General features: G+C 46.9%; 1 protein-coding gene across 1 annotated transcript; it reads right to left on the reverse strand.

Moving 5' to 3' along the window:
• Positions 1-47647: 47647 nt before the first annotated feature.
• Positions 47648-92281, reverse strand: LOC142219209 (adenosine deaminase domain-containing protein 1-like). Its single transcript, XM_075288162.1, has 9 exons — positions 92206-92281; positions 86437-86772; positions 75152-75277; positions 61749-61875; positions 61275-61448; positions 60251-60480; positions 58247-58484; positions 58030-58159; positions 47648-47761 (listed from the first exon to the last, which is right to left on the reverse strand). Exons 1-9 carry the CDS (start codon positions 92279-92281, stop codon positions 47648-47650), a joined length of 1551 nt encoding a protein of 516 aa, XP_075144263.1.
• Positions 92282-144179: the final 51898 nt, after the last annotated feature.

The raw sequence follows: 144179 nt of genomic DNA on the forward strand, positions 1-144179 counted from the left end.
CCATCATTGGAGCTGGTTTACTTTATTACTAGTGAGCACTGAGCTCTTTTGAGCGTATACTTACGGCATAAAAACTTTATGGCCCTATCTTTTGTCTGACACCTGTTCTTTGCTATTGTCTCATCTTGTTTGTGATGAATGTATTTTTAACTTGATCTCAAAAAATGTTGATATTTTTTGTATAGTTTTTTGTGAGTGCCTATTTTTCTTGTTTGACTGGGCAGAGGGAGCAGGACTCCCCTTTATAATGAGGTTTCTAGGCTTATCATCTGATGACCTATCCCTAAGTCATCAACTGAAGATAAGCCGGGGTCTGACAAACAGGCCCCCCACCCCTCAGCTGCTTGAACAGACTGCAGCATTCACAGCATACAAAGTACAGCACCATACACTACACAGTGGTTGTGCTTGGTATTGCAGCTTAGCCCAGTTCACTTATATAAGATTTAGCTGCAGTGAATCGGTCATGTGATGACGAACATGACATCACATGGACTGTAACATGAAGCAGACCACACAGAGCACCGCTGATCCACAAGGGTCCCAGGTATTGAGCCCCCGCTCATTTTCAGTTTATAATGGATTTGTTGTCAATTGATACACCTAGAAAACCCCTTTAAGTCTCAGCTACTATTCACACACATACTTTCTTCTTCGTTCTGTCCTAACACCACCATGTACAGTAGGTATGAGATTCTAAGCTGGGTGTGCAAATATACAGAGATCATGAATGTCACCTACCATGTTGGTTAATAAGAAGGCCCTCCACCAACTGGGTAACAAATTGGTATTCTGAGGGGCGCAGAGACAATACTTGGGGAAAACATTCTTCAAGCAGCGCTATGACTTTATTCCGCAAGGAAGAGGAGTTTTTCTTTAACGTTTGTGGTCTGTAAAGAGTTTAGCAGTAAATAGGCTGTAGCAATGATTTTATTTCCATCTCCTTTCTCCACCAGTTCAGGCTGTCCTTCTGTCTGTTTCCTCTGCTTTACACTGCAGCACTACTTCCTCAGAATGGCTGCTGTGTATAAGCTTCAGATCTCCAGAAGGACAAGGAGAGCCGATTTCCATCACAGCAAGGACACAATTGTTAGACACATATGTTGCCTCTTCTAAGGTCACTTACCTATTGTCACTTTTGCTTGTAGTCACCTCGCACTGCCCTTGTATAGTCAGATTCTGGTCAGCATCTGCAGAGGTCTGGGCTCTGTCCCATCTACTTATTGATGCTTGCTCAGTGTCTTCCTCTGTATCATCCTCTATTTCCACTACAAGTATTGATACTGAATTCCGTATTTCCATAGGAACATTAATGTCTTCCATTTCCACAGTTCCTGTAACAATTTCTGACATGTCCTCCTGGGCTGGATGTTTCCTTTCTTCCCCTGTTACGTTTGCCACACATACTTCACCCGAGTCTACAGATTTGTCCACTTGCTCTAGGATCACTAGATCTCCTTCATTCCCTTGTTGGGTGACAACTTCTTCAGTGAGCCTTTGAAGATGTGTAACCATCTGCTGTTCTCTGGCTTCGCTATGAGTCTCAGGAGTTAACAATTCCTTCTTTAAATCATCTTCTAAAAGTAGTTTTTTGTCACCTTTCTGATGTTTCTTCTTCGAACTACCTTCTACCACAGGAAGCTTGGGATGTGAAGCCTTACCAGTAAAATCTTTTCCATGGCGTTTCTTGGAATCTTTGCTTTTATTAGATTTTGTTAGTTTTTTAGCAGGCTCCTGGTAAATAAGACATGATGAGGACATGACTTCTGCTGATACAGCTTTAGCCTCTTGCTGTTTCTTTTCTTCCGCTGTTACGTTCACCACACATACTTCACCCGAGTCCACTTGCTCTCGGATCACTAGATCTCCTTGATTCCTTTGTTGGGTGACAACTTCTTCAGTGATCCCTTGCTTCCAATTGTTTTTATTTTCACAGTCTTCCAAGTTTGACTCCTGGTGCTCAACATACAAGTGAGAAGACCTTTCCTCCACAGACTTGTCTTCTAAAGGATGTTCCATGTAAACTGTCTTAGATTTCTTCCACCTTTGACGATCTTCTGACTCAGCGAGTGCACTATAGGAGGGTTCACCCCTGTGGTGGCCAACTGAGGAGAAGACATCACCAACTGATATGTTATCAGCTACCTGGTGAAGTTTAGTCTTTCGCTTTCTCTTCTTCTTGACAGGTTCTTGTGACTGGCCCACACTTTCATGTACTTGACATGTGGTCTCAGTAGAATCTGGATCATTTCTTTGGGAGAAAAGTTCAGTGGCCTCATGTTGCTTATTGTCTTCATCCCGTCTCTGAAGATGTGTAACCATCTGCTGTTCTTTGGCTGTGCTCTGAGTCTCAGGAGTTAACAATTCCTTCTTTAAACCTTTAAACAAAAAAAAAAAAAAGTTTTAATGGTAGAATCCCTTTAACCCATTAATAGCACTAAAAGACCTTTTTTTAAGAAAAATAAAAAATAAAAAATTTGGGCTGGAAAACCCCTTTAATGGTGAGGCTTATTTTTACTACTAGACGAAAAAATGAAGTAGAGGAGAAAAACAGCGTCTGCCTCCACTAAAAGAAATAGGAGGCTGATTTCAGGTGAAATTTGGAGCTGATTTTATAGTGGAATCCACATCAAATTCAGCCACGGTAATAAAAACTAAGCAGCTTTCCTGACTTTGCTCAGATTTCTCTTTTTCTGTGTCAGGGATCTTTTTAATTACATCATTTCTTGTATTTGCAATTCAGTGTTCCTGGATCTCTTATATTGTGGCCACTATATTGTGGGCTTCTCTAAGCTATTTGTTTGCTATTTAACAGCTACCGTACTTGAAAATCAGGGGTCCCATTTGACACATCAGACTTGTTGAAAATTTCACGAGAAAAACAATGGTGTGCTTGGTTTTAACGTAACTTTAGTCTTTCATGAGTTATTTACAAATTTCTGACCACTTATAAAATGTGTTCAAAGTGCTGCCCATTGTGTTGCATTGTCAATGCACCACCTGAAACAACGGATACCGGAAGCCTGTGCTAGCATTACTTCTGCACTGTTGCTATCAGTGTGTCAAGAATGGGAGAAGAGGGCTGCATTGACAATCCAACACAATGGGCAGCACTTTGAACACATTTTATAAGTGGTCAGAAATTTGTAAACAACTCATGAAAGAATAAAGTTACGTAAAAACTAGAGATGAGCGAACAGTGAAATATTTGATTGGAATAGCCCCTCCATATTCGACTATTCAAACTAATATCGAATCCCATTATAGTCTATGGGGGAAAAAAGTTTGTTTTAGGGGAAACCACTATTCGACTAAGGAGGGTCACCAAGTCCACTATGACACCTCAGCACATATTGACAACACCTCTGGAATGCAAGTGGGACAGCAGGGGAAGCATGCCTGGGGGCACCTAACATGCCCAAGTCCCTGTATTACCCCACTAATAATGCGAGAGCTGACTTTTTCCCATAGGAATGCATTGATCCTTACTTTCGCATTTAGAACAGGCTGGCAAGGTCTCATCATTTTCAAACTTCACCTGCAAGCACATCTGGTGGCAGCGCAGCATATGCTAATTCAGGAGAGCTCGCAGCTTGTGTTATGCGGGAGCTGACTTTTTTCCATAGGAATGTATTGACCAGCGTTGATTGGCCGAATGCTATACAGTGTACAGCATTTGGCCAATCAATGCTGGTTCTGCCGGAGGCTCGCCTGTGAGGAGGTGGAGTCTAAGATCGTTCCACAGCAGTCTCCATTGTGGTCCAATCTCAGGTGTAGCAGAATTGAGCGCACAGCTCTGCTACATCTCAGGTGCAGCAGAGTTGAGCGCATAGCTCTGCTACATCTCAGGTGTCCCCAGCAGTGAGCCCCATTTAATTTAACTATTAAACTTTAATCAACAAACTTTTCAAAACTTTTAATGGCCCCTATCTGTACCTAACTTTTCTGGGTCACGTTTTCATCACCAGCTCCAGGCGCAAATACGTTACGCAGATGATGGCTTCGGAAGCCCCATGTTTGAGGTGCCTGAAACCATCAGACTGCTCCTTATTACACCCACAGCTTCAGATAGAAAAGTAAAATGTGCTACAGCCATAATGGAACAATTAGCATCATAAACACTGATAGGACACCATGTATAAAGACTTATACAGTCAGAGAACAGACTGAGCAGCAAGACCTTGCACAGGTTTCAACTATTGATAAAAACTCTGGGGCCCTTTAAGAGACATTCTAGAGTTGTCCTACTTACTCTTCTTTTTTCTCGTTGGTTTTGTCTGAGTCCAGCTGTCCTTATACTCCTTCCTCTCCACCATCTGTTCTGTTTCGCCAATGTTCATGTTTAATCTTCTTTTTACTCTATCCTTGTTGATCGGCCTCTGAGGAGCAGAATACCCACTGATCGTGTCTGATCCTGTACAGTTCTCTGCAGGATTCCCCGGCATTGTAATCCACACTGAAAGGAGAGAAATACGATATGTCTATAACATGGGATCCTGGGTAAAGGATAAATGTTACACTGGTCTGAGGTATTTGGGAAATTTCTATTGATTTGATAACAATTTTTATGGGAGGTGAAACAGCAAAAAAAAAACACGGTTCAACTCTTCAGTTTTTCTCATAGCGCCGCCTTGAGTGGCTGCCTCGATACAGAGCTCCAAGCTGGGAGCAACCTTTATCTTTCCTTTTCACTCTTTTTGTCTGTATCTTCAAGAATCCTCTAACCAAGCAAACTAGCACTATGAATTCGCAACTATAAATCGAATGGAAGACCCTGTGGAGTATATTTTTCCTTGTTTCTATTGTTAAGCATGGACAAGACTCAAGACCTGAATCAGCTGGAGTTTTCCTGTTTGCACATGTGCCTGTTACCATCCCCCAGGAGCTAAGAACAGCATGTTTCACCATGTGGCATGGAGGAGAAACCTGCATGGAAGCGTGGACTTCTTCTTTCAAGGAGATGATTTCTGGAGTCTATTGCTGATCTGTGAAGATGCCTACAGCTGACTGGTATTTCTTTCTATTACTATGGACACGTGGGACTCTGTTACAGCCTGGGAACCTACCATCACCCACCTAGCCCATGAGTTTATGGAAGCTTGGCAAGAGAGCAGCACCCTGTTTACCGGGATGGCTTCAGACGTCTTTGGGCAGTAGAACACAGTGGTAAGAAGAAAGGAGGAGGGCTTGTGATGAAGGACATTTGGGGCATTTTTTGTGGTTAATGGACAATAGCGCTGATACAAGATACCGAACTATCAGCTGTGAGCAGGAGATCTCACCACCTACCAAAGAACCAAGTTATCGTGATAGCTGCCTATGTCCCCCACCTCTGCAAAAAAAAGCCGTTTCTGCCTGTTATATCTATATGCTGTGACCCCCCCCCCCCCATGTCCTACAACCGCAGTAGGCTGTATTATTAACACCACTTCACACAGAGAGCTAAATGATCCTGCAGTGTGTCTGTGTTTCTTTCTTTTTAGTTCCTATGATTCCTAGGATTTCTCTATCTGCCATGGGCTTGTATGTGTTTCTCTCTTGTTATATACTACTGTACCATCTATGAAACTGTATCACTGAAATTTCCCCATTGTGGGACTATTAAAGGATTATCTTATCTTAACCCCTTCCCGACATGCACCGTAATAGTACGGCGCATGTCGGGTCTGTAACTATGGCGACCGCCCGGGAGCCGGGCGGCCGCCATAGCCGCCGGGTGTCTACTGCTTTAAGCAGTAGACAACCGGCTCTAATGCCTCCGATCGGTCCCCGGACCGATCGGAGGCATTAACCCCTCCGGCGCTGCGGTCAAAGGTGCCGGAGGCGCCATTTTCCCGGCGGCGCATGGGCGCCGCCATTTTGTCCGGGATCGCCGGCTCCTGGAGCATGCTCCAGGGCCGACGTCATGTTGCCATGACAGCCGGGAGCCTTGCTAAAGGCTCCCAGCCGGTCTGCAAATTCTCTCTTTTGCAGGCTGGTGTATGCAGCCTGCAAAAGAGATGATGATTTTTTGCAATGCATTAGCATTGTAATGCATTGCATTAGTGATCAGACCCCCTGGGGTTCAACACCCCTAGGGGGTCTAATAAATGCAAAAAAAATTTTTTAAAAAAAAGTAAAAAAAAAAAATATAAAAAAATATAAAAAGTATTAAAAGTTCAAATCACCCCCCTTTCCCTAGAACAAATATAAAAGTAGTTAAAAACTGTGAAACATATACATGTTAGGTATCCCCGCGTCCGAAATCGCCCGCTCTACAAATCTATAAAAATATTTTTCCTGTTCGGTACACGCCGTAGCGGGAAAAAGTCAAAAGTGCCCAACCGCCGTTTTTTCACTGTTTTGATTCTGATAAAAATTTTAATAAAAAGTGATCAAAGCAATAACATTTCCCGAAAATGGTAGAACTAAAAAGTACACCCGGCCCCGCAAAAAAAGACGCCCTATGCATCCCCATACACCTACGTGTAAAAAAGTTACGGCCGTCGGAATATGGCGACTTTTAGAAAAAAAATTTTTTAACACAGTTTTGGAATTTTTTTTAGGGGTCAAAATGTAAATAAAACCATATAAATTTGGTATCCCTGGAACCGTACCGAAACACAGAATATAGGGGACATGTCATTTTGGCTGCACAGTGAACGCCGTAAAACCAAAGCCCGTAAGAAAGTCGCAGAAATGCATTTTTTCTTCAAATCCACCCCATTCTGAATTTTTTTCCTGCTTCCCAGTACATTATATAGAATAATTAATGGTGGCATCATGAAGAAAAATTTGTCCCGCAAAAATTAAGACCTCATATGGCTCTGGGAGCGAGAAATAAAAAAGTTATGGGGTTTAGAAGGAGTATTATATAGTAAACTCTCTCTGACCCCATGGGTTATATATTAAACTCTCTCTCTGAGCCCGTGTATTATATAGTAAACTCTCTCTGACCCCGTGTATTATATAGTAAATTCTCTCTGACCCCATGTATTATATAGTAAATTCTCTCTGACCCCATGTATTATATAGTAAATTCTCTCTGACTGCGTGTATTATATAGATTATATAGTAAATATAGTAAATTTTCTCTGACCCCATGTATTATATAGATTATATAGTAAATTCTCTCTGACCCCGTGTATTATATAGTAAATTCTCTCTGACCCCGTGTATTATATACATTATATAGTAAATTCTCTCTGACCCCATGTATTATATAGATTATATAGTAAATTCTCTCTGACCCCGTGTATTATATAGTAAATTCTCTCTGACCCCATGTATTATATACATTATATAGTAAATTCTCTCTGACCCCGTGTATTATATAGTAAATTCTCTCTGACCCCGTGTATTATATACATTACATACTAAATTCTTTCTGACCCTGTGTATTATACAGTAAATTCTCTCGGACCCCATGTATTATATAGTAAATTCTCTCTGACCCTGTGTATTATATAGTAAATTCTCTCTGACCCGTGTATTATATAGTAAATTCTCTCTGACCCCGTGTATAATATAGTAAACTCTCTCTGACCCCGTGTATTATATAGTAAATTCTCTCTGATCCGTGTATTATATAGTAAATTCTCTCTGACCCCGTGTATTATATAGTAAATCCTCTCTGACCCGTGTATTGTAGTAAATTCTCTCTGACCCCGTGTAATATATAGTAAATTCTCTCTGACCCTGGGTATTATATAGTAAATTCTCTCTGACCCCGTGTATTATACAGTAAATTCTCTCTGACCCCGTAGTATACAGTAAACAGAGAGAATTAGCAGAGTCATAAAAGTTCTTCCCCAGCAACAATACAGACAAAAAGACTGAGTATCACATGTAAAACTAGTACAGGCCTAAAAGGCCCCTGGTGTGTGGATATGGGGTAGTCCTAAAAAAAGGTTGTTATACCGTAAGCCTGTAAAATATATGAACAACTGGAAATTACTTAAAACTATATACCTGAGGAATACCTAGAGTTTCCAAAATCTAACTGAAGTACTTTTACAGAAAATAGAAAACAAGTTATAGAAAAGTTACCTGGCAGGCCTGCGAGGCCCCAGGTATGCGTCCGCCAGCCTTAGCTGGGGTCACCAGAAGGTCACATCCATTACGGAATCCCGTCCTGGCGGACCCCAGCACTAGTGGGAATGCATCCTTACTTTGCAATAAACTTTGAAAAGTATTTTTTTTTTTAGTTATTCCATGATAATTGTAAACAGGCCTAAAAGGCCCCAGGTGCGTGAATGTGTAGATTTCTATGGGTACGCGTTCTAGGGTTAAACACCTTCTTGCTTCCCACTGTTGAAGAGCAATTTGGAGATGGCGATTGCATCTTTCAACACGATCGAGCACCTGTTCATACTGCACGGCCTGTGGCGGAATGGTTACACGACAATAACATCTCTGTAATGGACTGGCCTGCACAGAGTCCTGACTTGAATCCTATAGAACACCTTTGGGATGTTTTGGAACGCCGACTTTGTACCAGGCCTCACCGACCTACATTGACTCTGTGAAGAATGGGCTGCCATTCCCCAAGAAACCTTCCAGCACCAAGGGGCCACATGGTGGCTCAGTGGTTAGCACTGCAGCGTTGCAGCACTGGGTCCTGGTGTTCAAATCCCACCAAGGGCAAAAAACCATCTACAAGGAGTTTGTATGTTCTCCCCGTGTTTGCATGGATTTCCATCCCATATTCCAAAGACATATTGATAGGGAAAAATGTACCTTGTGAGCTCTATGTGGGGCTCACAATCTACATTGAATAAAAAAAAAAAAATTAAAAAAAAAAAGAATCCATCCAGCACCTGATTGAACGTATGCCTGCAAGAGTGGAAGCTGTCATCAAGGCTAAGGGTGGGCCAACACCATACTGAATTCCAGCAATAAGTCATTTTCAGCCAGGTGTCCGAATACTTTTGATCACATAGTGTATATACAGTGACTTTCAAAAGTCTTCACACCCCGTGAACTTTGTCACAACCACAAACTTAAATGTACTTTATCGAGATCTTCAGTGATAACAACACAAAGTATCAGATTATTGTTAAGTGGAAGGAAAATGATACAAGGTTATCAAAATCTTAATCAAATAAAAATCTGAAAAAAGAGATGTGCATAAGTCTTCAGCCCCCTAATACCACTAAAGAAAACCCAGTGCACACAATTGTCTTCAGAAGTCACTTAATTAGTTAATATAGTCCAGCTGTGTGTAATGTAGTCTCAGAATAAATACACCTGTTCTGTGAAGGCCTCAGTGGTTTGTTAGAGAGCACTAGTGAACAAACATCATCACGAACATCAAGGAACTCACCAGACAGCTCAGAGAAAAAGTTGTGGAGAAGTTTAAAGCAGGGTTAGGTTATAAAAACATATCCCAAGCTTTGAGCATCCCAAGGAGGACTGTTCAATCCATCATCCAAAAATGGAAACAGTATTCTGCAACTATAAACCTACCAAGACATGGCCACCACCTAAACTAACAGATCGAACAAGGAAAGCACTGGTCAGAGAAGCAGCCAAGAAGCCCATGGTCACTCTGGAGGAGCTGCAGAAATCCTCAGGTACAGGCAGAATTTGTCCACAGGACAACTAGAAGTCACTGTGCACTCCACAAATAAGGCAATCAATATGGAAGAGCGGCAAGAAGAAAACCATTGTTGTAAGAAATACACAAGTGCTGTCTGCAGTTTATGGCCACAAGACATATAGGGGACACAGCAAACGTGTGGAAGAAGGTGCTGTGCTCAGAGGAGACCAAAGGAGAACTTTAGGAGTCCATTCACAAGGAGTAAACGTGCGCTCATACACGTGTAAAAATACATGTGTAAAAATAAGATTCCCATTGACTTCAATAACATTTTTTTATACGTGTAAAAAAAACACGTAAAAAAAACACATCAAAAAACATGTCAAAATACACGTGTAAAATGTTATCGAAGTCAATGGGAGTCTTATTTTTACATGTGTATTTTTTACACGTGTATTTTGCCAAAATGAGCGCGCGTTTACTCCATGTGAATGGACCCTTAGGCCTAAATGCAAAGCGCTATGTGTGGTGGAAAAGTAACACTGCTCATCCCCCCTGAACACACCATCCCCAACTGTGACACATAGGGGGCATCATCATGCTGTGAGGAGGCAGCAGGGACACAGAAGCTGCTCAGAGGTGATGGGAAGATGGATTGAGCTAAATACAGGGCAATCCTGGAAGAAAACCTGAAACTGGGGGCTGCAAAAGGCTTGAGACTGGGAAGGAGATTCCATCAAGACAATGACTCTAAACCTACAGCCCAAGCTCCAGTGGATGGTTTAGATCTATGGGAGCGTTCACACTACCGTCGGTATCCGACATGTAGTGTCAGCTCCTAGTGTCCGCTCAAAATCTGTCACGGACACTAGGAGCGGACACTAGCTGTGTCCGTGACACTTGTCATTCACTTGAATGGGCATCGGGTGCGTTCTTTTGACCTCCGTGCCCGTCCTTCCCTGTCCGCAAGAGAAGATGTCCGACTTCTCAAGCGGACAGAAAAACCCTGCATGCACGGTTCCTCTGTCCGCTTGAGAAGTCGGACATCTTCTCTTGCGGACAGGAAAGGACGGACACGGAGTGCAAAAGAACGCACCCGATGCCCATTCAAGTGAATGACAAGTGTCACGGACACAGATAGTGTCCGCTCCTAGTGTCCGTGACAGATTTTGAGCGGACACTAGGAGCGGACACTACATGTCGGACACCGACGGTAGTGTGAACGCCCCCTATGTAATTGTGTGTGTGTGTATTATCTCTAAGTATTTCTGTGTGTATAGCTCTAATGTATTTCTATGTATATCTCTACATACATATCTCATGTCTTATATTAACCCCTTTCCCGCCACAGGAATTTTTCGAGTTTCGTTTTTAACTCCCATTCCCCACCCCGCCCTCCAAACCCATAACTTTTTTAGTTCTCTGCTCTCTGAGCCATATGAGGTCTTAATGTTTACAGGACAAATTTTTCTTCATGATGCCGCCATTAATTATTCTGTACAATGTACTGGGAAGCTAGAAAAAAATATTCAGAATGGGGGGGGGGGGGGGTATATGAAGAAAAAATGCATTTGTGCGACTTTCTCACGGGCGTCATTTTTATGGTGTTCAATGCACAGCCAAAATGAGATGTCACCTGTATTCTATGCTTCGGTACAATTCCGAGGATACCAAATTTATATGGTTTTATTTTACATTGTATTCACATAACCCTTTAACAAAAATCCAAATCTGTGCCCCCCAATTTTTTTTTTCTAAAAGTCGCCATATTCTGACAGCCATAACTTTTTTTAATTCTGTGTACGGGGATGCATAGGGCGTCTTTTTTAGCGGGATCAGGTGTACATTTTACTTATACCATTGCTATTGCTTTGATCACTTTTTATTCAAATTTTTTTCAGAGGCAAAACAGAAAAAAACGGCGGTTTGACGCACTTGATTTTTTATTTTCCCCGGATGTTTTCAGACACAGGGATAGCTAATGTGTACATGTTTCACAGTATTTAAGTACTTTTATATGTGTTTTTGGGAAAGGGCGGTGATTTGAACTTTTAATATTTTTTCTGTTTTTATATTTGTTTTAAACTTTTTAATTTTTGCATTTATTAGATCCCCTAGGGGTCTTGAACCCAAGGTTGTCTGATCACTAAGGCACTAAGGTTCTGCTGCAGGCACAGAGTAGCCTGCCATAGAAAATAATTACAGACTGGCCTGGCAGCCCTCACTAGTCACCCAGCTGCCACAGCAACAGGACACCAGCCCCGGAGCTCATTACAGATGTCTACGATCCCTGGGAAAATGGCGGTGCTCATGTGTCGCTAGTAAAATGGCGCATCAGTCAGCTCTGACCGAGGTTCCCACAGGGTTAAAGGGATTCTATCATTAGAATACCCTTTTTCAACTACTGTATTTTTCAGACTATAAGACGCACTTTTTTCCCAAAAAATTTTGGGGGAAAAGAAGGGTGCGTCTTATAGTCGAATGTGCATCCGCTGTAATAGAGAGGCGGATACCGGAGAGGGTTAGACGCCGTCACAGGTGCCGGGGCCTGCAACATTGCTACGCTCCTGCCCTGCAGCAAGCCAGCAGCGGCAGGAGCGATGCTGCTATTCCGCTCCTCTGTCCGTACCCCCCACCCCCCGGAATAGCAGCACCGCTCCTGCCGCTACTGGCTTCCTGCAGGGCAGGAGTGTAGTGATGTTGCGGCCCCGGCACCTGTGACGGTGTCTAACCCTCCCCGACATCCGCCTTTCTATTACAGCGGATGCAGGCCGGCTCCTGCGTAGAGATATTGCAGGAGCCGACCTGTTCGAGTGACAGCCGGGAGCCTACTGAAGGCTCCCAGACCTGTCATTGCTATATTACCATTGCAGTTAGTCTATGACCAGCCGTAATAGTAATATACAGAATGTCCCATAGACGGCAATACAGTTGTATTGCCGTCTATGGGACTTGCAATCAAATGACTGCAGGTTCAAACCCCCCCCCCCAGGGGGGGCAATAAAATAGTTAAAAAAAAAAGGCTTAAAAAATATATAATAAAAAATGAAATAAATAAAAGTTCTAAATCACCTCCTTTCCCTAGAATACATATAAAAGTAGAGAATCATATGTCAAACACATACACATTAGGTATCCCTGTGTCCGAAAATGCCCGGTCTACTAATAGTTTTCCTGCACGGTGAACGTCAAAATCAAAAGTGCCAAACCACCGGGTTTTTTTTTCAATAAAAGGTGATCTAAGCAATAGACATTCTCCAAAATGGTATAACTAAAAAGTACATCTGGACCCGCAAAAAATCGCTCTATGCATCCCCGTAGAGCTGCAGGGTCACCTGTCAATGTGGCCTTGCAGCTGTTGCAAAACTACAACTCCCATACATTAAATATTTTACCATTTTTTGCTTCAAAATTTTTTTTCCTTATTTTCCTCCTCTAAAACCTAGGTGCGTCTTATAGTCCGAAAAATACAGTAAATACACGCAGGAATAGCCTTAACCCCTTCCCGGTGGATGCCGAGTGTTTAAACATAGCGACCGCCATAGACGACGCTGGGTATCTAATGTTTTATACAGTAGACACCCAGCGCTAATGCCCACTATCGGTGCCAGCACCGATTTTGGGCATTAACCCCTTCGGCGCCTTGGTAAAAGCTGACTGAGGCGCCATTTTGCCGGCGATCATCGGCACCCGGAGCAAGCTCCGGGGCCAGAATCATGTTGTCATGACAGCCGGGAACCTTGTGAAGGCTCTTCTCTCGTGTCTTCATCCAAAAGCGCTGATTGCGCATATCCGTCGGTCATTTTCCTGTGGCCTCTCCCATTCGAGCACAGGAAAATGGCAGTCGGCACTTTTGGATGAAGACGTGATGGGAGCGTGAGAGAAGAAGGGGTCTGGAGAAGAAGACAGAGGCATTGCTGGAGAGTTTTCAGACAGTACAGGGTTGCCCCCTGTGCTGTCTGAAAACTCATTTACATATGGAAGAAAGAAGACATTTCTCAGGAATGGCAGTGTGGATCAGAATAATACAGGTAAGAGAAGAATAGCCTTTCTTAAAGCCATTCCTATGTGTATTTAGTTGAAAAAGGGGTTCTAATGATAGAGTTCTCTCGCAGCATTGGGGACGCCCCCAGTGCTGTTTGAGCGCTGGGGCCCACCCCCAGTGCTGGGAGAGAACTAATTTGCATACCGACGGAAACTGGGATTTATACCGAACGGCAGCGCGGAGAAGACATCTAAAGGTAGAAGAATAGCCTTTCTTAAGGCTATTCCTACGTATTAGTCACAAAAAATTGAGTTTTAATGATAAGATCCCTTTAACCACTTGAGTACCGGGCCAATTTCTAATCAAGGACCAGACATATTTTAGGGGTTTTTTTTGTATGTGCAGTAACATTTTTCTCATATGTTTCATTCAACTCATTTTTGCGTCTTTTTTAAAGGGATCCTATCAGTCAGACACAATTTTTTCTAGATACCATGTCGGAATAGCCTTAAAGAGGACCTTTCACCATATCCGGGCACATGCAGTTCTATATACTGCCAGAAAGCTGACAGTGCGCTGAATTCAGCGCACTGTCGGCTTTCCCGATCTGTGCCCGGTGTGAAGAGCTTACGGTCCGGTACCGTAGCTCTTCTATGGTCAGAAGGGCGTTTCTGACCATTAGCCAGAGACGTCCTTCTGCCTCGCGGCGCCAATCGCGCTGTGCTGTGGAGCGGGGAGGAACGCCCCCTCCCTCTGCTCACACAGCTTGTCCATAGACGAGCATTATCAGGAGAGGGAGGGGGCGTTCCTCCCGGCTCCACAGCACAGCGCGATTGGCGCCGCGAGGCAGAAGGACGTCTCTGGCTAATGGTCAGAAACGCCCTTCTGACCATAGAAGAGCTACGGTACCGGACCGTAAGCTCTTCACACCAGGCACAGATCGGGAAAGCCGACAGTGCGCTGAATTCAGCGCACTGTCAGCTTTCTGGCAGTATATAGAACTGCCTGTGCCCATATATGGTGAAAGGTCCTCTTTAAGAAAGGCTATTCTTCTCCTACCTTTCGTCGTCTTCTCCGCGCCTCCGTTCGACTACAATCCTGGTTCTTGTCGGTATGCAAATTAGCTCTCTCACAGCACTGGGGGCGTCCCCAAATCTGCGAGAGAATGGCCTCATGCAAGTATTGTAAGCGGCCATTTTCTCCTGGCCTGTGGGCATGTGCAGTTTGCTCTGCCCAAGGCCTAGAAGTTACAAATCACCGCCGGAAGAAGAAGCTGAACAGGACGCTGCTGACGAAGATGAAGGCGGCGCTTCTCTCGCAACTTTGGGGACGCCCCCAGTGCTGTTTAAGCGCTGGAGCCCACCCCCAGTGCTGCGAAAGAGCTAATTTGCATACTGACAAGAACTGGAATTGTAGGCGAACGGCGGCGTGGAGAAGACGACGAAAGGTAGGAGAATAGCCTTTCTTGAGGCTATTATGACGAGGTACCTAGAAAAAATTGTCTGACTGATAGGATCCCTTTAAAGGGATTCTACCATTAGAACAACTTTTTTTCTAATTACCACGTCGGAATAGCCTTAAGAAAGGCTATTCGTCTCCTATCTTTAGATGTGGTCTCCGTCGCGCCGTTCCTTAGAAATACTGGTACTTACCGGTATGCTAATGAGATCTCGGCAGCAATGGGGGCGTCTTTCTTCTTCATCTGTCTCCTCCCCTTGTCTGTCGTCTTCTTTCTTCATCATGTCTGACGCCTGCGCAGTCGGCTCTGACAGCAGAGACCCTGATAGAGCCGACTGCGCATGCTCAGTAAGGTCCATACAGCCTTCCGACGCGCAAGTGAACTCATCGAGGCGTCGGAAGGCTGTACGGACCTTATTGAGCATGGGCAGTCGGCTCTAACAGGGTCTCTGCTGTCACAACCGACTGCGCAGGCGTCAGATATGACGAAGAAAGAAGATGACAGACAAGGGGAGGAGGCAGATGAAGAAGAAGGACGCCCCCATTGCTGCCGAGACCTCATTAGCATACCGGTAAGTACCGGTATTTCTAAGGAACGGCGCGACGGAGACCACATATAAAGGTAGGAGACGAATAGCCTTTCTTAAGGCTATTCCAACGTGGTAATTAGAAAAAAAGTTGTTTTAATGGTAGAATCCCTTTAAGGGACACATAGGGCTTTATTTCTATTTTGTTTTTATCTTTGCATGTGTTTTAATTATTTTTTTTTTATATCCGGGGAAAATATAAACAAAATAGGAGGGAAATCGTGTCTGTTTTTCACTTTTTTTTTTTTAATTTAATAACACAAAGTGCTACTAAATAAGCTTCATAAAATAGTTTTTCCTTTCTGTTACGGTGATTCTTATTTTGTATGGTGTTGTCGAGGGTGGGGCTATAACTTTTAATAACGGCGTTTTATTGGCGTATTTTATTTATTTTCTTACTTATTTTATTTACATTTTTTAAAAACTTTTCTATTAATTTTTTTATTCAGATTTTGTCCCCCTAAAGTCATAAGAGACCTTTGGAGACATCTGATCACTTTTTTTTTTTTTTTAGATTAGATCTTGATTTCCCCTGCAATTGGGGCAGGTACATTTATCCTCAGTTGCAGGAGGAATACAGCCTACTGTACGTTATATATACAGCTTATAGTGCTATACTAGTGCTTATACTGTAGGACCCAGCATCTCTTGTTAGACGCTGATCCTGGTGGATCACGTGACCACCGGGTCAGACGGCAGCCACATCATGGCGGCGCCCATAGCTGTGTATACAGCGTTCATTGAGAACTGCTATACACAGCGATCGAGAAGGCAGGGAAGATAATAAACCTTCCCTGCCTTCTCTCTGGGACCTCTGGCTGAAGTTACAACTGGCTCCCAGTTTCAGCAGCTGCAGAACAAGGCAGCCACCTTCCGGACGTAAAAAAACAAACAATGGGTGGTCCGGAAGTAGTTAATGCCCGCAATCAGTGTGGGTATTAGCACCAGGTGTCTGCTGTATAAAACAGCAGACACCCGGTGGCTATGAGGGTCGTCTAGCTCCCCAGTGTCCGCCACCTTTAAACACCCAACATCTGCAGGTCACTGATTGGCCTCAACGGTCATGTGAAGGGAGCCCGACCGCGCGAGGAAACACCAGAGCATCAGAGACAAGTGAGTGTGATTTTTGTTTTCACCTCCTCCAGCCTAACAAAATAATATTTCAGCCTGGACAACCCCTTTAAGGTTCTTCAGTGCGGTGGGTGATCGAGACATGAATTCCATCATCGTGTTTCGTCTTTACGTTGTTCCGACATGAATATCATTATCGTCGTTAACATGTGGTTGTTATGGTCACAGGTCTCCATGACTGGATTTTGTAAGCTCAGCAGTAGATTTCGGGGTACTCGCCAATTCTCCATCACTTCTCTACCATTGTTTGGAATTAAATAAAACCTAACGTTATTTGTAGCTTAGTAAATGGATAGCTGTGCAGGCGTGATATACGGATTGCTGCATGTGATATATGGATGGCTCGGATCGCTCTATATGATATACGGATTGCTGCATGTGATATATGGATGGCTCGGATCGTTCTATATGAGATACAGATCGCTGTATGTGATATATGGATGGCTCGGATTGCTCTATATGAGATACAGATCGCTGTATGTGATATATGGATGGCTCGGATCGCTCTATATGAGATACAGATCGCTGTATGTGATATATGGATGGCTCGGATTGCTCTATATGATATACTGATTGCTGCATGTGATATATGGATGGCTCGGATCGCTCTATATGATATACGGATTGCTGCATGTGATATATGGATGGCTCGGATCGTTCTATATGAGATACAGATCGCTGTATGTGATATATGGATGGCTCGGATTGCTCTATATGATATACTGATTGCTGCATGTGATATATGGATGGCTCGGATTGCTCTATATGATATACTGATTGCTGCATGTGATATATGGATGGCTCGGATCCTTTTATGTGATATACAGATAGCTCAGATCGCTCTATGTGATATACGGATCACTGTATGTGATACTCAGATTGCTGTATGAGTGTGATATACGGACCGCTGTATATGATAGCATTCCAGTATCCCATATACAGCGATCACACTTATACAGCCATCTGAGCCATGCGTATTTCACATACAGCAATCTGTGTAAGTGTGATATATGTATTGCTATATGTGATATACAGAGGGCTCAGATTGTGCTATGAGATACAGATCGCTGTATGTGATACACAGATGGCTGTATGAGTGTGATATACGCACCGCTGTATATGATAGCATTCCAGCCGCCTGTATACCATATACCGCGATCACACTTTACAGCCATCTGAGCCATGCGTATATCACATACAGCAATCTGTGTAAGTGTGATATACTGATTGCTATATGTGATATACAGAGGGCTCAGATTGCTGTATGAGATTTGTTCCTCATTATGGGATGCAATGTGACTGATTCTCTAGCCTGCCTTGTATAAGCTGCTGTGTGTTCTGGCTGCAGTCAGTGACAGACCCGGGACCTGCATTCTGACCCGGGTGCTGCAGGTAAAACGCCCGTGTAGCACTTATACTATAGGACAGGCCACCTGTCTGCAACCACAAGATGGTGGACAGGTGACAGTTAAGGGGTTAATGTGATTTCCAGCTGAAACTCCGAACCTACCAGATACAGCGACAGCAGCCAAGGAGAATACCCGCGTGGTCGTGTCTGGAAGTGAAGCGCGGGTCCTGGGAGCAGTGACGTCACCGGAAAGGGCGGGGTCTCCAGAAGCTACAGAGCGCGGCAAGGAGGAAGGCGGGGCTGAGCGGGGTGTGGGAGGGGCTGAGCGGGGTGTGGGAGGGGCTGAGCGGGTTGTGGGAGGGGCTGCAGTGATGTAATTCACATGGGACTGTACTATAGGAGTAGCTGAGGGGAGGGACTGATGTCATGGGGGGTGGGGTTAGGCCTTAGTGCACTACAACTCCCAGCCTGCCTTACCCAGTCCTTATCATTTCTACCTCAGTTAACCCTTTGTCTTAGGGTATGTTTCACTCTGCTGTTATTACAGTCCATTGCTCTTATCTATCAGAGCAACAGACTTGAGTGGCCAAAGAAGGGCTGATACTTCGAAGTGGAAATCCAGCACCCAAAAAAAACTTCTTAAAAATCCGTATTTATTGAAAAACACGTTAAAAATAGAGCTTCCAAAACAGTGGCCAAGAGAAGTCGTGACTCTTTACTTAGGCAGTCTAGGGACAACGTTAATAAAATAGGAACTAAAGAGAGGTCACGTGGATCACACATTTATTTCTCAACAAGGTACAATAACAACTACCAAGAGTTAAAATAATTCAACAAAATTTATCTATTTTAAATCAAGATCGGGTTTTAGGTTCTGTTCTTTCGAATGGTTGTAGATCTATAGCCAAGCGTGGCAAAACGTTTTGTTTAGCCGGGTTGGTGCGCATGCGTTCCTTTAGGGTTGATAGAAGCACGGCCATCTTCATTGTGGGAATTGGCTAGCAACATATGAGTTTACACGTGGTTTCTTTAGTCCTATGGAAATTTTCGTTTATTTGACTGCATTTGTGCGCCTGCGCCCCTCAGTGTTTGATGGGAGTATAGCCATCTTTGTTGTGGGAATGGGTCAGCAATATATGTGTTCCTATATGGTTTTCCCGGTGGGACGGATATTGTATACACTCTTGAACTTGTGTGCTTTTTCAGCGTTATATATTCCCAGGTCGTCCTGTTTTTCACAGCAAAACCCTCTCAGCCTGTGCTTACGGTAAGAATCTGTATCCATATATAGATGCACAAAAAAAACTGGAAACCAGCTTTTGAGATAAGCAAACCACTCAAAATGTACAAAAATATAAAATATTTCTATTACATTAATATTGAAAAACAGACAAACAAATACAGGAAAAACACACTATCCCGATGGGCCAGGATTGGCATGAAGAGTATATTAAATGTACAAAAACTACTTTACAAATGGAAAAGCAGAGTATACAAAATAAAGCCACGTGTAACTCACCAAAACACAATGTAATGGGAATGTACTACATACAAAGCGCCACAAGGTGGCAGTGTAGATCTATATGTGAACCAGGTGGTAATTTAAATCTCCATGAATTGGTCCCAACGTGCAAAAACTGTGCTAGCAAGAGTAAGGTGTGAACAGGGACATATAGGAATTATTATAAAGGCAAAGAGAGTGCTACTATTGTATACACTCACATCACTGAAATTTCAGAAGCCAAACATATAGTAATGTGGCTATATACATACCTAAGAATTGTATCCCATATATTAAATTGCTATAACACACCAGGGAGATTAAATGGATAGACTCACATAGTTTGTATTGGCAATATATGCACTGAAAAAAGTTGCACATCCAAAATTACTCACCCATGCTGTATGAGAGTGTAGGAGAGACAAGTGGGGAAGGCGCCAACCCGACGCACGTTTCGGCGCTAGCCTTCGTCACGGCCCCCTATGGTCACTATGGATGCATTTAACCTCTTCAGGCCTGCACACATTTTGGTGGTTTTTTTGGGCTTATGTAAATAACTTTCTTTTTTCGGGAACACGGGTCCTAATTGTTATATTTTTGGGAGTGAAGCGCGTCTGTTTTTCACATTTTTTTCTTTGTTTTTTTATTTCCTGATCGCACAAAGTGCAACTAAGTTTTAGGTGAAGTCCCCACTTAGCAAGCCGTGACAAGAAACCTCTGCAAAAAAAGTCCACAGCGGAAACGCATTGCGGGTTTTTCTTCCTCTATGCCGGCGTTTACCTAGTGATAATTGGCGCGCTGCGGGTGTTTTCGATCTCTCAGCAGCTCCGCTGCAGGTATTTTTCTGCAACGTGTAGATGGGATTCGCCAGAATCTCTTCCACTGTGCAGGTAATGTAACATTCAGCATTTTATGCATTGACTTTTTCGCAACATAGGGCTTCGGTATTAAAATAGTTTTTCTTGTCCGTTCCAATCATTTTTATGCAGCTGACACAATGTGTTTGGGGTGAGACTCTGTGATGTGAGTGGATTTTTGTATTTATTTTACGTTTAGCATGCAAATACAATAAAAAGCTGATCTAAGGCCTTTAGGATCCAGCAGCTCCTGTAGTTCCCAAACCTTGTTGGATCACATGATCGCTGGGTCAGAGGGGAGCTGCATCATGGCGGATGCTATAGCTGTGTACACAGTGATGGTAATAAACCAGCTGTAGTAACGGCAGCCACTTAACATTGCAAAGATAGATCGCAACGTCCTAGCAGCATTAAATGGCTGAAGGGGTTCAAGAGCGATCAGGAGTACGAGAGAGTAAAAGTCCCCAACAGTCTCTTTGTAGTGCACTTGTGTGAACAGTGCTCCATTTACTGTTATGGGGCTGTGAGTGATGCCGGAGGTGCACATAGAAGTCAATGGAGTGTCCTGTGAATGTACTGTTGCTTCATTCACAAGGAGACTGGGGGGAGGGGGGATGTTTGGTTCTGAGCACTGGAGAACCTTGTGGTTGGCCCCCCTGCAAACTAACAATTATTCATCACCCTGATTATGGGGTTAACTGTCCTTAACCAGTTCTAGATTGTCCATAGACTATATACATCTGGAGAGTGCTCCTCTAACCCTATAAGGACGTATATATGTATATGTGAGTATATGTAATGTCCCTGCAAGGTTAGCTTGGGATCGGGATGTCGGCTGTTAGTACATCTCATAGGGAAGGTAGGAACTGATTTTTCCGTCTCTGCCGCCACAATTGCTGTGTACACAACGCTCCAAGAATTTTTTTTTTTATTATTATTATTATGAGGGGTTAAAACATAAAAACTATATAAATTTGGTATCTCCATAATCGTACTGACCCACAATCCGTTAGAAAATGTTAAAAAGAAGGGGATTTTTTTTTAACAGCAGGCCGGGCTCCTAATAATTTTCTCCCTCTGTTACAATCATTTTCACTTTGGTGACACCATTGTTGTGTCGCTGCGGGTGGGGCTACCTAGCCCAGAGGTGCCTTCCTTTATTTTTGTATTATTAATTATTATTATTTTTTTAAAATATTGTGTTGTATTATATAAATCTGGATTTAAGAAATACAAAACTCAGATTTGATGTCATTATCATCCGTCACCCTATAGCAAAGTTCGGCAACCTTACAGAGATCGGGGGTCCCTGCCAAGTTATTGCACTCCTGTGACAGGACCCTGGGGTGAGGGTTCCAGGCCGCTAGATAACAAATGGAGCTTTCTGGCCCTGTATTAGATAAACACCTTAAGTGACTCCGTCCAGATGATTGGGGCCAAGCGTCGGTCCTCTACAGATCATTTATTTATGTATAATCAGGTTTATTAAAGGTTTTTCAAGAACGTAAAATACAAACAAACAGAAAAATAAATGAACAAGGCACACAGGCCATATAAAATAGAGGCCAGCAAGGGGGCAGTGAAGTGTCCCAATGAGAGGAGAAGCTGGAGGGGCTGCTGGTGAGGGAGGCAGGGACGGCCATGCGGTATTGGAGCCTTCCACAGGCAGGAGGGAGGGCGGAGAAGAGCAGCAGCCATCAGCTCCCGGCAACCACAACTCCTGAAGGCTGGGAGGAGAGCATGGGTCACATAGCCGGCGGCAGGTCCAGGGTCCCTGAGGAGCTGCAGGAGGTAGAGGCGCCGAGTACAGCCTGAAGGGCAGCCGCGCCACGTGGTGTCTGAGCGGCGGCGGGCGCCATTTTGGAAGGTGCAGAGGAGGCAGCAACATCGGCCCGCCGCACCCGAAGGTACTGCTCGATGGACGGATCGCTGGGGACCCTAGGAGGGGTTGAAGAGGAGCGCTGCGTGTTCCTACATGACTTGCCCAAATCTGGTGAGCGCAGGGATGCTGTTCAGCGAGGTTATAGCGATTTTACCCAGGGCCAAGGATGGAGCAGAGGCAATGTGCGACCTCACTCCTCCATGGCCAGGCCACACCCCCAGATCACTTATTTATGGCCTATCCTGAAGGTCTCTATTTCCCTATCTGAATGTACCTCCTGAGCTCTGCTACATCTTAACCCTTACGTGACGCAGACATTTTTACTTTTGTGTTTGTTTTTTACTCCCTGCATTAATTTTTTGGTTTACGTAACCAATATGAGGACTTGGATTTTGCGTGACAAATTGTAATTCAAAATGGTCCATTTATTATATTCCGTACAATGTGCTGGGAAGCCAGAAAAAAAAATCAGAATGAGGTGGAATTGAAAAATAAAATGCAGTACCACCATTTCTGCATGGGCTTTGTTTTTATGGCTTCCACTGTGCGATAAAAATGACAAGTGAGTTTTATTCTCTGGATCCATATGATCACGGTGATACCACATTTATTTATTTATTTTTAATTAATTTTTATCAAGTTTTTCAAGTATTTGAAAAAGAACAACATTACAAAAGGTAAAATAATGCAACAGCTGAGCATAAGGTCACAAAGGCAATAAACAGGACACTTCCAGAAAATCAACACTATCAGGGACTAGTCCAAGCACACAAAGGCGCACGATAGCATCAGGATAGAGCGCTGAAATGGTAACAGGGCATTACAGATTCAAACAGATCCAGACATCACACTCTATAAAACAAAGAAACAGGTGGTGGGCACAGTGTGGCAAGTACCCTAAGGGTGCATGCACACTACGTAACGCCGGGCGTGTATGAGAGCCGTACACGCCGGCATTACGGCAGACTGCCGAACACTTCCCATTCACTTCAATGGGAGCGCTCGTAACAGCGGCGTTTACGAGCGCTCCCATTGAAGTGAATGGGAAGTGTTCGGCAGCCCTGCTGTAACGCCGGCGTGTACGGCTCTCATACACGCCCGGCGTTACGTAGTGTGCATGCACCCTAAGGGAGAGTGACAACGGAGGTCAGGGCAAACAAAATACACTGAAGGGGGAGGGGAGGTGGACGGGGGAGAAATACAGTCGATCACCAGGTTGAAATGGCATGTGGGGAGAGTAACAGTCCATGTCTCCAACAAAGATCAAAGCAGGTAGCGCCGTCATTCCTCCATAGAGGTAGACACAGCAGCTGTGGGCACCAGCTGACTCAACAGCGATTTCCGAGCGATCGGTGTCTGGTGTTGCCCCGAGGCACAGGGGGAGACCGAGTTGACGGCTGGCAGAGCGGGAACCTTTATCAACTCCTCCTGTATCGGCATCCAGGAAGGGATGGGGATCAGGGGAATGTCCAGGGCTACCCAGAGATGGTCTAAGTCCTGGGGCAAGTGAACAACATATCTCTTGCCGTCATGCAGTATCGAGATGCCAAAGGGAAAGAATCAGGCATATCTAAGTCATTTGACCCACAGATAATCCAGGAGGGGCTTCAGCACCCGGCGTTTTTGGTGGGTGGAAGGCACCAGATTTTGGTACAGCCTCAACGGGTTCCCATCATAGGCCAAATCAGTTTTATCTCTGGCAGCACGGAGAAGATCCATAGCATGCGTGGAGGAAAAGAGGGCACATACCACATCTCGCGGCGGGGCTCCAGTGCTGGGTTTCGGGCGAACGGCCCTATGGATCCTCTCCATCGCCATCTTGGAAGCTGCCTCCCCACCTACTGTACATCCTGGCCCCTCTTATTACCTGTGGCCTACTGTATAACTTGGTCCCCACTTATTACCTATGGCCTACTGTACACCATGGTCCTCACTTATTACCTGTGGTCTAGTGTACACCCTGGTCCCCACTTATTACCTGTGGCCTAGTGTACACCCTGGTCCCCCCTTATTACCTGGGGGGGCCAGGAATCTTGTACTGTCATTGGCCCCACAGTCTCTCCAACTCTTTCAGACAAGAGGACTCTGGTCTGCAAAGTAGATTGGAGCTGGTTGTGTTGGAGAGTCAGAGGAATGAACGTTTTGGCCTCCCCATATGTAGAGGCCATGGGGTATATTAGAAATAGGGATCCACCAGTGGCAGGAATGGACTGCACAATATACACTAACTGACAAATGTACTGACCGATACCGTGTGTGGCAGTTGGGCCCGAGATTTCTGCACCAGGGTGCCTTTAAAATGATCAAAGTTAATGGGAGTTTGGCAAGGCTTAAATTATCTCATCCTCAGAGTCTGGTGGAGGTGGGGGGCTTGTACATCATTGTAGGCTCTAGAAGGGAAACACAAGCATTACCACTGACAACCACTGCACCTTATCAGGAGCACCTGCCACCACCCCCACCCATTCTTTATATCCTTTAATGGGGGCACACCAAAGATTCTGGAATTATTTATCTAGCCCCCATCAATCCCGAGCAGTCGGTGCAGTTAATTTTAGTGCCTGATATGCTAATACATTAAGGGCCCCAAGAACGGCAGTTTTTACTGCATTATTATCCTAATCAATGATAATTGTATTGGACTCCTGAGGAGCCCCCAAATGTTACTGAAGGGGTGAAACACGTAGAGACAGACACAGAGATGTTATTTCAAAATCTTTTAAGGACGTTAACTCTCAAACATTATGGTTGGCAGGTAAACTTACCATAAAATCATAGGCTAGAGGGTTAAGGGAAGAGAATAACCACATTTGGGACTATATTGCCTGAGATGGGAGCCAGTCCCAGCCTTCCCCTCCCCAGCACAATCCCGTACAGAAACCTTATCGGCTGGGTTACTATATCCATGCGAACTATTGCCATGACAAGACTTCCTGTTAGCATTGGTCTCCTTGTGATTTGGGGTCCTTATAATGGGGGGACTGCTCATAGGCACAGAATATGGTTTTCCCAGACACTTGATGTACTCCATATAATACACTGACACCAGGTGTCCACTTCCAAATTTTATTACATTTTAATAAAAGTTAAGGTTGATAATAATGAACATGTCATCCCAATCTCTCCGTTGTATAGGTGGTTAGTGTACAATTCCTGGGGACCCCAAAACTGGGCTCCCTATCAACCAATATAATGGGGATCACAACTTACGCCTTATCCCTGATCCTGTGGATAAGTTATTTTAGGCCACAGAGCGCAGGAAAAACTGGGATACATTTCCTCTGCAGATCTTCTGCTTTCATAATACCTGGAGGGAAACCACAAAGTGTGGATAGGATAACTAGAATAATTGGGGTATTATCTGTGATAGTAATGATTGTGATGGTATTAAATGTTTAGTTTGTTAGATTTATTATCATAGGGATCAATCACTGGATTATTAGTAATATTCTATAATTAGATGTATAGTTTGTTACATATTTATAGGGATCAATCACTGGCTTATTAATGATATTATAGAATTAGTAATATATAATTAGACTAGCTTCTGTCCGCAACTTCGTCTGTGTGTTGTTGGCGTGGATGATCCACCAATATTCAGCAAATTGCTGCCGTCGATAGTTCAGCTGCTCAGGCGTTTCGGCAGCTCTCAACTGTCCTGCTGCTGAACTTATTCCTAACGCCGTGCCTGTGATTGTTCTGGCATCTCGGCAGCTGGCAGGGACGCCATATAATGAGTGTTTTGTTGGTGTAGATGATCCCTCTCATCTCCTCTTGAGGAGAAGTACCGTATATACTCGAGTATAAGCCGAGTTTTTCAGTACAGTTTTTGTGCTGAAAAAGTGCTCCTCGGCTAATATTCGGGTCATTACGGTAATTTTCTGCTAGCAGGCCAGGATAGCAGACTCCGCCCCCCCACCGCTCCATCACACGCCGGGTGACGTAGCCACGTAAGCTCAGGCCCGCACCCGGCGTGTGGCTGCTTCCTGCCCTGCTAGCAGAAGTACCGTAAGTACTTCTGCAGATTTTAATGTACAGCATCGCCGCGCTCCTAGCAGGAGCGTGGCGATGCTTTGGGCCCCGGCACCCGCCCCGTCTGGATGCCGGGTCCGGATGCTGGGTACGTACGGTAAGTGTAATGGCGCCGCTCTGCAGAGCGGTCGCCATAGAAACCGGCACCTCCGCTGTAATGCTTACAACAGAGATGCTGAAGCTTATGCCTGCGATGTCTGATTGTAGGCATAAGCTATGGCATCTCCGCTATAAGCGTTACAGCGGAGGTGCCCTCCGGAGATGTCCTCCCCCCTCCGGAGATGTCCTCCCCCCTTAGGCCTGCCCCATACCTTTAAAGATGCAGGCCGGCTCCTGCGCAGCGAGCTCGCAGTAGCCGACCTGTTCCGACGACAGCCGGGAGCCTAATGAAGGCTCCCAGGCCTGTCATCGCTATATTACTATTACGGCTGGTCTATGACCAGCCGTAATAGTAATGTAGAGAATCTCCCATAGACGGCAATACACTTGTATTGCCGTCTATGGGACTTGCAATCAAATGACTGCAGGTTCAAATCCCCCAGGGGGGGCTAAAAAAATTGTAAAAAAAAAAATAGTTTTTAAAAAAATATATATAATAAAAAATTAAATAAATAAAAGTTCTAAATCACTCCTTTCCCTATAATTCATATAAAGGCAGGTTCACACCAGCACCTGATCTCAGTTATGCAGGTTTCCGTTTTCTGTCGGGAGAGGACAGAAACCGACATTCAGTGTCTGTTGGTGAGCGTCTTCTGCTGCCCCTGGCGAAACCGTTATGCATAACGGAGATTGGGCGCTAGTGTGAACCTGCCCTCAAAGTAGAAAATGACTGTGACACACATACACATTAGATATCCCTGTGTCTGAAAGTGCCCGGTCTACTAAATATAGGGATCTGCAGTGCTCCTATTCCGTCGGGAAGGGGTTAATAGGAGCACTGCAGATACCCTATATTCAGCCAGGCTGAATTCCAACTGGGGGTAAAAAACCCAGTCCTCAAGCTCAGGGAAGGGGCAGACAGACATCCAAAACACCCCCTCCCCTTCCCCAGTATCTACTGCACCCAAGAACTCGGCCATTTTAATTTTTTAAATTTTCCAGCAGCTGCTGCATTTCCCCCCTAGGCTTATACTCGAGTCAATAAGTTTTCCCAGTTTTTTGTGGTAAAATTAGGGGGGTCGGCTTATATTCGGGTCGGCTTATACTCGAGTATATACGGTATGTGACTTCTGGTTACCTTCATACCTCTCGTTGTTTTAGAATTTTTCGACAAATTAGATTTTCTTGTTCCTGGCATGTTTAAAATTGGCAAACTGCCAATTTGAATTAAAGGTGTTTTCCCATCCAGCCTGGAGCAGATCAGATAATATGCAAATGATGGTACACAATGGACTCAGGGTTAGCTGTGTGTTAACATAAATAGATAACAGACCTGGGTTTATCTGCAACAATAAACTTCCATTTAACAGATAAGCTGCTGGCAAGAGAAGGGTTTTTTTTAACTATAATTTTTAATAAGAGTTTTTTATACATAACAAATAAGAAAATTTTCAGAATAAAGACAGAGGATCAAACAATCGATCGAACATAAGAAATAAAGACAAAAGCTTAAAAAATAGGAAAGGGGGAGGGGGGGGAGTCAGAAACCATGAAGTATGCAATATGAGTCCCAGGTAGACCACACAGCCTGGAAGGTATTCAATGTGTGATTAAGGGATGCAGTCAGGAATTCCAAACTATGCACATCTTTCATTCTAGAAACAAGGTCAGAATGTGATGGAGGGGAGCATCTCTTCCAATGGAGAGCTATCAAAGTCTTGGCAGCTGTACAGAGGTATAGGAACAGCTTTGAGGTCTGTTTGCCCAGTCATCTAGGGGGGAGGTTAAGCAGGTAAACAAGAGGATGCAGTGGGACACCTTGTATAAATAGGGCTTCGGTGGTAGACTGAACAGCAGACCAAAAGAGGCGGACACACGAGCAATCCCAGAAAATATGGTACAAGGAGCCTAATTCCATCTGACACCACCAGCACTGGGGGGATATACTAGGGTTCAGGGAGTGCAGTAAGGCTGGGGTATGGTACCAGTGCATAAGCAGCTAGTATTGGGTTTCACGAAACGAAATGCAGGTGAAGGAGCTAGCTGCTGAGGACCAGATAATCTGCCACTGGCCGGGTGAGATCTGCCTACCCAGGGCCTCAGACCATTTACTCATATACCTGTGGGAAACAAAAGGCTGCCCCTCAGGAGAGAAGATCAACCTATAAATACCAGAAATCAGACCAGTCGTGGAGGTGCCCGCCTGACACACCTTCTCAAAGGCGGTAGGAGGAGATACCCTCAAGATTCTGAACTGGGAAGACACAAAATGAACAATCTGCCGGTAGTTTATCCATTCAGAGGCAGGCACGAGCAATTCGAAAGTCAAATAGTCGAAGGGCCTGAGCTCCAAGGACAGAGGATCTACAAGGTCCAAAATATGAAAGAGACCCAGCATACTCCAGGGCTTAACCATAGCCGCCATGAGACCTCCAGGGAGGAGTGGATTATGTAAAAAGAAGATCATAGAGGAACATGGAGAAGCCAAGGGGAAAAGCTTAACTCAAGTCAGCCAGATAGTTCTCGTAAAGCAAATGGGTCCTAAGAGTGGAACAGGGGGAGAGAGAGCGGAGAGCGAGACCACAGAATAGCATTTGGATGGATCGGGGCCAGCCAAAGCTTCTCGATCTCGACCCACTTTGTATATGCCTAATGAGAAGCCAAAAAAGAATGCAACATAAGTGGGAGGCCCAATAGTAATGCACAATGTGAGGGACCGCCAACCCCCTCTCGCTCCTACCTGAAAGCATGACCGAGCGGGGTATGCGATGACGCTTGCCTTTCCAGATAAACTGGAAGATCGATCTCTAGAGGGTACACAACTCCGTTCTTGGGATGGCCACAGGGAGAGTTTTAAAGAAATACAAGAGTTTAGGGAGGAGGGTCATTTTCACAGCTGCAATGTGGCCTAGGAGAGAAATAGGCAAGGGGCACCCCTTGTCAAGGAGGACCCGTAGGTCATTAAACAAGTGAGGGAAATTGACCGAATATAGAGTGGAGTAAGCGGAGGACAGCCAAATCCCCAAATATCGAAGGGAGCGGGAACGCCACTGGAAGTCAAAATTAGATTGAAGGAGCCGGAGGGTGTCACTAGGGATATTCAGAGGGAGCGCCTCAGTCTTGGTGGGATTCATTTATAACCCGAAAGAGGATCATAGGTTTTTTATTCTCGTATGAGGTTGGGGAGGGAGATATGGAGATTGGTGAGAGTCAATAGGACATCGTCCACGTATAGACTAATCTTCAAGTCTCTATCTCGCACCTTCACACCAGTGAAATCAGGATTACAGCGAATTTGTGAGGCCAAGGGCTCGATACACAGCACAAAAATGAGCGGGGAGAGAGGGCATCCCTGTCGTGTTCTCTTACGGATGGGAAACAAAGAGAAGGTAGAATTTGGCAGTTTTACCACCGCCGACGGAGAGGAGTACAGAGCCCCGACGGCCGTGAGGAAGGCTCCAGAAAACCCAAACCTAGCGAGGGTTGCAGACAAAAAAGACCAGTCAAGACGGTAAAAAGCCTTTCCCGCATCAAGGCTCAAAAGGAGTGCAGGGGTAGCTGACCGGTTAGCCACGTCACTCAAGTCCACATCCCTTCTAGTGTTGTCTCCCCCCTGTCGACAAGGGACGAAACCCACTTGGTCCTTGTGGATCAATGGCGGGAGCCAAGCGTTAAGCCTATTAGCCAAAATCTTCGTAAAGAGTTTCAAATCAGTATTCAACAAGGAGATAGGATGATAGAGCACTCCTGATGGACCTTGTCAGGCTTAGGGATTAAGGTAATGTGGGAGTGGAGCATAGAATCCGGTATAGGGTAGCCTTCAAGGAAAGAGGTGAAGAGACGTCGCATGTGGGGGATGAGATGAGTGGAAGATCTTATAATAAAGGTATGTAAGGCCATTGGGGCCTGGGGCTTTACCATTCGGAAGCTCCTTAAGGGTAACACCATTCTCATCATCAGTAATAGGGGCGTTCAAAGGAGTAACCGCCGATGGGGGAAGTTTAGGAAGGGGGCATGCGTCCAGATAGGACTGTAAGGCAGCCTTGCGGGATGCAGGGTCAGTACCCAGAGAGGGCGGGAGATTATATAGTTTCAAATAATACTCCTGAAATAACGAGGCTATAGTGTCGGGTTGATGCTGGAGGACACCGTGGAAGTCGTGAACAGCGTGAGGGGTAGAAGAGACCTGGTGATCTCGCAAGGTTTTGACTAACAGGGAGTGGGCCTTATTATCTCTCTCGTAATATCGTTGGCGACTATACAACAGGAGACGCTGAACATTCTGATTAGCAAGGTCACGAAGTTCAGCTCTAGCCACAACTAGGCGGCAAAGGGTAGGTAATGAAGTGGAGGAAAGCAGGCGAGACAGGCTGCCTCCCTAGCTTTTCTATGCTTTTTTTTGTCAAGTCGCCAGCGCAATACAATGACCCCTGCACTTCCCACAGGGTAGAGATTGAGGAGACAGCGTGGGTATTAAGAGTAAAGTACTCCTGAAGATGGGCGCGGAGAGTGTCACAGGAGGCCTGGGAGTGGAGGATGGATTCAATTAACCTCCAGTGACAAAGTTTAGTGTGGATGGAGGCAGAGGTTAACGAAAGGAGGACAGGAGCATGGTCTGACCATGAAATGGGGCCAATATCAGCATCCGCCAAAAGCCTGAAGGACAAGAAATTACCGAAGAAATAATCAATTCTATTGTGCATCTTGTGGGGAAGAGAGTTAAAAATAGCCTTCAAGGTAGCCGGCAGATCCTCCTCATGCGTAGCCTCAGGGAGGCCCTTAACACGAATGTTGTTCCTTCTGCCCCTATTGTCCAGGTCCTCTACATGGCGCTGGAGGTCAAGCGACAGGTGAAACTGAGAAAAGACTGAGTCCTGGAGGTGAGATATATGTGTGGGTTTGATCGTGGTCATCCTCTAGGGTCTCAACACGGGAGGCAATGTGTTGAAAATCCTGGCGAAGCGCCGAGATTTCGGCTGAAATAAGTGCGAATTTCCTTACAGCAAGCCGCAGTGACGTCAAGCAATCAAGGAATGAGTGAGGAATTGCAGCCATTGCGGCGGAAGGGGGGAGGACGGGGAAACAACCATGTCAGCTTGTTGAGCTTGAGGGACCAGAGGGGGAGAGTGAGGAGAGGACAAGGCGTAGGGAGACATGGAGGGAGTTGCCTCTATATCCACATCTGGATACACCTCAGGAGCCCAGGAGGGTGCAGGTAGGGGGGCCCCTTGCTGCAAGTGGTGTACCACATATTGTAAATGCTGTACCTGATGAGGAGGTGGAGATGCAGCAACAGGAACTGGGTCTGTGTCCATAGTGCTGGGGCGAGCTGCAAGTTCAAGCCCAGGCCCAAGATTGCCAGGGAGCAGAGGTGCTGGAGCAGATGGCTTTGCAGGCAAGGACCATGTAGGTGAGACAGTGGCAGCTTTCTGCAGCAGTGGTGGGGGGATGGCAGGAAAGGGCACCACCGCCATGTTGGGCTGCAAGGCCTCAGCAGAAACAGAGGCACCGTTCAACGTAGCGGGATACAATGGACTGGACTCCAGGGTCAAGTGGGAACGGAGGTTGGCAGGAGGCATAAGTGCGGCGGAGGATCCAGGAGAAGGCCACGAGGCTGTAGCAGGCAGCTGAGACGGCGGTGCAGCCTGTAAAGATGATCACCGCCTCGAGGAGAGCCGCGTGGTGGAGGCTGGGGGGACCAAATATGGAGCGATCCCCAGCTGTTTGGCAGCAGTGGCGGGTGCAGCGGTCCCAGAGGAGGGAAGCCCAGCGCCTTTCCTCCCCATGTGGTGTTCATGTAGACTAAATTAGGTCCTTTTCTTTGCAGGCAGAGCCGGAGCTGAGCGTACGGTATACACGTCCGGCTACATGCGGTCCCAGGCCACGCCCACCACCAAGAGCAGTTTAATATAGTATGTGAACATAAATTCATTACAGTCGTGAAGCCATGCCATTTACCGGGATAAAAAGTGTTAATCGAGGTTACAAACTATCTATGTGCCAAATTTCATCCAAATCCATTCAGCCGTTTTTGCATGATCAAGTAACAAATATCCAAACTTTCACATTTATAATATTAGTAGGAGGATAGGATTAGTAGGAAGGATTAGTAGGAGGATAGGAGAGTAGGATGTATATTGCAATGCTCCACTACATATATGTTATTATACTACATACATAACATAAATAGTGTAATAGAATATACAGTATAAAAACATTACACGTGTGTAGTGTATATAACATATCTAAGAAGGATATTAGACGTGTGTGGTGTATATAACTTATCTAACAACACACTGACAGGCAAGCAGCCGGTCATTTAATCCACCATGCAATTACTTGGCCAATAGGCATGATGGCCATCTTTGCCCCCGTTGCCCTCTTTGACCCCCAGTAAAACACAAAATAAGCAGAAGAAAGCCGAAAATATAACTTTTAATAAACATATCTAAAAACATGCGACAACGCAAACCTGTCCCAGCTCTTCAGCCTGAAGCATAAGCCTGGCATTTGGAGATCTTATCACTTTACCCATCCTCTGGTGAGCGGCAGTGTCAGGAGTCCAATGTGTGGCCAGCAGAGACATAGGAGCGTTTCAGCCCTGGAAGGCCCTAATAACACCCCATACGACTCCCACCCTGACAAGTACCCAGAATGAAGACCTATATCAAGAAGTGTCCAAGCAAAAAGGATCCCCCTCTCTGTTTGGTGCCAAGGCAACTAAGCTCAAACTAGGGTCAAGTCAGTGAGACAGAATGCATGGAAAGAGCAGCCGTACGGGAGCCACAAGACTGGTAATAGATGGTACTACAATAAAGGGAACCAACTGGAATGCCATGTATACCACCATATGGTGACACATAAAGTGGATGGAGACACTACTATTGTAGTATTATAACAGCACATACGGGATACAGACATTAGACTTCTATATAGTATTAGAACAACACGTACAGGATACAGACATTAGACCTCTATATGGTATTAGAACACATTCAGGATACAGACATTAGACCTCTATATGGTATTAGAACACATACAGGATACAGACATTAGACCTCTATATGGTATTAGAACACATACAGGATACAGACATTAGACTTCTATATGGTATTAGAACACATACAGGATACAGACATTAGACTTCTATATGGTATTAGAACAACAGGTACAGGATACAGACATTAGACTTCTATATGGTATTAGAACACATACAGGATACAGACATTAGACCTCTATATGGTATTAGAACACATACAGGATACAGACATTAGACTTCTATATGGTATTAGAACAACACATACAGGATACAGACATTAGACCTCTATATGGTATTAGAACACATACAGGATACAGACATTAGACCTCTATATGGTATTAGAACACATACAGGATACAGACATTAGACTTCTATATGGTATTAGAACACATACAGGATACAGACATTAGACTTCTATATGGTATTAGAACACATTCAGGATACAGACATTAGACCTCTATATGGTATTAGAACAACACGTACAGGATACAGACATTAGACTTCTATATGGTATTAGAACACATACAGGATACAGACATTAGACCTCTATATAGTATTAGAACAACACGTACAGGATACAGACATTAGACTTCTATATGGTATTAGAACACATACAGGATACAGACGTTAGACTTCTATATAGTATTAGAACAACATGCACAGGATACAGACATTAGACTTCTATATGGTATTAGAACACATACAGGATACAGACATTAGACTTCTATATGGTATTAGAACACATACAGGATACAGACATTAGACTTCTATATAGTATTAGAACAACACATACAGGATACAGACATTAGACCTCTATATAGTATTAGAACACATACAGGATACAGACATTAGACCTCTATATAGTATTAGAACACATACAAGATACAGACATTAGACCCCTATATAGTATTAGAACAACACGTACAGGATACAGACATTAGACTTCTATATGGTATTAGAACACATTCAGGATACAGACATTAGACCTCTATATGGTATTAGAACACATTCAGGATACAGACATTAGACCTCTATATGGTATTAGAACACATACAGGATACAGACATTAGACTTCTATATAGTATTAGAACACATACAGGATACAGACATTAGACTTCTATATAGTATTAGAACAACACGTACAGGATACAGACATTAGACTTCTATATGGTATTAGAACACATACAGGATACAGACATTAGACTTCTATATGGTATTAGAACACGCACAGGATACAGACATTAGACTTCTATATGGTATTAGAACAACACATACAGGATACAGACATTAGACCTCTACATGGTATTAGAACACATTCAGGATACAGACATTAGACTTCTATATGGTATTAGAACACATTCAGGATACAGACATTAGACCTCTATATGGTATTAGAACACATTCAGGATACAGACATTAGACTTCTATATGGTATTAGAACACATACAGGATACAGACATTAGACCTCTATATGGTATTAGAACACGTACAGGATACAGACATTAGACCTCTATATAGTATTAGAACACATACAGGATACAGACATTAGACCCCTATATAGTATTAGAACAACACATACAGGATACAGACATTAGACTTCTATATGGTATTAGAACACATACAGGATACAGACGTTAGACTTCTATATAGTATTAGAACAACATGCACAGGATACAGACATTAGACTTCTATATGGTATTAGAACACATACAGGATACAGACATTAGACTTCTATATGGTATTAGAACACATACAGGATACAGACATTAGACTTCTATATAGTATTAGAACAACACATACAGGATACAGACATTAGACCTCTATATAGTATTAGAACACATACAGGATACAGACATTAGACCTCTATATAGTATTAGAACACATACAAGATACAGACATTAGACCCCTATATAGTATTAGAACAACACGTACAGGATACAGACATTAGACTTCTATATGGTATTAGAACAACCTGCGCAGGATACAGACATTAGACTTCTATATGGTATTAGAACACATTCAGGATACAGACATTAGACCTCTATATGGTATTAGAACACATACAGGATACAGACATTAGACCTCTATATGGTATTAGAACACATACAGGATACAGACATTAGACTTCTATATAGTATTAGAACAACACGTACAGGATACAGACATTAGACTTCTATATGGTATTAGAACACATTCAGGATACAGACATTAGACCTCTATATGGTATTAGAACACATACAGGATACAGACATTAGACTTCTATATAGTATTAGAACACATACAGGATACAGACATTAGACTTCTATATAGTATTAGAACAACACGTACAGGATACAGACATTAGACTTCTATATGGTATTAGAACACATACAGGATACAGACATTAGACTTCTATATGGTATTAGAACACGTACAGGATACAGACATTAGACTTCTATATGGTATTAGAACAACACATACAGGATACAGACATTAGACCTCTACATGGTATTAGAACACATTCAGGATACAGACATTAGACTTCTATATGGTATTAGAACACATTCAGGATACAGACATTAGACCTCTATATGGTATTAGAACACATTCAGGATACAGACATTAGACTTCTATATGGTATTAGAACACATACAGGATACAGACATTAGACCTCTATATGGTATTAGAACACGTACAGGATACAGACATTAGACTTCTATATGGTATTAGAACACATACAGGATACAGACATTAGACTTCTATATGGTATTAGAACACATTCAGGATACAGACATTAGACCTCTATATGGTATTAGAACACATACAGGATACAGACATTAGACTTCTATATAGTATTAGAACAACACGTACAGGATACAGACATTAGACTTCTATATGGTATTAGAACACATTCAGGATACAGACATTAGACCTCTATATGGTATTAGAACACATACAGGATACAGACATTAGACTTCTATATAGTATTAGAACACATACAGGATACAGACATTAGACTTCTATATAGTATTAGAACAACACGTACAGGATACAGACATTAGACTTCTATATGGTATTAGAACACATACAGGATACAGACATTAGACTTCTATATGGTATTAGAACACGCACAGGATACAGACATTAGACTTCTATATGGTATTAGAACAACACATACAGGATACAGACATTAGACCTCTACATGGTATTAGAACACATTCAGGATACAGACATTAGACTTCTATATGGTATTAGAACACATTCAGGATACAGACATTAGACCTCTATATGGTATTAGAACACATTCAGGATACAGACATTAGACTTCTATATGGTATTAGAACACATACAGGATACAGACATTAGACCTCTATATGGTATTAGAACACGTACAGGATACAGACATTAGACCTCTATATAGTATTAGAACACATACAGGATACAGACATTAGACCCCTATATAGTATTAGAACAACACATACAGGATACAGACATTAGACTTCTATATGGTATTAGAACACATACAGGATACAGACGTTAGACTTCTATATAGTATTAGAACAACATGCACAGGATACAGACATTAGACTTCTATATGGTATTAGAACACATACAGGATACAGACATTAGACTTCTATATGGTATTAGAACACATACAGGATACAGACATTAGACTTCTATATAGTATTAGAACAACACATACAGGATACAGACATTAGACCTCTATATAGTATTAGAACACATACAGGATACAGACATTAGACCTCTATATAGTATTAGAACACATACAAGATACAGACATTAGACCCCTATATAGTATTAGAACAACACGTACAGGATACAGACATTAGACTTCTATATGGTATTAGAACAACATGCACAGGATACAGACATTAGACTTCTATATGGTATTAGAACACATTCAGGATACAGACATTAGACCTCTATATGGTATTAGAACACATACAGGATACAGACATTAGACCTCTATATGGTATTAGAACACATACAGGATACAGACATTAGACTTCTATATAGTATTAGAACAACACGTACAGGATACAGACATTAGACGTCTATATGGTATTAGAACACATACAGGATACAGACATTAGACTTCTATATGGTATTAGAACACATACAGGATACAGACATTAGACTTCTATATAGTATTAGAACAACACATTCAGGATACAGACATTAGACCTCTATATGGTATTAGAACACATACAGGATACAGACATTAGACCTCTACATGGTATTAGAACACATTCAGGATACAGACATTAGACTTCTATATGGTATTAGAACACATTCAGGATACAGACATTAGACCTCTATATGGTATTAGAACACATTCAGGATACAGACGTTAGACTTCTATATGGTATTAGAACACATACAGGATACAGACATTAGACCTCTATATGGTATTAGAACACGTACAGGATACAGACATTAGACCTCTATATAGTATTAGAACACATACAGGATACAGACATTAGACCCCTATATAGTATTAGAACAACACATACAGGATACAGACATTAGACTTCTATATGGTATTAGAACACATACAGGATACAGACGTTAGACTTCTATATAGTGTTAGAACAACACGTACAGGATACAGACATTAGACTTCTATATAGTGTTGGAACAACACGTACAGGATACAGATGTTAGACTTCTATATTGTATTAGAACAACACGTACAGGATACAGACATTAGACTTCTATATGGTATTAGAACACATACAAGATACAGACATTAGACCCCTATATAGTATTAGAACAACACGTACAGGATACAGACATTAGACTTCTATATGGTATTAGAACATGTACAGGATACAGACATTAGACCTCTATATAGTATTAGAACAACACGTACAGGATACAGACATTAGACTTCTATATGGTATTAGAACACATACAGGATACAGACGTTAGACTTCTATATAGTGTTAGAACAACACGTACAGGATACAGACATTAGACTTCTATATAGTGTTGGAACAACACGTACAGGATACAGATGTTAGACTTCTATATTGTATTAGAACAACCCGTACAGGATACAGACATTAGACTTCTATATGGTATTAGAACACATACAAGATACAGACATTAGACCCCTATATAGTATTAGAACAACACGTACAGGATACAGACATTAGACTTCTATATGGTATTAGAACACATACAGGATACAGACGTTAGACTTCTATATAGTATTAGAACAACATGCACAGGATACAGACATTAGACTTCTATATGGTATTAGAACACATACAGGATACAGACATTAGACTTCTATATAGTATTAGAACAACACATTCAGGATACAGACATTAGACCTCTATATGGTATTAGAACACATACAGGATACAGACATTAGACCCCTATATAGTATTAGAACAACACATACAGGATACAGACATTAGACTTCTATATGGTATTAGAACACATTCAGGATACAGACATTAGACCTCTATATGGTATTAGAACACATACAGGATACAGACATTAGACTTCTATATGGTATTAGAACAACACATACAGGATACAGACATTAGACCTCTATATGGTATTAGAACACATACAGGATACAGACATTAGACTTCTATATGGTATTAGAACACATACAGGATACAGACATTAGACTTCTATATAGTATTAGAACAACAGGTACAGGATACAGACATTAGACTTCTATATGGTATTAGAACACATACAGGATACAGACATTAGACCTCTATATGGTATTAGAACACATACAGGATACAGACATTAGACTTCTATATGGTATTAGAACAACACATACAGGATACAGACATTAGACCTCTATATGGTATTAGAACACATACAGGATACAGACATTAGACTTCTATATGGTATTAGAACACATTCAGGATACAGACATTAGACCTCTATATGGTATTAGAACACATACAGGATACAGACATTAGACTTCTATATGGTATTAGAACACGCACAGGATACAGACATTAGACTTCTATATGGTATTAGAACAACACATACAGGATACAGACATTAGACCTCTATATGGTATTAGAACACATTCAGGATACAGACATTAGACTTCTATATGGTATTAGAACAACACATACAGGATACAGACATTAGACCTCTATATGGTATTAGAACACATTCAGGATACAGACATTAGACTTCTATATGGTATTAGAACACATACAGGATACAGACATTAGACCTCTATATGGTATTAGAACACGTACAGGATACAGACATTAGACTTCTATATGGTATTAGAACACATACAGGATACAGACGTTAGACTTCTATATAGTGTTAGAACAACACGTACAGGATACAGACATTAGACTTCTATATAGTGTTGGAACAACACGTACAGGATACAGATGTTAGACTTCTATATTGTATTAGAACAACACGTACAGGATACAGACATTAGACTTCTATATGGTATTAGAACACATACAAGATACAGACATTAGACCCCTATATAGTATTAGAACAACACGTACAGGATACAGACATTAGACCTCTATATGGTATTAGAACAACACGTACAGGATACAGACATTAGACTTCTATATGGTATTAGAACACATACAGGATACAGACATTAGACCTCTATATAGTATTAGAACAACACGTACAGGATACAGACATTAGACTTCTATATGGTATTAGAACATGTACAGGATACAGACATTAGACCTCTATATAGTATTAGAACAACACGTACAGGATACAGACATTAGACTTCTATATGGTATTAGAACACATACAGGATACAGACGTTAGACTTCTATATAGTGTTAGAACAACACGTACAGGATACAGACATTAGACTTCTATATAGTGTTGGAACAACACGTACAGGATACAGACATTAGACTTCTATATGGTATTAGAACACATACAGGATACAGACGTTAGACTTCTATATAGTATTAGAACAACATGCACAGGATACAGACATTAGACTTCTATATGGTATTAGAACACATACAGGATACAGACATTAGACTTCTATATAGTATTAGAACAACACATACAGGATACAGACATTAGACCTCTATATAGTATTAGAACACATACAGGATACAGACATTAGACCCCAATATAGTATTAGAACAACACGTACAGGATACAGACATTAGACTTCTATATGGTATTAGAACACATACAGGATACAGACGTTAGACTTCTATATAGTATTAGAACAACATGCACAGGATACAGACATTAGACTTCTATATAGTATTAGAACAACATGCACAGGATACAGACGTTAGACTTCTATATAGTATTAGAACAACATGCACAGGATACAGACATTAGACTTCTATATAGTATTAGAACAACATGCACAGGATACAGACATTAGGCTTCCATATGGTATTAGAACACATACAAGATACAGACATTAGACCCCTATATAGTATTAGAACAACACGTACAGGATACAGACATTAGACTTCTATATGGTATTAGAACACATACAAGATACAGACATTAGACCCCTATATAGTATTAGAACAACACGTACAGGATACAGACATTAGACTTCTATATGGTATTAGAACACATACAGGATACAGACATTAGACCTCTATATGGTATTAGAACAACACGTACAGGATATAGACATTAGACTTCTATATGGTATTAGAACACGTACAGGATACAGGCATTAGACTTCTATATAGTATTAGAACACATACAGGATACAGACATTAGACTTCTATATGGTATTAGAACAACACGTACAGGATACAGACATTAGACCTCTATATAGTATTAGGACACATACAGGATACAGACATTAGACTTCTATATAGTATTAGAACAACACGTACAGGATACAGACATTAGACCTCCATATAGTATGAGAACACATACAGGATACAGACATTAGACTTCTATATGGTATTAGAACACATACAGGATACAGACATTAGACTTCTATATGGTATTAGAACAACACGTACAGGATATAGACATTAGACTTCTATATGGTATTAGAACACATACAGGATACAGACGTTAGACTTCTATATAGTATTAGAACAACATGCACAGGATACAGGCATTAGACCTCTATATAGTATTAGAACACATACAGGATACAGACATTAGACCTCTATATGGTATTAGAACAACACGTACAGGATATAGACATTAGACTTCTATATGGTATTAGAACACATACAGGATACAGACATTAGACTTCTATATGGTATTAGAACAACACGTACAGGATATAGACATTAGACTTCTATATGGTATTAGAACATGTACAGGATACAGACATTAGACCTCTATATAGTATTAGAACACATACAGGATACAGACATTAGACCTCTATATGGTATTAGAACACATACAGGATACAGACATTAGACCTCTATATGGTATTAGAACACATACAGGATACAGACATTAGACTTCTATATGGTATTAGAACACATACAGGATACAGACATTAGACTTCTATATGGTATTAGAACACATACAGGATACAGACATTAGACCTCTATATGGTATTAGAACACATACAGGATACAGACATTAGACTTCTATATGGTATTAGAACACATACAGGATACAGACATTAGACTTCTATATGGTATTAGAACAACAGGTAAAGGATACAGACATTAGACTTCTATATGGTATTAGAACACATACAGGATACAGACATTAGACCTCTATATGGTATTAGAACACATACAGGATACAGACATTAGACTTCTATATGGTATTAGAACACGTACAGGATACAGACATTAGACTTCTATATAGTGTTGGAACAACACGTACAGGATACAGATGTTAGACTTCTATATAGTATTAGAACAACACGTACAGGATACAGACATTAGACTTCTATATGGTATTAGAACATGTACAGGATACAGACATTAGACCTCTATATAGTATTAGAACAACACGTACAGGATACAGACATTAGACTTCTATATGGTATTAGAACACATACAGGATACAGACGTTAGACTTCTATATAGTGTTAGAACAACACGTACAGGATACAGGCATTAGACTTCTATATAGTGTTGGAACAACACGTACAGGATACAGATGTTAGACTTCTATATTGTATTAGAACAACACGTACAGGATACAGACATTAGACTTCTATATGGTATTAGAACACATGCAAGATACAGACATTAGACCCCTATATAGTATTAGAACAACACGTACAGGATACAGACATTAGACTTCTATATGGTATTAGAACACATACAGGATACAGACGTTAGACTTCTATATAGTATTAGAACAACATGCACAGGATACAGACATTAGACCTCTATATAGTATTAGAACACATACAGGATACAGACATTAGACTTCTATATGGTATTAGAACACATACAGGATACAGACATTAGACTTCTATATAGTATTAGAACAACACATACAGGATACAGACATTAGACCTCTATATAGTATTAGAACACATACAGGATACAGACATTAGACCCCTATATAGTATTAGAACAACACGTACAGGATACAGACATTAGACTTCTATATGGTATTAGAACAACATGCACAGGATACAGACATTAGACTTCTATATGGTATTAGAACACATTCAGGATACAGACATTAGACCTCTATATGGTATTAGAACACATACAGGATACAGACATTAGACCTCTATATGGTATTAGAACACATACAGGATACAGACATTAGACTTCTATATGGTATTAGAACAACACGTACAGGATACAGACATTAGACCTCTATATAGTATTAGAACACATACAGGATACAGACATTAGACTTCTATATGGTATTAGAACACGCACAGGATACAGACATTAGACTTCTATATGGTATTAGAACAACACATACAGGATACAGACATTAGACCTCTATATGGTATTAGAACACATTCAGGATACAGACATTAGACTTCTATATGGTATTAGAACAACACATACAGGATACAGACATTAGACCTCTATATGGTATTAGAACACATACAGGATACAGACATTAGACTTCTATATGGTATTAAAACAACATGCACAGGATACAGACATTAGACCTCTATATGGTATTAGAACACGTACAGGATACAGACATTAGACCCCTATATAGTATTAGAACAACACATACAGGATACAGACATTAGACTTCTATATGGTATTAGAACACATACAGGATACAGACGTTAGACTTCTATATAGTGTTAGAACAACACGTACAGGATACAGACATTAGACTTCTATATGGTATTAGAACACATACAAGATACAGACGTTAGACTTCTATATGGTATTAGAACACATACAGGATACAGACATTAGACTTCTATATGGTATTAGAACACATACAGGATACAGACGTTAGACTTCTATATAGTGTTAGAACAACACGTACAGGATACAGACATTAGACTTCTATATAGTGTTGGAACAACACGTACAGGATACAGATGTTAGACTTCTATATTGTATTAGAACAACACGTACAGGATACAGACATTAGACTTCTATATGGTATTAGAACACATACAAGATACAGACGTTAGACTTCTATATGGTATTAGAACACATACAGGATACAGACATTAGACTTCTATATGGTATTAGAACACATACAGGATACAGACATTAGACTTCTATATGGTATTAGAACACATACAGGATACAGACATTAGACTTCTATATGGTATTAGAACACATACAGGATACAGACGTTAGACTTCTATATGGTATTAGAACACATTCAGGATACAGACATTAGACCTCTATATGGTATTAGAACACATACAGGATACAGACATTAGACCTCTATATGGTATTAGAACACATACAGGATACAGACATTAGACTTCTATATGGTATTAGAACAACACATACAGGATACAGACATTAGACCTCTATATGGTATTAGAACACATACAGGATACAGACATTAGACTTCTATATGGTATTAGAACACATACAGGATACAGACATTAGACTTCTATATAGTATTAGAACAACAGGTACAGGATACAGACATTAGACTTCTATATGGTATTAGAACACATACAGGATACAGACATTAGACCTCTATATGGTATTAGAACACATACAGGATACAGACATTAGACTTCTATATGGTATTAGAACAACACATACAGGATACAGACATTAGACCTCTATATGGTATTAGAACACATACAGGATACAGACATTAGACTTCTATATGGTATTAGAACACATACAGGATACAGACATTAGACCTCTATATGGTATTAGAACAACACATACAGGATACAGACATTAGACCTCTATATGGTATTAGAACACATTCAGGATACAGACATTAGACTTCTATATGGTATTAGAACACATACAGGATACAGACATTAGACCTCTATATGGTATTAGAACACGTACAGGATACAGACATTAGACCCCTATATAGTATTAGAACAACACATACAGGATACAGACATTAGACTTCTATATGGTATTAGAACACATACAGGATACAGACGTTAGACTTCTATATAGTGTTAGAACAACACGTACAGGATACAGACATTAGACTTCTATATAGTGTTGGAACAACACGTACAGGATACAGATGTTAGACTTCTATATTGTATTAGAACAACACGTACAGGATACAGACATTAGACTTCTATATGGTATTAGAACACATACAAGATACAGACATTAGACCTCTATATAGTATTAGAACAACACGTACAGGATACAGACATTAGACTTCTATATGGTATTAGAACACATACAGGATACAGACGTTAGACTTCTATATAGTGTTAGAACAACACGTACAGGATACAGACATTAGACTTCTATATAGTGTTGGAACAACACGTACAGGATACAGATGTTAGACTTCTATATTGTATTAGAACAACACGTACAGGATACAGACATTAGACTTCTATATGGTATTAGAACACATACAGGATACAGACATTAGACTTCTATATAGTATTAGAACAACACGTACAGGATACAGACATTAGACTTCTATATGGTATTAGAACACATACAGGATACAGACGTTAGACTTCTATATAGTATTAGAACAACATGCACAGGATACAGACATTAGACTTCTATATGGTATTAGAACACATACAGGATACAGACATTAGACTTCTATATAGTATTAGAACAACACGTACAGGATACAGACATTAGACTTCTATATGGTATTAGAACACATACAGGATACAGACGTTAGACTTCTATATAGTATTAGAACAACATGCACAGGATACAGACATTAGACTTCTATATAGTATTAGAACAACACATACAGGATACAGACATTAGACCTCTATATAGTATTAGAACACATACAGGATACAGACGTTAGACTTCTATATAGTATTAGAACAACATGCACAGGATACAGACATTAGACTTCTATATAGTATTAGAACAACACATACAGGATACAGACATTAGACCCCTATATAGTATTAGAACAACACGTACAGGATACAGACATTAGACTTCTATATGGTATTAGAACACATACAGGATACAGACGTTAGACTTCTATATAGTATTAGAACAACATGCACAGGATACAGACGTTAGACTTCTATATAGTATTAGAACAACATGCACAGGATACAGACATTAGACTTCTATATAGTATTAGAACAACACGTACAGGATACAGACATTAGGCTTCCATATGGTATTAGAACACATACAGGATACAGACATTAGACCTCTATATGGTATTAGAACAACACGTACAGGATATAGACATTAGACTTCTATATGGTATTAGAACATGTACAGGATACAGACATTAGACCTCTATATGGTATTAGAACACATACAGGATACAGACATTAGACCTCTATATGGTATTAGAACAACACGTACAGGATATAGACATTAGACTTCTATATGGTATTAGAACACATACAGGATACAGACATTAGACTTCTATATGGTATTAGAACAACACGTACAGGATACAGACATTAGACCTCTATATAGTATTAGAACACATACAGGATACAGACATTAGACTTCTATATAGTATTAGAACAACACGTACAGGATACAGACATTAGACCTCTATATAGTATGAGAACACATACAGAATACAGACATTAGACTTCTATATGGTATTAGAACAACACGTACAGGATATAGACATTAGACTTCTATATGGTATTAGAACACATACAGGATACAGACATTAGACTTCTATATGGTATTAGAACAACACGTACAGGATATAGACATTAGACTTCTATATGGTATTAGAACACATACAGGATACAGACATTAGACTTCTATATAGTATTAGAACAACACGTACAGGATATAGACATTAGACTTCTATATGGTATTAGAACACATACAGGATACAGACGTTAGACTTCTATATAGTATTAGAACAACATGCACAGGATACAGGCATTAGACCTCTATATAGTATTAGAACACATACAGGATACAGACATTAGACCTCTATATGGTATTAGAACAACACGTACAGGATATAGACATTAGACTTCTATATGGTATTAGAACACATACAGGATACAGACATTAGACTTCTATATGGTATTAGAACAACACGTACAGGATATAGACATTAGACTTCTATATGGTATTAGAACATGTACAGGATACAGACATTAGACCTCTATATAGTATTAGAACACATACAGGATACAGACATTAGACCTCTATATGGTATTAGAACAACACATACAGGATACAGACATTAGACCTCTATATGGTATTAGAACACGTACAGGATACAGGCATTAGACTTCTATATAGTATTAGAACACATACAGGATACAGACATTAGACTTCTATATGGTATTAGAACACATACAGGATACAGACATTAGACTTCTATATGGTATTAGAACACATACAGGATACAGACATTAGACCTCTATATGGTATTAGAACACATACAGGATACAGACATTAGACCTCTATATGGTATTAGAACACGTACAGGATACAGGCATTAGACTTCTATATAGTATTAGAACACATACAGGATACAGACATTAGACTTCTATATGGTATTAGAACAACACGTACAGGATATAGACATTAGACTTCTATATGGTATTAGAACAATGCTCCAGAAATGTAAAAAACATTTTCGATATAACATATAAGAACGTTATTACACTTTTGTAGTATTATATAATCACATTTTAAAGTTTTCTAGAAATTCTGGCTTCACAATCCAAGTTCCAAAACCTTGCTGCTGAAAATAGGACTTGAGCAAACACTGGACTTCTTGGTAGGTGTCTGAAACCTTCTGCGGGGTAAAATCAGAATGAGATAGAAGTTATTATAAAACAATGCGACCCCATATACACACGTGAACAAAATTGTTGGTCCCCTCACTTGAAAGAAAAAACCACAATGATCACACGTGGCCAGAGCCTTTCTGTGATTCAAGACGTGGGGTTTGTCTATACCCTGCAATACCTTAATATTATATGAGTGATCAGACCCCACCCCCTCCCAAGGGAACAAGGTCCTGGGGGAGGGGGGAGTGTTCTGATCCTAAAAGTAAAAAAAAAGAATATAAAAAATCCCACAAAAATATAAAATTTCTAATCACCTCCCCCATTCTCTAGATCACATATGACAAGAACTAAACAATAAGCAATAATCCTTTAGGTCTCTGGAACTCAAAAATGTCTGAACTATTAAAATATAAAAATATTTCTCCCATGTGGTGATCGCGCAGCGTAGCGGAAAAATGAAAATGGACAAATGGCTTTTTTCCCCCAACTTTTTGCCTCCTATAAAAAATGGAATAAAAAGAATTAAAACCATCAGACCCTCCCCCAATATGGCATCAATACCACGCCATTGTGTTTCACACAAAAAGACACCACCCCCTCGTCATACAAGTAAATTTTTAAAAAGTTACCGGGGTCACAATATGGCAAAACAAATTTGTTTTCTATTTTGCAAAGTTTTAAAGGGGTTTTCCTATCCTCTTGTTTCAGCAGTCTGACTACAGTGTCTTCTTCTCACTTCCTGTATCCCCCCAGCTTGCTGAATGGGACACTATGAAGTATCACAATACTTATGCAGATCAGATAATATGCAGATGCTTGTACACAATGGACCTGGTGTAATCTGTGTGTTTACATAGAGCGATAACAGATCAGACATTATCAACAAACTGCAATTAGCTGAACTGATTGTCCTGCCAGTGAATGACATCACTAGACCTATTTTACAGGGCCCTGGTTATGGAAATTTTGTGTAAACAATGGGAGAAATAAGTTCACATAACAGGCCTTTTTTTCAAAGAATATGAATGATAACACAAAAACTTTTTCCCACTCATGGTTAGTGGTTGGTTGAAGCCATTGTCAAAGTTCTGTGTTTTCTGTGCTTTTTGTTTTAATACATTTTTATTAAAATTTTCAAAGAAAACATACAACAAAGTAAGTCGAAACCCACACAATAGAAACAATAAAACAGTAGGTCGTATAAAAAGACCATTAAGACAAATTAGTACAGGCATTAGCGTTTCGTGGAACTCCGTGTTAACATGGCATCAATTATATAGCGACATAATAATAACAATAAAGAAACATTATTACAAAGTAATAACATAAGAAAAGGGGGGAAAACATAAAAATGGGTGGACCAACTTACTGGAGCATATAGAGCAAATGGTTTGGATAGTATGTTTGGCAATGAAAGCATATACTTGAGACGTAGAGCATGGTTAGAAGAATGGAGCCGTCTTGTTAGTTAAAAGGGAGAGGATGTGACAACCGTGGGGACCATTGAGAATAAAAAAACTTTGAGCTTACCCTTCTGACAACGTGTGTTCATGTATGCAGTTAGTGGAAATGATAGAAGTTCAGTGAGGGACAGAAGGTGATTTCCAATGAGGAGCGATTAATAACCAGGTAGCATGGAGAAAATGGCATGTAAGGGACCGGAAATGGGAGATTTTGTGAATCCCCAGCAAGAGAAGAGACAGAGGTACCATTTTGCTGCATGTGTAGTTACTGAGTACATTAATGGTGGCGTGCCAGAATGGAGCAATGTGCGGGCAGCTCCAAAAGATATGGTAGAGTGAACCAATCTGTCCACAACCTGTCCAACAATAGGGTGAAGAAGTTGGGTACATTTTTGAGAATCTCAGTGGGGTATAATACCAGTATAAGAGAAGTTTATGGTATTGTTCCCAGGAGGAGGCACAAGAAGCTGCTCTATGAGCCCAAGTTAAGGCATCATTCCACTCTGCCACAGCAAAACTGCAACCTAAATCAGATTCTCACTGAGAAGATCATTGGCCACAAGGAGGTATAAAGGTTTTACATCTTTGGATTTTGAGGGCTTTGTAGGAAATCCCATAGTATTACAGGGATGGAGGCAGTGGTAGACGGTTTAGATGTTAATAGAAAATCTCTAATTTGACGATATTTAGGTAGCTCCTTTGAGGGTAGAGTGTATTTTGTATTAAATTGAGGAAATGGTAAGATAGATTGTTTGTGAATTATGTCTGACACAAGTGGCCCATGAAGATAAGGAGATGTTAAGGATATGGTGTGACAAAGCTTGGATGGGGATCAATAAATTTATCTTGGGGAGTGAAGAAATTTGTGATGTGACAGAGCATCCCATCTTCCAGGCTTCAAGGAAGACCCGAACCGAAGGGGGAGTTAGTGCAGACGATGAGATTAATGTACTGTAGAAGAATACAACAGGAAGGATTTCATCTCGGAGATATGGGCTACACGAGCCTCCAGAGCTGGCCAAATTTTGTCATGTGAATCATCCCACCAATATTTTAGACAGCTGAAGATAAACGCTAAATGATAGTCAGGTAGATTGTGAAGTCCCATTCCTCCATGGCTTCGTCATGGTGGCGAAAGAAACACAAGGTTCAGTTCACTGCCAAATGAACGCATTCATTTGTTTATGCAGGGATGAGAAGATATTTGCAGGAATGGGGATCGTTAAGGAAAATATAAAATGCGTGGAAGGATGAGCATTTAATAAGTAACTATCCTGCCCCTCCAGGAGTGTTCGAACTTGGCCAATCTGGTCAGTTCAGTTTGGATGTAGGAAATTAAGGGGTAAGTTAGCTGAAACTAGAGATTTCACTGATGGCGTTAAGCTAATACCTAGGTAGGGAATGGAGTTGTCGTTCCATTGGAAGGGAAACTGGATGCTTAATAACTGTCAGGCTTGAGGGGAGATGTGTATATGGGTTTTCTCTTTTTAAATCATAGTGACAACCAAAACCATCCAAATAACCCTGTTCAGAAGTTCCCTGGTGATTTGGGCCCAAAAGGTAACACAGTTGTCCACGGATCTACAGGAAAAGGTAGCTGAACTATATAAAACAGGAATGGGATCCAATAAGATCTCCAAGGAATTGCTAATGCCAGTCAGTCGTGTTCACGCTGTGATTAACAAATGGAAACTCAAAGGCTCTGTAAAAACCAAACCACACTCAGGTGGACCAACCAAAATGTCTGCAACAACTGCCCGGAAAATTGTTCAAGATGCAAAGAAAAACCGAGACACAACATCAGCTGAAATCCAGGATTCTCTGAACACTATCGTTGCAGCTGTTACAAGATGCACAATAAGGAGGCACTTGAAGAAAAATGGGCTGCATGGTGGAGTTGTCAGAAGAAAGCCATCACTGCACAAATGCCACAAAGAATCTTGCCTTCGATACGCCAAACAGCACAGAGACAAGCCTCAAATCTTCTGGAACAAGGTCAATTGGAGTGATGAGACAACCAGAAACGTTCCATTTGGAGAGGTGTAAACATGGCCTATGATGAAAGGAACACCATTTATCATGTAAAGCCCAGAGGTGGATCACTGATAATGTGGAGATTGAGGGCTTCAAAGGCTCAGAAAACTTAGTCAAAGTACAAGGAAAGATGAATGCAATGTGTTATCGACAAATACTGGAGACTCATCAGCCAGGAAGCTGCGCATGGAATGTACTTGGATGTTCCAACATGACAACCATCCAAAACACAAGGCCAAGTCGAGCTGTCATTGGCTACAGCGGAAGAAAGTGACGGTTCTGGAGCGGCCAGCTCAGTCTTCTGACCTCAATATCATTGAGCCTCTCTGGAGAGATCTCAAGTGCCCAGAATATGCAAGACAGCCCAGGAATTAATAGGAATAAGAAGCATGGAAGAAAATAAAGATCCTCATCCACAGCAGAGGGGGCAATACAATGGGGGAGGGGAACTTTACAACAGGGTCATTTTGATGTTATTGGTTGTCATTATGATTAAAATAGAAAACACAGCATTCTGACAATAAATGGCTTCACCCAACCACTAACCATGAGCGGAGAAAAAGTATTTATCATTTGTGTTCCCTGTCGTCCGTACCAGTGGCACAATGTGGGGTATTTCTGCCCCTGTGTGCTGGTAGGACAGGCGGATATTTAATTAGCCAATAAATACGTGGCAGGCCTTATAAGAGGGCACAAGAACCTCCCCTCTGTGAGTTTTTTTCTGTCCTGTGTGGACAGAGGACAGGTGGGAGGACTTGTGTGCTCTTAGAGAAGCTCAGCAGGATCACTTACCTCCTGAGCGGTTGTTTTCTTCTTGTCACCTTCTGTGCCCTGCGGGGAGAAGGTGCTTGTTAGCCATGTGTGGCTACCCCCCTCTATCCCCCCCTCTCCTCCGCTTCCCCCGCTCCTTGTGACTTACCTGACATTTTGGTGAGAGTCCGGGGACTCCGCATACTGTCAGTCAGAAGTCTGTGTATGTGTGTGTCAGTCAGTAGTCTGTATGTGTGTGTACGTCAGTTGTCTGTGTATGTGTGTGTCAGTCAGTAGTCTGTGTATGTGTGTGTTAGTCAGTTGTCTTTGTATGTGTGTGTGTACATCAGTAGTCTGTGTATCTGAGTGTATGTCTGGTGGCTGTAAGCGCGCACTTCCGGTTTCGCCGGAGGTATCATGGCGCCTTGGCAACGGCCTGGCGCCGGCGGCCGCTCGCTCAGGGGAGAATCAGGCCTTATTAAAGGCCGGAAAAGACGGGGAGATGTGGGGGTAAGTGCCCGGGTTAAGGGCCTCTTGGGGGGGGGGGGGGAATGTATATCTTTGCAGACCCCTGATTACAGGGGTAGTTGTCTGGGCAGATTGCCTCACCTGCTTTGATTGTGGCTCCACCCACTTCCAGCCGGCCAGAATTAAAAGGCTGGCTGGCCTGGTGTCAGTTACCTTCCTGCTTCATTGCTGAAGGCTGTGCATTGTGCAAGTGGCTGAATCTTGTGGATTTTTCCGATTTTCAACCTAACCAACGTTCAGATTGGTATACTGTCACCTTTACTGTCTGGTCTACAGGACCCGGTAAGATCTACCCTTTTTTTTATTATTGGTGTGATGTTATATGGTGACAGTGTTGCATGGTTCTTTATCTCTCTCTGTTAGGATATGTCATCCTCTACTACCCCTCCGGGGGACCATAGGAGTAAAAACCTCCTCCAAGAGGAAGCACCTCACCTGTTTTGATTGCGACACGCCGCTCCCTGATGGTAGGTAGCAGGCTCTGAGGGGTAGTTCCCCTTTCTGGATTTGGTCCTATAATTTGCCTATTACTTTTAGGCTATGAATGGGCCCGTTGTCGCGGGTGCAGAGGCCCTCCATCGGAGGATTCCTCTCCCAGAGAGATGATGGCCTGGGTCAAGGACTATATGGTGAGTTTGGGCATCGCTCGGGTAAATAACTTTCCCCTGCTGGTAATCTCCTTTTTCTTTTGCAGGATGATTCCCTCAAAGGGATCCATTCCACCTTGTCTCGGCTCAGCAAGAGACCATGCCCTGAGCATCGTTCCTCGTCTCTCCCCCACTTAGAACATCTGCGGGTGGCAGAGGATGATTCCTCCGAGGACGACTCAGCTATTTCCAGCAGACCTGTGTTCCATTAGGATCAAACTGCCAGGCTGCTGAAGTCCATCCGGTCTACAGTGGGCCGAGATGTTGATGGGGAAGTCTCCACGTCTGCCTCTGGGGGTCATATTGCCTTCCATGCGGACGCCACGCTGACCGACCTTATGGTGCAGCAGTGGAAACAGCCAGAGAAAGGACATTCATGCTCAAGGATTTTCAAGACCTTATTCCTGGTTGACACGACTCAGTGGGATTCCTGGGGACCTCCCCCGAAGATGGACCTGGCTGTAGCAAAGCTGTCCCGTAGGACCCTGGTGCCCATGGAATATGGATCTAATCTTCAGGACCCACTGGATCGCAGGGCCAATTCCATTTTAAGGAAGATCTACTCCGCCTCCTCTGCCCAGGCTTCGGTGTCTTTAACCTCCACCACGGTTGGCGATTTTTTACGCAACCGGTTAGCCATATTGGAACGGGACATCGACACTGGGGTCGACAGGGACGTCATATTGTCCTCCATGAAGAACCTCCATAGGGCGGCTGATTACTTGGCGGAAGCCTCCCGCCATCAACTAAAGATCTCCACCAAATCTATGGCGTTGTCAACTGCGGCCAGAAGGCCACTTTGGCTAAAACCCTGGCGGGCGGACTTTGCTTCCAAAGCCGCCCTTTGTGCTCTCCCCTTTGAGCCTGGAAGAGTGTTTGGTCGGGGTTTGGACGCCATTATGGAGGGATTGTCTGAAGGTAGGGGAAAGTCCCTACCCCAGGCTTCCAGGGGCAGGAGTGCCCCCCCTAGAGGCAGAGGTGCATCCTCTAATTATAGATGCCCAACTCAACAATGGCGTTCAAGATATCGCCCTAGAGGAGCTGGACGAGGTGCTTCCAAGGAGGATAAAAGGAAGCCGGAGTTTTGACATGGGGCAGCTCCCTGTGGCCCCTCCTGTAGGAGGACGTCTTTCGGCTTTCATAAGGACATGGAACACCCACATTCAAGACCTATGGGTGTTGAAGATTGTGCAGTACGGGTACCAGATAGAATTTCACCAACCACCTCCAGATCGGTTCATTTCCACTCGACCTCTTCCTCCTTCCCAGCAGTCCAGTCTGGAAGACTCAGTCACCGAATACGTCACTAATGGTGCTCTGGAGAAGGTACCTGCCGCAGATTACGGTCAGGGAGTTTATTCCCCCTTCTTCCTGGTCCCCAAAGTCACCGGGGACTGGAGGATGATAATAGATCTGAGGTACCTCAATCGGTTTATCAGGAAGAGGTCATTTCGCATGGAGTCCGTGGATTCTGTGACTGCTTTTCTTCAACCAGGAGAGGTAATGGTTACCCTCGACTTGAAAGACGCTTATCTTCATGTCCCTATTGCCCGTTCTCACAGGAAGTTCCTCAGGATTGCCGTCCTTCTGGCCGGCCACAGGGAGCACTATTAATTCACAGCCCTGCCTTTCGGCATCTCATCCGCCCCACTGGTGTTCACCAAGGTGATCGCTCCGGTCACTGCAGCCCTCAGACTTCAGGGCCTTTTCATCGTTCCTTATCTAGACGACTGGCTATTAAAAGCTCAGTCTACCGCTGCGCTCCTCCGGCAGCTCGAAATAGCCACCGCCTTCCTACAAGAGCTAGGATGGGTTATCAATTGGGAGAAATCCGAAATCGTTCCATCCACCCGAAGAAGGTTCTCAGATTTATAGTGGATTCAGAAACGATGCAGATCTTCCTCTCCAGCCCAAGGAAGGCAAGGATTCAAGCCAGTGCACGTTACTTACTGCACACCCGGCGAGTAACCATCCGTGCCGCCATGAGAGCTCTTGGCCTAATGTCATCTTCGGCCAGGCGGTACCTTGGGCTTTATGGCATTTGCGTCCCCTCCAAATGGAAGTGTTGAGAGCCTGTAACAGGTCTCCACGGGGACTGCACAAGAAGATCTGCCTTTCTCCCGTTACCCATCTTTCCTTCAGATGGTGGATACACCTGAGAGACGGAAGGTCCACGGTCCCGACAATGTGGACCCTGTTGACAACAGATGCATCCCTTTGGGGATGGGGAGCCCATTGTCAAGACATAACTGTACAAGGACGATGGAGAAGTCCGGAGCTGGGGTCATCCAATCTCAAAGAGCTCAGAGCTGTGTACCTGGCCCTAGTACACTTTGCTCCAGAATTGAAGGGCAAATCAGTCAAGATCCGGTCAGACAATATGACCGTGGTAATCTACAGTACATAAACAAACAAGGGGGCACCAGGTCACCAACTCTACTAAGGGAGACGAATCTCATCTTCGCCTGGGCAGAGAAGAATCTAGCCCAGTTATCCGCGGTTCACATAAAGGGCTCCCTGAACATAATAGCGGATCAGCTGAGTCGGGGTATTACCGTATCAGGAGAATGGTCTCTCAATCCAGACATATTTCAACAGATCGTCCAGAGATGGGGTCTCCCGGAGGTCGATCTTATGGCTACCTGACTCAATGCCAAGGTAGGGACCTTCTGCTCTCTGTACCATGAGGACAATCCCTTGGCAGTGGATGCCCTGTCCATCCCATGGAGGTTCAAGCTGTTTTATATTTTCCCTCCAATTCCTATCATACCGAAGGTATTGATAAAAATAAGACAGGACCAAGCCTCGGGAATAGCCATAATCCCGTTCTGGCCAAAAAGGGCTTGGTTTGCTCAGCTCATACTGATGAGTCAGGGCATATATTGGAAGCTTCCCCCACTCCCAGACCTGTTAACCCAAGGAGAGCTGAGATGCCAGGATCTGCGGAGCCTCAACCTGACAGCCTGGAGGTTGACCAGTCCCTATTGAGGAATAGCAGACTGTCGCAAGCCGTCTTGAAGACCCTATCCAGTGCCAGAGCAGATTCGACCAATAGGAACTAACGTCGAATAGGCAACATTTTTAATGCCTGGTGTCTCCAGCATCACGTGGACTCCACCGATCCCCCGACGGGTGCGATCCTGGACTTCCTTCAAGACGGACTAGACAGAGGTCTGGCTGCGGCCACACTAAAGGTACACGTAGCGGCCCTGTCCGCCTATCTGGGGAGGCGTCTGTCTCAGAACTCCTTAGTGAGCACCTTCATTAAAGGGGCAACTAGGCTGAGGCCGGGGGTAAATACACCCGTCCACCAATGGGACCTTACTTCGGTCCTGACTGCCTTATGTGATCAACCCTTTGAGCCCCTCGAGGAGGCCTCCCTCAAGTCATTGACTGGCAAGATGGCGTTTTTATTAGCAGTCACAACTGCCAAACGGGTCAGTGAGCTACAAGCCCTGTCATCAGAGGAGCCGTACATTACCTTTTTTCCCGATCATATACAACTTAGGTTACTCCCGGGGTTCCACCCTAAGGTGCCATCTACGGTAAACATAAACCAGCGGATTTCCCTTCCAGTGTTTTTTCCCTCTCCTTCTTCACCAGAAGAAGAAGGGCTGCATAAACTGGATGTGGTCCGGTGCCTGCAGATCTATTTGCAGCGCACCCCCCCCCCTTTAGGCGAGCCGAAAATTTGTTGGTTAGCTATTTGGGGAAAAAATAAGGGCGTCAAAGCCACCAAGGCTACAAAATCACGGTGGGTCACCTACACTATCAAGGTCGCTTACACCATCCAAGGTCGGCCGGCACCAGCTTTCCTGCATGCCCACTCTACCAGGGCAGTATCCACCTCACACGCTGAAAGAAGCGCGCTGCCACTGGATCACATATGTGCAGCTGCCTCTTGGGCACCTGAGTCCACATTTATCCGCCACTATCGGCTGAAGGATCAGGTGGCAAACTCCACAGCCTTCGCCCAAACCATTTTGGGCTCCGTTGGTGAGTAACCCGCCCTTATTGGGAGACGTACTTGCTATCTCCCCACATTGTGCGGCTGGTACGGACGACAGGGAACAAGTGATTATGAAGATAATCTTGTTTCCCTTAGTCCTAACAGCAGCACAGGATTTCCCAGCCTGGGAATTATGTCTTATGTATATAACTGTATGCAATGCTATAGAATTACTTTTGTATAAAACACACAGAGGGGAGGTTCTTGTGCCCTCTTATAGGGCCTGCCACGTATTTGTTGGCTAATTAAATATCCGCCTGTCCTACCAGCACACAGGGGCAGAAATACCCCACATTGTGCCGCTGTTAGGACTAAGGGAAACAAGATTATCTTCATAATCACTTGTTATCATTCATATTCTCTGAAAAAAGGCCAAAATATCTGCCGGGGGATGGAAACTTTTTAGCACAACTGTGTACATATCACCATGACCATACTGATCCACAGAATACAGGTAACATGTCATATATACAAGATAGGGAATGCTGTATCCATAAGAAATTGGCGCAAATGCATTTTTCTCCCAATTTCACCTCATTCTGAATTTTGCACAGGATACTAAATTGCGCCATTATAAAGTACAATATGTCCTACAAACAATACTTCGTGTGACTGATCTAAAAGTAGTAAAAACGTGATGACTGTGGGAGGAAAAAACGCATACGCAAAAATGAAAATTGGCATGGAAGGTGTTATAAGACTATAGGACATTTTGTCACATTGGAGAGTCTTAGGCCAATATCTGTAGTGTGCAGCACGACATAGCTATATTAACCCATTCTGTACAGTGTGCCCAATATTTTGGCTTTCCTGCTTCGAGTACAGGTCTCCACGTCACCTACCTTTGCGTCATGATAACACAAGCCTTCAAGGTCATAGTTTTTTGCCTTCTTTACTAGTAACATGAAGCGATTTAACATTGCGGCCTTGCACAGACGACTCGCCATTGAGGGGCCACTTTTAAATGGCGACCTGAAAGAAAAAAATTATTTCCTGGTTATAAAACATCAATTTCCTAAACTTCACAGCCAGTCTCTCTATTTGTGAGACAACAAATACCCCTCATTAGTTCTCCCTGTCGCCGCATCCACAACCTCCAATGTAAAGTCTCCTTGGGACCAGTTCACACTGACACTGTCACATCCACTGGCATCCTGTGTATGGTGGACAGCGGTCACGAAACTTATGTGCGGTCTGTTCACAAAGTAAAACATTGGCAATCTTGAGGCTAGCTCTTCATCAACTCGATGCTTTACAGCGAGTTCAAGTCCTATTATATCCGCGCCATTCCTGTCCCCTAAAAACACAAACAAAAAATAGCACAGGATCTGCAAAAACTGTACAGAAAAACAATAAAAAAAAAGAGAAGTTATTTAAAGGGGCTCTATCACTGGGAAAAGTCATTTTTAACTAATCATATCCTTGCATAGTCTTTAGAAAGTCTATTCCACACCTACCTTTAGATACATCGTGCACTCCTCTACTGTTGTTTCCTATGGGAGGCTGCTGCTGACTCAGCTTCCTGTTTGCCTCTCACACATAGGAGATAATAGAAGAGAGGAGGCTGCTGGGAACTTCCTGTACTGGCTGGAAGCTCATTAGCATATGAATAAAAACGGACTTATTCAGAAACCACTGAGGCAATTTACATACTAAAGGTAGGTGTGAAGTAGCATTTCTAAAGCCTATGCAAGCATGTGTTTAGATAAATGACTTTTCCCAGTGATGGAGCCCCTTTAAAGGGATCTTTCACTTGAACAAAGGGATAGCCTCTTTACAGTAACTAACACAGCAGAGCCTCCATTATGTGCATGTGGTTATACTGACAGTCACAACTATCCTGTGTGTCCTGGAAATGCAGGGCATATTGTACTGGCAGTCACAAGTATCCTATGTCCCTGGGCATTTATTTATTATGCTTACTTGTATAGCGCCATCATATTCCACAGCGCTTTACAGACATTGACAGTCACTGTCCCATATAGGGCTCACAATCTAAACTCCCTATCAGTATGTCTTTGGTGTGTGGGAGGAAACTGGAGTACCCGGAGGAAACCCACGCAAACACGGGGAGAACATACAACTCCTTGAAGATGTTGTCCATGGCAGGATTTGAACCTGGGACTCCAGTGCTGCAAGGCTAACCACTGAGCCACTGTGCTGTCCAGTATATGGTACTGGAGGTCACAAATATCCTGTGTGTCCCAGACAGGCAGGGCATATTGTAATGAGAGTCCAACTATCAAGTGTCCCAGATAGCAGGGCATATTATACTGACAGTCACAACTATCTTGTGCCCCCCCACCCTGACAAGCATGGCATATTGTACTGCCAGTCACAACTATCCTGTGTGTCCCAGACAGGCAGGGCATATTGTACTGGCACTCCAACTATCGTTTGTCCCAGACAGACAGGACATATTGCACTGGCAGTCACAGCTATTATGTGCGTCCTGTTTTCTGGACTGGCATGATTATTACCACGTATGGGCTCTATGAGACAATGTAGCAATGCTTTATTGCTTACTGACATCTTATAGAAAACCACTGTAAGAAGTTATATTGAGCTCACATGTTGCAGTAATGTTGCTTTTTTGCCAGAAGTTGCAGATGATATAGACTATAGTAATAGTAATGCAATACAATGTGCAGGTAGCTACTGGTACATGTAGTTCCAGGCTGCCCATCTAGGACACACAGGATAGTTGTGGTGCTTCTCATTGTCCAATGCATGTACAGTGCATGAGAGGAAGTCAAGGATAGGAAGTCTTAGGGCGGGTTCACACGGAGTATTGTGGCTCGTCATTTGGTACGTACACGCCGCGGGATCTTTTGCGGGCCGTATACGCTCCCATTGTTTTCAATGGGAGCCAGTGCCGTACATGCGGCGCTATTTTGCGGACGTGATTTTGCGGTGGCCGTGTACGTACCAAATGACGAGCCACAATACTCTGTGTGAACCCGTCCTTACAGCATTGCCAGACTTCATACCCTGCAGAGAAGCCTCCAGGAATGGAGAGGATCTGAGAGTTTATTCTGTGACACAGTACGCTTTCCCACCTACCCACTAGGATGTTACTGATGTACAACAGCTGCATGAAGATACTCAGGAGCGCTCCTTGAACACCCACAACCTGCCACTTTATAAGCTTGTCTGTGGGAGACATACAGCTTAGGTCAGCAGTGATAGCAGCAGGAACATGTCCCACAGGATAGTTGTGGTCTCCCACAGTAATATGAAGGGGCATCTGGCCATAAGATTCAACTGCGGGCAGGGAACAGGGTGCAAAACTTCTAGAAGGAAGGGAAGAAGAAAAAGAAGATTACAAAGCCAGCACATCTGTGTATAAACAATAAGGACAACGTCAGGGCTGACCATTAGAACCAAAATCAAAGTCGCCATTTCACCTCCATGATTTTAGGACACTCCCCTTTTTTTACTTGACATGCCCCATATTTATATGGTACTAAATTTTATTTTCATATCAGCAATCCTGATTGGACAGTGAATGACCGCTCCTTTAGCTAATGGTGGTGCGAGACATGTATGCCAATGATAATAATCAAAGTCACCAACTTCATATTGACCAGCAGAAAGATCTAGTTCTTTGGAGGGCGCTATCACTATGTGCTGTAACATAGTACACTGACTGCAGGGATAATGGATGTGGGGTGTATACTCTATAGTGACCGATAATGGATGTGGGGTGTACACTATATAGTGACCGATAACGAATTTGGGGTGTACCCTCTATAGTGACTGATAATGGATGTAAGGCGTACAGTCTCCTCTTATTGGAAAGAGCTGTGGGCGGGGCATCTTCACTGGTGCAGTAACAACTCCCAGCCACTAGTCCAGCACCTGTACTATACATTACAGATATCTATAGGCTATACTTAAGATCGGCCATACAACCAGTACCCGTACTATACCCTGCAGATATCTATAGGCTATGCTCAAGATCGGCCATACATCCAGCACCTGTACTATACCCTGCAGATATCTATAGGCTATGCTCAGGATCGGCCATACATCCAGCACCTGTACTATACCCTGCAGATATCTATAGGCTATGCTCAGGACTCACATTGGGAGGGAAGCCGTCTGGACTGATCTTTGTGGAAGCCGATTCATATATAGATAGAGAGTCAGATTCTCCTGAAAAGTGAGAAGATTGGTCGCTGAATCTCGGCAGAAGATGGAACGTTCCATCAGGACACCATGACCACTGAAGTGAAGGAGGAGGTGCCTGTATAAATACCTGGAAACAAGATGGCCACAGCCTCAGCACACTGCCAATGGATTCCATACACATACACACCCAGTTGCCGCAGAGCCCCTGACCTCTGGGGGCCCCAATTATGTAGAGAATGGACAGGAGTAGTGGAGCCGCAAATATGAGGATCGGTGAACACAATTGCGCCAGAACACGGGAAAGAGATAAGGGACTGACACTGACCTGGCGGCCATTGAGGGTACTCGTCAGGATCATCAGGTCCGTATCAGGGTCCAGTGATACAGAGCTCCGCGCTCACTGGGACAGGTTACATCACATATATACCTTAGTAAGGAGCGTCTGGCGGACACGATGGCGTGCGAATCACCGACAATTCTCCCATCGCTCTGCCTGATCTGTCCAACATTTAACTCTCCAGTGCCCAGGGACACGACTTCCCACTTTTGGTTACCTAAAAGGTGGAAATACAAAGAATCTGTCACACCACAAGTCACATGACCGTCCTGGAGGATACGGTCGAAGGTCACCTGAAGACGCTCGATACTCCACTCATTAGGGGGCTGTACAGGATCATGGCAGTCGTCACTCATACACCGCACCACCGCTGTCCACTGGTTGTTTATGGTACCGCAGGTCAGCTGTAATACCACACTCAACCTGTGGGCAGGAATGGCGCTGTTTCCAGAGAGGCAGCCAAGATGGTGCAACAACGTAGGCTACAGGTGGGTGAGATTCTCGCCATTTTTCACACAAGGTCGCCCAGTCAGGGTGATTCTCTCCTTTACCATCATCACTTCCAATGCGTCAAGGGGCCTTATGCCAATTCATGCGCCATATTGACAGCTGTAGCAAAAGCTAGCACCACATAGTTTTCCCCCCTGGGGCGTGGCCAGCGCTCTACTGTTTAACTCTTTAGAGGCTACAGTCAACAGAGACCACGACTGGGAGAAGCTCCCCTTGTCACCCCATCACCAGAGGGGGAGTGGTCTAACACTCAGGCGGTCAGGAAAAATTGAAGTATCACCACGTATTATACAGAACTGTCATGACAAAAAGTACATGGTGAGATGCCCCCCCAGAAAGGAAACATGGCCGCTTATCTATCACCCCCCCACCACCAAAAAAATAAATAAAAATAATAGAACAAATCACCAAAGGAAACTTCACCACATTTCATATAAGACTGGTATAAGCTCTAGAAATGAAATGAGGTGTTGCTGTAGCCATACAGATCGCACAGACCCCAAGATGATGCCGTGATCTCTACAATTTGTCCCACAACAAAAAAAAAAAAATCTATGTCAACAGAAAACAAAAAGTGAGGCCTTTCACTGAGGCTACAAAAAAAAAAAAAAAAAGCTTGGTCTGGAACAGACTTGTCAATAAGGGGTTAAGTGCTAAACCCAAGAAATGCTCAGACTACATCACTTGGCTCTGCCCCTTCATCTTTTTTTCTTTGATCCTATTTTGTCTCATATTAAAAGTAAATTAAAAGTAAATCTGAAAAATATACAAAGAAATCTCTGTGTCCCCAGAGCTCAGCTTGTATGTGGCTGCATCTGGAGCCTGCCCCCCATCCTGGCTGCAGCTGGCGCCTCCCCTCTCCAGCAAGGCTGCAGCTAAAGCCTCCCCCTTCCAGCATGACTGTAGCCGAAGCCTCCTCCTTCCAGCATGACTACAGCCAAAGTCTCCCACCTTCCAGCATGGCTGCATCTGAAGCCTCCCCCCTTCCAGCATGGCTGCATCTGAAGCCTCCCCCTTCCAGTATGGCTGCATCTGAAGCCTCCCCCCTTCCAGCATGGCTACATCTGAAGCCTCCCCCCTTCCAGCATGGCTGCATCTGAAGCCTCCCCCCTTCCAGCATGGCTGCATCTGAAGCCTCCCCCCTTACAGTATGGATGCATCTGAAGCCTCCTACCTTCCAGCATGGCTGCATCTGAAGCCTCACCCCTTACAGCATGGCTGCATCTGAAGCCTCCCCCCTTCCAGCATGGCTGCATCTGAAGCCTCCCCCCTTCCAGCATGGCTGCATCTGAAGCCTCCCACCTTCCAGCAAGGCTGCATCTGAAGCCTCACCCCTTCCAGTATGGCTGCATCTGAAGCCTCCCCCCTTCCAGCATGGATGCATCTGAAGCCTCACCCCTTCCAGCATGGCTGCATCTGAAGCCTTCCAGCATGGCTGCATCTGAAGCATCACCACTTCCAGCATGGCTGCATCTGAAGCCTCCCCCCTTCCAGTATGGCTGCATCTGAAGCCTCCCCCCTTCCAGCATGGCTGCATCTGAAGCCTTCCAGCATGGCTGCATCTGAAGCCTCACCCCTTCCAGCATGGCTGCAGCCGAAGCCTCCCCACTTCCAGCATGGCTGCATCTGAAGCCTCCCCCCTTCCAGCATGGCTGCATCTGAAGCCTCCCCCCTTCCAGCATGGCTGCATCTGAAGCCTCCCCCCTTCCAGCATGGCTGCATCTGAAGCCTCCCACCTTCCAGCATGGCTGCATCTGAAGCCTCACCCCTTCCAGTTTGGCTGCATCTGAACTCTCTCCTTTCCAGCATGGCTGCATCTGAAGCCTCACCCCTTCCAGCATGGCTGCATCTGAAGCCTCCCCACTTCCAGCATGGCTGCATCTGAAGCCTCCCCCCTTCCAGCATGGCTGCATCTGAAGCCTCCCCCCTTCCAGCATGGCTGCATCTGAAGCCTCCCCCCTTCCAGTATGGATGCATCTGAAGCCTCCCCCCTTCCAGCATGGCTGCATCTGAAGCCTCCCCCCTTCCAGTATGGATGCATCTGAAGCCTCCCCCCTTCCAGCATGGCTGCATCTGAAGCCTCCCCACTTCCAGCATGGCTGCATCTGAAGCCTCCCCCCTTCCAGTATGGATGCATCTGAAGACTCCCCCCTTCCAGCATGGCTGCATCTGAAGCCTCCCCCATTCCAGCATGGCTGCATCTGAAGCCTCCCACCTTCCAGCATGGCTGCATCTGAAGCCTCACCCCTTCCAGCATGGCTGCATCTGAAGCCTCCCCCCTTCCAGCATGGCTGCATCTGAAGCCTCCCCCTTCCAGTATGGCTGCATCTGAAGCCTCCCCCCTTCCAGCATGGCTACATCTGAAGCCTCCCCCCTTCCAGCATGGCTGCATCTGAAGCCTCCCCCCTTCCAGCATGGCTGCATCTGAAGCCTCCCCCCTTCCAGTATGGATGCATCTGAAGCCTCCTACCTTCCAGCATGGCTGCATCTGAAGCCTCACCCCTTACAGTATGGCTGCATCTGAAGCCTCCCCCCTTCCAGCATGGCTGCATCTGAAGCCTCCCCCCTTCCAGCATGGCTGCATCTGAAGCCTCCCACCTTCCAGCATGGCTGCATCTGAAGCCTCACCCCTTCCAGTATGGTTGCATCTGAAGCCTCCCCCCTTCCAGCATGGATACATCTGAAGCCTCACCCCTTCCAGCATGGCTGCATCTGAAGCCTTCCAGCATGGCTGCATCTGAAGCCTCACCCCTTCCAGCATGGCTGCAGCCGAAGCCTCCCCCCTTCCAGTATGGCTGCATCTGAAGCCTCCCCCCCTTCCAGCATGGCTGCATCTGAAGCCTTCCAGCATGGCTGCATCTGAAGCCTCACCCCTTCCAGCATGGCTGCAGCCGAAGCCTCCCCCCTTCCAGTATGGCTGCATCTGAAGCCTCCCCCCTTCCAGTATGGATGCATCTGAAGCCTCCCCACTTCCAGCATGGCTGCATCTGAAGCCTCCCCCCTTCCAGCATGGCTGCATCTGAAACCTCCCCCCTTCCAGTATGGATGCATCTGAAGCCTCCCCCCTTCCAGCATGGCTGCATCTGAAGCCTCCCCCCTTCCAGCATGGCTGCATCTGAAGCCTCCCACCTTCCAGCATGGCTGCATCTGAAGCCTCACCCCTTCCAGTTTGGCTGCATCTGAACTCTCTCCTTTCCAGCATGGCTGCATCTGAAGCCTCACCCCTTCCAGCATGGCTGCATCTGAAGCCTCCCCACTTCCAGCATAGCTGCATCTGAAGCCTCCCCCCTTCCAGCATGGCTGCATCTGAAGCCTCCCCCCTTCCAGCATGGCTGCATCTGAAGCCTCCCCCCTTCCAGTATGGATGCATCTGAAGCCTCCCCCCTTCCAGCATGGCTGCATCTGAAGCCTCCCCCCTTCCAGTATGGATGCATCTGAAGCCTCCCCCCTTCCAGCATGGCTGCATCTGAAGCCTCCCCACTTCCAGCATGGCTGCATCTGAAGCCTCCCCCCTTCCAGTATGGATGCATCTGAAGCCTCCCCCCTTCCAGCATGGCTGCATCTGAAGCCTCCCCCATTCCAGCATGGCTGCATCTGAAGCCTCCCACCTTCCAGCATGGCTGCATCTGAAGCCTCTCCCCTTCCAGCATGGCTGCATCTGAAGCCTCACCCCTTCCAGCATGGCTGCATCTGAAGCCTCCCCACTTCCAGCATGGCTGCATCTGAAGCCTCCCCCCTTCCAGCATGGCTGCATCTGAAGCCTCCCCCCTTCCAGCATGGCTGCATCTGAAGCCTCCCCCCTTCCAGTATGGATGTATCTGAAGCCTCCCACCTTCCAGCATGGCTGCATCTGAAGCCTCACCCCTTCCAGCATGGCTGCATCTGAAGCCTCCCCCCTTCCAGCATGGCTGCATCTGAATCCTCCCCCCTTCCAGCATGGCTGTATCTGAAGCCTCCCACCTTCCAGCATGGCTGCATCTGAAGCCTCACCCCTTCCAGTATGGCTGCATCTGAAGCCTCTCCCCTTCCAGCATGGCTGCATCTGAAGCCTCACCCCTTCCAGCATGGCTGCATCTGAAGCCTCCCCCTTCCAGTATGGCTGCATCTGAAGCCTCCCCCTTCCAGCATGGCTGCATCTGAAGCCTCCCCCCTTCCAGCATGGCTGCATCTGAAGCCTTCCAGCATGGCTGCATCTGAAGCCTCACCCCTTCCAGCATGGCTGTATCTGAAGCCTCCCCCCTTCCAGTATGGCTGCATCTGAAGCCTGCCCCCTTCCAGCATGGCTGCATCTGAAGCCTTCCAGCATGACTGCATCTGAGGCCTCACCCCTTCCAGCATGGCTGCATCTGAAGCCTCCCCCCTTCCAGCATGGCTGCATCTGAAGCCTCCCCCCTTCCAGTATGGCTGCATCTGAAGCCTCCCCCCTTCCAGTATGGATGCATCTGAAGCCTCCCACCTTCCAGCATGGCTGCATCTGAAGCCTCACCCCTTCCAGCATGGCTGCATCTGAAGCCTCCCCCCTTCCAGCATGGCTGCATCTGAAGCCTCCCCCCTTCCAGCATGGCTGCATCTGAAGCCTCCCCACTTCCAGCATGGCTGCATCTGAAGCCTCCCCCCTTCCAGTATGGCTGCATCTGAAGCCTCCCCCTTCCAGTATGGATTCATCTGAAGCCTCCCACCTTCCAGCATGGCTGCATCTGAAGCCTCACCCCTTCCAGCATGGCTGCATCTGAAGCCTCCCCCTTCCAGTATGGCTGCATCTGAAGCCTCCCCCCTTCCAGCATGGCTGCATCTGAAGCCTCCCACCTTCCAGCATGGCTGCATCTGAAGCCTCACCCCTTCCAGTATGTCTGCATCTGAAGCCTCTCCCCTTCCAGCATGGCTGCATCTGAAGCCTCACCCCTTCCAGCATGGCTGCATCTGAAGCCTCCCCCTTCCAGCATGGCTGCATCTGAAGCCTCCCCCCTTCCAGCATGGCTGCATCTGAAGCCTCACCCCTTCAAGCATGGCTGCATCTGAAGCCTCCCCCCTTCCAGCATAGCTGCATCTGAAGCCTTCCAGCATGGCTGCATCTGAAGCCTCCCCCCTTCCAGTATGGCTGCATCTGAAGCCTCCCCCCTTCCAGCATGGATGCATCTGAAGCCTCCCCCCTTCCAGCATAGCTGCATCTGAAGCCTTCCAGCATGGCTGCATCTGAAGCCTCCCCCCTTCCAGCATGGCTGCACCTGAAGCCTTCCAGCATGGCTGCATCTGAAGCCTCCCCCCTTCCAGCATGGCTGCATCTGAAGCCTCCCCCCTTCCAGCATGGCTGCATCTGAAGCCTTCCAGCATGGCTGCATCTGAAGCCTCACCCCTTCCAGCATGGCTGCATCTGAAGCCTCCCCCCTTCCAGCATGTCTGCATCTGAAGCCTCCCCCCTTCCAGCATGGCTGCATCTGAAGCCTCCCACCTTCCAGCATGGCTGCATCTGAAGCCTACCCCCTTCCAGCATGGCTGCATCTGAAGCCTCCCCCCTTCCAGCATAGCTGCATCTGAAGCCTTCCAGCATGGCTGCATCTGAAGCCTCACCCCTTCCAGCATGGCTGCATCTGAAGCCTCCCCCCTTCCAGTATGGCTGCATCTGAAGCCTTCCCCCTTCCAGCATGGCTGCATCTGAAGCCTTCCAGCATGGCTGCATCTGAAGCCTCACCCCTTCCAGCATGGCTGCATCTGAAGCCTCCCCCCTTCCAGTATGGCTGCATCTGAAGCCTCCCCCCTTCCAGCATGGCTGCATCTGAAGCCTCCCACCTTCCAGCATGGCTGCATCTGAAGCCTCACCCCTTCCAGTATGTCTGCATCTGAAGCCTCTCCCCTTCCAGCATGGCTGCATCTGAAGCCTCACCCCTTCCAGCATGGCTGCATCTGAAGCCTCCCCTTTCCAGCATGGCTGCATCTGAAGCCTCCCCCCTTCCAGCAAGGCTGCATCTGAAGCCTCACCCCTTCCAGCATGGCTGCATCTGAAGCCTCCCCCCTTCCAGCACAACTGCATCTGAAGCCTTCCAGCATGGCTGCATCTGAAGCCTCCCCCCTTCCAGTATGGCTGCATATGAAGTCTCCCCCCTTCCAGCATGGATGCATCTGAAGCCTCCCCCCTTCCAGCATAGCTGCATCTGAAGCCTTCCAGCATGGCTGCCTCTGAAGCCTCCCCCCTTCCAGCATGGCTGCATCTGAAGCCTCCCACCTTCCAGCATGGCTGCATCTGAAGCCTCCCCCCTTCCAGTATGGCTGCATCTGAAGCCTCCCCCCTTCCAGCATGTCTGCATCTGAAGCCTCCCCCCTTCCAGCATGGCTGCATCTGAAGCCTCCCACCTTCCAGCATGGCTGCATCTGAAGCCTTCCAGCATGGCTGCATCTGAAGCCTCCCCCCTTCCAGCATGGCTGCATCTGAAGCCTCCCCCCTTCAAGTATGGATGCATCTGAAGCCTCCCCCCTTCCAGCATGGCTGCATCTGAAGCCTCCCCACTTCCAGCATGGCTGCATCTGAAGCCTCCCCCCTTCCAGTATGGATGCATCTGAAGCCTCCCCCCTTCCAGCATGGCTGCATCTGAAGCCTCCCCCATTCCAGCATGGCTGCATCTGAAGCCTCCCACCTTCCAGCATGGCTGCATCTGAAGCCTCTCCCCTTCCAGCATGGCTGCATCTGAAGCCTCACCCCTTCCAGCATGGCTGCATCTGAAGCCTCCCCACTTCCAGCATGGCTGCATCTGAAGCCTCCCCCCTTCCAGCATGGCTGCATCTGAAGCCTCCCCCCTTCCAGCATGGCTGCATCTGAAGCCTCCCCCCTTCCAGTATGGATGCATCTGAAGCCTCTCACCTTCCAGCATGGCTGCATCTGAAGCCTCACCCCTTCCAGCATGGCTGCATCTGAAGCCTCCCCCCTTCCAGCATGGCTGCATCTGAATCCTCCCCCCTTCCAGCATGGCTGTATCTGAAGCCTCCCACCTTCCAGCATGGCTGCATCTGAAGCCTCACCCCTTCCAGTATGGCTGCATCTGAAGCCTCTCCCCTTCCAGCATGGCTGCATCTGAAGCCTCACCCCTTCCAGCATGGCTGCATCTGAAGCCTCCCCCTTCCAGTATGGCTGCATCTGAAGCCTCCCCCTTCCAGCATGGCTGCATCTGAAGCCTCCCCCCTTCCAGCATGGCTGCATCTGAAGCCTTCCAGCATGGCTGCATCTGAAGCCTCACCCCTTCCAGCATGGCTGTATCTGAAGCCTCCCCCCTTCCAGTATGGCTGCATCTGAAGCCTGCCCCCTTCCAGCATGGCTGCATCTGAAGCCTTCCAGCATGACTGCATCTGAGGCCTCACCCCTTCCAGCATGGCTGCATCTGAAGCCTCCCCCCTTCCAGCATGGCAGCATCTGAAGCCTCCCCCCTTCCAGTATGGCTGCATCTGAAGCCTCCCCCCTTCCAGTATGGATGCATCTGAAGCCTCCCACCTTCCAGCATGGCTGCATCTGAAGCCTCACCCCTTCCAGCATGGCTGCATCTGAAGCCTCCCCCCTTCCAGCATGGCTGCATCTGAAGCCTCCCCCCTTCCAGCATGGCTGCATCTGAAGCCTCCCCACTTCCAGCATGGCTGCATCTGAAGCCTCCCCCCTTCCAGTATGGCTGCATCTGAAGCCTCCCCCTTCCAGTATGGATTCATCTGAAGCCTCCCACCTTCCAGCATGGCTGCATCTGAAGCCTCACCCCTTCCAGCATGGCTGCATCTGAAGCCTCCCCCCTTCCAGTATGGCTGCATCTGAAGCCTCCCCCCTTCCAGCATGGCTGCATCTGAAGCCTCCCACCTTCCAGCATGGCTGCATCTGAAGCCTCACCCCTTCCAGTATGTCTGCATCTGAAGCCTCTCCCCTTCCAGCATGGCTGCATCTGAAGCCTCACCCCTTCCAGCATGGCTGCATCTGAAGCCTCCCCCTTCCAGCATGGCTGCATCTGAAGCCTCCCCCCTTCCAGCATGGCTGCATCTGAAGCCTCACCCCTTCAAGCATGGCTGCATCTGAAGCCTCCCCCCTTCCAGCATAGCTGCATCTGAAGCCTTCCAGCATGGCTGCATCTGAAGCCTCCCCCCTTCCAGCATGGCTGCATCTGAAGCCTCCCCCCTTCCAGCATGGCTGCACCTGAAGCCTTCCAGCATGGCTGCATCTGAAGCCTCCCCCCTTCCAGCATGGCTGCATCTGAAGCCTCCCCCCTTCCAGTATGGCTGCATCTGAAGCCTCCCCCCTTCCAGCATGGCTGCATCTGAAGCCTTCCAGCATGGCTGCATCTGAAGCCTCACCCCTTCCAGCATGGCTGCATCTGAAGCCTCCCCCCTTCCAGCATGGCTGCATCTGAAGCCTCCCACCTTCCAGCATGGCTGCATCTGAAGCCTCCCCCCTTCCAGCATGGCTGCATCTGAAGCCTCCCCCCTTCCAGCATAGCTGCATCTGAAGCCTTCCAGCATGGCTGCATCTGAAGCCTCACCCCTTCCAGCATGGCTGCATCTGAAGCCTCCCCCCTTCCAGTATGGCTGCATCTGAAGCCTTCCCCCTTCCAGCATGGCTGCATCTGAAGCCTTCCAGCATGGCTGCATCTGAAGCCTCACCCCTTCCAGCATGGCTGCATCTGAAGCCTCCCCCCTTCCAGCATGGCTGCATCTGAAGCCTCCCACCTTCCAGCATGGCTGCATCTGAAGCCTCACCCCTTCCAGTATGTCTGCATCTGAAGCCTCTCCCCTTCCAGCATGGCTGCATCTGAAGCCTCACCCCTTCCAGCATGGCTGCATCTGAAGCCTCCCCCTTCCAGCATGGCTGCATCTGAAGCCTCCCCCCTTCCAGCATGGCTGCATCTGAAGCCTCACCCCTTCCAGCATGGCTGCATCTGAAGCCTCCCCCCTTCCAGCACAACTGCATCTGAAGCCTTCCAGCATGGCTGCATCTGAAGCTTCCCCCCTTCCAGTATGGCTGCATCTGAAGTCTCCCCCCTTCCAGCATGGATGCATCTGAAGCCTCCCCCCTTCCAGCATAGCTGCATCTGAAGCCTTCCAGCATGGCTGCCTCTGAAGCCTCCCCCCTTCCAGCATGGCTGCATCTGAAGCCTCCCACCTTCCAGCATGGCTGCATCTGAAGCCTCCCCCCTTCCAGTATGGCTGCATCTGAAGCCTCCCCCCTTCCAGCATGTCTGCATCTGAAGCCTCCCCCCTTCCAGCATGGCTGCATCTGAAGCCTCCCACCTTCCAGCATGGCTGCATCTGAAGCCTCCCCCCTTCCAGCATGGCTGCATCTGAAGCCTCCCCCCTTCCAGCATAGCTGCATCTGAAGCCTTCCAGAATGGCTGCATCTGAAGCCTCACCCCTTCCAGCATGGCTGCATCTGAAGCCTCCCCCCTTCCAGTATGGCTGCATCTGAAGCCTTCCCCCTTCCAGCATGGCTGCATCTGAAGCCTTCCAGCATGGCTGCATCTGAAGCCTCACCCCTTCCAGCATGGCTGCATCTGAAGCCTCCCCCCTTCCAGTATGGCTGCATCTGAAGCCTCCCCCCTTCCAGCATGGCTGCATCTGAAGCCTTCCAGCATGGCTGCATCTGAAGCCTCACCCCTTCCAGCATGGCTGCATCTGAAGCCTCCCCACTTCCAGCATGGCTGCAGCCGAAGCCTCCTCCCTTCCAGTATGGCTGCATCTGAAGCCTCCCCCCTTCCAGTATGGATGCATCTGAAGCCTCCCACCTTCCAGCATGGATGCATCTGAAGCCTCCCACCTTCCAGCATGGCTGCATCTGAAGCCTCACCCCTTCCAGCATGGCTGCATCTGAAGCCTCCCCCCTTCCAGAATGGCTGCATCTGAAGCCTCCCCCTTCCAGCATGGCTGCATCTGAAGCCTCCCCCCTTCCAGCATGGCTGCATCTGAAGCCTCCCCCCTTCCAGCATGGCTGCATCTGAAGCCTTCCAGCATGGCTGCATCTGAAGCCTCACCCCTTCCAGCATGGCTGCATCTGAAGCCTCCCCCCTTCCAGAATGGCTGCATCTGAAGCCTCCCCCCTTCCAGCATGGCTGCATCTGAAGCCTCCCCCCTTCCTGTATGTCTGCATCTGAAGCCTCTCCCCTTCCAGCATGGCTGCATCTGAAGCCTCACCCCTTCCAGCATGGCTGCATCTGAAGCCTCCCCCTTCCAGCATGGCTGCATCTGAAGCCTCCCCCCTTCCAGCATGGCTGCATCTGAAGCCTCACCCTTTCCAGCATGGCTGCATCTGAAGCCTCCCCCCTTCCAGCGTAGCTGCATCTGAAGCCTTCCAGCATGGCTGCATCTGAAGCCTCCCCCCTTCCAGTATGGCTGCATCTGAAGCCTCTCCCCTTCCAGCATGGCTGCATCTGAAGCCTCACCCCTTCCAGCATGGCTGCATCTGAAGCCTCCCCCTTCCAGCATGGCTGCATCTGAAGCCTCCCCCCTTCCAGCATGGCTGCATCTGAAGCCTCACCCCTTCCAGCATGGCTGCATCTGAAGCCTCCCCCCTTCCAGCGTAGCTGCATCTGAAGCCTTCCAGCATGGCTGCATCTGAAGCCTCCCCCCTTCCAGTATGGCTGCATCTGAAGCCTCCCCCCTTCCAGCATGGATGCATCTGAAGCCTCCCCCCTTCCAGCATAGCTGCATCTGAAGCCTTCCAGCATGGCTGCATCTGAAGCCTCCCCCCTTCCAGCATGGCTGCATCTGAAGCCTCCCACCTTCCAGCATGGCTGCATCTGAAGCCTCCCCCCTTCCAGTATGGCTGCATCTGAAGCCTCCCCCCTTCCAGCATGTCTGCATCTGAAGCCTCCCCCCTTCCAGCATGGCTGCATCTGAAGCCTCCCCCCTTCCAGCATGGCTGCATCTGAAGCCTCCCCCCTTCCAGCATAGCTGCATCTGAAGCCTTCCAGAATGGCTGCATCTGAAGCCTCACCCCTTCCAGCATGGCTGCATCTGAAGCCTCCCCCCTTCCAGTATGGCTGCATCTGAAGCCTTCCCCCTTCCAGCATGGCTGCATCTGAAGCCTCCCCCCTTCCAGAATGGCTGCATCTGAAGCCTCTCACCTTCCAGCATGGCTGCATCTGAAGCCTTGCCACTTCCAGCATGGCTGCAGCCAAAGCCTCCCCCCTTCCAGTATGGCTGCATCTGAAGCCTCCCCCCTTCCAGTATGGATGCATCTGAAGCCTCCCACCTTCCAGCATGGCTGCATCTGAAGCCTCACCCCTTCCAGCATGGCTGCATCTGAAGCCTCCCCCCTTCCAGCATGGCTGCATCTGAAGCCTCCCCCCTTCCAGAATGGCTGCATCTGAAGCCTTTCAGCATGGCTGCATCTGAAGCCTCACCCCTTCCAGCATGGCTGCATCTGAAGCCTCCCCCCTTCCAGCATGGCTGCATCTGAAGCCTCCCCCCTTCCAGTATGGCTGCATCTGAAGCCTCCCCCCTTCCAGCATGGCTGCATCTGAAGCCTTCCAGTATGGCTGCATCTGAAGCCTCACCCCTTCCAGCATGGCTGCATCTGAAGCCTCCCCCCTTCCAGCATGTCTGCACCTGAAGCCTCCCCCCTTCCAGCATGGCTGCATCTGAAGCCTCCCACCTTCCAGCATGGCTGCATCTGAAGCCTCCCCCCTTCCAGCATGGCTACATCTGAAGCCTCCCCCCTTCCAGCATAGCTGCATCTGAAGCCTTCCAGCATGGCTGCATCTGAAGCCTCACCCCTTCCAGCATGGCTGCATCTGAAGCCTCCCCCCTTCCAGTATGGCTGCATCTGAAGCCTTCCCCCTTCCAGCATGGCTGCATCTGAAGCCTTCCAGCATGGCTGCATCTGAAGCCTCACCCCTTCCAGCATGGCTGCATCTGAAGCCTCCCCCCTTCCAGTATGGCTGCATCTGAAGCCTCCCCCCTTCCAGCATGGCTGCATCTGAAGCCTCCCACCTTCCAGCATGGCTGCATCTGAAGCCTCACCCCTTCCAGTATGTCTGCATCTGAAGCCTCTCCCCTTCCAGCATGGCTGCATCTGAAGCCTCACCCCTTCCAGCATGGCTGCATCTGAAGCCTCCCCCTTCCAGCATGGCTGCATCTGAAGCCTCCCCCCTTCCAGCATGGCTGCATCTGAAGCCTCCCCCCTTCCAGCATGGCTGCATCTGAAGCCTCACCCCTTCCAGCATGGCTGCATCTGAAGCCTCCCTCCTTCCAGCGTAGCTGCATCTGAAGCCTTCCAGCATGGCTGCATCTGAAGCCTCCCCCCTTCCAGTATGGCTGCATCTGAAGCCTCCCCCCTTCCAGCATGGATGCATCTGAAGCCTCCCCCCTTCCAGCATAGCTGCATCTGAAGCCTTCCAGCATGGCTGCATCTGAAGCCTCCCCCCTTCCAGCATGGCTGCATCTGAAGCCTCCCACCTTCCAGCATGGCTGCATCTGAAGCCTCCCCCCTTCCAGTATGGCTGCATCTGAAGCCTCCCCCCTTCCAGCATGTCTGCATCTGAAGCCTCCCCCCTTCCAGCATGGCTGCATCTGAAGCCTCCCCCCTTCCAGCATGGCTGCATCTGAAGCCTCCCCCTTCCAGCATGGCTGCATCTGAAGCCTCCCCCCTTCCAGCATAGCTGCATCTGAAGCCTTCCAAAATGGCTGCATCTGAAGCCTCACCCCTTCCAGCATGGCTACATCTGAAGCCTCCCCCCTTCCAGTATGGCTGCATCTGAAGCCTTCCCCCTTCCAGCATGGCTGCATCTGAAGCCTCCCCCCTTCCAGAATGGCTGCATCTGAAGCCTCCCCCCTTCCAGCATGGCTGCATCTGAAGCCTCCCCCCTTCCAGTATGGCTGCAGCCAAAGCCTCCCCCCTTCCAGCATGGCTGCATCTGAAGCCTCACCCCTTCCAGCATGGCTGCAGCCAGATTCTCTGCCTCTGAGTGAGATGCGCCTTGCGGCCTCCAGAGATTGTCCCTACCATTTCAGCATCCTGATTTTCTTACCATAGACCATGACAAATGCAGCCAGAGAGTTCCTGCAGCCTTCATATTGTGGACACTTGGACACCAGTTCAGTGAACTTCTCCTTTACAGCGAGTGCTATCTCCTCATGAACACCAGAGCGCTTATCTGGAGAAAAAAAACAACAGTGTATACAGGGGCATAGATCCCAAGAAGAACATGAGCTGGCTGTATCTTTCACAGCTGGCACACAGACCTGTTATTTTTTAGGGCTCCATACACATGTCCTTGTATTAACAGGGGCCCATGAGCCAATCAGGACAGGTCTGATTCCTGCCTACATGATGTGAATTGGCCTATGGAGGGAATACAGATATCATCTATATGTATCACACAGACCCAGTGACGTCCCCTGCTGAATCTAAGCCGCTGCATGTATAGCTACATCAGTGTACCTCAAGTCTATGTAAAGAAGCGCTCCGTGCCACAAGACAAATAACTGTGTGTCTGAATATAGAGCTAAGGCAGCATTCACATTGTACCTACCATCGCCCAGTTTATACACCTCTGTTGTTGGCATTGTATAGGGGTAGGTCACCTATAGGCACCCATGACATATACCAGCCCTTGACAGAATACGCTCCAGCTCCGGTGAGGGAGAAAACACCAAAAGCTTTTCTAGTACAGACATCAAATGTATGCTGCACAGTGTGAATATGGCCCCTGTAGTACTGGCTATACAGATCTAAAGAAGCAACTCAACTAGAGACATGAAACCCGACCAACGCATGAAAGGTGGCTGAAGAAGCAAAGAGGAATGGAGTAGAAGCAGCAATATACTGTATATATTATATACACTCACCGGCCACTTTATTAGGTACACCTGTCCAACTGCTCGGTAACACTTAATTTCTAATCAGCCAATCACATGGCGGCAACTTAGTGCATTTAGGCATGTAGACATGGTCAAGACAATCTCCTGCAGTTCAAACCGAGCATCAGTATGGGGAAGAAAGGTGATTTGAGTGCCTTTGAACGTGGCATGGTTGTTGGTGCCAGAAGGGCTGATCTGAGTATTTCAGAAACTGCTGATCTACTGGGATTTTCACGCACAACCATCTCTAGGGTTTACAGAGAATGGTCCGAAAAAGAAAAAACATCCATTGAGCGGCAGTTCTGTGGGCGGAAATGCGTTGTTGATGTCAGAGGAGAATGGCCAGACTGGTTCGAGCTGATAGAAAGGCAACAGTGACTCAAATAGCCACCCGTTACAACCAAGGTAGCCAGAAGAGTATCTCTGAACGCACAGGATGTCGAACTTTGAGGCAGATGGGCTACAGCAGCAGAAGACCACACCGGGTGCCACTCCTTTCAGCTAAGAACAGGAAACTGAGGCTACAATTTGCACAAGCTCATCGAAATTGGACAATTGAAGATTGGAAAAACGTTGCCTGGTCTGATGAGTCTCGATTTCTGCTGCAACATTCGGATGGTAGGGTCAGAATTTGGCGTCAACAACATGAAAGCATGGATCCATCCTGCCTTGTATCAACGGTTCAGGCTGGTGGTGGTGGTGTCATGGTGTGGGGAATATTTTCTTGGCACTCTTTGGGCCCCTTGGTACCAATTGAGCATCGTTGCAACGCCAAAGCCTACCTGAGTATTATTGCTGACCATGTCCATCCCTTTATGACCACAATGTACCCAACATCTGATGGCTACTTTCAGCAGGATAATGCAATGCCATGTCATAAAGCTGGAATCATCTCAGACTGGTTTCTTGAACATGACAATGAGTTCACTGTACTCCAATGGCCTCCACAGTCACCAGATCTCAATCCAATAGAGCATCTTTGGGATGTGGTGGAACGGGAGATTCGCATCATGGATGTGCAGCCGACAAATCTGCGGCAACTGTGTGATGCCATCATGTCAATATGGACCAAAATCTCTGAGGAATGCTTCCAGCACCTTGTTGAATCTATGCCACGAAGAATTGAGGCAGTTCTGAAGGCAAAAGGGGGTCCAACCCGTTACTAGCATGGTGTAACTAATAAAGTGGCCGGTGAGTGTATATGGACATAACAAACTATATAGGAGCTGCGCCATACTTATGTATAGAGGTACCGCACTGTATAGGAACTGCGCCATATTTATGTATAGAGATACCGCACTGTATCGGAGCTGTGCCATATTTATGTATAGAGGTACCACACTGTATAGGAGCTGCGCCATATATATGTATAGAGGTATCACACTGTATAGGAGCTGCGTCATATATATGTATAGAGATACTGCACTTTATAGGAACTGTGCCATATTTATGTATAGAGATACCGCACTGTATCGGAGCTGTGCCATATTTATGTATAGAGGTACCACACTGTATAGGAACTGCACCATATTTATGTATAGAGATACCGCACTGTATCGGAGCTGTGCCATATTTATGTATAGAGGTACCGCACTGTATAGGAGCTGCGCCATATATATGTATAGAGGTATCACACTGTATAGGAGCTGCGTCATATATATGTATAGAGATACTGCACTTTATAGGAACTGTGCCATATTTATGTATAGAGGGTACCGCACTGTATAGAAGCTGTGCCATATTTATGTATAGACGTACCGTGTAGTTCAGATACCAATCCGCTCTGGAGTATCTCATCCAAAGCCAGTCTTGCTGCATTCCTCTTGGCCTCTTTTTTTGGATGCCCCTATTCCAGTGCTGTAATGCACTCCATCCACTATGGCACAAAAGCCATACAAAGTCCCGCTAGGACGTCCTAAGACACAAAATGGAACATTACATGGTATGTCAGTGACAACTAGTTGGGACCAAGGACCCCTGATCAGTGCAGTGGTCAGAGACATGACCTTACAGAGGAGCTTTCACCACTGGCACTAGATCTTTGAATCCTTCTGTAGGTGATACTCCACTGATTCTGGGGCAGTTGTTATGTTCTCTGTAGCCGCCACCACTCCTGACCAATCACTGAATAGCTTCAGCACCCAATTTTCTAATCTGGCTTTGAACTGTCAGGTGGGTGGTCCCAAACTATCTGCTCCAGCCCAGCACCAAATTATGCAAAGAACTGGAGCTGTTGGTGAAAGGACCCCTTTAAAAAGTATATGGTCCCCCCTATATGGTATATGGTCTTCCCTTGTAAGGTATGACTTGAGGATCGCTTTGTCCCACAGTGATTGGATACTGGGGAGATCATCATATATACTGTGTGGAAGCACTGAGGAGATCATTATATAGACTGTGTGGGGGCACTGAGGAGATCATTATATAGACTGTGTAGGGGCACTGAGGAGACCATCATATATACTGTGTGGGGGCACTGAGGAGATCATCATATATACTGTGTGGAAGCACTGAGGAGACCATCATATATACTGTGTGGGGGCACTGAGGAGATCATCATATATACTGCGTGGAAGCACTGAGGAGATCATTATATAGACTGCGTGGAGGCACTGAGGATATCATTATACAGAGTGTGTGGGGGTACTGGGGAGATCATCATATATACTCCGTGGAGGCACTGAGGAGATCATTATATAGACTGTGTGGGGGCACTGAGGAGATCATTATATAGACTGTGTAGGGGCACTGAGGAGACCATCATATATACTGTGTGGGGGCACTGAGGAGATCATCATATAAACTGTGTGGAAGTACTGAGGAGATCATTATACAGTGTGTGTGGGGGTACTGAGGTGATCATCATATATACTGCGTGGGGGCACTGAGGATTATATAGACTGTGTGGGGGCACTGGGGAGATCATCATATAGACTGTGCTGTGTAGGGGCACTGGGGAGATCATCATATAGACTGTGTAGGGGCACTGGGGAGATCATCATATAGACTGTGTGGGGGCACTGAGGAGATCAACGTATAGACTGCGTGGAGGCACCGAGGAGATCAATGTATAGACTGTGTGGAGGCACTGAGGAGATCATCATATATACTGCGTGGAGGCACTGAGGAGATCATTATATAGACTGTGTGGGGGCACTGGGGAGATCATCGTATAGACTGTGTGGGGGCACTGGGGAGATCATCATATAGACTGTGTGGGGGCACTGGGGAGATCATCATATAGACTGTGTGGGGGCACTGGGGAGATCATCATATAGACTGTGTGGGGGCATTGGAGAGCATTATATGATTTGGCGACAAAAGATTTAACAAAGAGAAATTAATTCACACAATATATATCCACCTTCTATACGTGGGGCCGATTACCTAACCTCGACCTTATCTGGTTGTCAGGATAGTTGTCATGGTCTCAGTGGTCAGCAGTTTATCCTGTGTTTTTCATAACATGACAATATGACATGGCTGCATCACATATAATGAATTAAAGGGGTTTTCCTGTCTACCAGTCTCAACAGCTTTGCCTGCTGTCTCTTCTCACTTTATTCTTTTACACACAGTCAAAGCCGCAAACCCCCAGCTTACTGAATAGCGCACTATGAAGTATCACAATGCGTATTATAATTACTAGAAATCTAATATAAATGCTGATCAGATAATATGCACAGTAAATGTCTATTACTTTACACAGGTTTGTGGAGAACATGTATCTGCTTCTTATTGTTATCAGTTTGTTTACACAGAGAGATAACAGATTCAGCTTTATCAATAAACTGCAATTAACTGAATGCAGAGTTGTAGACAACAGTGAGAGCAGTGAGTGATGTCATCTGTCCTGTCTTATCACGCAGGTCCTGCATGCAGAGCTGTAGAGAACAGTGAGCGATGTCATCTGTCCTGTCTTATCAAACAGGTCTGGCCTGCAGAGCTGTAGATAACAGTGAGTGATGTCATCTGTCCTGTCTTATCACGCAGGTCCTGCATGCAGAGCTGTAGAGAACAGTGAGCGATGTCATCTGTCCTGTCTTATCAAACAGGTCTGGCCTGCAGAGCTGTAAATAACAGTCAGTGATGTCATCTGTCCTGTCTTATCACGCAGGTCCTGCCTGCAGAGCTGTAGATAACAGTCAGTGATGTCATCTGTCCTGTCTTATCACGCAGGTCCTGCATGCAGAGCTGTAGATAACAGTGAGTGATGTCATCTGCCCTGTCTTATCACGCAGGTCTGGCCTGCAGAGCTGTAAATAACAGTCAGTGATGTCATCTGTCCTGTCTTATCACGCAGGTCCTGCCTGCAGAGCTGTAGATAACAGTCAGTGATGTCATCTGTCCTGTCTTATCACGCAGGTCCTGCCTGCAGAGCTGTAGGTAACAGTGAGTGATGTCATCTGTCCTGTCTTATCACGCAGGTCCTGCCTGCAGAGCTGTAGAGAACAGTGAGTGATGTCATCTGTCCTGTCTTATTAAACAGGTCCTGCCTGCAGAGCTGTAGATAACAGTGAGTGATGTCATCTGTCCTGTCTTATCACGCAGGTCTGGCCTGCAGAGCTGTAAATAACAGTCAGTGATGTCATCTGTCCTGTCTTATCACGCAGGTCCTGCCTGCAGAGCTGTAGATAACAGTCAGTGATGTCATCTGTCCTGTCTTATCACGCAGGTCCTGCCTGCAGAGCTGTAGATAACAGTGAGTGATGTCATCTGTCCTGTCTTATCACACAGGTCCTGCCTGCAGAGCTGTAGATAACAGCCAGTGATGTCATCTGTCCTGTCTTATCACGTAGGTCCTGCCTGCAGAGCTGTAGATAACAATGAGATCAGTGAGTGATGTCATCTGTCCGTCTTCCTATGCCCCCTCCGACATCACTTATCTCGGCTGACGACTTTGTCTCTAATTTCAAAAGTAAAATTGACACCATCAGAGACAGTCTCACCCTACACCCCCGGCAACCACTCTATCCAACTACTCGGTGCTCCTCATTCTTAACCTGTTTCTCCACTGTCACTGATGAAAAGCTCTCCTCCCTAATCTCCATATCCCACCTCACCTCCTGCGCGCTTGACCCTATTCAGTCATATGGCATCCCCAAACTCACTGAAGTGATCACTCCAGTCCTAACCCACCATCTCTTTAACCTATCCCTAACAAATGGATCCTTCCCTTCCCCCTTCAAACTTGCCACAGTCATTCCTACACTTAAGAAACTGTCTCTCGACCCATCCTCTCCAGCCAACTATTGCCCCATCTCACTGCTCCCGTATGTCTCGAAACTGCTTGAGAAACAAGTTCATTCCGAAGTATCCTATCTCTCGTCCAACTTACTCTTAGACAGACTACAGTAAAGCTTCAGACCCAATCACTCCACAGAAACTGTCCTAACCAAAGTCACTAATGACCTTTTAATGGCCAAAGCCAAGCGTCACTACTCTGTCCTCTTCTTGGTTGACTTTCCTCTGCCTTTGACATAGTCGACCACTCCCTCTCATTAGAAACTTTCTCATCCCTTGGAATCTCAGACCTGGCCCTTTCCTGGATCTGCTCATACCTCATCAACAGCACATCCAGCATCTCTCACTTGCATACCACCTTCTCGCAACACCTTCTTTCTGTAGGTGTCCCCCAAGGCTCCGTCCTAGGACTCCTTGTTCTTGTTCTCCATCTACACCCTCAGCCTAGGCCAATTCATAGGATCCAGGGGCGTAACTACCTGGGTAGCAGCGGTAGTGGCTGCCACAGGGCCTGGGACATTAGGGGGCCCGGCGACAGCCACTACTGCTGATTTTTTTTTTAATAGCCCTACTTACTTACCGATCCTGGCAGGGGGCAGTATCGGTAAGTGACGCTGTGCGCCCCACAAGCACTATTCTACTCGAGGGTCTTTTCGGACCCCCGAGTATAATGATCGGAGGCCCAGGAAGGTAACGACACATGAAAAACAGTGTTACATCTCCGGGCCGGCTTTGGGCCTACTTACGTGATGTCCTTGATGTCCCATGACAGGGACCTGTGTCCATATGCGTTGCGACACAGGCCCCCCTGGTCACATGACGTTCCAGACGTCATTGAAGATGGCCAACAGTGGTTGGAGAGTGCAGTGGAGCCAGTGATAGGTAAGTAACAGTGGTTTTTTTTTATGTTTTTATCCCCCCTGGGTCTCCAATTATTATACTCTGGAGACTGAAACCCCCCCAGAGTATAATAATTGTTCATGGGTGTCCACAATGGCGCATAATACTGTGTGCAGGGGCCACCATGGGACATAATACCGTGTGCAGTGGCCACTATGGAGCACAATACTGTGTGAAGGGGCAACTATGGGGCATAATAATATGTGCAGGGGCCACTATGGGGCATATTACTGTGTGCAGGAGCCACTATGGGGCATAATACTGTGTGCAGGGGTCACTATGGGGCATAATACTGTGTGCAGGGGCCACTATGGGGCATAATACTGTGTGCAGGGGCCACTATGGGGCATAATAGTGTGCGTATAAATGCGGGGGGGCTCGGTTGGTCGATGTCTTTGGGGGGGGCCCCCCGACTGACACCAAAGTTCGCCATGTCCTAGTTATGCCACTGATAGAATCCCATGGTTTTTAATACCATTGTTATGCTGATGACATTCAAATATACCTCTCTGCACCAGACATTACCTCCCTGCTGGCCAGAGTTCCAGAATGCTTAGCGGCTGTAGCCTCCTTCCTCTCCTCCTGCTTTCTCAAACTGAACATGGAAAAAACAGAGTTCATCATCTCCACCACCCCACCTCGTACGGCCCCTCTACCTGATCCATCTATCAATGTTAACAGAAGCACACTTACCCCTGTTCCACGGGCCCGTTGCCTTGGGATAACCCTGGACTCCGACCTATCCTTCAAGTCGTATGATCAAACCCTCAACACCTCCTGCCACCTCCAACTCAAGAATATCCATCGAATCCGCTCTTTCCTCACCCCAGAAACTGCTAAGATGCAAGTCCATGCCCTCATAATCTACCGCTTAGATTACTGTAACACCCTTCTCCATGGACTCCCAGTGAATACCCTCGTCCCCCTCCAGTCCACCTTAAACTTTGCTGCTCACTTAATTCACCTTGCCCCCCCCCCCCCGGTTCATCAACGGCTGCTCCCCTCTGTCATTCCTTTCACTGGCTACACCTACACGCTGCCCTTCAAATTAAGTTCAAGTATCCTCTGATCCTCCAAAGACCTCCTACTCCACTCTGTTCTCATCCGCTCATCACACAACCATCTCCAAGATTTCTCCCGTGCATCCCCCGTACTCTGGAACTCCTTATCAAGACACATAAGACTGACCCCCACAATCACAGGCAAGAAGGCCCTGAAGACTCATCTATTCAGGAAGGCCTAAAACCTCCAATAACACCATCACCACACCGCCATCTGAGCAGCCTCTCCCTCACCTTCTGTCTCTATCCCTCTTCCCTCATAGATTGTAAGCCCTCGTAGGCAGGGCCCTCTACCCCACTGGGCCAGTCAGTCATTGTTAGTATTATATCTGTCTGTATATTTTGTGTACTGTATGTAAAGCAGCATCTCCTGCTCCTACAGATAACAGTGAGAGAAGTGAGTGATGTCATCTGTCCTGTCTTATCACACATGTCCTGCGCTATAAAACCGATGTGTAAACAATGGGAGGAATAATCTCACATAGCAGGAAAACAAGGAAGCTTTGCTAAAGCTTCCTTGTTTTAAAGCAATAGTAGGAAAACTATTCAATTTACCTAAGCTACCATTATAAATAGAATGCTTTAGATGGGAATACCCCTTTAAGAAAGGACAATGATGAAAGGGCTAATAGAGAAGTCCTCACCTACAGCGAATGTCTCCTGCAGCTCCAACTCCATACGTTGCGTGCGGACATACTGATGTAAGGCACACACTGGGTCCAGGCTACCCCGTATACACTTTGCAAGAAACTCTTTGGGGACTTTGTTAAAAATAATCGGAGAAAAGTGACATGGATAAAGAGGATAGTGAGGTCTGAGTGGAGGACTGACAGCAGGAAACAGAGATAATGTTTGCACTATGGCCAACTCCATAGTACAAGCCAATAGAAGATACATACAGCCACAACTAGTGCAGCTCCTCGCCCACACTCTGTACTATTCACTTATATAGAGTCTGCAGCCATCAGCTCAAGGAGAGCTAACAATTAGAGACACTTATACTCCTTTGTCCTGGCACCTTGGCATCTACAAGACAATATCACGTACAGTACAGACCAAAAGTTTGGACACACCTTCTCAAAGAGTTTTCCGTATTTTCATGACTATGAAAATTGTAGATTCACACTGAAGGCATCAAAACTATGAATTAGCACATGTGGAATTAAATACTTAACAAAAAGTGGGAAACAACTGAAAATCTGTCTTATATTCTCGGTTCTTCAAAGTAGCCACCTTTTGCTTTGATTACTGCTTTGCACACTCTTGGCATTCTCTTGATGAGCTTCAAGAGGTAGTCACCAGAAATGGTTTTCACTTCACAGGTGTGCTCTGTCAGGTTTAATAAGTGGGATTTCTTGCCTTATAAATGAGGTTGGGACCATCAGTTGTGTTGTGCAGAAGTCAGGTGGATATACAGCTGATAGTCCTACTGAATAGACTTATAATTTGTATTATGGCAAGAAAAAAGCAGCTAAGTAAAGAAAAACGAGTAGTCATCATTACTTTAAGAAATGAAGATCAGTCAGTCCGAAAAATTGGGAAAACTTTGAAAGTGTCCCCAAATGCAGTTGCAAAATCCATAAAGTGCTACAAAGAACCTGGCTCACATGAGGACCGCCCCAGGAAAGGAAGACCAAGAGTCACCTCTGCTGCGGAGGATAAGTTCATCCGAGTCACCAGCCTCAAATATCGCAGGTTAACAGCAGCTCAGATTAGAGACCAGGTCAATGCCACACAGAGTTCTAGAAGCAGACACATCTCTACAACAACTGTTAAGAGGAGACTTTGTGCATCAGGCCTTCATGGTAAAAGAGCTGCTAGAAAACCACTGCTAAGGACAGGCAACAAGCAGAAGAGACTTGTTTGGGCTAAAGAGCACAAGGAATGGATATTAGACCAGTGGAAATCTGTGCTTTGGTCTGATGAGTCCAAATTTGAGATCTTTGATTCCAACCACTGTGTCTTTGTGCGACACAGAAAAGGTGAACGGATGGACTCTACATGCCTGGTTCCCACCATGAAGCATGGAGGAGGAGCTGTGATGGTGTGGGGTGTCAAGCTGGTGACACTGTTGGGGATTTATTCAAAACTGAAGGCATATTGAACCAGCATGGCTACCACAGCATCTTGCAGCATCATGCTATTCCATCCAGTTTGCATTTAGTTGGACCATCATTTATTTTTCAACAGGACAATAACTCCAAGCACACCTCCAGGCTGTGTAAGGGCTATATGACCAAGAAGTCGAGTGATGGGGTGCTACGGCAGATGACCTGGCCTCCACAGTCACCAGACCTGAACCCAATCCAGGAGGTTTGGGGTGAGTTGGACCGCAGAGTGAAGGCAAAAAAGCCAACAAGTGCTAAGCATCTCTGGGAACTGCTTCAAGACTGTTGGAAGACCATTTCAGGTGACTACCTCTTGAAGCTCATCAAAAGAATGCCAAGAGTGTGCAAAGCAGTAATCAAAGAAAAAGGTGGCTACTTTGAAGAACCTAGAATATAAGACAGATTTTCAGTTGTGTCACACTTTTTTGTTAAGTATATAATTCCACATGTGCTAATTCATAGTTTTTTTTTTTTTTCTTTTTTAATGTAGATTGTGAGCCCCACATAGAGATCACAATGTACATTTTTCCCTATCAGTATGTCTTTGGAATATGGGATGGAAATCCATGCAAACACGGGGAGAACATACAAACTTCTTGCAGATGGTTTTTTAGCCCTTGGCGGGATTTGAACACCAGGACTCCAGCGCTGCAAGGCTACAGTGCTAACCACTGAGCCACCGTGAGGCCCCTCTAAGTCATAGTTTTGATGCCTTCAGTGTGAATCTACAATTTTCATAGTCATGAAAATACAGAAATGAGAAAGTGTGTCCAAACTTTTGGTCTGTACTGTAAGTCTCCACATTACGCCGGGCCCTTATGAAAAACGTCACTGGGGGCCACACGGGGGCTCAGTGGTTAGCACTGTAGCCTTGCAGCGCTGGAGTCCGGGTGTTCAAATCCCGCCAAGGGCAAAAAACCATCTGCAAGCAGTTTGTATGTTCTCCCGGTGTTTGCATGGATTTCCATCCCATATTCCAAAAAAGACATACTTATAGGGAAAAATGTACATCGTGAGCTCTATGTGGGGCTCACAATCTACATAAAAAAAAAAAAAAAAAACAAAAAAAAAAACGTCCCTGGTACAAATACAACAGGAAAACTGGGAATGAAGTACAACCTGACAGCAGAGTCTTCTCACCTGCTCCTTTGCATGAATCCAGGGACGTAGAATGGAGTGGTGATCCAGACTTACTTGTAGAAGGGAGTGACGCTTCAAATATGTTCGTAGAAGGGGGCAATGCTCCCAACTGACACATAAAGGGGGTTGGAGCTTTTGACTGACTCACAGAAGGGGGTGATGCTTCCGACTGACTCATAACAGGGGGGGCCGTTCTCGACCAATTCATAGAAAGGGGTGAAGTTCCAGACTGACTCATTGAAGGAGGTGGCACTGCACTCATAAAAGGAGCTAACATTTCAGTGAAAGTTGGAACTCTAGATTTCAGATTCCAGAAATAATCACTCGCCATTTTATCTGTAAGAAAAAAGCTAAAATTATTCGGCACTGCCATTTTTTCTTTTGTCAACTTTTCTTAACTTCAATAAAGAGGTCACAATGAAATAAATACATGAACTACTTCTCCCAACATCCTTGCTACTGGGACAAGCAGAAGCAGCAGACATAAATACACTGAAGTAAAGTTGGGTACAAATCACATGATAGTCTTAGAGTAGCCAAAGTTCTATAGACATTGTCTGTACGTGGCCACTCCCCAAGGTCCACCCACTTGTAAATGGTCAGTAACTTTTCAACCAACTTGGTCTCATTTCATAAATCATGAGATTCTGCACCAAATTCTAAAGCAATTTCATGAAAAAAAGTTGCTGCTTTCTGCCTGAGAACTTGGTGTCTCCCTTCTAGCTAATTTGTTGTTCATTCCCTGTTACTAAGAAAGGTCTGTCTATAGATACCATCAGGCTTACAGTATAACTAAACTTTCAGATAACTTTTGATTTTCTGGCAGTCTTTGTCTCATTAATACGTTTTGTAATAACACGTTTTTGTCTTCTTTCTGTGAAATTGGCCTGTCTTTTTTCTCCCCCTGTCTTCCGTATTGAGCTGTTCGTGCCTCTCACTGAATGTTAATGTTTATGGAGGACAGGCAGAGAAAATGAGGGGAGGGTAATTTTAAACAGTTATATCTGGGACATTACAAACTTGATTTAGGAGTCATATAAAAAAAAGGAGATTTTCTTCATATATGACGCTAAGGTTTCCCCGTACTCCATACACAGTAACATTCAGTGAGAGTCAGGAACAGTTCTCAACGCAGAAGCCAGAAAATCAAAAGTTTTCACAAAGTTTAGCTACACTTTAACCCCTTCAGGACACAGCCCAAAAGTTTTTCAAAACTGACATATGTCACATTATATGGTAACTAGCTGGTACCTGCGACTTCGTCTACGGGTTGGCGGTGGGGCTGAAACACTTATATTTCTTGTCCCCCTATCTGTGCCCCCAGTCTAGTTCATCTGGCCCCAGAATCTTGTCCCCTATCTCTGCCCCCAGTTTCTTCTCACCCTATCTGTGCCGCCAGCTTCATGTCCCCCCTTCTCTTCTCCCAGTCCACTTCATCTGCCCCCAGTTTCTTGTCCCCCCATCTGTGCCCCCAGTTTCTTCCCCCCATCTCTGCCCTCCAGTCTCATGTTCCCCCATCTCTGCCCCCAGTTTCTTCCCCCCATCTCTGCCCCCCAGTCTCATGTCCCCCCATCTCTGCCCCCAGTGTCTTCTCCCCCCCATCTCTGCCCCCCAGTCTCATGTCCCCCCTCCATCAATGCCCCCAGTGTCTTCTCCCCCATCTCTGCCCCCAGTCTCATGTCCCCCCCATCTCTGCCCCCAGTGTCTTCTCCCCCATCTCTGCCCCCAGTCTCATGTCCCCCCATCTCTGCCCCCAGTGTCTTCTCCCCCATCTCTGCCCCCAGTCTCATGTCCCCCCCATCTCTGCCCCCAGTGTCTTCTCCCCCATCTCTGCCCCCAGTCTCATGTCTCCCCCATCTCTGCCACAATTGTGGATAAAAGTATGGACTATTATATTTCAATGGTCCCGTACATACGGCCATTGTTTTTGCGGCCATGTGTCCGGGCCAAATTGTAGAGCTGCAAATTATGGAGCAGGTCCTATAGCTGTCCTATACCTAGACCTTTCATGTCCTCAGAGATGGGTGGTATTATATATATTACTAGCTGGTACCCGCGACTTCATCTGCGGGTTGGCGGTGGGGCTGAACCGATTATATTTCTTGTCCCCCTATCTGTGCCCCCAGTCTAGTTCATCTGGCCCCAGTATCTTTCCCCCCATCTCTGCACCCAGTTTCTTCTCACCCCATCTCTGCCCCCAGCTTCATGTCCCCCCTTCTCTGCCCCCAGTCCACTTAATCTGCCCCCATTTTCTTGTCCCCCCATCTGTGCCCCAGTTTCTTCCCCCATCTCTGCCCCCAGTTTCCCCCCATCTCTGCCCTCCAGTCTCATGTTCCCCCATCTCTGCCCCCAGTTTCTCCCCCCATCTCTGCCCCCAGTCTCATGTCCCTCCCATCTCTGCCCCCAGTTTCTCGCCCCCCATCTCTGCCCCCCAGTCTCATGCCCCCCCTCCATCTCTGCCCCCATTGTCTTCCCCCCATCTCTGCCCTCCAGTCTCATGTTCCCCCATCTCTGCCCCCAGTTTCTTCCCCCTATCTCTGCCCCCCAGTCTCATGTCTCCCCATCTCTGCCCCCAGTGTCTTCTCCCCCCCATCTCTGCCCCCCAGTCTCATGTCCCCCCTCCATCTCTGCCCCCAGTGTCTTCTCCCCCATCTCTGCCCCCAGTCTCATGTCCCCCCATCTCTGCCCCCAGTGTCTTCTCCCCCATCTCTGCCCCCAGTCTCATGTCCCCCCCATCTCTGCCCCCAGTGTCTTCTCCCCATCTCTGCCCCCAGTCTCATGTCTCCCCCATCTCTGCCCCCAGTGTCTTCTCCCCCCCATCTCTGCCCCCCAATCTCATGCCCCCCCTCCATCTCTGCCCCCAGTGTCTTCTCCCCCATCTCTGCCCCCAGTCTCATGTCCCCCCCATCTCTGCCCCCAGTGTCTTCTCCCCCATCTCTGCCCCCAGTCTCATGTCCCCCCCATCTCTGCCCCCAGTGTCTTCTCCCCCATCTCTGCCCCCAGTCTCATGTCCCCCCCATCTCTGCCCCCAGTGTCTTCTCCCCCATCTCTGCCCCCAGTCTCATGCCCCCCCATCTCTGCCCCCAGTGTCTTCTCCCCCATCTCTGCCCCCAGTCTCATGTCCCCCCCATCTCTGCCCCCAGTGTCATGTCCCCCCCATCTCTGCCCCCAGTGTTTTCTCCCCCATCTCTGCCCCCAGTCTCATGTCCCCCCCATCTCTGCCCCCAGTGTCTTCTCCCCCATCTCTGCCCCCAGTCTCATGTCTCCCCCATCTCTGCCACAATTGTGGATAAAAGTATGGACTATTATATTTCAATGGTCCCGTACATACGGCCATTGTTTTTGCGGCCATGTGTCCGGGCCAAATTGTAGAGCTGCAAATTATGGAGCAGGTCCTATAGCTGTCCTATACCTAGACCTTTCATGTCCTCAGAGATGGGTGGTATTATATATATTACTAGCTGGTACCCGCGACTTCATCTGCGGGTTGGCGGTGGGGCTGAACCGATTATATTTCTTGTCCCCCTATCTGTGCCCCCAGTCTAGTTCATCTGGCCCCAGTATCTTTCCCCCATCTCTGCACCCAGTTTCTTCTCACCCCATCTCTGCCCCCAGCTTCATGTCCCCCCCTTCTCTGCCCCAGTCCACTTCATCTGCCCTCATTTTCTTGTCCCCCCATCTGTGCCCCAGTTTCTTCCCCCCATCTCTGCCCCCCAGTTTCCCCCCCATCTCTGCCCTCCAGTCTCATGTTCCCCCATCTCTGCCCCCAGTTTCTCCCCCCCATCTCTGCCCCCCAGTCTCATGTCCCTCCCATCTCTGCCCCCAGTTTCTCGCCCCCCATCTCTGCCCCCCAGTCTCATGCCCCCCCTCCATCTCTGCCCCCATTGTCTTCCCCCCATCTCTGCCCTCCAGTCTTATGTTCCCCCATCTCTGCCCCCAGTTTCTTCCCCCCATCTCTGCCCCCCAGTCTCATGCCCCCCTCCATCTCTGCCCCCATTGTCTTCCCCCCATCTCTGCCCTCCAGTCTCATGTTCCCCCATCTCTGCCCCCAGTTTCTTCCCCCCATCTCTGCCCCCCAGTCTCATGTCCCCCCTCCATCTCTGCCCCCAGTGTCTTCTCCCCCATCTCTGCCCCCAGTCTCATGTCTCCCCCATCTCTGCCCCCAGTGTCTTCTCCCCCCCATCTCTGCCCCCCAGTCTCATGTCCCCCCTCCATCTCTGCCCCCAGTGTCTTCTCCCCATCTCTGCCCCCAGTCTCATGTCCCCCCCATCTCTGCCCCCAGTGTCTTCTCCCCCATCTCTGCCCCCAGTCTCAAGTCCCCCCCATCTCTGCCCCCAGTGTCTTCTCCCCCATCTCTGCCCCCAGCTTCATGTCCCCCCTTCTCTGCCCCAGTCCACTTCATCTGCCCCCATTTTCTTGTCCCCCCATCTGTGCCCCCAGTTTCCCCCCCCATCTCTGCCCCCCAGTCTCATGTCCCCCCCATCTCTGCCCCCAGTGTCTTCTCCCCCATCTCTGCCCCCAGTCTCATGTCCCCCCCATCTCTGCCCCCAGTGTCTTCTCCCCCATCTCTGCCCCCAGTCTCATGTCTCCCCCATCTCTGCCACAATTGTGGATAAAAGTATGGACTATTATATTTCAATGGTCCCGTACATGCGGCCATTGTTTTTGCGGCCATGTGTCCGGGCCAAATTGTAGAGCTGCAAATTATGGAGCAGGTCCTATAGCTGTCCTATACCTAGACCTTTCATGTCCTCAGAGATGGGTGGTATTATATATATTACTAGCTGGTACCCGCGACTTCATCTGCGGGTTGGCGGTGGGGCTGAACCGATTATATTTCTTGTCCCCCTATCTGTGCCCCCAGTCTAGTTCATCTGGCCCCAGTATCTTTCCCCCCATCTCTGCACCCAGTTTCTTCTCACCCCATCTCTGCCCCCAGCTTCATGTCCCCCCCTTCTCTGCCCCAGTCCACTTCATCTGCCCCCATTTTCTTGTCCCCCCATCTGTGCCCCAGTTTCTTCCCCCCATCTCTGCCCCCCAGTTTCCCCCCCATCTCTGCCCTCCAGTCTCATGTTCCCCCATCTCTGCCCCCAGTTTCTTCCCCCCATCTCTGCCCCCCAGTCTCATGTCCCCCCTCCATCTCTGCCCCCAGTGTCTTCTCCCCCATCTCTGCCCCCAGTCTCATGTCTCCCCCATCTCTGCCCCCAGTGTCTTCTCCCCCCCATCTCTGCCCCCCAGTCTCATGTCCCCCCTCCATCTCTGCCCCCAGTGTCTTCTCCCCCATCTCTGCCCCCAGTCTCATGTCTCCCCCATCTCTGCCCCCAGTGTCTTCTCCCCCCCATCTCTGCCCCCCAGTCTCATGTCCCCCCTCCATCTCTGCCCCCAGTGTCTTCTCCCCCATCTCTGCCCCCAGTCTCATGTCCCCCCATCTCTGCCCCCAGTGTCTTCTCCCCCCCATCTCTGCCCCCCAGTCTCATGTCCCCCCTCCATCTCTGCCCCCAGTGTCTTCTCCCCCATCTCTGCCCCCAGTCTCATGTCCCTCCATCTCTGCCCCCAGTCTCATGTCCCCCCTCCATCTCTGCCCCCAGTGTCTTCTCCCCCATCTCTGCCCCCAGTCTCATGTCCCCCCATCTCTGCCCCCAGTGTCTTCTCCCCCATCTCTGCCCCCCAGTCTCATGTCCCTCCCATCTCTGCCCCCAGAGATCCCCAGGGGGATCTGTGCCCCCCTCCCCCCCCCCTACATCGGCCCCCCTGTATAGTAGCACTCACCTTGGCCTATGTCCTCCACTGCTCTCGCTGCAGACACTTCTGTGTTGTTTATGTAGCAGAGCAGGCCTGGCGTCATAGCAACCAGTAAGGAAGAGCTTGCCGTGCTTCATATAGGACACAGGCAGCCGGCTGTATACAGCGAGGAGACACAGGAGAGGAGGAGAGAGGCCGAGGTGAGAGCTACTAACACGGGGGCCGATGTAGGGGGGAACTGAAGCTGGGGACCTGGGGACACCCCCTCCCCCCGCTGCACTCACCTGTATGTGGAGTGTGGGGTGCAGCAGCCTCCTCCGCGATGTGTCTAGGCATCCTGGCATAGCTGCGGCTCCGGGACCCTGTGGGCGGCCGCCATCTTCCTCACTGTGTCCCTGGTGAATCGGCACGCCCACATGCAGCCCTGAACCTATGGTGCCGCAGCCCTGGCTCTATAGCCCGCCCACAGCCTGCCATGCACCAATAGGAGGAGCGTGGACAGACCAGCGCTGGCAGAATGCCAGCATCTATAGCCGAGGCCGGAGGGGTCTTTGGAGGGTGACGGTGGCGATTTGGGGTGAGTGACCCACATTTAAAGTAGCCTATTTGTCTTTCGTGGGAATTATGTAGGTGTGTGTGAAATTTCACCCAAATCAGTTCAGTCGTTTGGCTGTGATTGAGGAACAAACATCCAAACACACAAACCCACAAACCCATAAACTCATTTATAATATTAATAGGATAACTAAAAGACACTTTAACTTACAGAAGTGATCTAGAGAATTTTTTTTTCACGACACATTGTACTTCATCTTAGTGCTAAACATTAATCAATATTTTTGTATTTATTTATAAATAAAATAGGAAATTTGATGGAAATTTGGAAAATAAATTGCAATTTTCAAAATGTGAAATGCTCTGCCTTTCAAACAGATAAGACATATTAACCAAATACAGTAATAAATTTAACCAACCATATCTCTGCTTTGTATGGGATCATCTTTTAATCATCCTTTAATTTATTTTGGACATTACAAGGCTTACAAGTGTAACAGCGATTTTCCAGATTTACAAGAAAAATTTCCAAATTAATTTTTTTAGGGACCCCTTCAGTTGTGATGGAGATTATAAAGGCCTATATGTTACAAACCAAAACTGAACCCCTCAAATAATTCAATACGGCATTTGGGATGTTTGTTAACCCTATAAGTATTTCACAGGAATTAAAACAATATGGAGGTGAAATTTGGACATTTAATTTTTTTTTTCACCAATACATTCATATAGGCCTAAAATTAACACATTCACAAATGGTTATAGGAGAAAATGGATTTCGCAGTTTGTTAGGCAATTTCTCCCGAGCAAAGAAATCCCCCACATTTGGATTTAAACTGATGTTCCCTGTCGTCCGTACCAGCGGCACAATGTGGGGTATTTCTGCCCCTGTGTGCTGGTAGGACAGGCGGATTTTTAATTAGCCAATCAAAAAGCGTGGCTGGCCCTATAAGAGGGCACAAGAACCTCCCCTCTGCGTGTTTTTTTCTGTCCTGTGTGGACAGAGGACAGGTGGAGGACTTGTGTCCTCTTATTGGGCTCAATAGGGTTACTTACCCTTTGAGCACATTTCTTAGCTTCTTACTCCAGGGCCCTTCTTGATTGAAGGTCTATCTTCTGGCCCTGTTGAGGGAATTAATGTTATTAGCCTGTAAGTGGCTTACCCCCCCCTCCCCCCCTCCTTCCTCCGTCCTCCTTCCTACCTTCTCTTCTCCTAGGCTGCCTTCTGCTGCTGCCGGTGAACCTGTTTGTTTCATCTTACACCGCATCCCCGTCCTCCGGCCACTTCGCTGATGCGGTGGCTGTATTAGCTATGGAGCGGAACCCGGAACTAAGAGTTCCCGGCGATGTTTCGCGGCGACCGCTGGCCGGGTGCGCACTTCCGGTTGGGAAGCTGGAAGTACGGCGGCGCCATTGCTAGTACTGGCGCCGGCGGTCTCCAGGCTCCGGCAGGGCTCTGGCCGCGTTTTGGGCCAGGAATTGGCCTTAGGAGGCTGAGGTAGGTGCCCTTGTTGGGGCTTGCTGAGGGGGGGGAATCTTGCCTTTCTAACCCTGTTTGGGTTAGACTTTTGGAGCTGTAGCTCTGCCCATTTCCGGCCGGCCGGGTTAAAGGTCAGGCCGGCCGGCTAGCAGTTACCTTCGGCTTCCTAGTGGCGCTGAAGGCTGGGTATTGTGTAACCCTAAAGCTCCTGTTGCTTCTACTGCTGTTTCTACCAACTTGTTGGATATCACCTTGCTATCCGGTCTTCTGACCTGGTAAGATCTACCCTTTTTATTCTTGACATGCCTTGGTACAAAGGTTTGCATGGTCTGTTCTCTCTGTAGGATATGTCATCCTACCCCTCCGGGGGATTTTAGGAGGAAAGCTACTGCTAAAAGGAAGCATCTTTCCTGTTTTGACTGTGACACACCGCTCCCTGATGGTAGGTAGCGGCTTAAAGGGTCATCCTCTCTGGGGTACCACTGGTCCTATAACCCGCCTATTATTTTTAGGCTACGAATGGGCCCGTTGTCGCGGTTGCAGAGGCCCTCCACCAGAGGAGCCCTCTCCCAGAGATATGATGGCCTGGGTCAAGGAGATGGTGAGTTTGGGCATCGCTCGGGTAAATGTAATTCCCTTGCTTGTACTCTCCTTTTATTTTTTTTGCAGGATGATTCCCTTAAAGGCATACAGTCTACCTTGTCTCAGCTCACCAAGAGACCATGCACTGAGCATCGTTCCTCGTCCCTCCCTCCCCTGGAACATCTACGGGTGGCAGAGGATGATTCCTCCGAGGACGACTCAGTAGTTTCCAGCAGACCTGTGTTCCACTATGAACAAACAGGCAGGCTGCTGAAGTCCATCCGGTCTACAGTGGGCCGAGATGTTGACGGGGAAGCCTCCACGTCTGCCTCTGGGGGACATATTGCCTTCCATGCGGACGCCACGCTGACCGACCTTATGGGGCAGCAGTGGAAACAGCCAGAGAAGGGACACTCCCTTTCCAGGATCTTTAAGACCTTGTTCCCTATGGATTCGGCTCAATGGGATTCCTGGGGGCCTCCCCCGAAGGTGGATCTAGCCGTGGCGAAGTTGTCTCGTAGAACCCTGGTGCCCCTTGAAGATGGATAAAATCTTCAGGATCTTCTGGATCGTAGGGCTGACGCCACATTGAAGAAGGTTTACTCTGCTTCCTCTGCCCAAGCTTCAGTAGCCATAGCCTCTACCACTGTGGGCGACTTTCTACGTAGCCGCCTAGCTACCTTGGAGCGGGATATTGATTCCGGCGTGGACAGGGATGACATCTTGGCTTCCATGAAGAATGTTCATAGGGCTGCAGATTTTTTGGCGGAGTCTTCCCGCCATCAATTAAAAATTTCAGCCAAATCGATGGCGTTGTCTACTGCGGCCCGTAGACCCCTGTGGCTAAAGCCTTGGCGTGCAGACTTCGCTTCCAAGGCCGCTCTCTGTGCTCTCCCCTTTGAGCCAGGAAGAGTGTTTGGCCAAGGCTTGGATACCATCATGGAGGGATTAGCAGAAGGTAAGGGGAAGTCCTTACCTCAAGCTTCCAGGGGCAGACGTGCCCCCTCTAGAGGCAGAGGTTCGGCCTCCAACTATAGACGCCCGGCTCAGCAAAGGCGTTCCAGATATCGCCCTAGGGGAACTGGACGAGGTGCTTCCAGGGAAGACACCAAGAGGAAGCCGGAGTTTTGACGCGGGGCAGCTCCCTGTGGCCCCCCTTCCTGTGGGAGGACGTCTTTCCGCTTTCTTCAGAGCATGGGTCACCCATATTCAAGATCCATGGGTGTTAAGAATTATACAGCACGGGTATCTTATCAATTTTCAGCTTCCACCTCCAGATCGGTTCGTTGCCACCAGAACCCTTCCACCTTCTCAACAGGCCAGTCTAGAGGCCTCGGTCGCCGAGTATGTTGTGAAAGGCGCCCTAGAGAAGGTCCCAGCCTCAGACCTCGGTCGGGGAGTTTACTCCCCCGTCTTTCTGGTCCCCAAAGTCACCGGGGGCTGGAGAATGATAATAGACCTGAGGTACCTCAATCGCTTTATCAGGAAGAGGTCATTTCGTATGGAAACCGTGGATTCCGTGACTGCTTTTCTCCAGCCAGGAGATGTGATGGTCACCCTCGACCTGAAGGACGCCTACCTTCATGTCTCTATTGCTCACTCCCACAGGAAATTCCTCAGGATTGCCGTTTCTATGGCCGGCCACAGGGAGCACTTTCAATTCACAGCTCTGCCATTCGGCATCACATCCGCCCCCCTGGTATTTACCAAGGTGATCGCTCCGGTCGCCGCGACCCTCAGATTGCAGGGTCTCTTCATCGTTCCTTACCAGTCGTCTAGACTGGCTACTGAAAGCTCAGTCTCCTGCTGCTCTCCTCCAGCAGCTCAACCTTGCCATCAGCTTCCTACAAGAGTTAGGATGGATCAACTGGGAGAAGTCCGAAATCGTTCCATCCACACGGAGGAAATTCCTCGGGTTCATAGTGGATTCAGAAGCGATGCAGATCTTCCTCTCCAGCCCAAGGAAGGAAAGGATCCAGGCCAGTGCACGTTTTCTATTACACACCCGGCGGGTAACTATTCGCACCGCCATGAGAGTCCTCGGCCTAATGTCATCCTCGGCCAGAGCAGTCCCTTGGGCTTTATGGCATTTGCGTCCCCTGCAGATGGAAGTGTTGAGAACCTGGAACAGGTCTCCACGGGGACTGCACAAGAAGATCTGCCTTTCTCCCGCTACCCGTCTTTCCCTCAGATGGTGGATACACCTGAAAGACGGAAGGTCCACGGTCCCGACATTGTGGACCCTGTTGACAACAGATGCATCCCAGTGGGGATGGGGAGCCCATTGCCAGGACAAGACTGTACAAGGACGATGGAGATGTCCGGAGCTGGGGTCATCCAATCTCAAGGAACTCAGAGCAGTGTACCTGGCCCTAGTACACTTTGCCCCGGAATTGAAAGGCAAGTCTGTCAAGATCAGGTCAGACAATATGACGGTGGTAGTCTACATAAACAAACAAGGGGGCACCAGGTCACCAACCTTACTGAGAGAGACGAATCTCATATTCACCTGGGCAGAGAAGAATCTGGTCCAGTTATCCGCTGTTCACATAAAGGGCTCCCTGAACATAGTAGCGGATCATCTGAGTCGGGGTATTACCGTATCAGGAGAATGGTCTCTCAATCCAGACGTATTCCAACAGATCGTCCAGAGATGGGGTCTCCCGGAGGTCGATCTAATGGCTACCCGACTCAATGCCAAGGTAGGGACCTTCTGCTCTCTATACCAGGAGGACAATCCCTTGGCAGTGGATGCCCTGTCCATCCCATGGAGGTTCAGGCTGTTTTACATATTCCCTCCAATTCCAATCATACCGAAGGTATTGATCAAAATAAGACAGGACCAAGCCTCGGGAATAGCCATAATCCCGTTCTGGCCAAAAAGGGCTTGGTTTGCTCAGCTCATACAAATGAGTCAGGGCATATATTGGAGGCTTCCCCCTCTCCCAGACCTGGTAACCCAAGGAGAGCTGAGATGCCAGGATCTGAGGAGACTCAACCTGACAGCCTGGAGGTTGACCAGTCCCTATTGAGGAATAGAGGACTGTCACAAGCCGTCTTGAAGACCCTATCCAGCGCCAGAGCGGATTCGACTAACAGGAATTACCGTCGAATTGGTAACATCTTTAATGCCTGGTGTCTGCAGCATCAAGTGGACTCCACTGATCCCCCGACGGAGGCGATCCTGGACTTCCTTCAAGACGGACTAGACAGAGGTCTTGCTGCGGCCACACTCAAGGTACACGTAGCGGCCCTGTCCGCCTATCTGGGGAGGCGTTTGTCTCAGGATCCTTTAGTGAGCACCTTTATTAAAGGAGCAACTAGGCTGAGACCGGTGGTGAACACCCCTGTCCACCAATGGGACCTTATTCCGGTCCTGAACGCTCTTTGTGACCAACCATTCGAACCCCTGGAGGATGTCTCCCTTAAGTTACTGACCGGCAAAATGGCACTGCTATTGGCAGTTACAACTGCCAAAAGAGTTAGTGAGCTACAGGCCTTATCTGCTGAAGAGCCATATACTATTTTCTTTTCGGACCATGTGCAGCTTAGGTTCCTCCCAGGGTTTCGTCCCAAGATACCATCCGCTGTTAATAGGAACCAAACAATTTCCCTTTCAGTATTTTGTCCTTCCCCCTCTTCACCTGAAGAGGAAAGATGGCACAAGCTGGATGTAGTCAGATGCCTGCAAATTTACCTGCAGCACACTCGCCCTTTTAGGCAGGCCGAAAACCTGCTAATTAGCTATACGGGGAAAAACAAGGGCGCCAAAGCCGCCAAAGCTACGATATCCCGCTGGGTTTCCGAGACTATAAAGGTCGCCTATACCGCCCAAGGGCTGCCGGCCCCATCTTTTCTTCATGCCCACTCAACCAGGGCAGTGTTCACCTCTCGAGCTGAGAGGAGTGCGTTGTCTTTAGATCAAATATGTGCAGCTGCTTCCTGGGCATCTGAGTCCACCTTCATTCGGCATTACCGCCTGAAGGACCGGGTGGCAGATTCCTCTGCCTTTGCCCAGACCATTTTAAGCTCAGTCATGGAATAATCCCACCCATCTTGGGGCCTACTTGCTATATCCCCACATTGTGCCGCTGGTACGGACGACAGGGAACAAGTGATTATGAAGATAATCTTGTTTCCCTTAGTCCTAACAGCGGCACAAGATTTCCCACCCTGGGAATCATATCTTATGTATAAAACTGTGTATAAATATGGAGGTACTTTTGTATTGACACGCAGAGGGGAGGTTCTTGTGCCCTCTTATAGGGCCAGCCACGCTTTTTGATTGGCTAATTAAAAATCCGCCTGTCCTACCAGCACACAGGGGCAGAAATACCCCACATTGTGCCGCTGTTAGGACTAAGGGAAACAAGATTATCTTCATAATCACTTGTTTGGGCACACGGCAGCGCATGGAAGGGAAGGAGCGACACTGGAGGTTGGAGGTGTGAAAAGCAGATTTTGCTGGAATAGTTTTCAGGTGCCGTTTCTCATTTGCAGAATCTCTAGAGCACCAAAACAAAGGAAACTCCCCTCAAAAGTGACCCCATTTTGGAAGCTACACCCCTTATGGAATTTCTCAAGGGGTATGGTGAGTGATTTGACCCTGCAGTTATTTCATAGATTCTAATAGCATAGGGACGTAAAAATGAAAAATTACTTTTATTCCAATAACCCGTCCATTTAGCGCCATATTTTTAATTTTTACACAGGATTAACAATGAAAAAGCCCCTCCCCCTGTTCGATACATAATTTCTCCTGAACACCAAAACAGCCCATATGTGGCCATATTCTGCAGTATGGGTACATGGTGGGGCTCAGAATGGAAAGAGCACTATCTGACTTTTAGCAGGCAGATTTTACTGGAATAGATTTCAGGTGCCATGTCACCTTTGTAGAGCCCCTAAGGTACCAATACAATGGAAACCCCTCAAAAGTGACCCCACTTTAGAAACTATACCCCACAAGGAATTTTTCAAGGGTATTATCATTTTGCTTCCCAAAAACTTAAAAATTGGCTTGTTTTTATATAGAAATAAGCCATTTCAGTGCCCAATGCATTGTACCCACTTTGAGTCATCTGAGACACAAAGTCCAAAAACTACTCAGTGGGCCATCCCAGGGGTACAAGAAAGTTATACAGTATATGTGGGTGTAAACTACTACACACAGCAGGGTTTACAAGGGAAGGAGCACTATGCTTTTTAGCTTTCAGAGTATAGATTTAGAGGGACTTTCTGTATGCCAAGTTGTTCTTGCAGTGCCCTGGAGATGCCAGTAAATCAGTATTCCCCAAGAAGTCACCCCATTTTGTAGGGGAAATTTTAGGGCCTCTGCAAATATGACATGGCGTCCAAAAACCAACTAAATCTGCGGTCCAAAAGTACATAGCACTCCTTCACATCTGCACCCTGCTGTGTGCCCAAACGACACTTGGGGTCTTGGGGTTACCCTGGACTCCGACCTATCCTTCATGTCACACGTTCAAACCCTCAACACCTCCTGCCGCTTCCAGCTCAAGAACACCCATCGAATCTGCTCCTTCCTCACCCCTGAAACTACCAAGATGCTTGTCCATGCCCTCATAATCTCCCGCCTAGACTACTGCAACACCCTTCTCCATGGACTCCCAGCAAACACCCTCGCCCCCCTCCAGCCCACCTTAAACTGCGCTTCCCGCTTAATTCACCTCACCCCCCGTTCTTCATCGGCTGCTCCCCTCTGCCAGTCCCTCCACTGGCTACCTATAGCCCAGCGAATTGAGTTCAAGCTATTAACGCTAACATACAAAGCCATCCACAACCTGGCCCCTCCATATATCTCTGACCTAATCTCCCACTACCTGCCCACACGTAACCTCAGATCCTCCAATGACCTACCTACTCTGCTCTCATCCGCTCATCACACAACCGTCTCCAAGATTTCTCCTGTGCATCCCCCATACTCTGGAACTCCTTACCACGACACATAAGACTGACCCCCACAATCACAGGATTCAAGAAGGCCCTGAAGACTCACCTATTCAGGAAGGCCTACAACCTCCAATAACACTATCACCGCACCACCATCTGTACAGTCTCCCCCCTCACCTTCTGTCTCTATCCCCCTTCCCCCATAGATTGTAAGCCCTCGCGGGCAGGGCCCTCTACCCCACTGTGCCAGTAGGTCATTGTTAATATTATATCTACCTGTATATTTTGTATATTGTATGTAAACCCCAAATGTAAAGCACCATGGAATTAATATAATAATGTAAAGCACCATGGAATTAATATATAATGTAAAGCACCATGGAATTAATATAATAATGTACAGCACCATGGAATTAATGGTGCGATATAAATAAACAATAATAATAATAATAAAAAAATGTACCCCGAGCTACAGAGATTATTTTGTTTGGGCACATGTATAACACTGAGGTTAAACAGCAGGAATCAGTATTTATCACTGTCCCTGCTGTTGCAGCGGAAGCCTGGCTGTCAGATACAGCTGGGCTCCCATGGTGATCACACGGGCTCTGCTTCACCATCACAAACGTGCACGTGGGGATGTGGTAACTAACCACATTCTCCCATGTACATGTACGTGACAATGCGTAAAGGTGCTAAAGAGGACCCTACATATCCTCGAGCACCTGCGTTATTATACACCGCTAGAGAACCTACAGTGCCATGAATTCAGCGCACTGACGGCTTTCCTGTTATGTGCCCCGGGGCAAGAGATATTGGTGCAGTTACCAGTACCTCTTCACTGTCAGAAGGGCGTTCCTGACAGTCTTGCCAGGCTTTGAGGAACCCCCCCTCCCGACAGTTCTAGTCCATAGGCTAGTACTGGGGGGAAGGGCATTCCTCATAGCTCAGCGTCATGGTTGGGTGGTAAGGAACGCCCCCTCAGACAGTACAGGGCTACGGACAGTACTGTCAGGAGGGGGTTCCTCACAGCTCGGCTAGACTGTCAGGAATGCCCTTCTTACAGTGAAGAGATACCGGGTCACATAATGTAATGTCGGCTGTCTAGTGGTATGTAAATCCGTGTGTACCCGAGGATGTGAAATGTCCTCTTTAAAACAGCAGCACAGTGAGTGGAGGAGGGAGGGCCTGTGATCTCTTCACACAGTGAGTGGAGGAGGGAGGGCCTGTTATCTCTTTGTACAGTGAATCCTGGAGGGAGGGCCTATTAACTGTTCACACAGTGAATCCTGGAGGGAGGCCCTGTTATCTCTTTGTACAGTGAATCCTGGAGGGAGGGCCTGTTATCTCTTCACACAGTGAATCCTGGAGGGAGGCCCTGTTATCTCTTTGTACAGTGAATCCTGGAGGGAGGGCCTGTTATCTCTTCACACAGTGAATCCTGGAGGGAGGGCCTGTTATCTCTTCACACAGTGAATCCTGGAGGGAGGGCCTGTTACCTCTTTGTACAGTGAATCCTGGAGGGAGGGCCTGTTATCTCTTTGTACAGTGAATCCTGGAGGGAGGGCCTGTTATCTCTTCACACAGTGAATCCTGGAGGGAGGGCCTGTTATCTCTTCACACAGTGAATCCTGGAGGGAGGGCCTGTTATCTCTTTGTACAGTGAATCCTGGAGGGAGGGCCTGTTATCTCTTCACACAGTGAATCCTGGAGGGAGGCCCTGTTATCTCTTTGTACAGTGAATCCTGGAGGGAGGGCCTGTTATCTCTTCACACAGTGAGTGGGAGATGAAAGCACTGTTATCTCTTTGTACAGTGAATCCTGGAGGGAGGGCCTGTTATCTCTTTGTACAGTGAATCCTGGAGGGAGGGCCTGTTATCTCTTTGTACAGTGAATCCTGGAGGGAGGGCCTGTTATCTCTTTGTACAGTGAATCCTGGAGGGAGGGCCTGTTACCTCTTTGTACAGTGAATCCTGGAGGGAGGGCCTGTTACCTCTTTGTACAGTGAATCCTGGAGGGAGGGCCTGTTACCTCTTTGTACAGTGAATCCTGGAGGGAGGGCCTGTTACCTCTTTGTACAGTGAATCCTGGAGGGAGGGCCTGTTACCTCTTTGTACAGTGAATCCTGGAGGGAGGGCCTGTTACCTCTTTGTACAGTGAATCCTGGAGGGAGGGCCTGTTACCTCTTTGTACAGTGAATCCTGGAGGGAGGGCCTGTTACCTCTTTGTACAGTGAATCCTGGAGGGAGGGCCTGTTACCTCTTTGTACAGTGAATCCTGGAGGGAGGGCCTGTTACCTCTTTGTACAGTGAATCCTGGAGGGAGGGCCTGTTATCTCTTCACACAGTGAATCCTGGAGGGAGGGCCTGTTATCTCTTCACACAGTGAGTTGAAGAGGGGGGTCCTGTTATAGAGAATGGTGAAGGGAGGGTCTTTAATCTCTTGGCACAGTGAGTGGTGGAGGGAGGTAGAACCTTCCCTTACTACACATGTGCAGCGTCTCCACTGTAAGGAGTGATTACTATGTACTTGTACAGACTTCTGACTAGCTGCCCTTGTTAGTACAGATGTGATGATAGTCAGTGGCAGTAAGGGGCTTTCTTTATTGAGCTCAGGTTCCTCTTTTCTGCTTCTTTTTACCCAAGATTTGCAGCCCGGTGTCCCTGCACCTCCTAAGCTATTTGTTGTTTTACAGTTACTCCTAGCAGCAGTGTCGGACTGGGATGCCTAGGGCCCACCAGTGGAATTGTTTCTAGGGGACCACCGCCAGGACCCCTGCAGATCAGCTTTACCTAGACATCACGGCTACAGGTAATAACTATGCCATGCTGCTCACCCACCATATGATGTTCACCGCTGCACTACTTAAACCCACCGCTACACCCAGTATGGCAAGTGAACAGCGTGGCTTCTAAAATTATTACCATTACCTGTACCTACACTGTCCTAGAAAAGCTGATCTGCAGAGGTTCTGGCTGCTGTACCCCCACAGATGTAACATTGATGGCCTATCCTAAAGACAGGCCATCAATATTAGAAAGGTGGATAAATCCTTTAAAGAGGTTGTCCAGGAACTGGAGCAACCCATGTGGCAAGCAGTAGGTGTAAAGTAAAAAACAAACAAAAAGCACACTCACCTGTCCCCAGCGATCTGTTGTCTGCCACCAGTGTCCATTCAGTCTCATGCTGGCTCCTTCTTACTGGGAGTCCTGCACCTCATGTGACCGCTGAGACCAATTAGGTGCAGGTTTTCCAGGCGAGAGACAATGGGGTGCTGGGAAAAGCGAGAATGGTTTTTTTGGTTGTTAAAATCCAATCGTAAAACTGGAGAGAACCTGGCTGCATCACTTACCTCACCCCGCTCCTGCTTGCTGCCTCTCCTCTTTCTGTTGCACCCTGGGACTTGTGCACCACACATCACGATGATGTGATGTGTGGCCTACAGGGGGCTCCTGCGACTTAGTCATTGTTATGCTGGAACCCGAGACCAGGCACCAGCATTACAATACAGCGGGAAATTAACTTGGGGGGAGAGGGGGTAATTCTACAACTCTCAACAGATCCAGAGCATCTGGATTTAAATTAAAAAAAAAAAAAATCAAAGATGAGGTCCTCGGACTACCGAGCAATAATTGTAAGGCTAATGACCCCTATACGATAGTCATATAGCACAAACCTCAGCATAGGGGTGCTGCCATACTGTGCTGCCAGCCACATATGTTTACACTATTTACCTTGATACACCTGTGATTTTCCATTAGAAGTCAGTGGTAACCACATCCGTGCCATTTGTGTGCAGTAGGCCTAAGGCTGAGGCCCACATTATGAAAACACAGCTTTTTTTTTATTGCAGATTTTGCTGCGTTTTTCTGAGCCAAAGCCAGGAGTGGATTGAGCAGAAGGAAGAAGTATAAGAATCTTCCTAGGTATCTCCCATTCCTTTAGTAGTCCTTTCTTGGCTTTGGCACAAAAAAATGCAGCAAAATCTTTAACAAAAACGCTGTGTTTCCACAATGTGGGGCCTCAGCCTTAGGTCTCCTGCACACAAACTGCACGGTTGTGGTTACCACTGACCCAGTGGCGTAACTAGGAATGGCGGCGCCCCATGGCGAACTTTTGACATGGGGCCCCCCCGACCGACACCGAAGACCTCGACCGACCCCCTCCTAAGCATTACTGCGCGTTCTATTATCCCCCATAGTGGCCCCTGCACACAGTATTATCCCCCATAGTGGCCCCTGCACACAGTATTATGTCCCTTAGTGGCCCCTGCACACAGTATTATGTCCCTTAGTGGCCCCTGCACACAGTATTATGTCCCTTAGTGGCCACTGCACACAGTATTATGTCCCTTAGTGGCCCCTGCAAACAGTATTATGTCCCATAGTGGTCCCTGCACACAGTATTATGTCCCATAGTGGCCCCTGCACACAGTATTATCCCCAATAGTGGCCCCTGCACACAGTATTATGTCCCTTAGTAAGCCCTGCACACAGTATTATCCCCCATAGTGGCCCCTGCACACAGTATTATAGCCCATAGTGGCCCCTGCACACAGTATTATCCCCAATAGTGGCACCTGCACACAATATTATCCTCCACAGTGGCCCCTGCACACAATATTATCCCCCACAGTGGCCCCTGCACACAGTATTATCCCCCATAGTGGCCCCTGCACACAGTATTATCCCCCATAGTGGCCCCTGCATACAGTATTATGTCCCATAGTGGCCCCTGCACACAGTATTATACCCCATACTGGCCCCTGCACACAGTATTATGTCCCATAGTGGCCCCTGCACACAGTATTATGTCTCTCAGTGGCCCCTGCACACAGCATTATGTCCCTCAGTGGCCCCTGCACACAGCATTATGTCCCTCAGTGGCCCCTGCACACAGTATTATAGCCCATAGTGGACACCCATAAACAATTATTATACTCTGGGGTCTTTTCAGACCCCAGAGTATAATAATCGGAGACCCTGGGGAATAAAAACATAAAAAACTACTGTTTCTTACCTGTACCCCGGCTCCTACGCTGCAGTCCTCTGCTGCCGTCCTTGTTCAAGGACGTCAGATGTCACATGACCCGGGACGGAGGCCGGGTTCATGTGACGTCAGAAAGGACGTCAGGAAGGAGGCCTGGCAGGATCGTGGAGAGGTAAGTAACAGTGTTTCTTACCTCTCCCGGTCCACCAATCATTATACTCGGGGGTCCGAAAAGACTCCCGAGTATAATGATAGCAGCGGTAGCGGCTGTCACCGGGCTGTCACCGGGCCCCTAATTGTTGCGTTTCCATGCAGCTCCTGTCACAAGCTCCTCCTTCACCACCTGACCAATCACAGCGCGGAGTTCACGTGATCTTGGAGGAGAGAACAAGTACCGCTAGATGGCGCTCTATGCGCGGTCAGCTGTAAGTAACAGCAAAGCTGAAGGATCTGAGGTAAGAAAATAAAGTATAATATACACTGTACAGAGGTCAGCAACCCCCGGCACACGTGCCAAGAGCGGCACTCCTGGCATATTTCACTGGCACGCCAGCAGCACAGGACCTGCAAGAGTTACATGAAGTCGGAGCGTCCCTTCAGTGCTCTACTAGAGCTGAGGCATAAGGACACTCCCCTTTTCTCACTGCCCTCCAATGAGAAGGGTGCAGGAAACCCAGGAGGTGGAGCTTCCTCGAGGAGAGGAAGCTGCTAGCAAAGTGAAAGTAAGAAACACACAGGTCCCTTCCTTTAGTTCCTATTCTCATTAATGTCAGGTATTTGGGGTTATTAGTTTAGTGTTAGTAACTCCATGTGCCTCACATTAATAGGAATAAACCCCATCATGTCCCTCATATTAACCCCTGTGTGCCTCACATTAATAGGAATAAACCCCATCATGTCCCTCATATTAACCCCTGTGTGCCTCACATTAATAGGAATAAACCCCATCATGTCCCTCATATTAACCCCTGTGTGCCTCATATAAAGGTTACTAATATGTCAGACATATGGAGGTACTAATAAAAGACCTCAATAATGAAGATACTTAATTATTACCTCCAAGTCTCTCACATATCAGTAACTTTTACACAAGGGTTAATGTGAGGGACATGATGGGGTTAATTGCTATTAACCCTTTCCCGCCGATGGCATTTTTTGACTTTCATTTTTCGTTTATGACCCCCCTCCTTCTAAACTTTTTTATTTCTCCGCTCCCAGAGCCATATGAGGTCTTAATTTTTGTGGGACAAATTTTTCTTCATGATGCCACCATTAATTATTTTATATAATGTACTGGGAAGCAGGAAAAAAATTCAGAATGGGGTGGATTTGAAGAAAAAATGCATTTCTGCGACTTTCTTACCGGCTTTGGTTTTACGGCGTTCACTGTGCAGCCAAAATGACATGTCCCCTGTATTCTGTGTTTCGTTACGATTTCGGGGATACCAAATTTATATGGTTTTATTTACATTTTGACCCCTTAAAAAAAATCCAAAACTGTGTTAAAAAATTTTATATCTAAAAGTCGCCATATTCCGACAGCCGTAAGTTTTTTATACGTCAGTGTACGGGGATGCATAGGGCGTCTTTTTTTGCGGGGCCGGGTGTACTTTTTAGTTCTACCATTTTCATGAAATGCTATTGCTTTGATCACTTTTTATTCAAATTTTAATCAGAATCAAAACTGTGAAAAAACGGCGGTTTTGCACTTTTGACTATTTTTCCCGCTACGGCGTTTACCGAACAGGAAAAATATTTTTATAGATTTTTAGAGCGGGCGATTTCGGACACGTGGATACCTAACATGTATGTGTTTCACAGTTTTTAACTACTGTATTTTTCGGACTATAAGACTTTCGGAGGAAAATGAGGGTGCGTCTTATAGTCCGAATGTGGGGGGAAGAGCGGATTTACAGCATGGCCGCGCTACTGCCACCGCTGGTTTTCTGCAGCGGCTGGAGCGTGACAATACTGCAGGCCCCGGCAGCTAAAACACTCCCCGGCATCCGCCGGTCTATTACAGCAGATGCCGGGGACTGTCTTAGCTGCCGGGGCCTGCAGTATTGTCACGCTCCTGCCGCTGAAGAAAATCAGTGGTGGCAGTAGCGCGGACATGCTGCAAATCCGCTCCTCCTCCGCAGGTCCCGGCAGTTTAACGTTAGCCCCGGGGCCGGTCCCCACCGGCCCCATACCTTTAGTGATGCAGGCCGGCTCCTGCACGGCGAGGCCGCAGGAGCCGACCTGTTCCGATGACAGCCGGGAGCCTAATGAAGACTCCCAGGCCTGTCATAGATATATATTACTATCGCGGCTGGTCTATGACACTCCGCGATAGTAATGTATAGAATCTCCCATAGACGGCAATACACTTGTATTGCCGTCTATGGGACTTGCAATCAAATGACTGCAGGTTCAAGTCCCCTAGGCGGGGGATAATAAAATAGTAAAAAAAAAAAACAAAAAAAAACTTAAAAAAAATATAATAAAAAATAAAACTTAACCTCCTTTCCCTAGAATACATGTAAAAGTATAACATTACTGTGAAACACATACATTAGGAATCCCTGTGTCTGAAAATGCCTGGTCTACTAATATTTTTATGTACAGTGAACGTCAAAAGTGCTAAACCGCCGGATTTTTCTCACCGTTTTGCCTTAAATAAAAGGTGATCTAAGCAATAAACATTTCCCAAAATGGTATAACTAAAAAGTACAGCTGGCCCCACAAAAAAACGCCCTATACATCCCCGTACAGCTGCAGGGTCACCTGTCAATGTGGCCTTGCAGCTGTTCCAAAACTACAACTCCCATATATTAAATATTTTACCATTTTTTGCCTGAAATTTTTTTTCCCTATTTTTCTCCTCTAAAACCTAGGTGCGTCTTATAGTCCGAAAAATACAGTACTTTTATATGTGTTCTAGGGAAAGGGGGGTGATTTGAATTTTTAATACTTTCTATATATTTTTTTTTTTTTTTTTTTTACTTTTATTTTACTTTTTTAATTTTTTATTTTTTTTTTGCATTTATTAGACCTCCTAGGGGTGTTGAACCCCAGGGGGTCTGATCACTAATGCAATGCATTACAATGCTAATGCATTGCAAAAAATCATGCAGAGACCAGCCTGCAAAAGAAAGAGATTGCCTTGTAAAGGCTCACGGCTGTCATGCCAACGTGACGTCGGCCGACGTCACGTTGGCATGACAGCCGGGAGCCTTTACAAGGCTCCCAGGCTTGTCTGCAATCTCTTTCTTTTACGTACTATTACGGCGCATGTCAGGAAAGGGTTAATAAGAGGCACATGGAGTTACTAAACTGTCATGCACAGGGCCAGACTTTTATCTACAATTGGTCCTGTACATTTCAATGGGCCCATACACATAGATCCTGTTTTTGCGGCTGTGTGTCCGGGACAAATTGAGCTGTAAAATATACAGCAGGTCCTATATATGTCCTATACCTTCCCTACACCTGTCCGTATTTGCAGCCCTGTCAATTTATTTTTAATCTGTAGGTCAGTGAAAACCATATCCGTGCCATTTGTGTGCAGGAGGCCTAAGGCTGAAGCACCACGTTGCGTTAACACAGCGTTTTGGTTGCAAATTTTGCTGCGGTTTTATGAGCCAAAGTCAGGAGTGAATTGAGTAGAAGAGAGAAGCATGAGAACTTCTTGTATATTCCCATTCCTTTTGTAGCCATTCATGGCTTTGGATCAAAACAACGCAGCAAAATCTGCAACAAAAAAAAAAGCGTTTTCACAACGTGGAGCCTTAGGGTATTTCTTTTTGGGTAGTGACATCGTGTACCCACGTGCTCCTAATGCCAAATCAAGTTCCTGGGCACCAGCACTGTCAGGAACCGTGCACACAGAGTTAACGCGAGTGTATTTTAGCATTTTACACGTGTATAGAATACACATGTAAAAATAACACCCCCATTGACTTCAATGAAATCTTTTACACGTGTAAAAAAAAACGTGCCGAAACTTTCATTGAAGTCAATGGGAGTGTTATTTTTACATGTGTATTCTATACATGTGTACAATGCAAAAATACACTCGCGTTAACTCCGTGTGCACGGGCCCTCATATTGGTGTAAGTGTGACACCTATTAATTCCTGGATGTGGTTTAGCTATTACCGTGCCAACAGGAATTACCGTATTTTTCGGACTATAAGACGCACTTTTTTTACTCCAAATATGGGAGGAAAATGGAGGTGCGTCTTATAGTCCGAATGTAGTGCTAGGAATGAGCGGAGCTAGAATGTAGTGGGCGGGAATGTAGTGGGCGGGGCAAGCACAGCACCAGTTTAGTCCCGTCAGTTAGAAGGAAAGCAGGTATGTTACGGTAATTGTCTGCGAGTGGTACCGAATCCTGCAGAGCGTTTGCCATAGCTAACAGGTCTCTGCTGTACATGAGACCCGATAGCTATGGCAATCTCTCTGTGAGAGATAATGTCCCACAGAGAGCTAAAAAAGTGCCCATGATACTTGTACTAAGATGTCGGGTCTAAAAGATGGCCGGCGCTCCTGCAGAGCGGTTACCATAGCTAGCGTGTCTCCGCTGTACATGAGACCCGATGGCTATTGCAATCTCTCTGTAAGAGCGGCCAGAAACTTTTACCTGTAATGTTGCAGGCCAGCTCCCGCAGAGCCGACCTGTTCCTGAGTTTCAGAGCCGCGTGGCACAGGAACAGGTCGGCTCTGCGGGAGCTGGCCTGCAACATTACAGGTAAAAGTTTCTGGCCGCTCTTACAGAGAGATTGCAATAGCCATCGGGTCTCCTGTACAGCGGAGACCTGTTAGCTATGGCAAACGCTCTGCAGGAAGGGCCTTCATAGTACGGTCATATAGTGAGCCTCTCCCATAGACTGCAATACAGTTGTATTGCAGTCTATGGGACTTGCAGTCAAATGATTGCAGGTTCAAACCCCCTAGGTGGGTGAAAATAAAATATTAAAAAAAAAAAAAAAAAAATTATAGCTATAAAAAAAAATATATAAAAAAAAAATTCAAATCACCCCCATATCCCTAGAATACATACAAAAACATTACTGTGAAACACAAACACATTAGGAATCCCTGTGTCCGAAAAACCCCCATCTACAAACTTATGAAAATATTTTTCTCGTATGGTGACTGCTGTACCAGAGGAAAAATTGGTACTATTCCGTTATCGGGCCAGCAGAGCTGTTCAGCACCAGCATCAGGACATGCTGACTGCTGGCCCGATGCTGGCTGGCACTGGAGCTGTGTAAAGGAGCAGCGGATCACAGGACGCCAGAGACTCGCGCCCAGACCCTAATGGTTGTTAATGCTGCTGTTGAGTTCTGTTTACATTGGTGAAATAATATGTTCTGTTATTAAATATTTTACAAATTTTTTGCTTCAAATTTTTTTTTCCTATTTTCCTCCTCTAAAACCTTAGTGCGTCTTATGGTCCGAAAAATACAGTAAATGTGGATGAAATTAATCCAAATTTCACTTACAGAAAGGTGCAGGTACTGGCGACCGGGGATGCAGCATCCAGGTACATAGTGTGTCACTCCTGTACAGATGTTACCTCACTCTGCTACCAGTCACATATGTTATCACTAATTGTGGGTTACATATGTGCTTACATCACTACTAATGGAAAAGTACAGGTGTATCAAGGCAAATAATAAACACATGTGACTGGGAGCACAGTATGGCTTTGTTCACATGTGGAGCGTAACTCTCGGGTCAAAACCCGCCTGCCACGACAGTCGGGCTTCCCCTTCTAGAGTAGGCTCAAATGAATGGGCCTACTCCGGAGGTTGCTGCCGCCTGAAGAAAGGGCAGCCCACCCTGGCGGTCTCCATAGACCATTGTGAGGGGGCGGATTATGACGTGGATTATGCACCATAATCCACCCCCTCTGTGCCCATGTTAAGGAGCCCTATGACGCCGATGAGTTGAAATCGGGACATACCTCCCGCCGACCGGGACCGCGGGACAGGACACCGAATTCGTGAATGTCCCACGTAAAGCGGGACGGTTGGGAGGTATGGGTGTACTAATATGTGTACATGACCTGCATACCTCCCAACTTTTGAAGAACTGAAAGAGGGACAAAATGTGTGGCGCGCCGCAGCAAATTTAGCCCCGCCCACTTTTGTGTTGACTCCGCCCACTCGTTAATTTTTCATGTGCCCGCACACAGTATAATCCTCCTACAGTCACCCGTAAATTATATGTCCCCCCTCTATCTCTCCCCCAGTTTCATATACACCCTTCATCTTCCCCCAGTTTCATGTCCCTCTTCCATCTCTGCCCCCAGATTCATGTCCCTCCATCTCTGCCCCCAGATTCATGTCCCCACATCTCTGCCCCCAGATTCATGTCCCTCCATATCTGCCCCCAGATTCATGTCCCCACATCTCTGCCCCCAGTGTCATGTCCTCCATCTCTGCCCCCAGATTCATGTCTCCACATCTCTGCCCCCAGATTCATGTCCCCTCCATCTCTGCCCCCAGTGTCATGTCCTCCATCTCTGCCCCCAGATTCATGTCTCCACATCTCTGCCCCCAGATTCATGTCTCCACATCTCTGCCCCCAGTGTCATGTCCCCCATCTCTGCCCCCAGATTCATGTCCCACATCTCTGCCCCCAGATTCATGTCCCTCCATCTCTGCCCCCAGATTCATGTCCCTCCATCTCTGCCCCCAAATTCATGTCCCTCCATCTCTGCCCCCAGATTCATGTCCTCTCCATCTCTGCCCCCAGATTCATGTCCCCCATCTCTGCCCCCAGATTCATGTCCCCCATCTCTGCCCCCAGATTCATGTTCCCCATCTCTGCCCTCAGATTCATGTCCTCTCCATCTCCTCCCCAGTTTCATGTCCACTCCATCTCTGCCCCCAGATTCATGTCCCTCCATATCTGCCCCCAGATTCATGTCCCTACATCTCTGCCCCCAGATTCATGTCCCACATCTCTGCCCCCAGATTCCTGTCCCTCCATCTCTGCCCCCAGATTCATGTCCCCCATCTCTGCCCCCAGATTCATGTCCTCTCCATCTCTGCCCCCAGTGTCATGCCGTCCTCTCCATCTCTGCCCCCAGTGTCATGCCGTCCTCTCCTTCATCTGCCCCCAGATTCACGTTCCACCTCCACATTAAACTTACCTTCTCCTCCGCTCCCTCGCCGCTCTCTGCCCGCCTCTCTTGCTGACACATGCGGCTGAAGGAAGGAGCTGACACAGGTCAGCTCCTCGCTTCGCCGCTGCCCGCCTCTCTCCCTGACACATGCGGCTGAAGCTGCTCGCGTGCTCGCTTCGCCGCTGCGTCTCTCTTGCTGACACATGCGGCTGAAGCGAGGAGCTGACCTGTGTCAGCTCCTCGCTTCGCCGCTGCCGCCGGCTCCTGGCTTGTACATCGCGTCTACAAGCCAGGAGCCGGCGGCAGCAGCGAAGCGAGGAGCTGACACAGGTCAGCTCCTCGCTTCAGCTGCATGTGTCAGCGAGAGAGAGACGCAGCGGCGAAGCGAGCACGCGAGCTGCTTCAGCCGCATGTGTCAGGGAGAGAGGCGGGCAGCGGCGAAGCGAGGAGCTGACCTGTGTCAGCTCCTTGCTTCAGCCGCATATGTGTTCAACTCAGATCTGCGTCCTCTGGACGCAGATCTGAGTTGAAATCGGGACATACCTCCCTCCAACCGGGACCGCGGGACATGTCACCCAAATCGTGACTGTCCCGCGGAAATCGGGACGGTTGGGAGGTATGGACCTGTATGGGAGTGTACTATTATGTATATATATGACCTGTATGGGGGTGTACTAATATGTGTACATGACCTGTATGGGGGTGTACTATTATGTATATATATGACCTGTATGGGGGTGTACTAATATATATATATATGACCTGTATGGGGGTGTACTAATATGTGTACATGACCTGTATAGGGGTGTACTAATACGCCAGTGAGCGTTCTGTTATACCCCAAATCACCCACCCCACCCTCCCATACTCTCCCCTCTCCAGCTCCCCCCCCACACACACACACACTTTACTAGTCTTGGCAATGGCAAATATCTATTCAGACGTGCCAATAAAGCCTGTTTGATTTGATTTGACCTCTCCACGGCGAAACCATTTTTTTTTAACCGGACACAAAGTCCTGCATCTCAAAAACAAAAGGGAATATAGACACCGAGCAAACCATAGTGTAGTAATTTTCTAAGAAATTAGATTATGTAACAGAGGAATGACGCTCACCGTGATGGGTTGTGAGCCCAAGTCACAACTCTGAAATCACAATATGAAATGACCAAAAGGCTTCTCTTCAACTGGGGCAGCAATGTTCCTAACACCACACGGGCATCGAATTATGAAGTATAAAGGACCAGCGAACCAGATTCACAGGTAAATCCGGTAATGAGGAACTGCGCTCTTCACAATAATTGGATATTACGGTTTTATTAATCAACGAACTCACACACAACGCGTTTCGGGCGTCAAACCACGCCCTTCTTCAGGTGAAATAGTTTCTTTACCGCTGGGGAGACCGTGGTTTGACGCCCGAAACGCGTTGTGTGTGAGTTAGTTGATTAATAAAACCGTAATATCCAATTATTGTGAAGAGCGCAGTTCCTCATGACCGGATTTACCTGTGAATCTGGTTCGCTGGTCCTTTATACTTCACAAAGTCCTACATGTCCGACTTTGTGTCTGCTTAAAAAAACAGTTTCACCACGGAAAGGCACAAAACGCTCATGGGTGCTCACTTTTGAAGCCCATTCACTTGAATGGGTTTGAAAACTGACTGCCGGGTTTCCATCCCCTGTCCAGTTTCTCGGGGCAGAAGACGGAAACCCAGCTGGATAGGCTAAAGCAGAGACCAGGCGCAGATGTGAACCCGCCCATAGTCACATTTTGTAAATTCAATGTGCCGCATTGCGTCTCACTGGTACTTACAGGGGTGTTCTTAATGTCTTTTAAATGGTTGGTTGTAAATTTGTAAGGTTTTTTTGCCTAGGCAAACTGGTTAATTCTGTGCCTTATCTTTAAAGATCAGATGCAAAAGCAACAAGGCAGATGCCCTTCCCTATACACTAAAAAATATTTATATACATACAGAGTTATCAAATAGGACCGTTATACCAAGACTAAATACTGTCACGTCAGCCACTGACCACTATCCCCGGACTAAACACTGTCACGTCATCCGCTGACCGCTATACCAGGACTAAATACTGTCACATCACACACTGACCGATATAAGATAAGATAATCCTTTAATAGTTCCACAGTAGGTAAATTTCAGCATGTTACAGCAGCATAGTAATACAGATACAGGATAATACACAGTAATATATTACAGACGTAGACACACATATGCTGAGAAGAGAAGATGTATTAGGAGTCCATAGCAGCTAAGGAACGGAAGAGAAAGAAGGAAGACTTCATAGTCATAATCATTAGTTTTCTGTGCGGAGTGATTCTTGCTTGGACTGATGTAGATTATACAGCCTGGTCGCGGTTGGAAGGAAGGACTTGCGATAGCGCTTCTTCTCACACTTGGGGTGAAGCAGACGGTCACTTACAGTGCTGCCAAGTCCCATCAAGGTCTCATACATGGGGTGGGATTTGTTCTACCGCATGGAGGTCACCACAGACAGTATCCTTCTGTCACCCACCACCTGTACTGGGTCCAAGGGGCTCCCCAGGACAGAGCTGGCCCTCCTGATCAGCCTGTCAAGTCTATTTCTGTCCCTGGTTGATATACTGCTCCCCCAGCAGGCTACACCGAAAAAGATGGCTGAAGCAACCACAGAGTTGAAGAAGGCGCTAAGAAGTGTCCCCTGGACTCCAAAGGCCCTCAGCCTCCTGAGCAGGTAGAGTCTGCTGTGGCCCTTACTGTGCAGCGCCTCCAGGTGATCAGCCCAGTCTAGTTTATTGTTGAGGAGCACACCCAGATACTTATAGGTCCTGACTATCTCAATACATGTCCCTTGGATCTCCACCGGGATCAGAGCACTTCTCCGTTTACTAAAGTCCACCAACATCTCCTTGGTCTTCCCAGCATTAATCCTGAGGTGGTAGGAGGACTATATACTATCAGATCATGTGCTGACCGCTATACCAGGGCTAAATACTGTCACGTCACCCACTGACCACTATACTAGGACTAAATACTGTCACATCACCCACTGACCGATATAGCAGGACTAAATACTGTCACATCACACACTGACCGCTATACCAGGACTAAATACTGTCACGTCACCCACTGACCGCTATACCAGGACTAAATACTGTCACATCACCCACTAACAGCTATGCCAGGACTAAATACTGTCACATCACACACTGACCGATATAGCAGGACTAAATACTGTCACATCACACACTGACCGCTATACCAGGACTAAATACTGTCACATCACACACTGACCGCTATACCAGGACTAAATACTGTCACATCACACACTGACCACTATACCAGGACTAAATACTGTCACATCACCTGCTGACCGCTATACCAGGACTAAACACTGTCACGTCAGCCACTGACCGCTATACCAGGACTAAATACTGTCACGTCACACACTGACCGCTATACCAGGACTAAATACTGTTACATCACCCACTGACCACTATACCAGGACTAAATACTGTCACGTCACACACTGACCACTATACCAGGACTAAATACTGTCACGTCACACACTGACCACTATACCAGGACTAAATACTGTCACATCACCTGCTGACCACTATACCAGGACTAAATACCATCACATTACACACTGACCACTATACCAGGACTAAATACTATCACATCACACACTGACCGCTATACCAGGACTAAATACTGTCACATCACACAATGACCACTATACCAGGACTAAATACTGTCACGTCACACACTGACCACTATACCAGGACTAAATACTGTCACATCACACACTGACCACTATACCAGGACTGAATACTGTCACGTCACACACTGACCACTATACCAGGACTAAATACTGTCACATCACCTGCTGACCGCTATACCAGGACTAAATACCATCACATTACACACTGACCGCTATACCAGGACTAAATACTATCACATCACACACTGACCGCTATACCAGGACTAAATACTGTCACATCACACAATGACCACTATACCAGGACTAAATACTGTCACGTCACACACTGACCACTATACCAGGACTAAATACTGTCACATCACACACTGACCACTATACCAGGACTGAATACTGTCACGTCACACACTGACCACTATACCAGGACTAAATACTGTCACATCACCTGCTGACCGCTATACCAGGACTAAATACCATCACATTACACACTGACCGCTATACCAGGACTAAATACTGTCACATCATACACTGACCGCTATACCAGGACTAAATACTGTCACATCACACACTGACCGCTATACCAGGACTAAATACTGTCACATCACACACTGACCGCTATACCAGGACTAAATACTGTCACATCACCCGCTGACCGCTATACCAGGACTACATACTGTCACATCACACACTGACCGCTATACCAGGACTAAATACTGTCACATCACCCACTGACCGCTATACCAGGACTAAATACTGTCACATCACCCGCTGACCACTATACCAGGACTAAATACTGTCACATCACACACTGACCGCTATACCAGGACTAAATACTGTCACATTACACACTGACCGCTATACCAGGACTAGATACTGTCACATCACCCGCTGACCGCTATACCAGGACTACATACTGTCACATCACACACTGACCGCTATACCAGGACTAAATACTGTCACATCACCCACTGACCGCTATACCAGGACTAAATACTGTCACATCACACACTGACCGATATAGCAGGACTAAATACTGTCACATCACACACTGACCGCTATATCAGGACTAAATACTGTCACATCACCCGCTGACCGCTATACCAGGATTAAATACTGTCACATCACACACTGACCGCTATACCAGGACTAAATACTGTCACATCATACACTGACCGATATACCAGGACTAAATACTGTCACATCACCCGCTGACTGCTATACCAGGACTAAATACTGTCACGTCACCCACTGACTGCTATACCAGGACTAAATACTGTCACATCACACACTGACCACTATACTAGGACTAAATACTGTCATGTCAGCCACTGACCTGTATAGCAGGACTAAATACTGTCACATCACCCGCTGACCGCTATACTAGGACTAAATACTGTCACATCACATACTGACCGCTATACCAGGACTAAATACTGTCACATCACATACTGACCGCTATACCAGGACTAAATACTGCTACATCACACACTGACCGCTATAGCAGGACTAAATACTGTCACATCACACACTGACCGCTATACCAGGACTAAATACTGTCACATCACCCGCTGGCCGCTATACCAGGACTACATACTGTCACATCACACACTGACCGCTATACCAGGACTAAATACTGTCACATCACCCGCTGACCGCTATACCAGGACTAAATACTGTCACATCACATACTGACCGCTATACCAGGACTAAATACTGTCACATCACCCGCTGACCGCTATACCAGGACTACATACTGTCACATCACACACTGACCGCTATACCAGGACTAAATACTGTCACATCACACACTGACCGCTATACCAGGACTAAATACTGTCACATCACACACTGACCGCTATACCAGGACTAAATACTGTCACATCACACACTGACCGCTATACCAGGACTAAATACTGTCACATCACCCGCTGGCCGCTATACCAGGACTACATACTGTCACATCACACACTGACCGCTATACCAGGACTAAATACTGCTACATCACACACTGACCGCTATAGCAGGACTAAATACTGTCACATCACACACTGACCGCTATACCAGGACTAAATACTGTCACATCACCCGCTGGCCGCTATACCAGGACTACATACTGTCACATCACCCACTGACCGCTATACCAGGACTAAATACTGTCACATCACCCACTGACCGCTATACCAGGACTAAATACTGTCACATCACATACTGACCGCTATACCAGGACTAAATACTGTCACATCACCCGCTGACCGCTATACCAGGACTACATACTGTCACATCACACACTGACCGCTATACCAGGACTAAATACTGTCACATCACCCGCTGACCACTATACCAGGACTAAATACTGTCACATCACACACTGACCGCTATACCAGGACTAAATACTGTCACATCACACACTGACCGCTATACCAGGACTACATACTGTCACATCACACACTGACCGCTATACCAGGACTAAATACTGTCACGTCACCCGCTGACCGCTATACCAGGACTAAATACTGTCACATCACCCGCTGACCGCTATACCAGGACTACATACTGTCACGTCACACACTGACCGCTATACCAGGACTAAATACTGTCACATCACCCGCTGACCACTATACCAGGACTAAATACTGTCACATCACACACTGACCGCTATACCAGGACTAAATACTGTCACATCACACACTGACCGCTATACCAGGACTAAATACTGTCACATCACACACTGACCGCTATACCAGGACTAAATACTGTCACATCACCCGCTGACCACTATACCAGGACTAAATACTGTCACATCACACACTGACCGCTATACCAGGACTACATACTGTCACGTCACACACTGACCGCTATACCAGGACTAAATACTGTCACATCACCCGCTGACCACTATACCAGGACTAAATACTGTCACATCACACACTGACCGCTATACCAGGACTAAATACTGTCACATCACACACTGACCGCTATACCAGGACTAAATACTGTCAAATCACCCGCTGACCGCTATACCAGGACTAAATACTGTCACATCACACAATGACCACTATACCAGGACTAAATACTGTCACATCACACACTGACCGCTATACCAGGACTAAATACTGTCACATCACCCGCTGACCGCTATACCAGGACTACATACTGTCACATCACACACTGACCGCTATACCAGGACTAAATACTGTCACATCACCCACTGACCGCTATACCAGGACTAAATACTGTCACATCACACACTGACCGATATAGCAGGACTAAATACTGTCACATCACACACTGACCGCTATATCAGGACTAAATACTGTCACATCACACACTGACCACTATAACAGAACTAAATACTGTCACATCACCCGCTGACCGATATACCAGGACTAAATACTGTCACATCACATACTGACCGCTATACTAGGACTAAATACTGTCACATCACATACTGACTGCTATATCAGGACTAAATACTGTCACATCACACACTGACCGCTATACCAGGACTAAATACTGTCACATCACACACTGACCGCTATACCAGGACTAAATACTGTCACATCACCCGCTGACCGCTATACCAGGACTAAATACTGTCACGTCACACACTGACCACTATACCAGGACTAAATGCTGTCACATCACACAATGACCACTATACCAGGACTAAATACTGTCACATCACACACTGACCGCTATACCAGGACTAAATACTGTCACATCACCCGCTGACCGCTATACCAGGACTACATACTGTCACATCACACACTGACCGCTATACCAGGACTAAATACTGTCACATCACCCACTGACCGCTATACCAGGACTAAATACTGTCACATCACACACTGACCGATATAGCAGGACTAAATACTGTCACATCACACACTGACCGCTATATCAGGACTAAATACTGTCACATCACACACTGACCACTATAACAGAACTAAATACTGTCACATCACCCGCTGACCGATATACCAGGACTAAATACTGTCACATCACATACTGACCGCTATACTAGGACTAAATACTGTCACATCACATACTGACCACTATACCAGGACTAAATACTGTCACATCACCCGCTGGCCGCTATACCAGGACTACATACTGTCACATCACACACTGACCGCTATACCAGGACTAAATACTGTCACATCACCCACTGACCGCTATACCAGGACTAAATACTGTCACATCACATACTGACCGCTATACCAGGAATAAATACTGTCACATCACCCGCTGACCGCTATACCAGGACTACATACTGTCACATCACACACTGACCGCTATACCAGGAATAAATACTGTCACATCACCCGCTGACCACTATACCAGGACTAAATACTGTCACATCACACACTGACCGCTATACCAGGACTAAATACTGTCACATCACACACTGACCGCTATACCAGGACTACATACTGTCACATCACACACTGACCGCTATACCAGGACTAAATACTGTCACGTCACCCGCTGACCGCTATACCAGGACTAAATACTGTCACATCACCCGCTGACCGCTATACCAGGACTACATACTGTCACGTCACACACTGACCGCTATACCAGGACTAAATACTGTCACATCACCCACTGACCGCTATACCAGGACTAAATACTGTCACATCACACACTGACCGCTATACCAGGACTAAATACTGTCACATCACCCGCTGACCCCTATACCAGGACTAAATACTGTCACATCACACACTGACCGCTATACCAGGACTAAATACTGTCACATCACACACTGACCGCTATACCAGGACTAAATACTGTCACATCACACACTGACCGCTATACCAGGACTAAATACTGTCACATCACCCGCTGACCACTATACCAGGACTAAATACTGTCACATCACACACTGACCGCTATACCAGGACTAAATACTGTCACATCACACACTGACCGCTATACCAGGACTAAATACTGTCACATCACCCGCTGACCGCTATATCAGGACTAAATACTGTCACATCAGCCGCTGACTGCTATACCAGGACTAAATACTGTCACATCACACACTGACCGCTATACCAGGACTAAATACTGTCACATCACCCGCTGACCGCTATAGCAGGACTAAATACTGTCACATCACCCGCTGACTGCTATACCAGGACTAAATACTGTCACGTCACACACTGACCGCTATACCAGGACTAAATACTGTCACATCACACACTGACCGCTATACCAGGACTAAATACTGTCAAATCACACCGCTGACCGCTATACCAGGACTAAATACTGTCACATCACACAATGACCACTATACCAGGACTAAATACTGTCACATCACACACTGACCGCTATACCAGGACTAAATACTGTCACATCACCCGCTGACCGCTATACCAGGACTACATACTGTCACATCACACACTGACCGCTATACCAGGACTAAATACTGTCACATCACCCACTGACCGCTATACCAGGACTAAATACTGTCACATCACACACTGACCGATATAGCAGGACTAAATACTGTCACATCACACACTGACCGCTATATCAGGACTAAATACTGTCACATCACACACTGACCACTATAACAGAACTAAATACTGTCACATCACCCGCTGACCGATATACCAGGACTAAATACTGTCACATCACATACTGACCGCTATACTAGGACTAAATACTGTCACATCACATACTGACTGCTATATCAGGACTAAATACTGTCACATCACACACTGACCGCTATACCAGGACTAAATACTGTCACATCACACACTGACCGCTATACCAGGACTAAATACTGTCACATCACACACTGACCGCTATACCAGGACTAAATACTGTCACATCACCCGCTGACCGCTATACCAGGACTAAATACTGTCACGTCACACACTGACCACTATACCAGGACTAAATGCTGTCACATCACACAATGACCACTATACCAGGACTAAATACTGTCACATCACACACTGACCGCTATACCAGGACTAAATACTGTCACATCACCCGCTGACCGCTATACCAGGACTACATACTGTCACATCACACACTGACCGCTATACCAGGACTAAATACTGTCACATCACCCACTGACCGCTATACCAGGACTAAATACTGTCACATCACACACTGACCGATATAGCAGGACTAAATACTGTCACATCACACACTGACCGCTATATCAGGACTAAATACTGTCACATCACACACTGACCACTATAACAGAACTAAATACTGTCACATCACCCGCTGACCGATATACCAGGACTAAATACTGTCACATCACATACTGACCGCTATACTAGGACTAAATACTGTCACATCACATACTGACTGCTATATCAGGACTAAATACTGTCACATCACCCACTGACCGCTATACCAGGACTAAATACTGTCACATCACACACTGACCGATATAGCAGGACTAAATACTGTCACATCACACACTGACCGCTATATCAGGACTAAATACTGTCACATCACACACTGACCACTATAACAGAACTAAATACTGTCACATCACCCGCTGACCGATATACCAGGACTAAATACTGTCACAGCACCCACTGACCACTATACCAGGACTAAATACTGTCACATCACACACTGACCGCTATATCAGGACTAAATACTGTCACATCACACACTGACCACTATAACAGAACTAAATACTGTCACATCACCCGCTGACCGATATACCAGGACTAAATACTATCACGTCACCCGCTGACCGCTATACCAGGACTAAATACTGTCACATCACACATTGACCGCTATACCAGGACTAAATACTGTCACATCACACACTGACCGCTATACCAGGACTAAATACTGTCATGTCAGCCACTGACCTGTATACCAGGACTAAATACTGTCACATCACCCGCTGACTGCTATACCAGGACTAAATAATGTCACATCACCCGCTGACCACTATACTAGGACTAAATACTGTCACATCACACACTGACCACTATACTAGGACTAAATACTGTCATGTCAGCCACTGACCTGTATACCAGGACTAAATACTGTCACATCACCCGCTGACCGCTATACTAGGACTAAATACTGTCACATCACATACTGACCTGTATACCAGGACTAAATACTGTCACATCACCCGCTGACCGCTATACCAGGACTAAATACTGTCACATCACATACTGACCGCTATACCAGGACTAAATACTGTCACATCACCCGCTGACCGCTATACCAGGACTAAATACTGTCACATCACACACTGACCGCTATACCAGGACTAAATACTGTCACATCACACACTGACCGCTATACCAGGACTAAATACTGCTACATCACACACTGACCGCTATACCAGGACTAAATACTGTCACATCACACACTGACCGCTATACCAGGACTAAATACTGTCACATCACACACTGACCGCTATACCAGGACTAAATACTGTCATGTCAGCCACTGACCTGTATACCAGGACTAAATACTGTCACATCACCCGCTGACTGCTATACCAGGACTAAATAATGTCACATCACCCGCTGACCACTATACTAGGACTAAATACTGTCACATCACACACTGACCACTATACTAGGACTAAATACTGTCATGTCAGCCACTGACCTGTATACCAGGACTAAATACTGTCACATCACCCGCTGACCGCTATACTAGGACTAAATACTGTCACATCACATACTGACCTGTATACCAGGACTAAATACTGTCACATCACCCGCTGACCGTTATACCAGGACTAAATACTGTCACATCACATACTGACCGCTATACCAGGACTAAATACTGTCACATCACCCGCTGACCGCTATACCAGGACTAAATACTGTCACATCACCCACTGACCGCTATACCAGGACTAAATACTGTCACATCACACACTGACCGCTATAGCAGGACTAAATACTGTCACATCACACACTGACCGCTATACCAGGACTAAATACTGCTACATCACACACTGACCGCTATACCAGGACTAAATACTGTCACATCACACACTGACCGCTATACCAGGACTAAATACTGTCACATCACACACTGACCGCTATACCAGGACTAAATACTGCTACATCACACACTGACCGCTATACCAGGACTAAATACTGTCACATCACACACTGACCGCTATACCAGGACTAAATACTGTCACATCACACACTGACCGCTATACCAGGACTAAATACTGCTACATCACACACTGACCGCTATACCAGGACTAAATACTGTCACATCACATACTGACCGCTATACCAGGACTAAATACTGTCACATCACACACTGACCGCTATACCAGGACTACATACTGTCACATCACACACTGACCGCTATACCAGGACTAAATACTGTCACATCATACACTGACCGATATACCAGGACTAAATACTCTCATATCAGCCACTTACTGCCAGATTCACCTCTGCCCTCATAATACAATCCAGAAATAACAGTTTTTACTGTATAATGTTCCCTCACAGCACCAAACACTTCACGACTATCAGTTTCCTCCATTCCCCATATGTAAAAGATAACCAGACCCCTTTTATTTGCAGATGCCCCCTCATAATGTCAGCCAGCAATTAACCTCTTCCTGCCCTGCACTATAATAGGACACTGCAGTAAGCAGGTTCTTCCTAGGAGCCATGTACTACTCACTTGTGAGTGCCAGCGCCTTACAATGACATACACCGCACCAATGCAGGTTGGCCAAAGGTCTTGAACAACCAGAGAACTGATGCAGATGACGTGTATTTAAAGAGGACCTTTCACCATATCCGGGCACATGCAGTGTTATATACTGCCAGAAAGCTGACATTGCGCTGAATTCAGCGCACTGTCGGCTTTCCCGATCTGTGCCCGGTGTGAAGAGCTTACGGTGCCGGGTACCGTAGCTCTTCTATGGTCAGAAGGGCATTTCTGACCATTAGCCAGAGACGCCCTTCTGCCTCGCGGCGCCTATCGCGCTGTACTGTGGAGCCGGGAGGAAAGCCCCCTCCCTCTCCTGATAATACTCGTCTATGGACAAGCTGTGTGAGCAGAGGGAGGGGGCGTTCCTCCCGGCTCCACAGCACAGCGCGATTGGCGCCGCGAGGCAGAAGGACGTCTCTGGCTAATGGTCAGAAACGCCCTTCTGACCATAGAAGAGCTACGGTACCGGCACCGTAAGCTCTTCACACTGGGCACAGATTGGGAAAGCCGACAGTGCGCTGAATTCAGCGCAATGTCAGCTTTCTGGCAGTATATAACACTGCCTGTGCCCGGATATGGTGAAAGGTCCTCTTTAAAGAGAACCTTTCATGTCCTCAGAGATGTGCGGTATTATATACTGCTAGAAAGCTGACCGAATTCAGTGCAGTCAGCTTTGCCGGTATTCACCATGATGGAGATATTGGTGCAGTTAGTTTCGGCACCGATATCTCTCCACTGTTGGAAAGGTGAGCCTTCTAGCCTAGCGTCAGCACTGGGCGGTAAAGAACGCCCCTCTGACAGTACAAGGCTATGGAAGAGTAGTCAGGAGGGCGATCCTCACAGCCCAGCAATGATGCTGAGCAATAAGACCCGCTCTTCTGACAGTAGAGAGATATTGCTGAACGAAATTAATAGCACCAATACCTCCAGCACAGGGGCACGTACCGTGAAAGCTGGCAGCGCAGTGAATTCAGTATCCTATTAATATTATAAAGGTGAATGTTTGTGGGTTTGTGTGTTTGGATGTTTGTTCCTCAATCACAGCCAAACGGCTGAACGGATTTTGGTGAAATTACACACACACACACATATTTGCCAGGAAGGAATGATAGGCCACTTTAAATATGGGTCACTTACCCCAAATCGCCACCGTCACCCTCCAAAGACCCCTCCGGCCTCGGCTATAGATGCTGGCATTCTGCCAGCGCTGGTCTGTCCACGCTCCTCCTATTGGTGCATGGCAGGCTGTGGGCGGGCTATAGAGCCAGGGCTGCGGCACCATAGGTTGGGGGCTGAATGTGGGCGTGCCGATTCACCAGGGACACAGTGAGGAAGATGGCGGCCGCCCACAGGGTCCCGGAGCCGCAGCTATGCCAGGATGCCTAGACACATCGCGGAGGAGGCTGCTGCACCCCACACTCCACATACAGGTGAGTGCAGCGGGGGGAGGGGGTGTCCCCAGGTCCCCAGCTTCAGTTCCCCCCTACATCGGCCCCCGTGTTAGTAGCTCTCACCTCGGCCTCTCTCCTCCTCTCCTGTGTCTCCTCGCTGTATACAGCCGGCTGCCTGTGTCCTATATGAAGCACAGCAAGCTCTTCCTTACTGGTTGCTATGACGCCAGGCCTGCTCTGCTACATAAACAACACAGAAGTGTCTGCAGCGAGAGCAGTGGAGGACATAGGCCAAGGTGAGTGCTACTATACAGGGGGGCCGATGTAGGGGGGGGGGAGGGGGGCACAGATGGGGGGACATGAGACTGGGGGGGAAAAGATGGGGGGGAAAGAAACTGGGGGCAGAGACGGGGGGGACGTGAGACTGGGGGGCAGAGATGGGGGGGAGACACTGGGGGGCAGAGATGGAGGGACATGCGACTGGGGGCAGAGATGGGGGGAGACACTGGGGGCGGAGATGGAGGGACATGCGACTGGGGGCAGAGATGGGGGGAGACACTGGGGGCAGAGACGGGGAGGACATGCGACTGGGGGGCAGAGATGGGGGGGAAACTGGGGGCACAGATGGGGGGGACATGAGACTGGGGGGCAGAGATGGGGGGGAGACACTGGGGGGCAGAGATGGAGGGACATGCGACTGGGGGCAGAGATGGGGGGGAGACACTGGGGGCAGAGACGGGGAGGACATGCGACTGGGGGGCAGAGATGGGGGGGGAAACTGGGGGCACAGATGGGGGGACATGAGACTGGGGGGCAGAGATGGGGGAGAAGACACTGGGGGCACAGATGGGGGGGGCATGAGACTGGGGTCAGAGATGGGGGAGAAGACACTGGGGGCAGAGATGGGGGGACTCTGGGGGGCAGAGATGGGGGGGAAGACACTGGGGGCAGAGATGGGGGAGAAGACACTGGGGGCAGAGATGGGGGGACATGAGACTGGGGGGCAGAGTTGGGGGGAAGACACTGGGGGCAGAGACGGGGAGGACATGAGACTGGAAGGCAGAGATGGGGGGGGAAGACACTGGGGGCAGAGATGGGGGGAACATGAGACTGGAGGGGCAGAGATGGGGGGGAAGACACTGGGGGGCAGAGATGGGGAGGACATGAGACTGGAGGGCAGAGATGGGGGGGACATGAGACTGGAGGGCAGAGATGGGGGGGAAGACACTGGGGGCAGAGATGGGGGGGGAGACACTGGAGGGCAGAGATGGGGGGAACATGAGACTGGAGGGCAGAGATGGGGGGGAAGACACTGGGGGCAGAGATGGGGGGAACATGAGACTGGAGGGCAGAGATGGGGGGGAAGACACTGGGGGGCAGAGATGGGGGGAACATGAGACTGGAGGGCAGAGATGGGGGGGAAGACACTGGGGGCAGAGACGGGGAGGACATGAGACTGGAGGGCAGAGATGGGGGGGGACATGAGACTGGGGGGCAGAGATGGGGGGGAAGACACTGGGGGCAGAGATGGGGGGAACATGAGACTGGGGGGCAGAGATGGAGGGGAAGACACTGGGGGCAGAGATGGGGGAACATGAGACTGGAGGGCAGAGATGGGGGGGAAGACACTGGGGGCAGAGATGGGGGGAACATGAGACTGGGGGGCAGAGATGGGGGGAAGACAATGGGGGCAGAGATGGGAGGGACATGAGACTGGGGGGCAGAGTTGGGGGGAAGACACTGGGGGCAGAGACGGGGAGGACATGAGACTGGGGGGGCAGAGATGGGGGGGAGACACTGGGGGCAGAGATGGGGGGGACATGAGACTGGGGGGAAGAAATGGGGAGAAGAAACTGGGGGGCAGAGACGGGGGGGAGACACTGGGGGCAGAGATGGGGGGGACATGAGACTGGGGGGCAGAGATAGGGGGAAGACACTGGGGGCAGAGACGGGGGGGACATGAGACTGGGGGGGCACAGATGGGGGGGACATGAGACTGGGGGGCAGAGATAGGGGGGAAGACACTGGGGGGCAGAGATGGGGGAGAAATGAGACTGGGGGGCAGAGATGGGGAGAAGACACTGGGGGCAGAGATGGGGAGGGGCATGAGACTGGGGGGCAGAGTTGGGGGGAAGACACTGGGGGCAGAGACGGGGAGGACATGAGACTGGGGGGCAGAGTTGGGGGGAAGACACTGGGGGCAGAGACGGGTGAGGACATGAGACTGGAGGGGCAGAGATGGGGGGGACATGAGACTGGAGGGCAGAGATGGGGGGGAAGACACTGGGGGCAGAGATGGGGGGGGAGACACTGGGGGCAGAGATGGGGGGGAACATGAGACTGGAGGGCAGAGATGGGGGGGAAGACACTGGGGGCAGAGATGGGGGGAACATGAGACTGGAGGGCAGAGATGGGGGGGGAAGACACTGGGGGCAGAGATGGGGGGGAACATGACACTGGAGGGCAGAGATGGGGGGGAAGACACTGGGGCAGAGATGGGGGAACATGAGACTGGAGGGCAGAGATGGGGGGAAACTGGGGGCAGAGACGGGGAGGACATGAGACTGGAGGGCAGAGATGGGGGGGACATGAGACTGGGGGGCAGAGATGGGGGGGAAGACACTGGGGGCAGAGATGGGGGGAACATGAGACTGGGGGGCAGAGATGGAGGGGAAGACACTGGGGGCAGAGATGGGGGAACATGAGACTGGAGGGCAGAGATGGGGGGGAAATTGGAGGGGCAGAGATGGGGGGGGACATGAGACTGGGGGGCAGAGATGGGGGGAAGACAATGGGGGCAGAGATGGAGGGGACATGAGACTGGGGGGCAGAGATGGGGGGAAGACAATGGGGGGCAGAGATCGGGGGGACATGAGACTGGGGGGCAGAGATGGGGGGAAGACACTGGGGGCAGAGATGGAGGGGACATGAGACTGGGGGGCAGAGATGGGGGAGACACTGGGGGCAGAGATGGGGGAACATGAGACTGGAGGGCAGAGATGCGGGGGGAAACTGGGGGCAGAGATGGAGGGGACATGAGACTGGGGGGCAGAGATGGGGGGGAAGAGACTGGGGGCAGAGATGGAGGGGACATGAGACTGCGGGGCAGAGATGGGGGGGAAGACATTGGGGCAGAGATGGAGGGGACATGAGACTGGGGGGGAAGACACTGGGGGCAGAGATGGGGGAACGTGAGACTGGAGGGCAGAGATGGGGGGGAAGAAACTGGGGGCACAGATGTGGGGACAAGAAAATGGCAGATGAAGTGGACTGGGGGCAGAGAAGGGGGGACATGAAGCTGGGGGCAGAGATGGGGTGAGAAGAAACTGGGGGGCAGAGATGGGGGGAACATGAGACTGGAGGGCAGAGATGGGGGGGAAGACACTGGGGGCAGAGATGGGGGGACATGAGACTGGAGGGGCAGAGATGGGGGGAAACTGGGGGCAGAGACGGGGGAGGACATGAGACTGGAGGGCAGAGATGGGGGGGACATGAGACTGGGGGGGCAGAGATGGGGGGGAAGACACTGGGGGCAGAGATGGGGGGAACATGAGACTGGGGGGCAGAGAAGGGGGGGACATGAAGCTGGGGGCAGAGATGGGGGGACAAGATACTGGGGCCAGATGAACTAGACTGGGGGCACAGATAGGGGGACAAGAAATATCATCGGTTCAGCCCCACCGCCAACCCGCAGATGAAGTCACGGGTACCAGCTAGTAATATATATAATACCACCCATCTCTGAGGACATGAAAGGTCTAGGTATAGGACAGCTATAGGACCCTGCTCCATATAATTTGCAGCTCTACAATTTGGCCCGGACACATGGCCGCAAAAACAATGGCCGCATGTACGGGACCATTGAAATATAATAGTCCATACTTTTATCCACAATTGTGGATAAAAAGTCTGGTCAGGTGCATTTCAGTTTAGTAACTCCATGTGCCTCATATTAATAGCAGTTAACCCCATCAGTACCTCCATATGTCTCACATACAGTCCTATGAAAAAGTTTGGGCACCCCTATTAATCTTCATCATTTTTAGTTCTAAATATTTTGGTGGTTGCAGCAGCCATGTCAGTCTGATATATCTAAAACTGATGACACAGTAATATTTCAGGATTGCAATGAGGTTTATTGTACTAACAGAAAATGTGCAATATGCATTAAACCAAAATTTGACCGGTGCAAAAGTATGGGCACCTCAACAGAAAAGTGACATTAATATTTAGTAAATCCTCCCTTTTGCCTCTAGTCGCTTCCTGTAGCTTTTAATCAGTTCCTGGATGAAGGGATTTTGGACCATTCCTCTTTACAAAAACAATTCAAGTTCAGTTAAGTTTGATGGTCACTGAACTATCATCGAAACATCAAACTCAAAATTTTGCAGAGACAGGGAACTATCGGGTCGCCCTAGCATTTCTGTCCTTATTCATTTTCATCCATGTAAGGGGCAGCATGGTCAGTGATCAATTTAAACTTTCTCTCCAGGAGGTAGTACCTCAGGGCATCCAGTGCCCACTTAATGGCCAAGCATTCCCTTTCCACAATGGCGTAGTTTTTCTCTGCAGGGGACAGCTTCCTGCTCAGGTACATCACTGGATGCTCCTCACCATTTACAACCTGGGACAGCACCGCTCCTAGACCTGCATTTGAGGCATCTGTCTGCACCAAGAACTCTTTTTTTTAAAGTCAGGGGATATCAGCACTGGCTGCTGGCAAAGAGCTAACTTTAGCTTCTGGAACGCCTCCTCTGCCTCTGGTGTCCAGTGGATCATCACTGACTTCCCACCTTGCTTCAGGTCAGTGAGAGGAGCTGCAATAGAGGCAAAGTTTGTCACAAACCTCCGGTAGTAGCCAGCAATGCCAAGAAACACTCTAACTTGCTTCTTGGTCAGTGGTCTTGGCCAGTTTTGTATTGCCTCCACCTTATTGACTTGGGGGTTTATTACCCCTTTTCCAATAACATAGCCCATAGCCTACTCCAAGGCTGCAGCTGGTTCTATTTTTGCAGATTTGTAGAGATGAGCGGACAGTAAAATATTCAATGTTTGTTATTCGTTTCGAATAGCATCTCAATATTTCGACTTTTCGAACGAATATCGAACCCCCATTATAGTCTATGGGAGAAAATGCTTCATTTCAGGGGATCCCACCATTCGACTCAGGAGGGTCACCAAGTCCACTATGACACCTCAGCAAATGATGCCAACACCTCTAAAATGCAACTGGGACAGCAGGGGAAGCATGCCTGGGGGCATCTAACACGCCAAAGTCACTGTTTTTACCCCAACATCACAGTCTATCAACTACACACTTTCCCACACTCAAAAACACCTCTATCAAAGTGGGAAAATACCTGCAAACCTTCTTTACTCCCCAAATGGATGGACACAAACCCAAATTTAAGCTCAAAAAACATTAACAAGCACCCCTTTAAATCACGTTGCCCACGACAACCACAGATGGAATAGACAATGGGAGGGAAATCCTTCAGTCCCCCACCCTGAACTGTCATTGTGGATGTGTGTGTGTGTGTGTGTGTGTGTAATGTGGTAAGACCTTCCAAAATTCACTTTTATGGCCCTTAATGTGAGCCTGGATGAATTTATTTGAGGCTGGGACCGGGTCGCAAACTGTGGTGGCCTGCTTTGTCTCCCCCGCTCAATATTGCTGGCAGGAGTGCTGAAACACCACCCTCCTCCGCCATTGAATCGACCCCAGCTACTGGTGTGAGGAGACTTCAGCAGGCCGCGCTGAAGCTCAACAGCTTGGGGGACAGACAGCACACTGCCTCCGAGGTCAGGGATGCCATCCTGGCTGAGATGGCAATGTATTTTTTCCCTGCTACACCTGGGGCCAGGCATGTTTGTCTTGTGTGATAACGGCAGGAACCTGGTAGTGGCTCTGGAGCTTTCCAGCCTCTAACACGTTGAATGCCTGGTCCACGTCTAACTTAGTGGTGCAACGTTTTGGAAAACATACCCAAATGTACACGAGCTGCTGGTGAAAGTGCGATGCTTGTGCGCCCACTTTCGCAAGTGTACAGGAGCTGCTGCTAGCCTCCGAAGCCTCCAGCAACGCCTCCATCTGCCAGAACACCAGCTGATCTGCGACGTCCCCATATGCAGGTACTTGACGTACCACATGTTGAGTAGAGTGTGTGAGCAGCAGAGACCCTTGATGGAGTACCATGTCCAAAACCCAAGGGTTCCTCAGAGTCAGCTCCTGCAGTTTCTGCACCATGAGTTTCCATGGGTGGCAGACTTATGTGAAATCCTATCCCATCCTTTCCACTGGACACGAAACATTAGCATGCGCTCATCACAACTCCAGATATGGCAGCTGCGTTTAGCAGGGTGCAGGGTACAACGCAGACCAGGCGTGAGCTGTGATTATGTGCAGTTTACAGTAAGGGGACAGTGAGCAATTGGAAGAGGAGTTGGTGGACGACGAGGCCACCGACCCGACATGAATAGTGGTGATGTCTAGGGGCGAAAGCTGTGTAGATGTGGAGGGAAGCTAAATCAACAAAAAAGGTGGCTAGAAACAGAGGCATAAACTGGGGTGATGTTTGGGGACGAAAGCAGTGTAGATGTGGAGGGAAGCTAAATCAACAAAAAAGGTGGCTAGAAACAGAGGCATAAACTGGGGTCTAGGGGTGAAAGCAGTGTAGATGTGGAGGGAAGCTAAATAAAAAAAAAAGGTGGCTAGAAACAGGCATAAACTGGGGTGATGTCTAGGGGCAAAAGCAGTGTAGATGTGGAGGGAAGCTAAATCAACGAAAAAGGTGGATAGAAACAGAGGCATAAACTGGGGTGATGTCTAGGGGCGAAAGCAGTGTAGATGTGGAGGGAAGCTAAGCAGCAAAAATGGTGACTAGAGACAAAGGCATGCAAAACTCTACCCTGTTGCAAGACTTATTCCTAGGTCTGGGACATGTTAATGCCCCCCCCTGACCAAATTACCGCCACTGAGGGGCCTAGTGTCACCAGGAGGGACAAGTATAGGCACATGTTGTGGGAGTACCTGGCCGACCCCAGCTCTGTCCTCTCCGATCCCTCTGTGCCCTACACTTATTTTCTCATCAGTTTTTCTTCAATACACATCTCTTATCAACTTCCTTGGGATCTCAGAGGTGGTGTCCTCAGTTCTGAAACACACATCTGAGCTCCCTTGGCAATTAGTGTTAAGAGAACCCTGGAACAACCAACTGTAGGCAGCTACCATAGAATCCAGCATGACTAAATGCAGAGAAACAAGTTGTACCACTTACACAGATAGTAACTTCAGTGCTGCAGTTGGCAATGGACAGTGTAACAGGATTAGCTGAGAGATCGCTGTTTTGACCACTTTTTGGCACTAAATGAAAGTGCAATCCAGCCAAGTATGGTGCAAGGATATGATGCAAGGACACCTACACATCTGTCTCTGACACATTGGGGAGTTCACCCTCATCCGCCCTTTTGGCCTGCACCATCATGCGCCTCTTCCCAGCCACTCCCCATCTCCCAGGTGTTTCATTGCAGGCAGAAGTACAGCACAAGCCACCCACATGCCCAAGCCTTTAGCGGCCTCATCTCAAAACTGCTGGCCCTGGAGATGTTGGCGTTTATGCTTCTGGATACCCAGGCCTTCCATCACCAGATGGCAGCTGGGGCACCTCCCTATGCTGGGCCTAGCCGTTACTACTTCTTTTGGTGTGCTGTCCCTGCCTTGCGCTTGCACGTGTCCCATAACATTAGTCGGGCCCAGAGCTCCGCACTTTGCTGCAAGGTCCACTTGACCACCGATGCATGGACAAGTGCCTGTGGTCAGGGATGCTGCCTATCTTTAATGACAGGCAGGGTGAATGTAGTGGAGTCTGGGCCCGGGGTGCAAACTGGGGTGGCCTATCTCCTCTCCCAGCCCAAAATTAATGGCAGGAGTTAACTGAAAGCCTACTATGCTGAAACCTCCACCCCAGCTACAAGCGGTAAACGCTGTAACACTGGCGTGGGGAGATGTCAGCAGGGCGTGCTGAAGCTCATCAACTTGGGGGACAGACAGCACACTGCCTCCGAGATCAGGGATGCCATCCTGGCTGAGATGGCAATGTGGTTTTCCCCGCTGCACCTGGGGCCAGGCATTTTTGCGTATGTGATAATGGCCGGAACCTGGCAGCAGATCTGGAGCTTGCCAGACACAAACACGGTCCACACATGGCCCACGTTTTCAACTTGTTTGTGCAGAGGTTCTTTGAAACCTACACCATTGTGCCTGATATACTGGTCAAAGTGAGGCCATTTTGGTAAGTGAGAACTAGCCTCTGCTAGGCAGAAAACATTCCGAGCACACTCCTCTCATCTTCGCACCGTTGGCTGGCGGAGGAAGACAAGGGGGATGGAGTGGCATTTGATGTCACTGTCCCATACAAGGCTTGAGGGTGCACTTCAGTGCATCCCATTGCTTCACCACAGATGGTGTGAAGGGGAGTGGAAAATGGAGGAAATGGAGAGTGACCCTTACAGTTTGGGGGCAGCAAAGGCATGCCAAGTAACACACTGGCACACATGTCTGACTTCATGTTGGGTTGCTTTTCAAGAGACAAAGGCATAGTTCACATGGAGTGCAAACAATACTGGATTGAACAAAAAAATTGGATTGAGTTGATATAGCCTGACTGAATTTCTGGGTCTCTCACCTAGGTTTTGGGGTTACACACCGTAAAAAACTGAAAAGAGCGGACATAGCCTGACTGAAATTCTGTCTCTACCACCTAGGATTTGGGGTTACACACCCTGGATATCTGGATTGATGGACATAGTCTGACTGAATTTCTGTGTCTCCCACCTAGGTTTTGGGGGTACACCCCCTGGATATCTGGATTGAGTGTATATAGCCTGACCTAATTGCTCTGTATCCTTGTTTTGGGGTTACACAGCCTGAAAAGATGCTTTGCATGTATATAGCAAAAAGTAACTGCAGTGGATTGCTGCTATTTTTCAAGAAACAACAAAATTTAAGGTATTTTTTCAGCTATATGAACTTGTAAATGCAGTGGATTGCTACTTTTTTTCAGGCCCCCCCAAAATTCAAGGCTTTTTCCAGCGATATGAACTTGTAATTGCTGTGGATTGATGCTATGTTTCAGGCCCCCCAAAATTCAAAGCTTTTTCCAGCTATATGAACTTGTAATTGCTGTGGATTGATGCTATGTTTCAGCCCCCCCCCCCCCCCAAAAAAAAAATAAAAAAAAATTCAAGGCTTTTTCCAGCTATATGAACTTGTAATTGCTGTGGATTGCTGCTATGTTTCAGCCCCCCCCCCCCAAATTCAAGGCTTTTTCCAGCTATATGAACTTGTAATTGCTGTGGATTGATGCTATGTTTCAGGCCCCCCAAAATTCAAAGCTTTTTCCAGCTATATGAACTTGTAATTGCTGTGGATTGATGCTATGTTTCAGCCCCCCCCCCCCCCCAAAAAAAAAAAAAAAAAAAATTCAAGGTTTTTTCCAGCTATATGAACTTGTAATTGCTGTGGATTGCTGCTGTTTCAGCCCCCCCCCCCCCCAAAAAAAAAAAAATTAAAAAAAAAAAAAAAAATTCAAGGCTTTTACCAGCGATATGAACTTGTAATTGCTGTGGATTCTGGTTATTCTGTGTGCGGACAGCCAATGAAAGCTGTTGTATCTGTTGTGTATCCCTGTTTTCCACCGTCCGGGGAAAGCTGGACTGATGTCCCTACAGTCCTATACCAAGAAAAAAGAACTACAGGAATAACGTACAAAAATATAAATTTTATTAAACACCAACAGGAACATATAACATTAATAAAAGGTGAGTAATCACCAATTACCATCAAATGGCCGTGGACACATGAGCAGTATAATATTGGTAAGAGCACCATCAGAAGGAAAAAAGGTACAAACGCATATATAAAGACTGCTAAGAGGTTCATGTGAACGATAATCACTTGTAAGGGCAATAGATGTCAATGTACAAAGATATTACTGCACAAAGTGCAGGGTCATCCAAAAAGTAGTGTTGGAACTCCCTCTAGTGGGGTAAGTATGATATAACCTAAGCACAGACCCAGTATAATACGAAGAAAAGTGTAAATAAAGTGCTGAGGTCAAATACCTGTAATACCTTTTACGCCACAAGTGTTACCTAACATCCGGAAGAAACGGAGTATAGATCACAATAATTCACAATCTACTGGAAAGCATACCAAAGTGGCCAAGTATAGGGAGTAGAAGATGAGCTTACCCATGAAGTCAAGAACAAGTATTTGCCCAGCTATATGTGCCCACACGTCCCCGATGCGCGTTTCGGCACAACAGCCTTCTTCCGGGGGATGGAATTAGGTTGAGGAGTCGGAATATAAAAAGAGAGCTCCCACCAATAGGAGTGTTGGTATAGGTCACGTGATTTCAATATGAGTAGCAATAAAAGGCAACCAATGAATGTAAGCATACCGATCACATGGTTTCATCGGGTCAAAGATGAAAACTGCAGCGGGATGCCAAAACTGTAAAAAGCATATCCCACTAGGTAATGCATAAACATCATAACTACTACGATCCACCTAAATCTAAAATGCAATAATAAAACATGCAATTATGTCCCCAAAGGGGAGGGGGAACAGAGGACGTCTCCTTGGATAATGAGTCTGCCCACACTACGGGCGTGCGTAAGGCTAGCACGTGGTGACGCGGGCACGGCAACCCAGCCCACCAACACATAGAGTATACATGAATGTGCCGAGCCAATTACGATCGAAACAAACATATGGTCAAGCTGAATATATCAAATATAGAAGAAAGGAAGAGCAACTACTAAACAAGGGGTAATCATATCCATAACTAACAGGATAGAATTTTATGCAAAACAGTGGTTGACATAGAGAAATAAGTGCATGTATAATTATAAATGTCTAGGAGAATAAATCCCAAGCAAAGGGAAAGATAATAAAAGCCCAAAAAATATTGCAAAAGACTAAAGAGGTGAAAGAATGGTGAGGAAAGTGAGGGTGATAAGGTGAAAGAACAGACAAAAGAAAAGAGACTGAATATAAATGAGAAAAATGTATAATGATTCAAGTAAACCAATGAAGAATATTATGATAAACCTATCAGAAATCTGCATAATTCCAATTGGCTAAAAACATTATTTCTTTTTTTCTTTTTTCATTTTCCCCCCCCTTTTTTATTTTCTCTTGTAAGGAAATGATGTAGGAGAATATCCATAGGTCCAGACGTCCGTAGGTCCAAGGGCAAAAAATATTCGTAGATGGAAAACCAAAGGATCCCAAATATCACCTCTTCCCATAGGAGACAAGGTAAGTAGATGTGCGTTGTCAGTTGCCAGTAATATTATAATATCAGAGTAGTCAACGTGAGTAGACCAATAAACTAAGGGGAGCCAAAAAACACACAGGTAAGTATAAACATATCTAGACCAACATAACAAATACAAAGGAACATAAACAAATAATAAAAAAGCATAAGAAATAAAAAATACAAAACAAAGATATTAGGCACAAGACTAGACAACACTAAACCAACACACCAATAAAATAGATCAATACACAGGAGTTATAAAAATACTCCATAATTAAGAGATTCGTTCAGGCCATGGGGTGCAAGAGTTCCCAACGTATATATCCATCTAGCCTCGCATTGAGCAAGTCGACGTTTAATATTACCTCCCCTAACATTTGTAGGTATCATGCCGATACCCCAATGTGGCTTTTATGTCCCTAACGTGTTCACGTATCCAGACTTTGAGCTCACGTGTTGTTAGGCCAATGTATATCATTGAGCAAGGACAAGTGGCATAGTAAACAACATTCTTAGAGGTGTATGTAATACAGTGACGGATTTGATAAGTTCTCTTACCGTCAACGTAAACGTGGATGATCTCATCAAATTAGGGCATGCTACACAGCGATTACATGGGATGGACTCATGTTTAGGTGCGGACGCTCCAAAAATGTGACGTTCCTGAGGAGTATAGAGGCTCTGGACCAGAAGATCACGTAAATTACGACCACGTCGGGCTCCAATACATGGGTACGGAGTGATGCATTTCTCAATAACTGGATCACCTAGTAAGATTGGCCAAAACTTATTAAGGGCATTGCGCATAAGTTGCCAATGAGAGTGATAATTAGTAACAAAACGTACCATGTTAGATTGATTGGATCTCTTCAAAGTATTGTCTGTGGAATGAATTCGTGATTGGTGTGAAGTGGATTTAGCTCTAGAATAAGCCCTTTTAATGGCTCGATTGCTGTAACTCCTGGACCGAAATCTTTCTTTCAAATCGTTTGAATGGTATTCGAAAGTTTCATCTGAAGAACAGATGCGTCTCATACGTAAAAACTGCCCAATGGGAATGGCATTGATAGTCTGTACCGGATGTGAGGATGTTGCATGTAATAGTGAGTTCACCAATGTATCTGCAAAACACGATTGTGATCACAATATATCCCCACATCTAAAAAGTCTATGTGGGAATAACTATACTTAAAGGTAAGGTGAATGTTTCTAGTATTGGAATTGAGCTCCGTAATGTACTGGGACAGCTGCTGCTCATTACCACCCCAGACGATCAGGATGTCGTCAATGTACCGCATCCAGAAAAGGATGCGGCCCATTTCCGACCCCCGATCGTGTAGGGTGAGGTCCCTCTCCCACAGCCCCAGGAACAAGTTGGCATACGATGGGGCACAAGCCGCCCCCATCGCTGTTCCCTGGAGCTGTAGGTAGAAGGACCCTTTGAATACAAAAAAATTATGTGTAAGAATAAATTCTAACAGTGTCAGCAGCAGCTGCCCCAGTGGGGGAGAGATATTGCTACAATCCAAGAAAAACTTCACCGCCCTCAAGCCATCTTCATGCCTGATGGAGGTATAAAGTGATTCTACATCACAGCAAACCAGCATGGAATCATTCTCAAGGGGAAGGCCATCAATATGTTTGAGTAAATCGCTAGTGTCACGAAGATATGACGGTAAGGTCTCAACTAACTTTTTAAGATGGGAATCAATAAATTTACACACCTTATCAAATGGTCTATTAGTGCCAGCAATAATCGGTCGACCAGGTGGAACCTGCTTGTTTTTATGGATCTTGGGGAGTAAATAAAGCGTCGGAATAGTTGGTTCCTCGACGATCAAAGATTTAAAAAGTTAATTGGTGATAATTCCCTCGTTCAGAGCAGCTTGAAGAATGTTATGTAGTTCACTACTATAAGAGACCAAAGGGTTAAAGGTAAGTTTCCTATAGTGTCCTGGTGACCTAAGTTGCCGAAAGGCTTCAGCCTCATACGTGTCACTGGGCCAGACTGCCACATTACCGCCTTTATCGGCGGGTTTAATCACCACATCAGGTAGCTGGCCCAGTGACACAAGGCTGGCACGTTCAGCTTGCGTCAAATTATCATGATATATGTTATTCGGAATTTTTTCAAACTCCCGAGTGACGAGCTTCACAAACAAGTCCACGGCCGGACATATGGAAAGGGGAGGGAATCTTTTAGATTTAAGGCGTAAATTAGGAGGGACCATAGAGCCTTGTGTTTCAGATAAGGAAGATTGGGTTAATTCACCCAACTCTTCAAGAGTAGCAATAGCTTGTTGTTCTTGTAATGTGAATGATTATGAAGTCATCACTCACATTAGGAGTGGACAAATTATCTGTTTTCCCCTCATAGATTTTTTTAAAAATCAGGGACCTCCCAAAAAGGTGTAAATCCTTTATGGCCGCGAACTTGTCAAAGCGTGCACTAGGGACAAAAGTAAGGCCTTTTTGCAAAACGGAAATGTCAGTAGGGCTGAGATGGTATTTGGACAAATTGATTACCTGTAATTCATTATGTCTCCTGAAGTGTCTTGTATCAGGACGACGTTTGGAAGGGGTGCGCATATGCGTTTTCTTGCGCTTGAAAGAATTGAGTCTTGATTGAACGTCTGAAGTAGATGATTTGGACTCTTCTAGTGAGGATAATGAGGACAATGACGAAGATTTATTCAATGACGGTGGTTGTTTTTTATGCCACCTGTACACTTGTTTCAACTGAAAATCCTTTATGTCACGGTTCAATTTACGAGTTTTAGTCTCAGATATGTCCTTTCCCCATATAGGGAATTGGTCATCTAAAGTTTTGTTAAACAGAGTATATGACTCGGGGGACATTTGGGTTTTCAAAGCTATGTGTATGGATTCAATATCCTTATCGAGTGTTTCAAGTGACGTGCCATTATATTCAATTAACAGTTGCATAAATCGCAATGAGCACTCACTACAGGCAGATTCCCATTTGTCAGTAAAATCTGTACTATCAATTGGAAATGAGGGGAACACCTGCACCCTAAGTCCTCTGGGGATAAGGTTTTTCTTAATATAGTTTTCTAAAAATGCCTTATTCCACCAGATCTTCATCCTTTTGTGGAGGGCATTTTTAATTTTGGTCTGTAACTCCTGTGTATTATCTAAGCTAACATTATTGATGGTAGCGGGATTGTCACCGAATAAGATATCTCTTTTCTTGGTATAGGTCTGTTATTTGAACTCAGGATCCTATGTTGGGCCCTATTAGGGGATATGCATGATGCATTGATACAGTTTCCTTTTCCCTACTTACCATGTTTGTTTATATATGATGTCCCTACAGTGTATAGCTCTGAGAAGAGCTGTTGGTTTTCTTTATTACTACTTCCCTGCCTATCTGAAGCTAATCGCTATCTAGCCCTCAGCAGATATGTTTCTCTCCCTATGTCTGACCGCAAAAATGGCGAATAGGGCGGCGGCCGTTCTTATGAATGGGAGGTCACATGTTCTCGGCAGCGAATGGGTTTTTTCAATTTTTTTCACTGCCTCCGTTGTCGTAGTTCCTGTCCCACCTGCCCTCACAGTTATTGGTGCAAAAAACGCGCCAGGGAAGGTGGGAGGGGACACAAATTTTTACTGCATATGCGGCCTTGTATTCGATTGTGAACGAATACATCGAATGCCATGATATTTGATCGAATACCTATTCGATCAAACGGCGTTCGCTCATCTCTACAGATTTGCAAATTTCTGGGCAGTGAAGAAGTCTAGAGCGGAATGAGAGCTGCATAGAAGAGCCGCAGGGTCAGTCTGTGTGACTGGTGGGGGCGCATCAAGGACCTTCTCCAGGACCCATCGACTCCCCTCGTATCGCCTATTACCATGTGATGTGTCACGTATGTCCTATATATACTACTGTATGTCTTCTGACAGATGAGTCCAGCGGAGAGAACACCCCGGAGAGATTCTCATGTCAGCAACCTGGAGAATATACCTCAGGAACGAGGGGCGGAGGAGGCCAAAATAACACCCATGTGCAGGTCAGGAGAGTCACAGATATTACAGAACACACTGAGCCGTTTACCGGGGCCAGACATATAGAATCTATACTATAGATAGAATCATTTGTGCGCAGAAAGCACACGGAGCGCATTATAGTCTATGGCAAGGATAGGGAGCCTTCGGAACTCCAGCTGCTGTGAAACTACAACTCCCATCATGCTCCATTCACTCCCATTCAACTCCCATCTTGCTCCATTCACTTCCATCGGAGTTCCAAGAACAGCAGAGCAAGTGTGCATGCTGGGAGTTGTAGTTTTGTAACAGCTGGAGAGCCGTACTTTCCGTACCTCTGGTCTATGGGGTCCTTGCGCTTTTCCAGCACATCGCTTACAATTGTGATTGTATTCCGTCCGGGGGGTCTCCATGGGGACTCTAACCGGAGTCTGGACTATTGACATATATATAGTCATATTTGGTGAATGTATGGAGCCCAGACAGAGAACACGAGCACTTCTATCTGTAACGCACAAGTATCCAGCAGATTTATCAGATCTTCTTTGTTATTTCCAGATTGTGAAGAAAATGATCACAATTTCTCCAATGCTCCTTCAAGTCCCCCAGTCCGGTATCCACAGATCGAGACGTGTGTCTGTGCTCCTTGTGTGGGAAGTGGTTTAAGTATCAGGGCAGGTCCTCCGACCAGAAGGACGACAATGGGGAGAACCTGTATCTGTGCTGTGACTGTGAGAAGTCGTATCCTTGTAATCCTCAGATCGTCATCCCACTGGGAACCCAAGAAAAGTTCTTGTACTGTCTGAAATGTGACAAAAGCTTTTCCATTGAAGCCGTTTTCCAGGCCCATGAACGTATTCACACTGGCAAGAAATCCTTCCAGTGCTCGGAGTGCAGATTGTCTTTCTCCAACCAGTCTATTCTGGAGACCCATCAGAGCATCCACACCGGGGACAAGACCTTCTCCTGCTCTGACTGTGAGAAATGTTTCGCCATGAAGGCCAACCTTGTAAAGCATGTGAAGGCCCACAATGGCGAGAAGCCCTTCACCTGCCTCGACTGTGGAAAGTGTTTTGGGATAAAGTCCAACCTTGTCAAACATCAGCGGATTCACACCGGAGAGAAGCCATTTTCTTGCTCGGTTTGCGAGAAGCGTTTCGGAATGAAATCCAACCTCATCAAACACTAGAGGATCCACACATGAGAGAAGCCGTTCCCATGCCAAGAATGCGGAAAATGTTTTGCATCAAGGTCCAACCTGGTTAACCATGAGAGGATCCACATGAGGGAGAAGCCATTCACCTGCTGTTCTTGTGGCAAGGGCTTCATCACCAGCTCCGACCTCTTTCGGCACCGAAAATAAACTGTCCCTCTGCCCAGAATGCGGAGAATATTTTATTAATTTTCGCATCTTGTGGAGCATCAACAATCACACCTGGCAGATGGCACGCTGTAGTTGTAAGGTGCCCTACACATGGACATCGGCCTCTCTGGGCAATCACATGGTTCTGGATGTCCCGGCTCCCCTCAGGAGCTTTAACCGATTGAGCTGGAGATTCCGCCACCGGCGATGATTTTATGGACCGTTTTCTATGATTTTTGTCTAATATTTTATATCTATTACCTGTATGGTGATCTAATAAAACCCCGTTACGAGGTTGATGGTGCGTCTGCTCATGGTGCTGGGTACAGGGTTGGGTTTGTTACAACAGATTTGGGTTTTTTCTTTGCTCACGATTTCTCCTACTTGGTGTTAAAAATTTGCAAATCTGCGAGCTATAGGGGGCGGCAAGTAAAAGGGGCTCAATGTCTCCCCCTTGCACCCGATGTTTCTGTTCTTTTCTATGCATATATTACAAACTATGAGCACTCAACTTAGGAAACATACGAGGTCAGAAAGCTTAGAATGTGAAATATTGGAGCATTTCTCTTCACCCAACTTTTGATAGGCCTTGCCTTTGCTGAGGTTTACACCTCATTTATAGTGAGGGTAGGCAATCCCTGGCAAAGACCCTCTAATACACAAATAAGCCTCATGTGGTGTAGGTTGGACTTTATGGCTCTGGCCTCAGTCTTCCAGTAGGAATCCCTCCAGCCTCCGCACCTCAGGTGATCACAACAAGGATTCCAATTGTCCTTCAGTGTAGACGCCGGCTACCATAGTGCAGGAGGCCACATACAGCCTCAGTGAGATCTCTGTGCCCAGCCAGAGCAGTCTGTG

The sequence above is a fragment of the Leptodactylus fuscus genome, chromosome 10 (assembly GCF_031893055.1).
Source record: "Leptodactylus fuscus isolate aLepFus1 chromosome 10, aLepFus1.hap2, whole genome shotgun sequence".
Taxonomy (NCBI): domain Eukaryota; kingdom Metazoa; phylum Chordata; class Amphibia; order Anura; family Leptodactylidae; genus Leptodactylus; species Leptodactylus fuscus.

What these genes read in the sequence shown, in the direction of transcription:
- LOC142219209 (XM_075288162.1), bottom strand. Translation starts at nt 92,281, where the DNA reads ATGACGCCAGGCCTGCTCTGCTACATAAACAACACAGAAGTGTCTGCA. An exon ending in GGATTCATGCAAAGGAGCAG is followed by an intron (nt 75,278 to 86,436) that starts GTGAGAAGACTC and finishes TTTTTTCTCCAG; the next exon opens with ATAAGCGCTCTGGTGTTCAT. An exon ending in GCCAGACGCTCCTTACTAAG is followed by an intron (nt 61,449 to 61,748) that starts GTATATATGTGA and finishes TCTTGTTTCCAG; the next exon opens with GTATTTATACAGGCACCTCC.